Raw genomic sequence first — 144,179 nt, forward strand, 5'->3', positions numbered from 1 at the left:
TTTGCAGTAGATGGTAGTAGTGGTTCTTTTTGTCTAAGGTTATGGATTTTTTGGTGTCATTCCTTAGCTGTCTGATTTTAGTTGATCAAATGGGGCTTTTGTTTTTCAGAAGGTGGCCCATGCTTTGTTTCTGAGTGAAATTTTGGTTTTGGTATCTTTAGAAAGCCATGGTGCAGTATTAACTTTGGTTCTAATAGAGCAGCTGGGAGCATGGGAGTTAAGAATAGCAAGGAATTTGGTGTTAAAGTATGTTACTGCTTCATCTAGGGGGAAACTTTTTAGTATTGACCAGTTGCATGCCTTAAGTTCATTTTAAAACTTGGTGAGAATAAAATTCCTGTTATGTCTTAATGTTCTATAGGTGGGTTGGTAGGAGCAGTCTACTTTGAGCTTGATTACATAGGTGAGACAATGGTCACTTAGGTCATCAGGCAAAGTGCCTGATTTATAAGATTGAAGATGGGTATTGACAAGTATCCAGCCTAGGGTACTTTCCTTGTTATTGGGTTTTCCTGTCCTGGTGGGGGAGGTTATGATTTGAGTAAATCCATAGAGGTGTATGTGGGTTGTGGGGGTTTCAAAAGAGCAAGTGCTCTAGTCAATGTTGAAATTCCCAAGAACAATTGTTTCTTGGGAGTAGTTATTGGATAACCAGTATAAGAAGTCTTCTAAGGGTTCCGTGTTCCTCCCAGAGGGAATGTAGACACATACATTTTTGTTTTATTAATTTGTAGTTTTGAGAGAAGAATTTCAGCATTATTGAACTGGGGTGGTTGTTGGGTGTCTATGCTGACAGACAGGGTAGACTTGTAAATGTCTAGAGTCATGCAGTATGCAAATGAAGAATGAGGGTATCAAACCCAAGGCTACTGGATGACGACTGTTAGCAGCCCATATCCTTAATTCTGTCCTCTAAACTGTCAGCTAAAGAGAGAGCATCTGACTACAGTTGTCAACTGGCTTGAAGTAGCAGGTTGGCAAGAATAAAATTCATATTCCATACTCAAGACTCATACTCTGGGCTTTTAACTCCATAGATGTCAGTCAGCATAAGATATGAAGGAGCTGAGGGTCACAGATATCATGAAAACATGAGCACTCCTCAGTTAAGTCTAAGATGTCCAGAAGAGTTTTACTGAGGATCATCATGGAAGACATATGTTCCTACAGAAAACTGAGGTATTTATTTATTATGTTTATTTAGAGCCCTGATTAAGTCTGACCAATTTCAGGCCCAGACCAGGGTGTATACAGACAACTTGTAAATTGATTATAATACCCTGGGCAGAAATGATATATAGACAGTAAATAAAACTCATAAACATTTAGTACATATGACTTAAGTACAAGTTTGAATTCAGCTATTAAGAACTAAGGGGAGGATATTAAATGAAGAGAAAGAAGACCATGTACTAATACAGAGGTTTGTACCATACTGTGAGATGAGTGATTAGATCGAGAGGGAGTCACAAGGAGGAGTCATTGGCAGGAATGTAGTGACTCTGCTTTGCTAGGTAGGCTTTAAACTGGGATCTGAATTTAGAGTATGAGGAAAGGAGTTTTATGGTGCGATGCAGCTCTTGACAGAGTTTGAAGGCTAAGAAAGAAAAAAAAAATTGTGGTTGGTATAATGAGGCTTTTTTCTGGAAATTTGTAGTACTGGTCCTAATTGTGATTAACTTTTGAAGTTATAGGAGAGGGTGACAGGAATGAGGTTAGCAGACGTTGGTGTGAGAGTGTTCTGGCATAGCTGTTTGAATATTAGAGAGCCTAACTAGAAGTTAAAATAAAATTCCATCTAAGGAATATTGCTGAAATAACACCTCTCATGCAATTAGAAGATCACTTTAAAGATATGCATGCTTTGATTCCTCACAGTCAGTATATTCAGTATATTGTCATGCATTTTACCAGGGGCTTGATAATGATGGCTGGAGCCACTTCCAAGCCATGCACAATGCAGCATGATGTCTATTCACTGGGATATCTGGTTATTCTGACAGAACACCAGTTATGCACCCCCTGTACTCCCTGACAGTGGCCTACAAGGCTGAATTTTAGGTTGTAATTCATACTTGCCAAGACCTACACGAATGAGTCCTGCCTCCATAAAGTAGTTGGTGGTACTCAAACAGACATCTCAGCTTCTCTGCTCTTCTGGTAGGGAGCTGGTGGTAATATCAAGGTTTCACAGGGAATGTTTCATCCTGAATTCCATCGTGCAGGATAATCCATACCTATGGAATTGACTTTACTTGCTGAAACCCAAGCCTGCCTTTTAGCTCTTTAAGAAGTCACTAAAGTAAGATCTATTAAATTAAAGCTTCATCAAAGGGATTACTACTTTAGAATCATTTTTGTTTCTTACTATTTTAATCAAGAATCCAGTTATACTTAAATCCATAATATGAATAATTAAAAGTCAAGAGTAAGAATTTGTATGTGCTATTGGAATTTTATTGTTCAGATGCTTTTAATGATAACACATCTAAACAGCGGCTCAATAAATAATCCAAATTAAAATTAACTGAAATAAAAGTAATGCAATCTGGAGACCATGGTGTTGTATACTAAGCCTGCCATGTTTGTACATACATAGGTATTCAGTCCAAATCCACTACTGTTCCCCTCTAGTAATGTAATCAGAGACGGTAATCTTACAATGGTAGTACACCATGCTAAGTCCCATCTCCCAGTGGACATCTGCCAAAGACACCCAGTAACATCTGCAGAGCCATATACATGTTTACTGATCTCAGATGAATGGATGCCTGGATACTGCTACATCCAGATATTCATGTATTCACGTGGGTAGCACTTCAGAGGAGGAAATCAATAGCCCCCCCCCCCCCCCCCAATTTGTTACATGTGCTGATGGTGCACAGATGCTCTACACTTACATCCACATGCAGGTATGGCCTGTACTTCATAGTGAACAGCCAAACAGGACACATAGCACAGATGGATAGAAGCATCAGTCGCTGAATGCAAAATAAGATGCAAATAAGGACTGATAGGGAATAATTTGTCAATCGGCGAAAATACTTCAAATCTTTGATGCAGTATGCTTTTGTGACTAGAAGTTATGAAATGTCAGTATTTTTTAGTGCACAACTCTTTTGTGGAGTACAATAACACATAAATATGCATGTTCACTCACACACATATGTAAAGACATGCACACACAGATGAAGTTTTGCATAACTGTAATAAGAATAAGATTTCTTAAAAGTACTGAAGGCTCAGGTATACATGAAAGTTCACAAAAATCTTTTGAGATAGTTCAAAAAGGAATATGTGAGTTAGTCACTTAAGCAAATTGTTTCTAACAGGAGATTGTGTCATTGGACTTGTGCTCACACATTTAAGACAAATTAAGAAAATAAGATGATAGTTGATTACTTAGCCATTACATGATGGTATGTGCACAATATATATACATATATATATATATATATATATATATATATATATATATATATATATATATATATATATATATATTTTTTTTTTCAGAGAGTGTAGAAAATAAAAGGTAAACACAATTATCTGCAAGAACAGTAATATGTCTGGTGCCCTATGCTGTGTGTGAAAAAGCAGTTGTGCACTTATGGTGATCAGAAGGAAAAAAAATTTTGCTTCAAAAGAAAATGCCATATCCTCACAATTCAGAAAACAGTGTTCAATGATGCGACATTTGCTAGGTTAAACTGCCCTGTTTGTGAAATAATCTTATGCTGGAAATACAAATGTAATGTAAGGTGATGTGAAATGTAGTGCTGTGATACCCAGACCACAACAATCAAGGAAGACTTAATTTGAGTGTAAGTGTTTTCTGCCAAATTAAGTTATTTGGTACAAGGAAGTGTTTGTTACAGGCCACTACATATGAGTTTCATACGATGTACAAGATGGATATACCATAAGTTAGTAGTGAGAAAATGTCTGGTTAATAACACATTTTGAGAATTATTTTACTGATGGGGCAGACATGCATATAATGATTTAGTTCAGTTGAACTTAATTTGCTTTCCACAGTTGTTGTTACTATTATTATTATTATTATTATTAAGTTGATGTAGAATATTTTATTATGCGTAGGACTTTGCTATAAATTGCACAGAATTACAAGAAAGCTTCATAATAGTAATCTGGAACATAAATGTTATCAGAAATAATAATTTTAATATATTGACAAAAAAATCATTAATGGAAGAAGAACAATTTTCTAAATTAATAATTCAACATTTAACTTAACATATATGAAGGAGGTGGTAACAAGTTACCAACTGTTGGTGTAAGGTAGCAGGCTAGGATGGATATAGAGTTTCTGTCTGGACTGATGTCTTAGTATAAAACTTATGAATATGTGAGTGCCAGGTAATAGGCATTTTTCTATGCATTTATTCAATTTTATAAAAATTGCTAAAGGATTATTTTAGCAATGGTTGTTATATTTATAGTTAAATGTTTATTTTGCCATGTACAGGTGTTGATCAGTTCACAAATGCTTATTTGAGATATATGTACATATATATATATATATATATATATATATATATATATACTGATTTTATTGTGTAACTGGTTGCCACATGATTGGAATATATATAAAAGGGCTGCAACATGGATCTATTTTCATATGACAGTACATTGACTGGAGGACTAATTTTCTTTTATATTTTACTTAGTTTTATTGGCAGCTGACATAGGCTATTAGTCATACATTTCTTTTACTGTAATTGTACTGTTTGTTCTCTGTGGATTCTTGAAAGTCTAATCTGAAGGAGATAGTGTTAGGAATTCAGTGACCACATAACATCCCAGTGCAGGTACCTGGTGTGAGACTAGAACCTATGGCTGTCTGATGGTTCTAGGCATCAAAGGGAAAATGTGCAATCTGAACAACCTCTGACATTTTCAAATATGCTTGCAGAAGGTCGTATCCTTATGTATAAATCTGGTACATTTCACAAAGACATACCTAATAGGTTAATTTAACAGTATAGTTATCAATATGTATCAAAATGAAATGTGACTTCAAAGGTGTGCTTGCAAGGTTAAAGATGGGTCAGGGTTCTTGAAACAACAAATCTGACCTTTCCAGACAGGTCATGAAAAGTTACAGAGAAGACAGAAATTAACACAAAAAAAAGGAATACATTTAAAACACTGAAAGCTATTTTTGGGATAGAATAAGATTTAAAAGAATGAACTAAATCCATTTATGTTAAATTTATTTATGTCATATTGAAGAAAAGCATAGTAAACCAATGCTGAAATAAACTGAAAAATTCTAGACAGCATATTTAAAAGACTTTCATTTACCCTGATATAACTTGTAAAATACAGTGCTTTTAAGAGTCTGTGAAATGCCAGTGTCACTTATGATTTTTTTCCTGCAAAAAGATGGACTCACTGTGACAAAGAATTTTTGGGAACATGAAATATAGTGTTTACTTTTTCACTCATAACAAATCGGCTGCATTTGCTATCTTAGAGTAATACAATTTAAAGTTAATTCAAAATCTGTTTCATATTTATTGTCTTTTTAGCATTTTATTAAAATGGTATATACAGAAACAAACTCATTAACATAACAAAACAATTGAATGTGCAAATCAATTCTTTCTATACTCATTACTAAAATCCATTAAATAGCCATTCAATTGCATATACAACACAGATTTATATTTCTCCATTAACAAGCTTAGATTTGTCCATGTATTATATTCTGTGGTTGTTTTAGTTAATTTTTTATCTTAATAACAGACATTTCATCATGACAAGTAACACTGCCAGTATTTATACATTCTGCAAATGAATGCATAATCTCATTTCCAGTTTTTGTAGTCCTTTTCCTGACTGCCTTTATTACTCTTGGGTCACATCTGGGAATTGGAGCACTAAAATAGTCTTTTAAGTGTTAGTGATGGTGGATACATATGACACATATGTGTTTTGTTATTATTTATGATAATTTTTTCATAGTTTGACTCATGAAGTAGTTAAGGCCTTGAATAAATTCTTTGTTTGCCATTTTAAGCATGTTGTAGTAAATTGGGTTTATAATGAACTTTCCATAACACCATATACATTGGATGTCTAGAACTTATGGTACAAATCTCTGCAGACCTTGTGAGCTAAGCCTTGTAAATGTTTACTGTGTGTACTACAGTTGCATGCTAAACCAAAAAATCTGGATAACCACGTGGCTGAGATGGACTCGACCAAACTCTGATTGTTAGTATCATACTATTAAAGTAGTCTCTTCAGGAGAATCGGGTTCACGGTGTTAAAATATGGCACCCACTCACACTTAGCTCTACTGCAAGTATTTCTTTTCAGGAGCAATGGCACCCACTCACACTTAGCTCTACTGCAAGTGTCCCTTTTCAGGAGCAATGGCACCTGTTCACACTTAGCTCTACTGCAAGTGTCCCTTTTCAGGTGCAATGGCACCTGCTCACACTTAGCTCTACTGTGTATCCCTTTTCAGGAGCAATGGCACCCACTCACACATAGCTCTACTGCAAGTGTCCCTTTTCAGGAGCAATGGCACCCGCTCTCACTTAGCTCTACTGCAAGTGCCCCTTTTCAGGAGCAATGGCACCAGCTCTCACTTAGCTCTACTGCAAGTGTCCCTTTTCAGGAGCAATGGCACCCGCTCTCACTTAGCTCTACTGCAAGTGCCCCTTTTCAGGAGCAATGGCACCCGCTCTCACTTAGCTCTACTGCAAGTGTCCCTTTTCAGGAGCAGTGGCACCCGCCCACAATTAGCTCTACTTTAAGTGTCCCTTTCCAGGAGCAATGGCACCCGTTCACACTTATCTCTACTACAATCAGGGTTGCCAGATTTCCAGCACCCCAGGTAGGGACAAAAAAAGAAGAAGAAGGTCTCTCACGGCAAGTGAAGACCAAAAAAAAAAAAAAAAGGTCTTTAATGCGGAACACAAGAAGCTCCGTGTTTAGCAATTTTTGATTGGCCCGTATGCCAGGTATACGGGACAATCAAAAAAAAAAAAAACAAACAAACAAAGCGGAGGCTGGCCGGGATTTAAACCGGCAGGGCGGGGCACGGGATCAGGCTGCTGATCTCGGGACAGTCCCACCCAAATAGGGACGTCTGGCAACCCTGACTACAATCATCCCTTTTCAGCAGCACTGTCTAGTGGAGCCACTTCATCTGAGTCACACATGAGACAAATGAAGGCAGAGGGAAACAAACCCTGCACTACAGAAGCAGCTCACAGCCTATTATTTAGATTGCTGCTATAAAAAACATAAATAAATAAATAAATAAATCTCTGCTGACAAGACAAACATGTGACTGTCTTTCACCACCCAGAAGAGCAGCACACCTGTGCTTGTCAATACATAGTTTCAATGGTAGTAAAAATACAGCCCTGTCTCCTACAAGAAGTGTTCTTTATTTCACTGTTTTTGCTAGTAAGTGTGCTTCATACCTCTCAATCTCTTAGTGCAAGAAATATAGACAAAGCCTAAAGTAGTGGGGGATAAAGGCCCAAAAATAGGGACAGATTTTAAATATTAATCTTATAAACTTAGAAAGTTGCTAGAATAACAAGATTTATGTTAGCATGCATTTTATGAAGGATATGAAGTCTAAAACTCAAATATATGTCATTATATTGTGACTTCAATCCTTAGTGAGTTGCCAGAAAACAAGAAATTTTATGCAGAACAGACCAAAAGTATGAGGCATAAATCTGGACATTTTGTAAAAATCTGTAGAGTTGAGATGTAGGGTGTTCTTTCTTGGCTTTCTGCCTTATATGCTTCTACAAGAAGTTTCTTTAATCTTCACATTGTCACAACACATTACCATAATTGTTTGACTTACAATTCTGTATAAATAAACAATGCCTCTGCAAAGCCTTACTTGAATAAGTGACGCTGAACCCACACATCTCTACTGCTTATACTTTGCAGCTTCTATCAGTGATATTTTATTTTATTTTATCAGTACTCTTCTTGAAGAAATTATATTTACTCCTGATCTTGTATGTTATCTAGTTTTGCCTTTGCATATCTGCAAAAGGTCATTTTTGATCAATGTACTGTCCCAATAAACAAACTGAAAGAAAATAAAAAAAGAAACATTTATATTGTGCTCATGGGATGCCAGTAGGGCAGGAGCTTAAGTTTGACTTGCTTTCTGTTCATACCCCTCAACCTCTTAGCAGAAGGAATCTGGACAAAGCCATAAATAATAAATAAAGGCCCAAAATAGGGACAAATTTTAAATATTGCTCTTATAAGCTTAGAAAGTTGTTAGAATAAAAGGTTTTGTGTTTTCATGAACTTTATAAAGGATATAAAGTCAGAAACTCAAATGTGAGGCATAATTTACTGACTTAAATCCTCAATGACCTGCCAGAAAACCACTATTTTTATGAGAAACAGGCCAAGAATATGAGGCAAAAATCTGGACATTCTGCGAAAATCTGGACATTTGAGAGGTATGTTTCTGTTTCTACATGAACCTTTATGCATATTGTATTTATTTACCCAATTAATGCAAATTCCAACCCCTCCTCCCAAAAACTTATACTACATATGTGGTGCTACCGGTTTTAATTAAGAAGTCCTCAGCTATATACTATAGAAGTGGAAAGGAAACTGGAAAAGCATCTTCCTTAAAATGCACTCATCACATGATTTCAGTGGCATTGCACATTTGGTGCAGACACTGTCCTTTTTTATGTATGCCTCTCTAAGGGCCTTGCATGTACATTCACTAAATTTGCTAAAGCAGCCTCATCTATAAAACATATTTTAACACCTAGCCAGTTATATTTGTTTCTACTTTGCTGGGTGCCTCCACATATCGAGGCATGCTTCTGCATAAACTCCACAAATGATGTTACGCTAGTGGAGCTGTGTGGGGGGCTATAGAGACTTTGCCCATCTTGTTTCCACAAAGCATTATGTTTAACACTGATATTCATTTGTAAGCTCTTTGGTCTACATATTGTTTTATCAGCAGCACTCTGCTATTTGCTGTCATCTGGTTTGTTCACCTGCTTCAAAAGTCACTAATTATTTTTTACATCTCAGTTATCAGAGAGCCTTTTCTTTCTACAAGTGTCCACTGCAACTTGCCTTTCAGGACAGCCTTATCCCATGCCTACCTACTTCCAACTCTTCTTTACGGCTCTCAAATTCTCCCCAACTTACAAGCCACACTACTCTCCAAACTTGAATCCACTTACAAGATGGCCAAATTCGCTGACGAACACCCCTACCATTCTCATCACTGCTCGACTCTCAGGAAACTGAACTGGTTAGAACTTCCCCACATCCTTCTTCTCCTCCTCTGTCAGCATCAGATAATTCACTCAGTACTGCACCTGCCCTCCTTCTGCCCCAGCATCACCTCTATCATCTCCCCCTTCTCACCATCTAGAACACTTTGCAGCTCTGAACAACATCTCCTTACTATATACAAGCCAAGACTCAAAATAGGAAAAAAACGCTACAGCTATTCCCCAGCAGAGAACTGGAATAAACTCCCAATGGACATTCGAAATATTAAGCCTAAACACCAGTTCAGAAATGCTGTTAAAAACCACCTAAGCAATACTTGGCTGTGTCTGTGTAATCTTCCCCCTGGATGACCTTATTCCGCTCTGTCCTTTGCCTCCCAACTTACTTCCATGCCTATTTCTCCCTCTTTTTCCACTTTTGCTCCTCTATATCTCTACTACAGTTTCTACTTTCCCTTTTGCACCTGCATGATTTCTAGGGTCTATATCACAAACTCGAACTTCCAAAATGTTGAACACCATAAGTTCGAACTTGGAAGATTAAATTCGGATAACATCCCAGGGACAAAATTCGCTGCTCCAAAAAACACACACATAATACAATCACACCAAACACCTTCAAAACCTACACTAAACCTAACATGCACCACTATTTATACACTATCCTTAACCCAGCCCTAACCCTAAAGTTCATCACTACCGCACACTTACCTGACCCGCGTCCTAACCCTAAAGTCCGTCACTACCGCACACTTACCTGAACCGCGCCCTAACCCTAAAGTCCATCACTATTGCACACTTACCTGACCCATGCCCTAACCCTAAAGTCCATCACTACCGCACACTTACCTGACCCGCGCCCTAACCCTAAAGTCTGTCACTATCGCACACTTACCTGACCCGCGCCCTAACCCTAAAGTCCATCGCTACCCATTCGTACACTTACCTTGACCCAGTCCGAAAATGCCGAAGCCGCAGAAACGGCCAATTGAATTCTTTCCCTGGGAAAGAATTCGGGTTTCCGCGGCTTCAACATTCTCAACTTTTGAACTACCAAGTTCGGCCTTCCGGTATTCAGCACTCACAGCATTCGATTTTGTGATATAGACCCGATTTCTATTACTCCAATTGTACTATAAGGGATTAGATACTCCACAGAGTTTTAGCTGAACTGACAGAACTGACAGAGAAGAATGTATTTTCTCAAATGGATTTTTATGCTCTGTATTGTACCAAGTGTATTTACTAATCATTTTACGATCTTAATTCTATTATTCTAACTTGTCTACTACTACTTCTGGTAATTATTATGTTTGTAGCCAACTATGTTATGTAACTCTGTTATGATGTATGTTTATGTGGGGCTTTTCTCCCTGGGTCTCCACTGAAAAAGGGCCTTGGCACAGCTGGACTAACCCGGTCAACAAATGTCAAATAAATTAATATTGTGTCATGTTATACTTAATGGAATGCACTATAAGCACATTTTCACCTGCTGTCCACACCAGTTTCTTTAGTTTGGTGTGTGGGGATGGACATTGTTAATGCATTTAGGGGCATCAGACGTTCACATCACAACAAGACATCGAAGCCCTTTTATTCAGACATGACATTCGACACTTTATTGGACAACTGACATTTGCAGTCCTTTATATCAATGTAGGTGCACTATCTGTGCATATCAGTACTCCTACTGGTGTGTCTGCTCCAAACCTTGATGGATGCATTTTGGACCTACAGCAAGTTTAGTACATTCTGGAAACATAAGCATGTAATGTCTACGATCAAGACATATGCTGTGTGTCTATGCTCCATCTCTGTATTAAAGAAATCTGTGATGGTTAACATGGCAGAGGATATGGCATTTTAGGACCTTAACACATATTTCTGGTTTTGTTATTCAAACAGACATGAATGCAATGCATCAGCTAAAGGATATTTTTTCCTCACTCCCAGCCATCAACCCTTTCTTGCCACCTCCCTACTGACTTATTAATTTCCCCACCATGGTGGCAGTGCCATCCCATTCATTATCCTGCTAAGGGTTGAGAGCTAAGCTGTGTGGCCCATTCATTTCCCTTAGAGGCAAGAATCAGGAGCCAGGATGCTTTCTTTCACATGAGGATTCACGTCTTCTCCATCTAACTCCCTCCCTGCTTCATCTGGTGGTTATCATGTAAGCCACTGCCTAGGAGGGCCCTCATATGTCTCTGTAGAAACCAGAAAATGTCTCTTGGCTTGTTGTAGTACTTAGCACCTGATCCAATAGCTGCTATTAACACTGCTGTTAGGCTCAATGGTGCAGTGAATCACAATGAATCCCACCCCAGGATAAATGAGGCAGCTTTGCTGACTTACTACCACCTGCTTGTCTTAGTTTTTCCAACATCCAGGCTGCTAATCAAATCCAGACCATCTAGGTAGTAGTCAAGACTTCATCCCTCTCAACCACAGGGCTGAGGTCAGTGATAGAAAACATTTTTTTATACTTTTTGCCCCTACACTTGCTGACCATCAAACATCCTCAGATGGAGATAACCTCAATTTTTAGAGCTCTGCTGGGAAGGCTGTCATCCAGGCAGCTATGAATGTTGCTTGTGTTTTCACTGTAATCCCAGCAATGAAGACATTTTTGTTTTATGACCTAAACCTCTTCAATAGGTTGGGGAATGTGTGACCTGCTTATTGTAGGTGTCACTATGCTTTCGTGTTAAGTGCAGGTTCCTACCTTCTTGCTTGCTAAAGGCTACCATTAATCTGTGGCTTGTTGAGCCACACACATACCCCCAGGTTGCAGGCCTGCCTATTTCCTCTAAAGGACTGTTGTAGCCCATGGCCAGCTGAGACCCCAATCCTCTAGGGTAGGTATGCCCTCCCTCCCTAATAACTTTGTTAAGATTCTGAGCTACTAATCAAACTCAAGTCAGGTGGGCTGTAGTCATGTTTTTATCTCTATGCCACAGAGCTTGCTATGAAACAGATTTTTTTATCAGTGATATAAATATGAGTCAACATATAGGAGTGGTCATTCATGATTGTTCGCACAGGAAAGTATTGCCAACAGAAGAGAAGTCTTAAGATGGTGTGTAAGTGAGTTGTTTTCTAGCCATTAAATAGTCTCACTTTCATTGTCAAACTGGGCACATTGGTCTCATTTGAATTTCAGGAACATTTATTAAAAGTCACTAATTATGACATAGGAGCCACGACGTACACATGTGCAGTGCAGGAGTTCAAGTGCCCTGCAAACTGCATATATAATCATTGTATTTGCGGACATTCTGTAAGGTATATGTGGACATTCTGTAAGACGTTCCATGGACCTGAACCTTATTTGTGACTCTAACAGAACTTGCCGGAGAGACAAATTCGTATTCCAAAGTCTACCTCATCTATGGAATAAGCTTCCCATCTTTGTGAAACAAAGTGCATCTCTCACTCCCTTCAAAAAGAATTTGGATAAATGGATGAGGAACCGTAAATTCATTCCTGGGGTACTGGCCATGTCCCTTATGGACAGAGGCAGTCTGTAAAATGACTCAGGAATCCAACACGAAAAAACCCACTACCCTGATACTACCCCATCCCATAGTTGGGGAATTAAAGATATAATATTATCATATCCTGGGTATTATTGGCTATGCTTTTACAGGCTCTTGTGCCATTAGCCTAGTAATGAACTATGACCCTATGGCCCTATACAGCACAGAGGTAAAGTATCACATTTGGAATGGTTGTGGTACTCACAGCTCAGGTGATACTATTTACTTTCATAAGAGTCTTTAGATATGCAGGTGTCCCATGTACCCTTTGGCTAGCCCTGTGGTAATGGATTCTATAATGAGCTTCTATCGAAGCTGATACTGAATTCCAGGAATGTTGTGCTTGCTGCCAATCTGGCTTGTGACATGTGTCCCTATACAGGGGTAATTCATGAGTACTATCTGGTTAAGTGACTTGCTCACAGTCACACAGGAGGTAAATGGAGGTGAAAGGCATCAAATTCTGTGCTTTGGGAACAGGAAGCAGCACATAATCAGCTCAGAGACTTAAATCTCTGCACACTGCCATGAGTACATGTATCTTCTGCAGAGGACACTGTCAAATCATTGACCTGGGACAGTAGGCATGAATGATGATGATGTTCTGTGGATTATGGGACACGCTGTATATTGTTCTGTGGATTGTGGGACATGCTGTATATTCTGTGGATTGTGGGACACACTGTATATTGTAAACATTGATAATGGCGATGCACAACAGGGATGTGGAGTCTTGTCTCTGCTTTTTGTCCACAATAACACTCAACTGTCTAGATGTTAATCTCATATTTTGGTCTGTTCCTCACAAAATTTGTGGTGTTCTGGTAAATCATTGAAGACTTGAAGTCACTAAATAGTGACAGACATTTGTGTTTCAGACTCCACATCCTTCAAAAAATGTATACTAGCACAACACTTATTCTAGCAACTTTCTAAATTTATAAGAGCAATAATTAAAATCTGCACTGATTCTGGACCTTTGTCCCCCAATTACTTTTGGCTTTGCCAGATTTCTTGTGCTTCTTGTCCATCACAACAAAACATCTACCAAGTGTGTACTTTGGGATGTTGTGCCTTCATTTTAAATATTGCTCATCCTTAAGTCCATATGAATACAATCATTTTGGGGAGTGAAATTTGTAATGTGAAAATAAACTCTGTGCATTTGTGATTTATGCCTACAGAGGATAACAGAGTATATCGAATTGGTTATCACTGGAGCAGTAATTGTGAGTGCTCTGTTTCATAATGTTAAAAGGAGGTGGTCTTTTGACATTAGATAGATATCCTGTATGAAAAACTCAGATTTGGGGTTTTCACTGTGTGGTAAATGTATCCTTCTTCTGAGTTTTCTTATACATCCCATTGCTAAGCACATACTACACTAAGAAGCATTTTCTGTTCCTCATAGTGTAATAATTATAACAATAACACCCATTTTTTCAGGGTGACCCAGGAGCAATGTCTGGTTAAGTGACTTGCTCAAGGTCATACAGTATAGCTGAGGGACTTAAACCCTGTATCACAGGAGTTACAGATTACAGACTTAGCCCTCTGCAACTGCCAACTGTCACAGTGTGAATTTCTCTTTTGACATGGGCATGTCTGCATGCCAGTTTTTTTAGTATTAAATGTGATGCTCAGCTGAAAAGATTTTCGGATAGCATAGATGATGATTGCTAATTTATAGATGTTTAGCAGTAACTTTATATAATAACCAACATGGTCCTCTGGTGCTATGCATGCTGAATACAGATATATTTACCTGACATTTATGATGACGTGGATTCTTCTTCAGGATTTGTACTTCAGCACTAATTATAGCTGTATATACCTAAAGTGCATTCCAGCGCTTTTCTGTTTAAGTTGCTACTGGGTTTCCCCTGTTCTTTGAGTTGGATCCACACTCCAGTGAGACATTAAAGTAAAAGTTTCTGAAATTCTAACCACAAAACTTGAGATCCAGCATTGACTTTATTTGACTGGATCCCTATGTAGTAAGTCAACTATATTTAGCACAGAGCTACATCCACCCATGGTCTTTAGTTCAAGACTCTGAGAGGTGTGAGATACAAGTTTTTAATGAAAAATAAAGAAAAAAAGCTTTTTACTTAAAATTCTGCTTAAATATAAGTTTCCCTTATAGTGTTCTGTGTGGTGATACATTTTTTGTACTTTTCTGCCTTTTGTCCATGATTTAGCCAAAAAAGCTCCCTGTTTGCATTTTTTATAGTTTGTTCTGTGACAAATGCAAATAATTTGTTGTACCATTAACAAAAGAATATAGGATGTTAACAGATAAGAAAAAACTAAGAACAAACTAAAGAATTAAACTAAAACTAAAAAAGGGGGATTATCATATATATGAATTCAGAAGAGCATGGAGATTTTAGAAGGAGGTGGAGTTTAGGTGATATGGCCAGAGGTGTTGTACTTGTGTTTATCTTGTTGAGATAGAAAGGCTTTCACCTGTGGTCTAAATGTGAAGCAGGTGGATAATTCTTAAGGTATGATGGGAGAGACTGCCACAGTTTGGGGTCTATAATAGATAAACTATGATCATTGCAGTGAAGTTTTATTCTAGGGGTTTATACTATTGGTCCTGAGTAGGTATGGTATCTGAGGTTATAAGAAAGGGTATTAAGCAATAGTTTGAGGAAAAGAAGGGTTAAACCATCCTGTTTACGTAGTTTAAATAACAGATGACTGAGTAGCATTTGCTGAATGGCAGCCATTTCATTTTCGGTTGATAGGCAGTAGCATTCATATCTGAGGGTCAGGGTTATAAAGATTTTATTGGAGATGGATTAGAGGGCTCTGGTATAAGCTGAGCACCATGTTTTCTATTAATGCTATTGTTCATTTATACCACTGTTATAAACTCTAATTCAGTTAGTCTATATTCTGTACACCTGTTCTTGTGCTCTTGATTTGGATAGCTCATATACTATTAGTGATATACAAAGATTGCAATAAAGTTGTTACTATGAATACATGTTTTCCCCTACTGTTGGCACACCTACCTCCTCTCTTCATTTTAGCATTACCTGTCCGCCTGCATATTGACAATCAAGCTTCCTTTCTTTATATTTAAAATTCTTTAGCACACGGTTAATATAGCCTTAGAAGGACCACCTAGTCCTCTTCTTATTTCAAATCTAAATCCTAGAGGCATGGTGTCAACAGTCCACTCGCTGATGCAACACTTCAGTAAGCCAGACCCTCACTGGTTTGTGCAGTGGTCCAGACGAACCAATAAGAAAGGGGAAATCAAAACAGTCATCTGTCAAAGCAGAGGCTGCTGCAACCAAGATGCTTAGTATGAAAAAATTACCTACCTGCAAGACAGATCAGAATCAGCTTTTGTAGCATGTATCTTTCATGGTCAAGAGTCACTTATAGCTCTGGGGTGATCGCTGTAAATTGGTGATTGCTGCTCTGCAAAAAAAAAAAAAAAAAAAAAAACATGTTGCTTGTATCCCTTGTCTTCTCTTCTTCTAGGTTCATAGATTCATAGGTTGGTACTAGGCTATTGGCCCTAGGGCCTATACAAGCCTAGCCATAACAATTCCCTGGTTTTTGCTTCCCACACTATTTACTTCCCTGGACCCCTGTCTAGCAGGGCAACTGACGTGATCCCAGGGTGAATTTCCTTTCTCCCATCCAATCATCAAGGTTCATTTTGAAAAGGGCCAAAGAGGCACTCTGCTTGACATGTATGGGCAGTCTATTCCAGGGTCTGGGGAGTCTCTGGGTCAGAAACCTATCCCTCCAGCATGTTTTGTTTATTGTGATGACAAGGTTTAGATCCCTGGAGTGTGTGGCTCTGAGGGATTGTGATTTCTTTAAGTGTGGCATGTCCAACAGCTCTGGGTTTGACATGGCCTTGTATGTTAAGCAGAAATTGCCTCTGAGTAGACGATATGCGAGAGAGTATAGTTGGAGTTTTTTAAGGCAATCAGCATAGGGCATCTGCTTTAGGCCTGTGATTCTTTTAGTGAGGTATTTCTGCGGCCTTTAAAGTTGTTGCAGATGTCTTGAGAGGTACATACCAAATGGGGCATTGTATTCTATAATGGGTCTAATGAGGGATGAGTACAGTGGGATAATGACCTCCTTTTTTCTGGATGAAAAGCCCTTAGTGATGAGGTGTGCCACATAGAAGGATTTCCTGACTGTTGTGGTGATGTGGTTATCGAAGGTGAGACCACTGTCCACCTGTGTCCCTAAGTCTCTTATCACACTTTCGGTGTTTAGTGTACTGCCACCTATGTGGTAATTCACGGGTACATTTTTTTTCTAAAGGGGATAGCTATACATTTCTTGGCACTGAGCTTGAGCCCGTGGCTCTGACATCAAGCATCTGTTTCTGTAAGGCCCTTTTGTAGAGTATCTACATCATTTGGGGTTTCAGTAATGTCTCCCAGTTTGCAGTCATCTGCGAACTTTGTTAGCCAGAGTCCCTTAGTGTTGGCCCTGTACTTCAGAGAAGTAGATGCCAAACAAGAGCGGTCCCAGGACTGAACCCTGAGGTACTCCACTTGTTACTTGTCTGGAGCTGGATTTGGAGTCGGCTACTTTTCCAGTGTGGGTTCTGTCAGTAAGCCAGTTGGCAACCCATCGAGTGATGCAGGGATTACTGCCCAGCTTAGTAAGTCTATCTATGATTCCAGAGTGGGGGATGGTGTCAAAGGCCTTGGTGAGGTCCAGATAGGCTGTGTGAACTGTCTTACCCTCATCCACGGCTCTGGAGACTGATTTGAAGAAGTAAATCAGGTTCAGGAGACAAGATTGGCCCTTCATGAACCCAAACTGGGTGGGGTCCAGTGTTTGAAGGTTGCCAATGTCTTTGTTTATAAGTTCTTTTTGTAAGTTCCCCATGACTTATTTTGTTCTGCAGCCAGGGTTGCCAGACGTCCCTATTTGAGTGGGACTGTCTCGGTATCAGCAGCCCAATCTTGAGTCCCACACTGCTGGTTAAAATCCCGGCAAAACAGCCTCCGCTTTGGTTTTTTTTTTTTTTGATTGGCCCGTATGCCGGTATACGAGCCAATCAAAAGAATCGCAAAGTGGAGCCGCAGTATGATTTTTTGATTGGCTCACAGACTGGCATACGGGCCAATCAAAAATCACAAAATAGAGCTACTTCTGTTTACTGTGGAACTGTTCCACATTAAAGACCTCTTTTGGTCTTCACTTAGTAAGAATGACCTTTTTTTTTTTTGCCCCCACCTGTCCCTTTACAAATTTGGCAACCCTGTCTGCAGCTGATCACTGGCTGCTACTGGTGCCCCTTCTCAATCTCTGGGTATTCCTATTTTGACTGACTGGCTTATCAAATGGCCCACGGCCACTGGCTGTCTCTTTATCCATCATTTTTATGTTGTGTAGCAGAGATGGGGATGTTGCATTACCGTGTTATGCTGGCAGCCAAGTAGCACTAATGCACAGATATCCCTTCTTGTCTCTCTGTACATACATATGTGTGGAACTGCACTTATCCCTGGTCCACACTAGAGATTTATTCGTCTGAGAAAAGACAAAGGGTCTTCTCAAGATAGGTGATGTAGTGTGCAGTGGCACATGACGTTCATGTATGCACACTTCTGCAGTGATGCACAGATATACCACCTGCTTACCCTTCTTCACATATATTTGTGTGTGGGACAACACTAGTCCCTAGTCTGCACCAGAGAGTGGTGTAGTTTTGGAAAACCCATGTTGTCCCCTCAGGATAGGTGATGTATTGTCAGCTGCTTAAGCCTATCCCTCCAAGTAAGCCTTCCAGATTCCAGGATCTCTAGTCAATCCTGGGCCACTATAATAGCTTGTTCCATGTTCCTGCCCTAATGGGTCAGCTTCAGTCCCCATATTTGTTACTGAAAGTATCTACCAGGCTCTGAAATATGATTAAACAATTACCACAGAAGCTAACGTTTTCTCCTCAACTTAGTTTTCTTTTCATTTTCTAACATTGCAGCATAGCTTCTTCTTTGCTACAGTACTGGAATATAAAAGTTCACATTTTAAGTACCGTTATTTGGGGGCCAGAACATCAAATCACCTTGAAAATAACTTTTGACCCTGACATCAGAAGATTTTGTCTCCTGCATGCTCTGTTTAAGCACTTCTACCCTGACTGAATGCGACTTGGAAGTATAAATAAGTACCCTGATCTGTACCTCTAGGCACACACACACACACACACACACACACACACACACACACACACACACACACACACACACACACACACACACACACACACACACACACACACACACACAGCACCCAGGCTGAGAATCAAACCAGAGAACCTCTAGCTGTGAGGTGATAATAGTATCCACTGCAGCACTGTAAATGACAATCCTACCTAAAAAAAGGCAGAGAGTGCTGATCCAGTTCAGCCTGTAGACCATTACACTCTGACATTTAATTGATTCAGAGGTAGCTACTAGGCATGCAGTTCAGAAAACCATTAAGGAGCCTAGCCCAAATTCTACCTAGCAGTGTCTGGTTAAGTGACTTGCTCAGGATCACGTCACAGAGCAAGTAAACAAAAGCTGAGGGAATCAAACCCTCTACCACAGGAAATAGTTAATTAAAAACTCATAGCCTTAATCTTCTTTACTAACAGGCAGACTTTATCAAATTGGAAACATTTGTCTATGTTATTGCCCATACGTGCTTATACAGCCTGAAAACTCTACTGGGCTACTTTTTTAATGTAATATGTTCTTCATATCTATCACTACTTCAGTAGCCAAAGCTACATGGGTTATATCCTTTTATGATATAACAGCCGTCCAACTTCCAAAGCTTCAGGACACTTTCCACACACCCAAATTACTAGTCAGCTCAAGCTGGGCTGACTAAAAAGGATTTGGTGCCAAGCCCATAAGAGCTTTCCTGCAACTGAAGAGTATGCTCCTCTAGGCTTTTGATGATCAAAAGTCTGCTTGTGGTGTTCCTTTGCTGGGCAGATAAGTTCCTTTGGGGATAAAACCTTCCATTATAAAAAAAATGATTACTGACACTCCTCTTTAGGAAAACTATTTTAAAGGTGGAAGTTTAGGTTTTAAAGACTGTCGTGAGACTGTATTTTACTTTTAAACGAGAACACTTTTTTCCTGTCAGTTTAAAAGTTGTTTAAAGTATTTGATAACCATTTTTCAGTGGATAAATTGTGTTTGTTTTACTTTTTGGGGCTGCCTAACTGTTTAAAGTGCTTTTTACTGTGCTTTTGTGTGAAAAAAGTGACTTTAAAAGATTTTAAATTTTTACTGACTTTTGCTGCTTATTTTCCCCGGGAAAGAGGCACCATTTTTGGCTTGACCATGGAACAAACTGTCAGTCCAATGGTCATTTTGTCTTCCAGCCATACCTCTCAGCTGTACAGATTTTCACAGAATGTCCAGATTTTTGCCTCAAATTTTTTGTCTATTTGTCATAAAACTGTGATTTTTTTTTTGGCAAATTAGTACCAAATCATTAAAGACTGAAGTTAGAAAATAATGACAGGCATTTGAGTTTCAGAATATCCTTCAGAAAATTCATGCTAATGCAAAACCTGTTATTCTATCAACATTCTAAGTCTGTTAGAGCAATATTTAAAAAGTGTCCCTATTTTTGGGCCTTTGTCTCACTTTTACTAATGGCTTTCTCCAAATTTCTTGCTCTAAGAGGTTGAGTTATGCTTCCAGCCGCAAAAGAAAAAGCTAAGCAAAGAGCATTTACCACCACAGCAGGCTAGCCATTTGCCTCAGCCGCAGATGGGTGACTCTGCTGTGGCTGTTTGTTTTACTTCAGACCACTCACCTTTTACTTCTGATCCCTCTGGTGTAGAACCTACAGCCACTATGGACCGGGGGTTAACTGTGTCCTCTATGGACGTTGAGATCGTCTCAGTGAGCTAGGGAGAGACACTCTTGTCAGTCCTGGGCAGGGAACAGGGAAGGTTTCACTGTTGTGTCAGAATGTTGTGGCCCTCCCTGAGGAAGCTGCTACTGCCATTTATAACACTGTTGGCCTCATTTTGTCTGTCAAAAGGAAACAGAAAACAAGTATACATCTACTCCTCCTCAAACGTCCTTAGACTAGAATAGTTTACTGGGTCTGGCTCAGGGTTTTATTCAGGTTGTTGATCTTTATATTAAGTTCTTTCTGGTGAAAGAAAGAGGTATACCTCTTTTTCTGAAGAGATTCAAGACTGTGAATTTGGACAGAAAAATGAAGGGATTGATAGAGTTTTCTCTAAGTTTTCTTATTCATATTCAAAGGAGAGCTCAGTTTTTGATTCCCTCTTCGGGGGGGGGGGGGGGTTCTCTTTCTTTTAGACTATTTTCAGAATGTGCCAGTGTTTTCAGTGGGAGTACACTGAGGTTTCCCAGTTCCTCAAAATATTTTATGTGCTGTTAGAGAATGCATTTCCTGAACTTTCACTAATTCCTCCAGTTCTGTCAACTTTGGAGGGTGTGTGTGTATCTGCTTCTAAATTTTACTGCCGGCCATCTTCATGACCCTGAAAAGGCAGATAGAATGCATGAAGTTCTTCAGTCTTTACGTTTGGATATATACTCTTCCCAAACCTCGCCCAACAGCTATACCTTTAGTTAATCCTATTGCTGCTAAACAGCTAGTTTATCACTATCCTACTCTTTTTGATAAGGATTAGAAGATTATTAATAAGTACAGGAAAACTCTGTATGCTTCTGCAACTTTGATTTTCAGAATTTTGAATTGTCAGGCTCACATGTTAATGTTTATTCTGACTAATTGTGAACGTATGAGTAATGTTTTGTCTGCAGTTTCTGCTTGTGAGGAAAAGTCTAATTTAAATTATTATTTTTTTTTCTGTTGTATGTCACTGCTCTTTGTTTGCAGTGTGTCTATGATTCATTTGATACTTCTTCCAGGGCTATGGCCTCTGGTACTACTGTGAAGAGGTTTGTCAGGCTGTATTCTCAGAACCTCACAAAAGGATGTGAATAATGAGATTGAATGATTGTAGGTTCATAGATTAGTACTAGGCTAGCTGCTCTTGTGGGCCATTTTAAGCCTAGCCAAATACTCTATGTGAGAATCAAACCATCCACCTTGTGTTTGTAAGGTATATAAGGTATACATCTTAACCATTATGACACCCATTATTTTTAAATTCTCCTTTGGACAGAGGTTTACTTTTTGGCCCTTTTGGAGCAGAGGTAATCATAAAGTGTAATGAATGGGGTAAGTTAATTCAGGGAATCTCAAAGAATTTTCTGCCCTCCTTTTTTCACATATTCTGAGGAATTCTCTAACCCCTCATCCAATTTTGGCAAAATGACAAGGGTGTTCCAAAAGAACTCAGGAACACCCAAAACCAAGGACAATCCAACAAGTCAATCTGAGTATTTAACGACCTTGTTCCCTCCTCCCATCATGGCAGTCCCTTTTCCTGGCGGAATTTCCACTTTTATCTTTGGGAACAGATAGTTTTAGAGACATTGATTCTGAAGATCATTCCTCAAGGTTACAGACAGCAGTGGGAGGAAATTTATCCTTACCAGGAGCTTATTCCTCATCCACTAGACCAGAATCATCAAATGCTGTTCCAGGGAGGAGAGAACCAGGTCCTCCTTCCTAAGTTGGGAAAGATTTGTATTCAAGGATGTTTTTAGTGCCAAAGAAAGAAGCTGTTTGGAGAACAGTACTGGATCTTTTTCTTTAGACCTGTTTGGGATAGTGCCTAACGTCAAAATCATGTCACATCACAATCTGCTTCTTCTTTGACCTCGTTCAAGTTTGCTGTTAACACTAAATTTAAAAGATGGTTATCATCAAATTCCTTTTCATCCAAACTTCATTTGTTTCTTATAGTTTTGCGTCTGGATTACATTATTAGTTCTCTGCCTTACCCTTTGGACTGTCCATTGCACAAAGAGTGTCACAAAATGTCTAGCTCCAATTACATCTCATTACGGACTACAGGGTATTATTCACATTTTTCCATATTTGGATGACTTGCTTATCTTTGCAGAGTTATTTTCAGAGTGTCAGGAATCTTGTGTGAGAAGTTTCTATACTAGCTGGGATTCCAAGAGAATATTCAAAAGTCCTTTTTGACTCCTTCACACAGGATTGTGCTCCTGGGGTGTCAGGTAGACACCTCTATTCAAAGAGCTTTTCCTTCAGAGGAAAACATAGAGCTATATCTAGATATGTAGTAAATGCGCAGTCCAGTACCAATGAAGGCTTTCCTCTGTTTTTAGTGTAAAAATCCTTCAATAGTCCACCACGGTTCAACCCAATTAACATAAAATTTATTGAATAACTGGATAAAAACAGTTGAAAAACATTTAGAAAACAACCAGATTAGGCGCTTTCATCTCCTGCACGGAGAATTCATCAGAATCTGTTTTTTTACTTGCATCCTCAGTTTAAATAATAATTCTAATTGTTCAATTGGTTGCATTTAAATTCCTATAGGTTGGCCATTAATTAGTACAGATTTTAACTCTTTGCTGGTGGAAATACTTTTCATGAAAGTATAAGACAATTTGCTGAAAAACGTATTATTTAGAACATATATAAACCAACGCAGAACTAAAAACCTTAACCCACATCAAAAACGATGTTGAAAATTATGTTAAAAATATTGTTAAAAATGTTATATAAGATCATATAAATATGTAAATAAATACATGGATAAATACACAATAAATAATACTTATAAAAATACTTCACTAAAAATTCATTTAATGTTCCAATAAATATTTAAGTTAAAATTAATATATGTATATATATATATATATATATATATATATATATATATAAATAACCTCCCTAAAATTCTTTGCCCTTTTCTGTACTTTTTGTTTATATATGTTCTAAATAATACGTTTTATAGCAAATTGTCTTATACTTTCATGGAAAGTATTTCCACCAGCAAAGAGTTAAAATCTGTACTGATTAATGGCCAACCTATAGGAATTTAAATGCAACCAATTGAACAATAAGAATTATTATTTAAACTGAGGATGTAAGTAAAAAAAACAGATTCTGATGAAGTCTCCGTGCAGGAGATGAAAGCGCTTAATCTGGTTGTTTTCTAAATGTTTTTCAACTGTTTTTATCCAGTTATTCAATAAATTTTGTGTTAATTGGTTGAACCACGGTGGACTACTGAAGGATTTTTACACTAAAAATGGAGGAAAGTCTTCATTGTTACTGGACTGCGCATTTACTATTTATCTACTTCTATATCTAGATCTGTTGCTAACATTTTCCACTCAGACTTCAGTCATTGAGAGGGAATACCTCAGGATTCTGGGTCTCATGACATCTATGATTCTCATTATACCCCTGACAAGACTACACTTGAGAGAGATACAATGCATCCTAATTCTTTTTTGTCTTAGAATCAGCATCCTTTGTGTTTTCAAAACACAGTGCTGGGATTTGTCAGAAGGTAAATTACTTGTTGGAGACAGCAAATATCTCAAAATGTGTGTTTCCCTTTCTCCTTCCCTGTTGCAAAGCAGTCAGTCATCACAGACGCCTCAGACTTTGCTTGGGGAGCAGTTTCAGTAGGAATATTGCATGGTGTGTAGAACACATAAGACAGGCGTAAGCCCATAAGTATAAAAGATAATTTTGTCCTACTCAAGGCACTCAACTCTATGAATCACTTTTGGTCCCCAGAATCTCTTCAAGTTATGTTAGACAATAGCAAACTCATGCGGTACATCAACAAGCAGTGGTGAACCAGGTTTTACCCACATTGCAGACTAGCCATGTTAGTTTGGGATATAGCTTCACAATACAATCTCACTCTCTAAGCATCCTTCTATCTGTGAAGACTGGTAGAAGATGGGTGAAGGCTGACAGCCTAGTCAAATAGAAGTTGATACATAATTCTGGCATTTGTAAATATAAATGTAAAATACAGGCTTGTGTTCTTAAATGATAGAAAGCACTGTAAAATGTGAACTTCAAGATTGTAGCAACATTGCCATCTGCTGTAAGGAACACTAAGTCAACATTTCAAATGTCCTTTGAAATTAAAATTATGTTTTGTATGTCCTCTGAAGTTAGAATCTGGAGTCGATGAGTCTGGAGTAAGCATCCTGCCTATTGCTTTTAGGCTAAAGTTAATGACCAGAATTTACATGTGGAATGTCCTTTATTGCCCTAAGTGTAAAAGAATGTAAATACAGTTACGGTGTGGCCTGGGAACTCCAGACTAAGTGTCAAAATGATGTAATGTGTATGCTGGGAAAACTTAAGTGTAAAAATAATGTAATCTGGGAGGGCCCAGCAGAAAGGTGTTAGTGATTTTAAAAACTATTACTCAGAGAGACTGTAAGCATTTTGATCTGACTAGTCAACTCAGCACTACCTTGCTCTATGTAAGTAAGTTACTTTAGAGGTATGTTTTCTTGTAGAAATAGCTAAGACTATAAAGATTAGACTTAAAGTGTTTTTCTGTTATGTCAGAACTGTACTACAGAATTATTTTAAGTTTCTGTGTGATTTCTGAACTCTTGGATAGCATTGTATTGTAGTAGTATTGTCTTGTGTTTTAATTATTTATTATTAAATATTTTAAAAACCTTTTACCTGTGGCTGGTTTGTGTAGAGATAAGTTAATCTCTAGAGTACATTGCATATTTATAGAGTTTATTGTACAAGGCCACTCTAATAAGCCTTAGGACTGTTTAGTCACACTTATCAATTGGATAATAATATTGCACATTAATAATTGGGCACCCTTTTAAGGGCCTTTGGGTAGCTGATAATTATTACCTGGTGGTGGCAGAAATTACTACAGTGTAGTCTGGGTAAAGGGGCACAGCTGGGGAATCTGTGTCAGCCTTTCCCAAGAGTGTCTGTGAAGTTGTATAAATACTGATCTCAAAGTGTGGGTGTGTGTCAGCTACCTGGGCAGGGACACGAAGCACTGGTGGGACAGAGAGGATACTGGACATTAGCTTGCCAGCTAGGCTGAGATCTGGACCCTATAGCTGTGCCAATGGGGAGTCTTATTGTGGACCTGGGGAGCAAGAGAACAACCAGCCCCAAACTGACTGTGATCTATGTGTGCACTTAAGGGAAATTGTACTTTACTGTGTGTATTTGCAATCCTTTCCTCTCATATAAGACACCCTCCCTGGTGTTAGTGGTGAGGATTGAGGCTCATTGACTGCTGGGCCAGGGCAAGGCTGTCACATGTGATTTGCAGTGGTGGGATCCACTTCACATACTAATTGGCTTGTAGTGGTATGGGTAGAGTTAATCCTGTAGTGATCTCTGAAAGTGTTTTGTACTCTAAATCAGCCACGCAGTGAATACCCAGAGTTCAGATCACTATTGTTTTATTTCTTTTGTTAGCTTAGTTAGTCAGGGTGAGCAGGCAGCATGTCAGCAGAGGAGTATGGAAAGCTGACAAGGAGCAGCTGGTGGAGATGTGCCAGGCTAGGGAACTGGTGCATGAAAACCTGACTAAGACAGACCTGATTTCAGCCTTGGTTACAGCTGCATCAGAAAACGGCATCTGAAAAAAAGTGACCAGACAAGCTCTGTACTACTGTATCTGTTAATCTTTGTATTAGAACAAATTCTTGCCAAACAGTTAATTCTATCAGAGCTATTTCAATTCTATTATAACACAGCTAGACAGATGAAGATACTGATGCACACTCAGTCTAAACGTCATTAACGAAAAACAAGTGTTGTATACTTTATATACTTTAAAACACTGTTATTTTTGATATGGAAAGTCCCTGTAATGCAATGCTCATGTTATTTTTAATGCAAACGTTATGCAAAGCTCATGTTATTTTTCTCATTTCTGTTATGCCAAATTCATGTTAATTTTAAGATAAAACAGTCCCTGTGGTTCAAACGTCTCCTTTTTTCATTGCTGAAATGTTATTTTTGATAGAAAAAACTCCCTGTGATGCAAATGTCCCTTTCTGAAGTGCTGACATGCAATAATCCATGTTATTTTTGAGAAGCAGCAGTCCCTGTGATACAAATGTCATTGCCGAAGAGTTATTTTTGATATAGAAAGTTTCCTGTGATGCAAATGTCTCTTTTTGATGCTAATATGCAAAAGTTATTGTTATTTTAGATGAAGCAGTCTCTGTAATGCAAAATCAATAATACTTCCTTATTTTATAACAGGATGCCATGAACCCACTGCTATATGTTATTAATATCTAAACTAGACATTTCTAATATAAATCAACAGCTAACTGTTCTTGCTAAGCAAGCTATATTATTTTGAAAACCTGCTGTTCAGCTTTGCATATTTTTCCTTTCTTCACACACAGTATTTTTGGTGAAAAGCATTTTAATTTACACAATATCTATCAATTCCCCCCCTTTTTTAATTAAGACCCATGAAAATTGTTTACAAAACAATGCGATCTTTAGTGCTTTGCATTTCTTGGTCCACTGCTGCATGCAAATCCCTTGCATTTATTTCTATTTCTTCATACGCTGTATTGGTTTTAACAGTTGTTACTTGATTAGTGTTTTTATTAACACAAATTTTAAGACACATACAAACTGTTATGATTAAGCAGATAATGACAACAAGAGCAATTAATGTGGTAATTATAGTACCCCACCATCCTGAGCCAATCTGACCATTCTGTACTCCATGTTTTCCTAACTTTTGAGGAAACATCTGCAATCCTCTCTAGATGTTGATGTATCGATTCTGATTTGTCAGGAATATAACTACAGCACTCTGGATTAAAGTGCAAACACCCCCCCCCCCTGTAGTATCGGGCAAGTAATGCTGTTATTGTACTGTAGGGGCGCTCTTGGGAGTTAGTAACATGTAGTGTTGGTTCTGTATTCTCTGGCAACTTGTTTGTTTCCGGTGTATGTATGGCGATGGCGAAGTTGTGAACATGTAGCATGGGTGCGCACCTGAAGGCTCTTAATAAAGAACGGCCTTACAACTCCAGAACCGTGTGGTCTCGTTATTTCCCAGGATGTAACATATTGGCGACGAGAGTGGGATGCCTCTGAGTCTGCGTGCAGTTAATGTCGGACGACAAAGAGACTGGGCCTGCCGGGGTTATGTCTGGTTCCATGTTGGGGTCGCTGGTTGCATACGACTGTCAGACCCAGACCTGGGAGGAGTATTGTGAAGTGTTGGAACATTTTTTTGAAGCAAACCAGATACTGGATGCGGGCCAGAAGCGAGCCATATTGCTGAGCTCGGTGGGCAGCAAGACGTACAGTCTGATGAGGAACTTATTGAGTCCTGATAAACCGGGGGATAAATCGTTCACGGAATTGACGAGCTTGCTTCAGTCACATTATAACCCGAAGCCGAGTGCCATAGTCCAAAGGTTCAAGTTAAATTCAAGGACTAGAATGGCCAATGAAACGGTAATGGAGTATGTCGCAGTGCTGAGGGAACTGGCACAACACTGTAATTATGGGGACAGACTGACAGAAATGCTACGAGATAGGCTCGTATGTGGCATTGCAGATGACCGCATACATTGTTAGCGGAGCCTGAGTTGTCGTTTGAAAAGGCCTTGAAGTTGGCACAGGCCATCGAGACGGCGAATAAAGACATTCGTGATTTACAACCAAGAACCATCGAAGGGTGGGGAGCAGGGGTGCTACCCCACTGCCAGTGCATAAAGTGGTCGGGGAGCATAAAACACCAGGGAAGTCTGGTCAGTATGCCTGTTACAGGTGTGGAGGAGAACATCTGTCAAGGAACTGTCGTTTCTTAAATGAAAAATGTCATGCTTGCGGAAAAAAGGGCCATGTGAAAAAAATGTGCCGCTCAACGCCCTCTAGGGACCAGCCGAGAAAGGGGGAGGACAAGAGCAGTATGATGGACAGAAAGGGAAACCGAAAAGTACAACGGCAGTATGCTCACCACATGCAGGAAGGTGCAAATCAAAACACCAGAGAAGATGAGGAAGTGTTCACTATGTTTAACATGGAAGAGGCAAGGTGGGAAAGAGTTGATCCCATCATAACTCAGCTGGACTTAAATGGTAAAATGGTGCAGTTTGAAGTGGATACCGGATGTAGTGTGACGGTTCTGTCCAAGGTTGAGTATGGAAAGTTATGGCTAAAAGAAGCTCAGAAGCTGCGAGACTGTTCAGTGACTTTGAAAACATATACCGGTGAAACAGTTCCCACACTGGGGATGGCCAAAGTAACTGTAAAACATAAAGATAAAGTCAAACAGTTGCCATTCATGGTGGTAGCAGGTAATGGACCAAACCTGTTAGGCCGAGCGTGGCTAAAGGAGCTGGAAATGGGGTGTCTACGGCTCCATAAAGTAGAACAGCAGGGGCTGGCCTTGCAAGATGTGCTGGAGAACAATGAAGAAGTGTTCAAAGAGGAACTGGGGACCTGGAGGGTCCACCAGCAAAGATACGTTAAAGAAAGCAACGCCAAGATTTTACAAACCTGGCCCCCACATATGCAATGAAGAAGAAAGTGGAGACTGAGTTGGAACGACTCACTAAGCAAGGTATAATTGAACCAGTGAAGTTTTCGGAATGGGCAGCACCAATTGTTCCAGTATTAAAGCCAGATAATACTGTACGCATATGTGGTGACTATATGTTAACAGTGAACCAAGTTTCGAAGCTGGAGCAGTATCCATTACCCAAGGTGGAGGATGTGTTTGAAAAGCTGTCGGGAGGTGAAAAGTTTAGTAAACTGGACCTCAGTCAGGCATATCAACAAGTAGTTCTGGAAGAAGGGTCAAAGGCATATGTCACCCTTAACACACACAAAGGACTGTTCCAAGTCAATCGTTTACCCTTTGGGGTTTCCTCTAGTCCAGCTATTTTCCAGAGAATAATGGAGGGACTGGTGGCGGGAATTCCGAAGGTGGCTGTGTATCTGGATGACATCCTGTTGACGGGGAGGAACAATGGCGAGCATCTGGAGACTCTGAACGAGGTGCTAAGTCGACTGCGAGAGGCTGGTTTATGGGTGAAGAGGAGTAAATGTGCTTTCATGGTAAAGGAAGCAGAGTTCCTGGGGTACAAGGTGGATGCCTCGGGCCTACACCCCCTGCCAGACAAGGTAAAAGCCATCCAAGAGGCACCTGCACCCACAAATGTTACAGAGCTGAAGGCTTATTTAGGCTTACTCAACTATTATAACAGGTTCCTACCAAATCTGTCAACGCTGTTAGCTCCTTTACATAAACTGTTAAGGAAGGAGACCCTGTGGACGTGGCAGGAGGAACAAGACAAAGCGTTTGAGCAGTCCAAGGAACTAATGCAGTCTTCAGAGGTTTTGGTGCACTACGATAGTCGCAAGGACTTAATTTTGTCATGTGATGCCTCACCGTATGGGCTAGGGGCTGTGTTGGCACACCGGATGCCAGATGGACAAGAAAGACCCATTGGGTTCATGTCACGCACCTTAACTCCAGCAGAGTCAAACTATTCCCAGCTAGACAAAGAGGGTTTGGCTGTAATGTTTGGAATTAAGGGGTTCCACAAATGCCTCTATGGCAGGAAGTTTACTGTGTGTACCGATCATAAGCCGTTGTTGTCACTGTTCAACGAGATGAAGGCTGTGCCTCAAATGGTTTCCCCCCGAATTCAGAGATGGGCTGTAACATTGAGAGCTTATGAATATGAGATTGTTTATAAGCCGGGGAAACACCATAGTAATGCGGACGCGTTGAGCCGTCTGCCGCTACCGGGGCCTCCCCAGCGAGAGGAACGGGAGGACCGAGTGTTGATGATGGAGGACATCACGTTGGTGTCAGCGAAAGAATTGAGCGAATGGACACGCAAAGACCCGGTGTTGGCTAGAGTGTTTCAGTGGGTCCAGCAAGGCTGGACAACACAACAACCTGATCCAGTTTTCCGGCCTTATGAGGTGAGGAAAACAGAGCTGAGTGTGCAAGATGGATGCGTGTTGTGGGGGGCACGAGTGATAATTCCGCCCCCAGGAAGGCGTGCACTTTTACAACAGCTGCATCAGGGTCATGTGGGCATCACCCGAATGAAGGCCTTAGCACGAAGTTATTTCTGGTGGCCAAAGTTGGACCACGACATTGAAGTCGCTGTGAAAGAGTGTAAAACCTGTCAGCAGCATCGTAACTTACCTGTGGCGGCACCACTACACCCATGGGAGTGGCCGAGTAGACCTTGGCAGAGACTTCATATAGACTATGCAGGACCTTTTATGGGGGCAATGTTTTTGATAATAATGGATGCTCATTCTAAATGGATGGATGCCTACCCATTCAAAACACCCACTTCTACCACTACCATTGAATGCCTGAGAAAGAGTTTCAGTAGTCAAGGATTACCCGAGACTATTGTATCAGATAATGCTTCATGTTTCATGAGTGAAGAGTTCAAGGGGTTCCTGGAAAAAAATGGCATTGTACATGTCACATCAGCACCGTACCATGCGGCTTCAAATGGCTGTGCTGAAAGGGCTGTCCAGACCTTTAAAGCGATGATGAAAAAGGCCGGAGACGGAAGTATGGCAGCCAAAGTATTAAGGGTGTTATTCAACTACCGCATTACACCCCAGTCTACCACGGGATTGTCCCCTGCCGAGATGTTGCAAGGACGGAGATTAAGATCCACGTTGGATCTGGTGCATCCAAACATCCGAGCTAAGGTAGAGTGGATACAGTGGAGGCAAAAAGAACATCATGATCGACGACGGAGAGAGAGAAGTTTCCTGGAGGGAGATGCAGTGATGACGCGAAACTTCAGTTATGGACCTAAATGGATTCCTGGGTTTATTGTAAAGAGCACGGGTCCCCTGTCGTACCAGGTGAGGTTGAATGGAGGTTTAGTAGTGAGGAGACATGTGGACCAGATTCTGCGGAGTGCGCAGGAGAAGGACTCCATGGAACTGCAAGCCCCGGAAATGTCGTTAGTTGCGGGAGAAGGGCTCGCAGCGGCAGGAGGATCTCCGATCTTGGGGGCCGAGGGAGACCGCCGGGACTCGGAAGAAGAGGTTCCCAAGGATCCAACTGTTCCAGGGATGGACACACCGGTACCAGAGGTGGTAACTGTGACTTCGGAGTCACCCAGGGTGGTACCATTGCGCCGTTCTAAGCGGGCACTGGTTAAACCTAGTTACTTGAAGGACTATCAATGTAACAATTGCATGTCTAGTTTAAAAGAGCAACCTAATTCGATTGCAGGGTAACCGTTTAATACTTGCTGGGTATTTAGGAATTAAGTACTAGATGGATTGTTTGTGGTTTGCTCCCTTGTTTTTCTTATGTAAGAAGCGTATTAAATGCTTAAAAGGGGAGGAATGTAGTATCGGGCAAGTAATGCTGTTATTGTACTGTAGGGGCACTCTTGGGAGTTAGTAACATGTAGTGTTGGTTCTGTATTCTCTGGTAACTTGTTGTTTCCGGTGTATGTATGGCGATGGCGAAGTTGTGAACATGTAGCATGGGTGCGCACCTGAAGGCTCTTAATAAAGAACGGCCTTACAACTCCAGAACCGTGTGGTCTCGTTATTTCCCAGGATGTAACACCCCCCTAACTAGCAAGCAAGTAATCCAAAGCCATTCTGTTCTGGAGGACCACTGTCCTCATTGCTAACATCTCTTCTGTTATATCTGAGATAGCCTCATATGTTGCATTTGCTAAAACTTCCATTAACTTTGCAACCTTTCTTAGCTCCTATATTGCTTTGGCAGAGCCATACCAGGGAAAATTCCAGCCCCTGAGATAACTCCATCACCTAAGTCCAACTGTTTTAAATCCTCTCCAAGCTTGGAGAAACTATCATGAACCTCCCTTTTCCTTTTGTGATTTCTAACCTTTTCATTTGGCAATGTATGAGTAGTTCTCATCATTGGAACTGCAAATCCTATGTAATATGACCATTGCCAACCTACTGATAACCATGTATATGCATTTTTTCCCACATATGAAAAAGAAAACGCTAGCCAGAATTGTAACATGTTCTTGGCCTATTTGGTTATTCACAGCTCCATTTTTAAAAAATTGTTTCATGTCCTCCTTAAAGGAAGTATTGTGTATTGCTTCCCAAGCTGTTTTTATTTTATCAACTCCCCCATGGTACTCAAGATTATCTCGTGACCATAGGTGGTATAGGGTGATGGAATAGTTACAATTACTAATACCCACCCTAACTATCCCTTTCTGTTGAAAACAGAGTATTCCTCTTTTTACCTCCATTAAATGTAGATGTTCTTTTATGATGGACTGGTTTATAATTTTGTTTTTAAAAGATCCTTTAAACATAAATCCTGTGTCAATAATATCTACTGGAACTGCATGTAATGGCATCTTTCCCCTGTAAGGAATGTGGCTACAAACCCAACAATTTGATCTGTTGTGTGTTTTTGCAAACAATCTTTGCATGGCCAAAAATGTATTAACCTCAGGTACCCAGTCATGGTGGTCCTGCTTTTGTGACCTGTTATAGTGGAGTATTTCTCCCCATTTTTTCTTTACAACCCTTTTATTTATATTGTGTGTTGTATGTGCATCTCTTGTTTGAATTAGGTTTCCTTGATTATTTTCTTTGTTTACATTACACGCTTCAAGCATTTTAATTTCTTCAAAAGTATGTATAACATATAAAACATAGAGTACAAACATTACAGTCCATAAAAGCGATATTATAAGGCACGCCCATGGCTTGCATCTCTGCATGCAAGATCTAACTTCTGTTTCCTCTGGCTGCCACTCAACTGAATTAGCCGGCATCTAAAAATTAATTTAAATAGACTGTTACTTTCCTAGCACTGTTAACAGATTATTGTAGACTGTCACTTATTTGATTCTGTTTTAGCTTTCATTAATTTACACTGAACTCTATGAACCAACATGGTACATTTCCTTTGTTTAACTGTTGTCTGTTGTCTTGGATTTACTTTTTCCTTTTCTATCCTTTGGACTCTGTACACTAATGGTCCTATTTGCTCAATCACCTTGTAGGGTCCCTGCCAATTACTTTCCCATGGTCCTTCCTTTAAGAAGTTCTTTACCAGGACCTCATCCCCTGACTGTAAAATAATTCCTGCAGGAAGCACTGGCATTTCTTTCCACAGAAGGTAAGTCTGTTCTCTGGCAATCGTGTTGCATACCCCCTGTATGTCTTTTAACCATTTTTGGTGTTCTACTGCTGTCAATAATGGTCAGTTTTCTACCACTTCTGGGTCACAGGGGAGTGTTAGGGGCATCTTCCTCCCTGTCATTACTTCGAAAGGTGAAATTCCTGTTTTACTGTTAGGGGTAGCCCTAATACCCAGTAAAATCCCTGGCAGATGTTTTACCCAGTCCTTACCTTTTCCCAGGCATGCCTTTTTTAATCTTTCCTTGACTGTTTGATTCATTCTTTCAACAATCCCATTGGATTGTGGATGGTAGGGGACATGAAACCTGTGCTGGATCCCCAGCAGTTTGCACAAATGCCACATTATTTGACTTGTGAACTGTGGTCCATTATCTGACTCAATGATTCAAGGCCATCCCCAATGGACAAAAATGTTTTTACATAGCATCTCTGCTGTAGTTTTAGCTGTCATACTTTTTGTAGGTATTACTTCTATCCATTTTGAAAACACATCAACTACCACTAAAAGGTATCTGTGTCCTCCTTTTGCAGTTGGGAGGTGCCCTGCATAGTCTACTTGGATAGCATACCATGGCCCATCTGCCACTGGCACCCTATGCAACTGAGGTTTCTTTGTACTGGTGTTGATTTGTAAACAAACCAAACATCCCTCTAGAACCGTTTTATACAACTTTTTCAGACATGGATTCCACATCTTCTGTTTAACTATAACTATACTCCATATTTTTTCTGTGCCTATGTGTCCCAGAATTTTGTGATTGTATTCGACCAATTGTTTGGCCAAGTCCCCTGGTAGATAGGCTATTTTCTTTCCATCTGGCATGGGATATACAAATATTTTTTGATTACCATCCCCTTCCTGAATGACTTATCCAGTTCTTTGGGAATCCCTCTTTCTTTCTGTAAGGTTGCTAAATCCTGTATTTCTACAGGTGCAGCTGTTTTTACTGGCATTACCTGCTCCATAGGTTTGAACCGCTCATGTGGTTCTAACCAGTCACCTGTTTCTGCAGCCTGTTTTGCTTTGGCATCTGCCAAGGCATTCCCTCTGGCTTCTACTGTATTACATTTTTGATGTGCCTTTATTTTTACAATACTGAATTATCCCTGTAAATCATTTTGGGTGATCAATGCCCATAATTCCCATAATACTGGAGTATGTTTGACAAGTTTGCCAACACTGTCAACAAATCCCCTTCTGGCCCAAATTGCCATGTGTAAACACATTGAATTTACCACATAAGCACTGTCACTGTAAATGTTGACTGGTTCAAAATGTTGTAAAACATATTTGACTGCTTCTAGTTCTGCCCTCTGGACTGACATATAACCTGGCAACTTCTTCAGGATAGGCTTCTGACCATCTCCTGGAATTACTGCAAATCCTGTTAAATATTTTCCATCTTTCCCAAACCTGGCCCCATCTACGTATACTGTGGGTATGTTACTTTGAAAATGTGCATTTAATGGTGAAATTTCCTGATGTTGCAAGCTTTGAACACAAGTGTGAGGTCCTCCCTTGTAGTTAACCAGATCAGAGAGATAGTACTTATCCCCTGTCTGAATTTGAACATTCTTTGTACTGAATAAAGTCATCCATTTTGCAAAAATGGTCTGACTCACTCCTTCTGTGATTTTATTAATTTCCATAGAATTCAAAATAATTTTTATAGACTGATGTGGTGTCTGTACAATTATTTTGGAGAAAACTGTCAAGTATTCTGTCTGTTTAATTCCCCAATAAATGGCTAGCAATTGTTGTATACATGGGTGATATCCTTTTTCAACTGGAGTTAACTTTCGGCTGCAGAAAGTCACTGAATGAAGTGTCCTTTCTGCCTTGCTCCCATTTTGCTGAGGCCAATACTGCAAGAGGACGACTGAGATAGTTTCACTACCTGCTGCTGCCTGTAAAATGAAATCTTGCTGTCTCTCAGGTGCTGCTAATTCAGTAGCCTGTGTTAATTTATTTTTTAGTAAGTCAAAAGCCTGTTCTTCCCTGCGTCCCCAGCTTAACGGAGGTTCTTCTTTTTGTTCCACTAACATCCTATATAGGGGTGCAGCAGCTGTCACATAATCATCTATGAATTCTCTGTTATAATTCATGATACGTTAGAATTTATGCACGACTGAAATTGTCAGTGGCTGAGGCAATTCTAAAATTCCTTTCACAAGGGAATCTGCCTGTGGGGCGAACAATTGTCCCCAAAAACTTCACCTCTTGTGAAAAGACTTGCACCTTTTCCTTGTTGACTTTGAATCCTGCATCCTGTAAGGTACTTAAAACCTTTTTTAAGACGTTCTTCTTGCTGCTCTGCTGTTTCTGACTGTATCAGAATGTCATCAATGTAATGAATGACAGTGTCATCTGTCTCTAAGGGTTTTAAAATGTCCCCTACTACTTGGTGAAAAATTACAGGGCTATTTTGAAATCCCTGTGACAATTGTGTCATCACATACTCTTGATTGTCAAAGGTAAAAGCAAACCATTGCCAATCTTCCTTTTGTAAAAGAACTGCGAAAAATCCATTAGCTAAGTCAATAACTGTAAACCATTTACTTTGAGGTTTTATTCTCGCTGATAATTCCGGCACTCCTGGAACCAAACGTGCACAAGGAGTTGTGAATTGATTTACCTTACGCAAGTCAATAACTAATTTGTAACTACCATCCTTTTTCTTTACTGGCCATATTGGTGAATTTGTGGGGCTGTGACCCTTCTGTATAATGCCTGCCTGTTCCCATTGTTCTATACACTTTTCCATGTCTTCTCCCGCCTCTTTGGGAATTGGATATTGCTTCAGAAAAGGAGGAATGTAATCTGTAGGACTGCCTACACTCACAGGTACTGCTAACTTACCACAATCTGTTTTTGATGTAGCCCACAAGGGCTGAAATTGTGATTTGATTTGCTCCCACTTATCCTGCATTTGTGAGTAACTTTGGCTGCTGTCTTTTGTATAGTTATTTATGTCTATTACAAAGCAGGGAAATTGCTGAACTGTATCACAACTGTCGATCAGACTGGCAGTGGAGATACAATATCCTCAGAGAATGGACAGCTCAACCTTTCTGCAGTGGACTTAAAAATCCAGCTGGCGCTAAAGAGATTTGAGTTGGAGGTCAGGCATTTGGAGATAGAAGCCAAAGAAAGGAGCGTCAGAGGAGGCATGAGAGGGAAATGCTGACTCTTCGCCAGAGTCATGGAGGTAATGGGGAAGGGAGTAACTGGACCCCAGAAGCACAACAGGTCAGTAAATTTCTTCCGTAATTTAAAGAGGGGGATATTTTTGATAGTTTCATTCATATGTTTGAGAGGGTATGCAAACATATAGTGTTGACCAAAGGCTCTGGGTACAGTTCCTGACCCCCTTATTCCATGAGAAAGATGTAACTTTTCTTTCAAAAATGCCTGACTCTGTTTGTTTTGATTATACTGCTGTAAAAAAAAATGTCTTTTAGAATGTTTTAAGCTAACACCTGAAATGTATAGGAAAAAGTTTTGTGAGCATAGATGCAAGGCAGAGAAAAATGTATGTGAATATGTTGTTCAACTGAGCACATATTTTCATAGCTGGGTGAGTGGATGTCAGGCCACCACTTTTGAAGGACTGGCAGACCTTTTGGTGAGGGAACAAGCCCTTAGCACTTTGCCTGAGTACATGAGGTTTTGGTTAGCTGATAGACAGTGTGCTACTTCAGATGAGTTGGAGAAGAAGGGAGACCTATACCTGGCAAGCAGGGCAGCCCTGCACAGGAAGGGGACTCCCAGTACTGCTCATGGGTCTAAAGGAACCCATGATGAGCAGCACAGACTGCCCCAACAGAATCTGCCAGTAGCAGGGGAAGCCACTTGTCCAGGTACATGTCCAGGACCTAGGGTGAAATGTTTTGAATGCAATCAGTGGGGCCATGTGGCATACAGGTGTCCACAGAGGCAAGGTGGGGAACCAAAGGTGAGGGAGCCAGTAAGTGGGAAAGATAAAATGCCAATAGTAGGTTGTCTTGAGACAATAGGGGTATGGAACTACCATCTCCAAGATGTCCTGAGAGGGAAGGATTTGGATGAGGCAGTACCATGTACTTATGCAGTTACACGCGGTCAGGCTAGAAGACAAGCATATGGGTCTGGTAGCCTGGGGGAGACCCAGACAGACTTCATACTTGCAGTCAGGACTACTGAGGTGCTTACTTCAAGGAGGGAGCTATGCTGGAGCAGTGAGACTGAATGTGAGCCACAGCTGCTTGTGGGTACTGATGTTCCCTTGGACAGGGTGACTGCAAAGGTAGAGGTGAGTAGTAGTACCCAGGCTGACAGTGAGGCAGTCAGAGGATGCCAGACATCATGTGGAAGGAGAGCTGGGAAGGGTTACAAGGAGAGAGTTGAGAGAGGCTCAGCTCTCAGACCCTACATTGCAAGACCTGAGGCAGGTAGCTAGGTAGGCACCTGATTCTCAAGGGAAGGGGGAATCTGTATACTGGGACAAAGGGTTACTGTACAGAGAGTGGACCCCTGAGGGAGGGCTAGAAGGTGAGAGAGTACAGCAGTTGGTAGTGCCTAGAGCCTACCGTCTGATGCTTCTAGCCATAGCCCATGATATTCCCTTTGCAGGTCATATGGGCATAAAACGTACAAAGAGGTGTATTATGCAGAACTTCTATTGGCCTGGAATTTCCAGAGATTTAACAGGGTACTGCAGGACCTGAGAGCAGTGCCAAAAGGTAGGCAAGGTAGGAGACAAGGGGAGAGCTCCTTTGATGCCTTTACCTGTGATTGAGGAGCCATTTCAGAGGGTAGCTATGGATATTGTGGGTCCTCTGAGTACCCCAAGTTCCACAGGGAAAAAGTATGTCCCAGTAGTAGTAGTGGATTATGCTACACGATACCCTGAGGCAGAGGCTTTGTCTTCCACTGAGGCAGAGAAGTTGGTAAATGCTTTGTTAGAGATTTTCAGCAGGATGGGTTTCCCAAAAGACATACTGTCTGACAGAGGTGCCAATTTCATGTCAGACCTGCTGGCTTGTCTATGGAAGACCTGTGGGGTGAAGCACATTAAGGCCACCCCCTACCATCCCCAGACTAATAGTCTTGTTGAGAGGTTAAACTCTACAATCAAGTCCATGCTATGGGCATTTGCAGATCAGTTTAATAGGGAGTGGGACAAATATTTGCCCCATCTGTTGTTTGCTTACAGAGAGGTTCCGCAAGAATCCACAGGATGTTCTTCATGTTTCACTGTTGCAGTTCTCACATATGGGTTATCTGGCTCCCCGGTAGCCCCCAGTTGGCCCGAATACCAGAGTCCTTGGTATATGACGTCGGCTGCCGCCATTTGTAAAACTGATGTTAGTACATCAGGTATTAAGGGTGGCAGCCGATGCCATTTCCTCAGTCTTTCTTGCCCAAAGCAGATGCATTTCACACTAGTGCCGGTCAGCCGTTTACCTTTGTTTCGCTTTCCGACTACCAAGTTGAAGACACCTTCAGATAAGTACCCTGTTGGGGATCTCTTTTCTTGCTTTAACGAATGTCAGATAAAGTTAATAACTATCTTGCCTGTGGAAAACAGATTACACGATTTCCATTCCTATTGTATAACTTGTTTGGGCCTTGAGCATGACGTCCCTAACTGCGATCTCTACGCTTCCTTTAACCTGCGTGCCATTCGCTAAGATTTTGTATAAGCATTTCAGAGTCTGGCCTAAATTCATCAGTATGGCATCTTCTGGTCTCCCAACTTCAGATATACCTAGGAAACGCAAAGACAAGGACCGCGACAGGCCTAGGGTTAAATCTGACAATGCACCAGTGAAACTGGTCGTCAGCACAGCGGTAGTCAGTGAGGCACTTTCGCAGCCCCTGCAGTCCACAGATTTTCAGCCACAGGCCTCTGCCGAGACCTTTACGGAGTCCTCTATGCTGCAGGCTGCTTTTTTGTCTACAGACCCTCCACCTGTCACTGCCTCAGATGGGTCCAGAGCCACTTTGCAGGCACCGGCTTCTGATGCCTCTTCTCTTCGACATGAGACCAGAACCAGACCGACTACCTTAGTTCAGACTTCTGCAGTTGCTAGGCCTCCTGAGTCCCTCCAGATTGCTAGTAAACCTTCCAGCCGCAAACCTACTCACAAGCAGTCATTGGCCTCCCCTTCTGTACCTCTGTCCCAATTGGTAAAGATGACTGGTGATCTTCTTTCCGTGATTAGGGGCTGTCATCCCCCCCTTCAAAGAGGACTAGTGAATTATCTTCTGATGTTTTGTCTGCCTCAGATTCTGAAATTTCCAGTATGTCTGCTGGTGAAGAAGGAAATTCTCAACTTTTTTCTGGCTTTGAGGATTCTGATGCTGAGGACTGTATCCCTTCTGCCTCCCCTCCAGAAGATTTTTCCTTTGGGGATACTTTGAATACTCTTAGGGAGCATTTTAAATGGGAATGTCAGGATTTTCCACAGTCTAAGAAAAGAATCAGGGAATTTTTAGATTTGCCGCAGCATAAGCCTCTGGCTATACCTCCAGTTTTGGAAGTTGTGGATGATGTTTTCATGGAAAATTCTTTAACTCCTAATTCTGTTCCTCCTGCCCCCAGAAAACCAGATAGGTATTACAGGGTTCCTGATTCTCATCAATTCCTTTTTTAAAAAACCTACTGCTGATCCAGAAATTATTTCCCAAGGCCCCAAGGGTGTTAAGGCTACTATTGTAAAAACCCTGTGCCTTCTGATAAGGAATCTAGGGCCTTGGACAGGTGGGGTAAAAAAGTCTGTACCTCTGCAACTCTTGCCATTAGATCCGTGAATTGTCTTTTTCACATGCTTAAGTATCAGCAGCATACTTTGGAGGCTATTAAGGCTAAACTTGGAGATATTCCTTCCATGACGGAGAACAAAGATTTACAAGACTTACTGAATTCTGCCACTTTAATTAATAAGCATTCACTTCATTGTGGTTTTGGAGGCTTCCTGCAGAGCAGCAGACACTGGTTCTGTAATTAGAAGGCATGCTTGGTTCAGGGAGCAGCCTCTTTATGAACCAGTTAAATCTAAATTGCTGGATGTCCCCTTGCACAAGGACAATCTTTTTGGTTATAAGGCTGAGGAGGTACTGAAGAAGTTGGAGAATAAGGCAAAATCTATGCAAGCTGTAAAAGATTTCCTTCAGGTTCAGCCTCCTCAGTTCAGTAGACATTATCCTTCCAAGAATTGGTCTTTCCCTGATCCTGGCAAGTAGGGTTGCTCTAGGCCTAGGGGTTTCAGGTCTTCCAGAGGGCAGGTTTCTGCCCCTCAAAGGGCTAAACAATGGCATTCTTCTTCTGCTAAATCGGAGAGTTCTAAGGCAGTTTCCCAAAGCAAACATTCTCAATGACTCTGGCCTTCTTGTGCCTTCCTCTCTGGACCCTGGGTTTCCTATGGGAGGAAGGTTAGCCAGGTTCACAGAGGTATGGTCTACCAAAACAGACAACAAATGGGTGCTCAATATAGTAAACCAAGGTTACAAGTTTTACTTTCACACCTTCCCTCTTTTAAAAGGGTACCCAGACATACCCAGAACTCACAGGGCAGAGGTAGGAACTCAGATTTCTTCACTACTAACTATGGGGGCTATAGAGCCAGTTCCTGCAAATCAGGCAGACCTAGGCTTTTATTCAAGGCTTTTTCTGGTACCCAAGAAAGGGGGCACCTGGCGCCCTATTCTGGATCTGTCCATTTTAAACACCTTTCTGGTGATTCCCAAATTCAAGATGCTCACCCTTCAGCAATTACTACAAATGCTGGGCAAGGATTCATGGCTGGTAACTATGGATCTCAAGGAGGCTTATATGTACATCCCAATAAGGGAGAGTTGCAGGCAGTTCCTTCACTTCAGGGCTGGGGAGTAGCACTTTCAATTCTCTGCATTGCCCTTTGGCTTATCTACTACTCCCAGAGTTTTTATGAAGTGCCTGGCCCTAGCCATTGCTTTTTGCAAACAGAGAAACATTCAAATTTTTCCTTACTTGGACGACTTTCTCATTCAAGCAAATTCCCCAGAACAACTATAAAAGGATTTGGATTTTGTGAAGAACATTCTCATCTCTTTGGGTTACACTCTCAACAAAAAGAACTCAAAGTTGGTTCCTTCAAGGGAGATTGTTTTCCTGGGAGCGAGTCTGAATACAGCCACCCAGATGGTATTCCTCTCTCAACAGAAGCAAGAAGATCTTTCCGCTTACTTCATGAACTTTGCAAGTATGACCCATCTCTCTGCAAGGCAATTCCTGCATGCACTGGGGTTCATGGCTTCATGTATTTTGATGATCCCGTATGCAAGGCTGCATATGAGAAAACTTCAGTGGTACCTCAAGACTGTTTGGTGTCAACACACACAGGACTTGGACTTGATTCTTCCCCTGATTCCCTGTCTACAAATGGAGGTCCTCTGGGGGGCGACAGCCTGTTCTCAGAACAAGGGTCTGCCTTTTCACCCACCGCCTGCCAGCCAGACTCTCACCACAGATGCCTCAGATGTTACATGGGGGGCTCATCTGGAGGGAAGGGGCGTACCCAACAGACTGATCTGCACATAAACGTAAAAGAATTGATGGCAGTGCAGCAGGCCTTGCTGGCTTTCAAGGATTTACTGACCCTGAGACTCTGCTGATCAGGACAGACAATACCACAGTCATGTGGTACATCAACAAGCAAGGGGGGACTCACTCTTACCCCTTGTGCAGACAAAGCATAAGGCTATGGTCCATAGCAGCTTCCATGGTCATACATCTAATAGCCCAGTATCTTCCAGGGAGGCTAAACTCCTTGGCGGATTATTTGAGCAGACATGTTCTGGATCCTCACGAGTGGCAACTGAACAGGGACATTTTTCATCGCATCACTCATCATTGGGGCACCCCACAAGTGGATCTTTTCTCCTCTCACACCAATCATCTCCTTCCAACCTTCTGCACCAGGGAGTTTCACAACAAAGCTTGGAGGGTGGATGCATTGTCCTTCCCATGGATGCATCTCTCAGTTTATTCATTCCCTCCTCTTCCTCTGCTTCCCAGGGTGCTGCTAAAGGTAAAGGACAAAAAAAAGGGCTATTCTGATAGCTCCAGATTGGCCCAGACAGCACTGGTATCCCCTCCTTTGCAGCCTTTCCCAGGCTCAGCCTTGGCATCTTCCCCCAGTACCAGATCTGTTGGTTCAGGGAGGGGGAAAGTTCCTTCATCCTCATCTTCAAACTCTGCATTTAACTGCCTGGCTAATACTTTAAATCTTTCCCAACAGGTGGTTGAAGTTCATCATGAGGCCAGGAGGCCTAGCACAAGAAAATCCTATGCAGATAAATGGAAGAGATTTTGCTCTTGGATGCTAGATGAAGGAGAAGACTCTTCTCAAATTTCTCTCTCCCTCATTCTTGATTACCTAGCAGGATTGCTTAATGGTGGACTTTCCTTTCCTTCAATCAAAATTCACGCTTCAGCAATTTCGGCTCATTGTTCTTTTGAGCAACTCATTTTTTCTCACCCCTTGATGAAGCAGTTCCTGAGGGGAGCTAGTAATCTTAGACCTCCCAGAAGAGCTCCTACTCCTGCTTGGGATCTGAAGTTTGTCCTGGAAAAACTTACTCTGCCTCCCTTTGAACCAGCTGTCTCTGCAGATTTGAAGTTTCTATCCTGGAAGACTGCTTTCCTTTTAGCTATTACTTCAGCTAGAAGGGTATCTGAGCTGCAAGCCTTAATGGCAGTAAAACCTTTCATTATTTTTCACTCAGATAGAGTTTCTCTGAGAACTAATCCCTCCTTCATGCCTAAGGTAGTTTCCAGTTTAATTCTTAACCAGTCTATTCACCTGCCTACATTTTTCAACAACCCCCAAAATAAAGGGGAAAGGATTCTGCACTCTCTTGATGTGCATAGACAGCTGAGAATTTACTTAGACAGGACCAAATCCTTTTGAAAATCTGAACAGTTATTGGTTAGTTTTGCTCCTGGGGCTCAGGGTAAAGCTATTTCAAAACAAACCATCTCCAAATGGATTGCTCTTTGTATTCACTTTTGTTACCTACAGCATGGGAAGGTTCCCCCTCAGGGTATTAGGACCCATTCTACTAGAGCAGCCTCTACCTCTGCAGCCTTTCTGAGAGGTGCGCCTCCTAAGGACATTCTAGAAGCAGGTACTTGGTCTTCTGTCCATACTTTCACAAAGCATTACAATCTACCCTTGTTTTCTAAATCCAGGGCTGGTTTTGCCTCTGCAGTTTTGTAGGGCCTCCTATACCAACCCTTAATCTGTGATCCTTCCTCCCCCCTTTGTCGTCTTACTGGGCTTTGGGAATCAACCCATATGTGAGGACTGCAACAGTGAAACATGAAGAACATAGTACAGTTGTGTACACTTACCATAAATGTAGATGTTTGAGTGTATTCACTGTTGCAGTCCTGGTTTCCCACCCTCCATTCCCCCTTTTTTCCTAAGGCACAGACTATAGATTTTTATTTTTGTATGACATGTGTCCAGGGTGCTACCATTCCTGGGTTAGCCTTCTTTTGGGGACTTCTAACAGTTAAGGCAAGAAAAACTGAGGAAATGGCGTTGGCTGCCACCCTTTATACCTGAAGTACTGACATCAGTTTACAACCAGCGGTAGCCAATGTCATATACCAAGGACTCTGATATTCGGGCTGACTGAGGGCTACCGGGGAGCTGGAGAACCCATATGTGAAGGACTGCAACAGTGAATACACTCAAACATCTACATTTATGATAAGTGTACACAACTGTACTTTTTTCACCCTTTGAGTTGCTGTATGGGCATAGGGTGAGAGGACCTCTAGATTTAATTCGAGTTGAGTGGGAAGGTGAGTGCGAGACTCACAAGGAGTCTGCTGTGGCATATGTCCTAAACCTCAGGACAAGGCTCAAGGAACTCATGGGCTTGGCCCAGGAGAACCTGGCAGAAGCCAAACAAAAGAGAAAGGTGTGGTATGACAGGAATGCTCGAGCTAGAGAGTATGCTGTAGGGCAGCAGGTAATGGTTCTCATTCCTGTCAGACACAACAAGCTGCAAGCAGCTTGGGAGGGACCCTACAAGATGGTAAGAAAGGTAAGTGATGTTAACTACATGGCGCAACTGCTAGGCGGACAGCTGGGGCACAAATTTTACCATATTAACATGATGAAACCTTACAATGATAGGGAGGCCCTTGTGCTGAGCATTTGCAGTGGATTGCAGGAGGAGTCTGAGTGAGATCTTGGGACTGATCTCCTCAGTGAGGCTCGGGCTGACACCTCTGTGGAAGGGGTAGCAATGTCCCAGCAGCTATCTCCTACCCAGGTTCAAGAAATCCAAGCAGTGTTGCAGGAATTTGGGGATGTGTTTACTGGGAAACCAGGGTGCACCCACCTGGTGCAGCACCAGGTGGATACAGGACCCCAAAGGCCTATTAGGCAGGCCCCTTATAGGGTGCCTGAGAGAGTCAAACAGACTCTGAGGGAAGAGGTACAGGAGATGTTGGAACTAGGGGTGATTCAAGAGTCCAACAGTCCCTGGGCTTCCCCAGTGGTACTGGTGCCAAAGAGGGATGGCAGCACTAGGTTCTGTGTGGACTACAGGAAATTAAATAGTCGCACAGAGTCGGATGCTTACCCAATGCATAGGATAGATGAGGCCCTAGAGCAGCTGGGTGGAGCTAAGCATCTTACAACCATTGATCTTACCAAGAGTTACTGGCAGGTGCCCTTGACTCCCAGTGCTAGAGAGAAGTCAGCCTTTGTGACTCCTTTTGGCTTGTATGAGTTCATAAAGATGCCCTTTGGGATGAAGAATGCCCCAGCGACTTTCCAGAGGCTAGTAGATCATATCCTCGCAGGAGCAGGAGGGTTTGCCCTTGCTTACCTAGAGGTGCTGGGCAGACTACAGAGGGCAGGGTTGACCATTAAGCCGAGAAAATGTCAGGTGGGTATGGCAGAGGTCTCCTACCTAGGACATAGAGTGGGGAGTGGTAAGATAAGGCCAGAACCTGCCAAAGTGGAAGCCATTCAGGCATGGCCTACACGTGCTACCAAAAAGCAGGTGAGGGCATTCTTAGGGACAGCAGGATACTACAGAAAGTTCGTCCCCAGTTATAGTACCATAGCTGCTCCCCTCACAGACCTGACAAGAGAGAACAGGCCAGATAAGGTAGTGTGGACCCCAGCATGTGAGCAGGCATTCCAGAAGCTTAAATAAGCTTTGGGAGGACCCACTGTGTTAGCCAGTCCAGATTACAGCAAAGGATTTGTTGTGCAAGTGGATGCTTCAAACCATGGGGTGGGGACTGTACTTAGCCAGATTTCTTCAGAGCACCCAGTGTTTTATCTCAGTCATAGGCTCCAACCCAGGGAGGAATGCTATGCAGCTGTAGAAAAGGAATGTCTAGCCATAGTGTTGGCATTGCAAAAATCTCAACCTTATCTGTATGGAATAAAATTCACTGTTATGACAGATCACAACCCTATAATATGGTTAGACAGAGACAGTCAGCAAAATGCCAAGTTGCTAAGATGGAGCCTGGGATTGCAAGCATATGATATATCAGTGCAGCACCACAGTGAAGTTAGCAATGCCAATGCAGATGGGCTCTCAAGACAGGGAATGGGGTGAGGTACACTCAGATAGACCTAACCCTCTCAAGTGGTGTTTCTCATGGGGCACTTGAAAAAACTAGCTTGTGTTCTCTGGGGGGGGGGGTTGTGAGGACTGGTAGAAGATGGGTGAAGGCTTCCAGCCTAGTCAAATAGAATTTGATACATAATTCTGGCATTTGTAAATATAAATGTAAAATACAGGCTTGTGTTCTTAAATGAAAGAAAACACTGTAAAATGTGAACTTCAAGATTGTAGCAATATTGCCATCTGCTGTAAGGAAAACTAAGCCAAGCATTTCAAATGTTCTTTGAAATTAAAATTATGTTGTGTATGTCCTTTGAAGTTAGAATCTGTAGTCGATGAGTCTGGAGTAAGCATCCTGCCTATTGTTTTAAGACTAAAGTTAATGACCAGAATTTACATGTGGAATGTCCTTTATTGCTCTAAGTGTAAAAGAATGTAAATAGAGTTACGGTGTGGCCTGGGAAATCCATACTAAGTGTCAAAATGATGTAATGTGTATAATGGGAAAACCTAAGTGTCAAAATGATGTAATCTGGGAGGGCCTAGCAGAAAGGTGTTAGTGATTTTAAAAACTATTGCTCAGAGAGAGACTGTAAGCATTTTGATCTGACTATTTAACTCAGCACTGCCTTGCTCTATGTAAGTAAGTTACTTTAGAAGTATGTTTTCTTGTAGAAACAGCTAGGACTATAAAGATTAGACATAAGTGTTTTTCTGTTATGTCAGAACTGTACTATGGAATTATTTTAAGTTTCTGTGTGATCTCTGAACTCTTGGATAGCATTGTATTGTAGTATTATTGTCTTGTGTTTTAATTATTTATTATTAAATATTTTAAAAACCTTTTACCTGTGGCTGGTTTGTGTAGAGATAAGTTAATCTCTAGAGTACATTGCATATTTATAGAGTTTATTGTACAAGGCCACTCTAATAAGCCTTAAGACTGTTTAGTCACACTTACCAATTGGATAATAATATTGCACATTAATAATTGGACACCCTTTTAAGGGCCTTTGGGTAGCTGATAATTATTAGCTGGTGGTGGCAGTAATTACTACCGTATAGTCTGGGTAAAGGGGCACAGCTGGAGAATCTGTGTCAGTCTTTCCCAGGAGTGTCTGTGAAGTTGTATAAATACATGTCTCAAAGTGTGGGTGTGTGTCAGCTACCTGGGCAGGGACACAAAGCACTGGTGGGACAGAGGGGGTACTGGAGGTTAGCTTGCCAGCTAAGCTGAGATCTGGACCCTATAATTGTGCCAATGAGGAGTCTTATTGGGGATCTGGGGAGGAAGGGAGCAACCAGCCCCAGACTGACTGTGATCTCTGTGTGCACTTAAGGGAAATTGTACTTTAATGTGTGTATTTGCTATCCTTTCCTCTCATAAGAGGTGCCCTCTCTGGTGTTAGTGGTGAGGATTGAGGCTCCTTGATTGCTGGGTCAGGGCACGGCCATCACACCATCAGAGCAATATTGTGTGGGAGACAAGCTGAGCATGAAAGAACAGACCCTCACATATGCAAAGTAGATCAGGGGGTCTTCCAAGATTTGATCATCCATTTGTAGGGAGTTCCTCTAGAAGACCCATTTGCCTCTTTCCTGAGTAATCAGCTGGTAAGATTCTGCTTCAGGACTCCATGTAAGGAGTTGAGGTGGACAGATGCCTTTTCTTTTCCTTGGACAGGAATGTCCCTGTATGCTTTTCTACCCTTTCCACTGACATCCAGGGTACTTCTGAAGATTCAGAAGGAATCCCTCAAGATCATCGTGATGACACCCTTTCTGACCCACGCAACCATGGTTGTTCCTTCTTCTGGAAATGCCCAGTGGCAATTACCACAAGCTTCCTCACAGAATATATCTATCCACACAAGATCAGGGGTGTTTGACACATCCCAACCCAAATCAACTTCAAATGACCGCCTGGATGAAAGGGTCTTGATTCTTAATAGGCACGTGTTTACTGAGAATATTCAGGAAGAAAATCTACTATATATTAACAAATGGAAAATATTTTCTAGCTGGTGCCAACAAGATAACCTGCATCTATTCAGGGCTAGTTGTTCTCTGTTTTTACAATATTTATGTGAGTTATTTTCCTATGGCCTTTCCAACTTCTTTATCAAGATTCATTTATCAACCATTTCAGCATGTCTGCACGTGGATCCTCCTCTTTCAAGGCATTATCATGTCAAAATGTTTTTGAAAGAGGTTTTGCATAACAGACATCCAGAAAAAGTGGTGGCCCTCCTTTGGATCTTAATTTTTTGATAGAGAAGCTAACATTTGCTCCATTTGAACCAGCTGATCTGCCTGACTTGAGTTTCTTAACACAGAAAACAGTTTTATGGGTTGCTCTGACTTCTGCAAGAGGAGTATCTGAGTTGCAAGCTCTTATGATGAGTCAACTCTATCTCATTTTCCACAGACAGGATTTCTTTCAGAACTATTCTTTCTTTTATGGCTAAAGTGGCATCCGAGTTTACTTTCAGCCAAACTATCCAGTCCACATTTTATTTACTGATCCTATAAATGAGGGAGAAAGGAGTCTCCATACTTTAGATGTCCATTTACAACTCAGGCACTATCTTAAAAGAATGAAATCTTTCAAATCTTCAAATCTGTTGTTCATTTCTTGTGAAGGGGAGAAGATGGAATAACCTGTGTCACTACAGACTATTTCCAAACGGTTGTCTAACAACATTACCTTTTGTTATACTCACCAAAACAGAACTATTCTAGGCAGGATCAAGGCTCACTATACCAGGGCATTGGCTACATCTATGGCTTTATGGAAAGGGTTGCATTCTGGAAGTTTTCTAGAAGCAGCAACTTGGTCCTCTATATATACTTTAACAAGGCATTATAAGCTTGATTATTTCACTAATTCTAGTTGAAGCTTTGCTAGGATCATTCTCCAGGGGTACCTGGACCCTTCTCCTTTCACCACCCAAGATTTGTAAGCTATGGTAATCTATCCATGTAGCTTAGGCTACTGCAGCAGTGATTAATATGAAGAACAAAGTACAGCTGTGTGAGTAAACATACTATAACAGTAGGTGTTTGATTGAGCAATGCTATTCCCTCCCTCCATCCCCCTTGTTTTTGGTATGTTGCCTATGACAGGGTGTGGACTTTTATTTTTTGGTGTCTCAAGAAATTTTCATTTCAGGGATCAAGCTCTTTGTCTGTTGGCATGAAAGCTCTGAAGGGCTTGTTGCCAAAATCTGTCTTTTTAGTCAGCTCAGCTCAAACTGACTAATGGTTTGGATGTGTGGAAGGTGCCCCGAAGCTTTGGAAGCTAGTCGGTTGTTATATCCTATGCAGGATATAACCCATATAGCTTAGGCTACTGCAGCAGTAATCATTTGAACACCTACTATTATGGTAAGTTAACTTACATAACTAATAGAAATAAGTGAAGGACCAAACCACAGCAAAAAAGAATAACATAAACTAAGTTTAATTGTGAGCACTTTTGCAGCAATTCAAGCTGCTTCATCAGACAGTTCAGCAAAACACAATAAGTCACATTTAAAACACAAAATAACCAATAAAATGCCTGCTCCCATTAATTATGTAAAACACTTATTAAAGGAGAAAGGTAAAAACAATACTATCAAATTAATCTATAACAAAGAAAAACATATATAAGATATATAAAAACATACAGCAAAAGAATATATAAAACTACCTAATAAATTCCCTGGCTTGTAGTATAGGTTTGATTGAAATCTTATCATTAAGACCTCTCCCTGTAGTAGCTCACATTCTGATGATCCATTTCAGTTTTGAAGTCTCTGTCTTATTCCTAATGTCCTCACCTTGTTCATTAGGCTTAATGTTCTCAATAACCGTGAATTTAAATTGATGTGTAGGATCATTCTGCAAAACATGTCTGACTAATGCATTCATATCTGTGCCTTTATTGATATTATAAACATGTTCTGAGATTGCTTTATAGGCCAGACAGAGGTCACCTCTGAGGCGTCTGTATGAGACTGAGCAGAGGGGCAGGGCTTTTAGCCTATCTGTGTAGGGTAGATGTTTGAGGCCCTAGTTTCTCCTGGTGAGGAACCTCTGTGGTCTCTCCAGTTGCTGTACGTGCTTTGCGAGATACATGCCGAAAGGGGTATTGTACTCAATGGGTCTTATAAGGGAAGAATATAGGGATGTTATGACCTCCTTGTCCCTGGATGAGATACCTTTACTAATGAGGTGGGCCATGTAGAAAACTTTCCATACAACGGAGGCAACATGGTGGTCAAAAGTCAGTTTGTTATCAACCTCGGTGCCCAAGTCCTCACGACTGATTGCATGATTAGGACCTTGTTATTAATGTGATAATTTGTCGGGACATCACTCTCCCCGAAGGGGATGATGATGCATTTGTTAGCATTCAGTTTGAGGCCATGTTTCTGGCACCATCATTTATTTGGGTGAGACCCTTTTGGAGGATGTCCACATCATTAGGGGGAATTGATGATAGTGACCAGCTTACAGTCATCTGCAAACTTGGTCAGCCATAGCCCATTGGTTTTGGCCTGCACCTCAGAAAAGTATATCCCAAACAACAGAAGCCCCAAGACCAGTCCCTGGGATACACCACTCGTTATGGGTCTACTGCTTGAGGTAGCTTCCAGTATTTTGACTAGGTGGGTTTTATCAGTCAGTCAGTTTGCTACGCATCTGGTAACATATAGATTGATGACTAGTTGAGAGAGTTTATCGATTATACCCGAGTGGGGAATAGTATCGAAGGCTTTGGCCAGATCATGGTAGACGGTGTGCTCCGTCTTCCCCTCGTATAGCTTTGGTGACTGTCTCAAAGATGTCAACTAAATTTAACAGGCATCATCTGCCCTTGACTAAACCAAACTGTGTTGGATTGAGTGCTTGGAGGTTGCCAATGTCCTTGTTAATGAGGTCTATGATAATCTGTTCTATGGCCTTGCAGATCAGGCTAGTTAGACTGATGGGTCTATAATTTCCTGGATCGGTGGATGCTCCACCTTTGTGCAAAGGGGTAACAGTGGCTGTCCTCCATTCAAGTGGAATGAAGCCAGTTCTCAGGCTTTGGTAGAATAGGGTGCCTAATGGGGCTGCAAGTTCCTGGTGGAGTTCATGTAAGATCCAGCCTGGGATGTTATCAGGTCCCATGGAGGCTGTATTTTTTTTTACGTTTGAAAGACCAGTGATGACTTGATCCCTAGAGATAAGAGGAGGGGGGGGGGCAGGTGCTGGGGAAGGTCCTGGTTTACTGATGGGGGGACAGAGGGGTGAAGTTTTCACTGAACCTATGTGCCAGCAGGTTGGCTATATCTACAGCATTTGTGTATGTGGTGACCTTGACCACCAGTTCTGAGCAGATCTGAGTGCTTCCTTTGAGACTGCAGACATATGTGAAGAAGGCCTTATGACTGTCTTTAGAAGACATGGCCAGTTTGGACTTAAAGTTTGCTTTGGTGGATGTCAGTAGTTCTCTTATTTGCTTGTTCAGGCTAAGGAGCGATTGCTTCCAGTTAGGCACCTGCTCATTCTTGGTCCTGGACACCAATTTTTTTTTCCTTTTATTACAGAGTTTATTTATTACAGGTGTCCACCAGACAGGTTTACTCTTCCTTGAGGAGGAGGATTTTGTCCTGTCAGGTATTCCTGATTCCATGCAGCTATATAAATGCTCATATAGTACTTTGTTGCAGGTTTGGACATATGCGCCAGTTCCTATGGAGGGGGAGGGGGCTGTGAAACTGTTTATACCTTCCTCAAGAGGTTGTAATCAGCTTTGGAGAAGATTTTGGGGGTTCATGGGCCTAGGCAGCGAGACATGAACCAACCTATGAACATTTCCCTGTGGTACATTTGACTGGGGACACATGGCTGAAGTGACATTTAGCTGCAGAGAAATATAGCTGTTTCCAAATTCCCTGTGGTTAAAGAGAAGCACACACTGACTTGCCTACAGCTTTAATAACCAAATGCATGGGGGCAGAAGAAGTAATGAGTGTTGTGCAGTACATACTTATGTAACTACAACATGTAGAGAGGTGTACTACAGCATGGAGACAATCCTGCAGGCTACTGTAGTCACATTTTTGCTCCAGTATGTGTTTTAGGTAATGTTTCCTACACACTGTGAAGGGGGTTGTGGTCCACACACACTGATTATAAGGGCAGTACCCATTGTGCACTGCATTTTTATTGCCACTGACATGCCCTCTGGCCAGCCTGCTGCTGATGCCTGTCATACTGCCTGCTGTCTCATGTTCCCTTGGGGACCATGATCATTGTTTTCAGCCTGTGCATTTGGTTATTGAAGCTGTAGGCATGGCAACACATTCTTCTCTTTGTCCACAGGGAGTTTGCAAATAGCCATATTTCTCTGCAGTTGAATGCCACTTCAGCCATGTGTCCCCACTCAAATGTACCACAGGAAAATGTCTCACTGCCTAGGCACCTGAACCTGTTTTTTTGTTTGAACCTAGCTAAGGGTAGGCAGGGGGAGATGGTGATTTCAAAAGTGACCGCTTTATGGTTGGATCTTACCAGGGAGGATGGACTGTAGAGATGCTGCAGTGGTTACTCATGCTGGTTAATATCAAGTCCAAGATATTATCACCTCTTATGGGAGTGCCGACCAGCTGGTCCAAGGAAATTTGCATTGATAAAATCAAGGAATGTATGGGCATTTGTCTTTTGGCATGAGTAGTTCTTCCAGTCTAAGGTTGGATAGTTAAAATCACCCAGGATCAGGGTAAAGGGTTGAATCTTGATAGATTTGAAGAGGTCCAGATAGGTGGAGTGGGCATCTTGAGTCAAACTTGGGGGCTTGTATATAGCTATGATTTGAATAGGGGTCTTGTCAATGGTCAATTGCACCTGGAGTGTCTCCTGTGCATTATACTGTTTGATCAGCCTGGAGGTGTGTATGTCTTTAATAGATATTGCAACTCCACCTCCTTTTGCTTTGCTGCCCACATTTCGGGCTTTGAATATATGATAGGATGAGTAACCTTTTATGGCTTGGGTGCTCTCCACAGTATTGAACCAGGTTTATGTGGCTGCACAAATATCAGCATCTTCCAGGGTTAAGAATGCTTGCAATAAGTGCAGTTTCATGTTTAGACTCCTAGCATTTAGCAGCATGACCTTTAATTGTTTTGACAAAATTTTCATGTTGGTAATTTTGACCTCATGGCGTTGCCTAAAAAAGGCACTATGGGGGAGGCAAGAGCCTTTGCCAGAAGCCTGAAGCCCAAAGAAGACTGATGCAGGCCATCTCTAGCAAAGCATTGTGGTTTGTCAATCATGTCTTTACAGGCTGTCAGGTACTGGATCCCCTTGGAATGACACCAGAAACTAAACCAATTGAAGTCAATCACTTTCTGTTTGTATTGAGCCATCATTCTGGGTGATGGTAGAATGCTGCTAAGGCTAGAAACATACCTGCCTGGGACACATATTCAGCGAGCTTGATCATGTCTCCCCTGATATAGTCCAGGGAGGTACGTCTGAAGTCATTCACGCCAGCATGGACTATGATAGAGTCATAACAGTACTTGTTGAGAGACTTGAGCGCATAGGTGATATGGTGAATTCTGGCACCTGACAAATGACTGTGACTTTCTCCTTATCAAGCCCGGTGAGAGGCAAGTTTATGTGTCTCACAATGGAGTCTCCTGTGACTAATATGTTGGACTTATGTTTAGGTCTTAGTAACTATGAGACACAGGTGTGTGCACTATGTGTGGTGTGTGGTGTGGTAGGCAGTGGACCTTTCGTGTTTTTGCCTCGCAGGTCTCTTTTATTTGGGTATGTTTTTGTTGAGGACCTCCGCATATGTGGGTGTCATTGTGTAGGAGTGGGTGGTGTTTGAGGTGTAGTGTTTGTGTTGACAGTGTATAACAATGTCTGTCCTGTCTGATTTAAGAAAGACGAGATCATTGGTATAAAGTGTCAGATCAGAGTGTTTGTGGTAAAAAAAAAGCAAACAAAAATAAGAGCTTTTTGGGACACCAGATCATGGAATCTCCACAGAAGGAAAGATTATGGTGCATTCTGTCTTGCACATTTCTGTGGTCTTAAGTCATTTTTGAACCAGGTAAGATAACTACCTCCAAAACCAATTAGCCTTAGTTGCTAAAGGATTAAAGCATGGTCAACTATATGGAAGGCACATTTGAAATATATAAAAAAATCTTCAGTAAACTGCCATTTTTCCATATTGCTGTAGACAACATTATTTACGGACATGACATGAGTAATAGTGCTGTAACTACTATAAAAATGGATGAGATGGCAGGCCATATATATTTGTGAATTGTGATACTTGTGCATAAATTAGCTTTTCTAGAAGTCTGTTAGGGTACAGAGGGTACACACTGATATGATTGTGAGGTACTTTGGAGCATAAGATTTTAGGAAGTGTAAATGATGGCATATCCCCAAGATGGTGAGATGATTCCCCTTATTTATTATCTATATATCTAAACATTTAATTTTTGCAAGGAAGAGACTAGGACCATTTCATTCATGGCCTAGTTACATTTCAACAAATGAGTTTGATATTCATTGAACAATCAGGCATAGCTTTACAACAAAATTTATAGAAGGCGCAACAGCATATTCAGTTAAATACTTGTAATAAAACAAATTTATATATAAAAGATACATTTTTAAAAAGAGAAACTCTACATCTAGATGGTGAATTTTAAAATGCTTCAACTTACAAAATATATGGTTCATGCTTGAAATAGAAATATCGCAAACATCCTGTGCTTAGAACTTGGGTTCCAAAATGGAGAGTGCTGATAAACAATTAAAATCTACAATAACTCTGCCTTTGTTCATTGTTCTGCTTTGATTTTGAGAATTACAGTATGCCCAGCTGTTTTACACAGAATTATTTTCTTTATTTTTTTTCTTAGAGCTCCTTGTACGCTAGAGCTAGTTTAAACCTTAAATTAAAAGAAAGCCATTTTACAGTCAATGTGATTTTCCCCTATATTAATTGATGATGGTCCGTCTGTGTCGGGGTCAGTTTTGAAAGAAAAAATTCAAAAGGATTCTCCTCGTGAAGATGTTACTGCCTTGTTGGCATTACAGTTAATGCCAGATCATTTTAAATGGCCTGGTCATACATTTTCTGAAACATACAAGGTTATCTTTATTTGTTGGTAATGCTACCCTTCTTTTCTTATAGATTCATAGATTAATACTACGCTAATTGACCTTCTAAGTCATTTTAAGCCTAGACAATTAACTTGTGTGAGAATCAAAATGTGCATATTATGTCTGTGAGGTGAAAACCTTAACCATTATGCCAACCTCCCACCCTCCCTATTTACGATTTTTTAGAAGTTTAAGAAGGCAGTTTTCTGACACCAGATGTGACATCATCACTTGTAATAAATTGATAGGATTTTACAATGAAAATACAAAATGTTTTGATTAGCATGGAAATTTTTTTTTTTTGCCAGATTTTGATCAGATCAGTATTTCCTGTGCTACATGTGCTTATAAACTATTTTTGATAGTGCTGTGTCTCAAGAAAATAAAAAGTAAACTTTGTGAGCATTGGGAAAAACTGTGCTTCAAACTCCTTTCCTGTCAGAGCCCTTTGTTTGGTTCAGATAACTTTTTTATATTTCAAAATGAACCCATTTAGTAACCTCAGCTCATTATGAAGATTTTGCCTTCTGAAATAAAATTTAAAAGAAATCTAAGAACCTTTTCTTCCATCTGATAGTGTTCATTCCCGTATACTGAATGTGCACTTGACACTGCTCTTAATTGCTTTTCTTCAGCCACTTCCATGGCCATGATTATGATAAGAGCATAATTATCTGCAAGTCTTAGTCTGATAATATGTTGAAGATAATAAGGTTTCTTCCTATTATTACAGGATTGCTTGTCTTATTAGGATATTTATTCCTTCACCTAAAAGACAGAATAGAAAGATGAAACAAGCTCTTGACATTTATTCATTCAGTTTCTGTTACCAACTGTATCACGTTCAAGGTCACAGGTGAGCCAAAACATATGCCACAATGGATATCGGGAAATAACAATTCCTGGATGGAACACCAATCCCTTACTCTGGGAAGTTTAGAGGATCACAAATGACACACTCACCTATGGCAATTTAGAAGATCACCAAATGGTCACGAAATCAACTATCAGCATGTTTTGCACTGTTGGAAAAAACTAGATGCCCTAATAAAAAAAACATGCACAAAAAGTAGACATGCAGATTCCACAGAGAAGGCACCCCAGCCAAGAAATTAACCACACAACTGAGTGTTGTGAGACAGCAATGTTATCTACTGCACTGCTGTGCATTCATCTGACAATCACATTTCATGTTATTAGTTGTGATAGGCTTCCTTTTGTAATAAAAGCCTTTTAGCCAGCAGTAATTCATTAGAAGTCAAGTTATATAAATAAAGATTCTACAGAAGGGGTCATACCTCATCAATGGTGAAAAGGGGTCATACTTAATCAACAGTGAGCAGGAGCTGAACTCATAAAGCAAAAATCATTTTGACCTTTTGATTCTGGAAATATAAATGAAAATACCTTTCTCAAAATCTCATCATCTGCTCTTCTGCATCATAAGATGGGACTCCATTTTCTCCTGCCTTCTCAAGGGGGAAAAAAGCAAAGAAATTGGTTAGGAGAGTAATTTTTTCACATTTGTGATATAAACTTTTCACATCTTTGTGGAGTGTCCTAAAATGGGTTTCAGGATACAGTTTACACTAAAATCTTTTCCTGGCCAATCCCCAAATTTTAAAGGATTCATTGGATCAGTGTAAAAGATATTTTATTTATTTTTTGCTTAGCTGGTTAAACCCACTAGGTATATTGCCTCTTTTCATGGATGACTGAGTAGTACTGACTGGTTAAGTAACCTGGTCAGAATTACAGAGTAGGCAAATGGAGACTAAAATAATCAAACCCGCTAGTAAAAATTGAAATGATTTATTAGTCCATAAGCTTAATCGTCTTTTCTATGTATTAAACTGAAAGCAGCTATAAAAGGGACAATTAAAACAGTGCATTTTTGGGACCAAAGGGTAGGTTATAGTTTCTGCTTCCATTTTTTTTTTGCTTGAAAAGTGGTTCATTGGAGACAAATCCTGCATCCTTCCTCACTAAAAAATTTGAGTTGCAACTGGATAACAAATTACTCTATCAGCAACTTGTTATCACCCAAAAAATACTCTATCACCCTAATAATACCCCAACCCTTACTAATCTAATCACCCCCTACAAAAATCTCCCTACACTTCACTCAACTAACAAATTTCTAGTTTCTTCTGTCAAATCTAACAACAAAGCAGGGGACTCACTCTTCACCAACACAGTGGGAAAAAGCTGGAACCAACTCCCTAGTGAACTTTCCTCTCCTGCTTCCACTCTACTATATAAAAAGCATCTTAAAGAATATCTAAAGAATCATTGGCTTTGTCCCTGCTCCAACCCTGATTGATTAGACCCAATATACAAGAATTACACCAGAACCAGGTTCCTATTGTTCTTTCCTTTCTTGCATCTACTCCCACCTGATAAGAATTAACTTTAACCATCATCTGATAACTCACTGCTCTCTCCCTTATATAACCCTCTCTGACCTCTAAACCTCTTTTCTACTCTCTCAACTCTTCTCTTCTCCACTGCTTTATAAAAAAAAAAAAAACACGATGTTATATTTTTTGGAATTCTTTTTTTTATAAGTATCTCATTCTCAAATTAAACAATGTGTTTTTAAATAGATGTAATTTTTTACTGTATATTGTAAACTTGTCTCTGCTACTGGTTGGAGCTTTTCTCCCTGGGCCTCTACTGAAAATGGACATATATCCAGTTAGACTAGCCCAGTCAACAAATGTAAATAAATGTAAATAAATAAATAAATAAACATATTGCCTGAAAAAGAATATAAAGCTACTTTATATATCAAAGATGCTTACTGATATTTATCTGTTTACAGGCCTCACAAAATATTTTCCATGATTCAGGTAAGTTTTTAATTTCTTTCAATGTTTTTACTCATTTTTTAATGAGCAAAGTGAACTGTGACTGCCCAGCTATTCTTTGGAAATGACATTTCCTTTCATTTCCATTTTGTATCCAAATAATGTATTTCATACCATCAAAGGATCTTTTTAAGGATATTCATGCTTTTAGTTTCCTGGATAGATAGAAGAATACCAGTCTAAGTGATCCAAAGGACCATTATAAGCGTAACCAATAACCTAGGGTCAGGATCAAACCCTTTACCTTGAATCTATGAGGTGAAGACCTTAACTATTATGCTGAACCAACTACGTTCAGTTTATTGCAATATTCATTACCTAGGTTGTAAAAATGATTATTTGAGTCATTTGATACCATTACAATTCGACTATTTTTTATTCTCACGTACTACTTTTCCTTTATGATATTTCTTACCTCTTAATCCATACATAGCATGGTTCCTGCAGCCATAAAAAATTGCTGGTATACTATCAGCTATCTCATCTTCTCTGCTCTTCCACTGTGGACTGCTTGTAATTCCTGGGCTTTAAAGAGAACACAACTCAGCTTAAATTATTTTGCTTATCATGTTACGTGTGTGTGGAATTCACTATCTTGTTAGTTAAGTTCTGAGCCAACTTTGGAATGCCTTACACAGACTCTTAAAAACTATCTATTATATTAGAACTTCCTGTTAAGAAAAACGCATGGGATCCAGGATTGTCTGAGAAACACTAGTGATTAACACTCATTTAACTGATCACTCATACGTTACTGCCAAGCTTTTCTCTGGCAGGTTTGATTGCTGATATACCAGGAATTAGTTGATGTTACAGGGAGGTGCAGTTCCCTTACATTGAATGGGGTGCAGGGAGCTTGTCCTTGTGGAAATGTTGTGTTGTTTTAGTTTTGAATGCTGTTCACATTTTTAAACTTTCACTCATTTGTGATTGCAATTGTATGAGGTTGTGACAAATGTGTTGATAGACTGTCAGGGAGCCAAAATGCTTACATAACCTCCCCGTGGTCGAGTGGCGTTCGAAAGACATGCATGAATGGGCATGCCTTCGTTAAAGGTTGGGCATCGGGCTGGCACCTCGGCACCATAAAAATCTACTGCCAATCATTAGTGGACCGGAGTTCTGCTGTGGCGACCCCTAACCGGGAAAAGCCAGAAGAAAAAGATTTACTGTTACAGTGACCTATTTATGCATTTTATGTTTATGTCTAAACCTATAATCTGTATGATTGTAAGGCCGAGATGCAAATATTTTTAACATATTTGATATTTTATTGAGCATATCATATTTTAATGTTTATTTATTTATTTACATTTGTTTACCGGGAAATTCCGACTGGACGCAGGTCCTTTTCAGCAGATGCCCGGGGAGAAAAGCTCCACATCATGTACATGATAAATAGAGATACAAAGTTGCAGCAATAGTAAACAACATTACAGGTTGTTGGCTTTAATACAATAACAAGATATTGATTATCTACAGTATATACAGTAAATGTTGCAAGTTAAGATAGTTTCTTGTCGTTTATAATATTAGTAACAAAGTTGTCAGACAACTAGCTATTCCTGACTGTGATTAGTACTGGCGGTAGTATAGGTGGGTTAAGAGTCTAGGTTGGGGGGGTAAGGGTGGGGGTGTTAGTTTGGATTAGAACAAGGACAAAGCTAGAGCAAATTTAAGTGGAATTTGAGTGCAGTCTTGAAAAGGCTGCTGGAAGGTAGAGTAGTTATATAGGGTGGAAGAGTGTTTCAAAGTTTAGATATGGTACATGAAAATATGGCTTCTCCTGCTGAGTTTTTGGGTTTGATAACAGTGAGTTGATTTTTGTTGCTTGATCTTAGGGGCCTAATGGAATGATAGGGTTGGAGAAGGGTTTGAAGGGAAGGGATGTTAAGGGGCTGGTTAATAAGTTTATGAGCGAGGGTGAGTTGATTAAAGTGAAGGAGTTGTGGGAGTTCTAGCCAGTTTAGTTCTTTAAGAGAGATACAATGATGGCTGCGGTAGGAGGTTCCAGTGGCAAATTTAGCAATTTTGTTGTAACAAGCATCCAGCTTGTGTAGGTCTGTCTGTTTAAGATTGGTAAGTATGGGGGATGCATAGAGTAGGGTGAAGATGAGCTGGGAATTGGCTATGGAGATTCTAGCCGTCTTGGTTAGGAATTGGCGGCTTTGATATAATGCACCAAATTTCTTGTGAACTTTTTTTATTGTGAGAGATATGTGGGTGTCAAATCTAAGTTTGTTGTCTATTTCCACAACGAGTAATTTTGTGTATTCTGATGGAGAGATGATGGTATTGTCTTTGGCAAGAATGTTGAAGTGGGGGGTGTTTTGGGTGGCTTTGGAAGGTTTGACCAGGAGACGTTTTGTCTTACTTAGGTTGAGTAGGAGCTGAGCATTGGACAGCCAGCTTTTTACAGAAGAGAATGATTCCTGTGTGATTTGTTGTAGTTCTGGTAGAGTGGGGGCAGAGCAGATGAGAGTAGAGTCATCTGCGTACTATTAAAAGAGATGCTTGTGTGGTGGCAGTATGTAGGTTGTTAATGAGAAGTGAGAATAGCAGAGGGCCAAGGATAGGCCCTTGGGGAATTCTGAGAGTAACTGTGAGGTGAGGTGATAGGTTATCATCCCAGATTACTGATTGCTGGCATCCGTGTATACAGCTGTGGAACCAGTTGCAGGCTGATTGTGAGAAGGAAAGGTTGGGGAGAGTAGAGAGTAGTAGCTCATGAGACACCATGCCAAAGGCCTTTGAGAGATCTAGAAATACAGCAGTAGAGAAGAGGCCATTGGTTTTGTGATGAAGTATAGTGTTGGTGAAGGAGAGCAGAGCAGAGGTAGTGCTGTTATATGGCTTGAAACCATGTTGGGTTTTGGAGAGGAGATTATTAGCTAGGAGGTAGTTGGAGACCTGGGTGTTGATACATTTTTCAAGTATCTTGGAGAGAGGGGAGAGGATAGCAATGGGGTGGTAATTGGAGAGGTTGGTGGAGGGGGTAACTTTGTGGAGGGGAATGATATGGGATACTTTCCATATTGAGGGAACATAGCCTTCTGTTATGGAACGGTTGATTAGAATTGAAATTGGGTAGGCTAATGTATCAGCTGCAATTTTCAAGTAGTCAGAGGGGAGGTTGAACTTAAGTGTAGGCTCCGTAAATGCATTTAAATGAAAGGAAGTGAAGGAGAACTGTAATTCAGAGACAGATTATCTTCTAACATGGTCATGTTCTACTTTGTTACATTGCACTAATAGAGGAGTACTATGCACTGCAAATAACTACTGGGCTAGTGCAATAGTGTTATCAGAGACAACCCTACTACAATGGTTGCTCACAATACTTACATGTTTCCTCCCAGCAAACCCTTGGAGCCAATGATTAACACATACAAGCATAAAAGATCACCTTGTGACATCTGCAGATTTTTATGTTCTAAATTTAGGCAGATGTATGCATAGATACATACACTCATACAGAGTCATACAGTCGTATTGGAAGCACACCACAGTAGACAACAGAAATAACCCATTAACTCCCTGCTTGTGCCAACAGCGTTCATCTTCTCTGTGGCTATACTGACATGCAAATGCTGCCTGTACTTCATACTGCCCAGCCCAAATACAAATAAGGACTGCCAGGCAAGAATCAATCCATTGGCAAACATAGTTCAAACATTTGATGAAGTTTGTACTAGTAAATTCCTAGCATGACATGTCAAAGTTATATTGCAGCTTTGTCTCACACAAACACACACACACGCACACACACACACACACACACACACACACACACACACACACACACACACACACACACACACACACACACACACACACACACACACACACACACACATACACACACACACACACTCTAATGGAGAGATGAAGGGGTCCTAATGGAGAGATGAAAAGTCAGCAGGCAAAGGAGAGTAGCAGTGCTGAAATTTAATTCATCCTCAAGTCTTGGTGAGTACCTTCACGAGGTGGACCCTGTTTTTTCACAAAATTTCACCGAGGCGACACTGGTATATAGACTGTATTTATATAACATATATCATGGACAGAAGTAAGTCAAAAACAAAAAAAGATAGCTGGGTGCACAAGACCCAGATTAAAAAAGTGCCTAATCTTAGTAGGCGCACTGGTGCCAGGACTGTAAAAAATGACAGTGTAGAATCCTCAGAACACAGAAACATACCTATAATGGGGCTAGGCCAGGCCTAAGGGGAAGATGGCCCCCCTATTGTATAAGGAAGTAGCAGTTCAAGAAATCACAAAAATTGATTGGCCAAAGAAGAGCCATAAAGACGATAGAGTGGACTATTGAGAATAAGAAAGAAATTATGTATTGTTACTATTATGTAAAAAGCCCAGAATTTCCAGACACAAGATATACAAAATGATTAAGAGAGAAATTAGAGGAAAGAAAAATAGATATGTTACCAGTTCATGTAACACTGTACGAATTGCAGAAGGAGTCATTACTGGGCACATTGCGGGTGCTGCAAAGAGCACTTTTGGCTGACATCAAAGAGTGAAACAATACTAATTTTATGAACTTTAATCGTACTTTGACTTAGGAATGGGGTCCATTCCCATCATGGTATTAGAAATCCAAAAGACTTGGAGAATTAGAAACCTCAGAAACCAATGAATTTGTCTCTGTATGCATACTGACTAAATTAAGTATAAACCTTGTCTCCCACTCCTAGAAGCATGTGTTATACAGCTGCTAAGATTCTCCACTACCTACATCCTTACAATGTGGAGAAAGCAAAGTCTGATGCTGCATGCCTCACCCTTACATCACATCCTGTGACTGAGAGCCTGCTGCCATGTACTCCCACAAAACTCACAGGCTGTGTGCTATGTGCTTTGCCTTGATGCTACATCCCCTACCAGTGTGAATTGCTGTTGTTAGGCGATGGGGGCTCTTGGTGTGTTTCCGGACTAAATAATATACTGCATTCATTGGATCAAAGGTGTTTACTAGGCTAATAACCCCAGGGGACCTTTTTATGTTTAGACATGCTTCCCACATGTATCTGACAGGTTTTGATACCCTAGAGTTATTTTAAGGGGTATATGTAGGCTTGGGCATGGGCAGTCAAGCATTTAGAGGCTACCTCATAGGTACCACACCAGGAATTAATTTATCATTCCTCATCCACTGGTCCAAATTATGCTTCACATGAATGGGAAGCCTGTTCTCTGAGATACATAACCATCCCTCCAACATGTCCCATTTATATTGCAGCCAAGGTTTAGGTCTCTAGATGGGGTAATTATGATGGTATTTGTTTTGTGGATGTACAAAAGGTTGATCAGAGTGAGCTCAGAGGATGCTTTGAAAGTCAGGCAGAAACTGCACCTCAGCAGTTTGCATACTATGTACTTCACCTGGTAGCTCACTGGGTACTTATTGGCAGGTGGTGATTCTGTTTATTAATTATACAGAAGTCAGTACAGCGGGGCTGACTTCCACAATGAATTTGGTACACAGGATGGACAGCATCCATGAAGAAAGCAGTACATTGTAAAGATAGTTCAGGATTTGTCCTTAACTTACATGACATGTCTTCCATTTTGTTAGTCACAAAGAATCAGAACTTATGAAGCACAAGAAAAATGACATTAAGATACACCTTCTGATCACCGTCACTGCCATGAGTTATGGAAACAAGATTTAAAGCATGTGCATGTATAAAATATAATGACACTTCTCTGAATTTTCTCACTCAAAGCAGTAAAATGAAGCACCAATTCTCCTTTGAAAGCACATCTGCATTGTCCCTAAGCCCTCGACCCACCATTCACCACCTTAGAATTTGGGGCAACATCATTCCCATAATAAGTTAAATATGAACCACTATAATAGGGGTACCACTTTCCTTCAAACCTAAATCCCCAGCTTAGTTGACTGCAGCAGTTAAGAGTTTAGTTCTAACTAAATGTCCTCTTAACCAGAGAACTGAGAACATAAGGATGACATTTATGCATTAGACAATGGGAAAGTGAGGAGGGTTATATGTTTAGTTGCTATGTCATCTGTAAAACATAGGAAAACAAGTAAGTTATGTTTTATGCAGTTGTGATGGTATTGTCACATTTTTATACTTTACAGTCTCTGGTATAGTAGAAAGACAGATGTTAATTTCACTATTTTACTCAACTACATTTGATATTGTCAACGCTGAGAAAATTGGAGATGTTTATATGTGCTAATTGCCTTGAAGGGTTATTTTAAGCTGAGTTATTTATTTATTTGCTTATCAGGAAACTGACTTGGAACAAAGCCAGTTTTCAGTGGAGGCCCAGGAGAAATGCTCCAGAGGCATGTCTTTGTAATGTGGGAGGAAACCAGATCACCTGGAGGGAACCTACACGAACACAGGAAGGACATGCAGACTCTGCACAGAAGGCACCCCAGCTGAGAATCGAACCAGAGAACCACTTGCTGTGAGATGACAACATTACGGCGGCACCACTGCACCATCAGTTAATATTCTGAGGTTAGAATCAAACATTGTACTTTGTGTTTGTGTGGTGAAGACTTTAACTGGTATGTCACCCCCCCCCCCCCCATAGTATCGTAGAAGACAGGAAAAACCCTAATTATGTTAGGAACACAGAATTTTTCTGTCAATACATATGCAGTTGATAGTATTGCATTTAAGTGTACAGCAACCACAATTCAGATCTCCCATCTTCATATATTTACAATTTTGTTGCATGTTAGTTAATAAAAATGGAGAGGCAGAAACTACATTTACCACAATATTGTAGTCCTTCTGTGAGACCAGTACTGGTGTAATTGATGTCTAGTGTCATAGAACAGAAAGAAAATGTATCATTTTATATTAAATTAGGGTATGTGGACTTTTTTTGCATATTTCTTATGTCTAACCAAATATACTACCTTGGAGACTTATATTTTAAAATAGTAGTTCTAAACCAGGATGAAATTTCTTTAAGAAAATGCATTTTCTGTTTTACTGCATCCCACAAACAGTATTTGTCATTTAAATTATCTCAATTTACTTTTCATATTTAAAACTCATTCCACACCTGTAGCTGTGACTTTTTTTGAAGTTAGTGCATGCCTAAAGGAAAAAAAAAAACTTCTCACTTTTAGTAAATAAACATGACCCCAGTACTCCTCTGTGCAGTAGCTGACAGTTATTTCAGACGGGTGTTGCAAGCAAGGAAATATAAACAATCAGCAAAGATTGCCTGAATGTTTTGTCTAAAGTTACTGTTTTGTAAACAAATGAAATTGTCCAAATTGTTGTCTCTTTCTGCAGTTGTAGGTGATAAATAAGGTTACTTTAAAGTGATACCGTATTAATGGAATCTGTTCCTTTCATTTCTCATTCATGTCATTATCTGTACCTGATTTGGAATATGCCCACATTCTTAACATGTTTAATTTCCTAAACCAAACAATTCTATATGTGCAGAATTTTTAATTAAAATCTATCAATTAATGCATTGCACAACCCTTATAATCAGATGATGTATTTCTATTTTCGCAGATTCAGTCATCTAGAAGGTTAGTAGCGATTACACTTGATTATGAAAAAAATGTCATTATATATTATTTTGGGGATAGAAAGACGTTCATCTGGCAATCTGTAACATTTTATTGACAATGCATCTGCTGTCTGTGTTTCTATACTTAACATAAAGTTCATTAAATTGCCTTACATATTTAAAATAGAGGAAAGTAGCTAGTATAACAATGCTTACCAGGAAATTATACTTTGATCCAACAGCTTTGCCCCTGAGGTCATAGATATTTATATGTACTATGATGAAATATTTCATGGTGACTTCTGCACTATTTTCTTTACAATATATAGAATTGTGTGTTATTTTTTATATTTTTTAGTTTGAGAAAATGGAAAAACAAGGCAGAGTTTTTTTTTAAGTTAAAGGAGCTTAATTTTTAAGGATGGTTGGCATAATTGTTAAGGTCTTTACCTCACAGGTACATGATTGATACTAATCTTTGATTATTGACTTCTTCTTCTGACTTCCCGGTTAGGAGTCGCCACAGCAGAACTCCGGTCCGCAAATGATTGGCAGTCAATTTTTCTGGTGCCAAGGTGACAGCCCGACGCCCAACCTTCAATGAAGGCACGTCCATTCATGCATGTCTTTCGAACTCTCAACTGCGTGGAGGACATGCAGACTCCACACAGAAGGCGCTCCAGCCGAGAATCAAACGGGAGAACCTCTTGCTGTGAGGTGACAAAGCTATCGCTGCACCACTGCGGCTTAGATCTTTAATTATTGACTAATAGTCTGCAAATTGATAATCTATGAAATACGCCATTTGCAGCAGGTTTTATAGACCCTTGTGGTTGTTAGCCAAGTAGACACCTATGAACCTTACATGATTAATTATGTTATTTTATTGGGGTTGGCAGAATGGTTTAGGTATTTACCTCACAAACACAACGTACTGGATTTGATTCTTACCTTTGGGAAAATTGGCTATGCTTAAAATGAGCTGCTAGGGCAGTTAGCCTAGTACTTACCTATGAACTTATTTAAGTCAATGAATTATTTATTATTTTTAAGATCTGTGTTTCTAAACATTAGTTTATTTTACAGACTTTTAATTTTAATTTGACCTTATTAAACAAATAAAACAGGTGAACAATTTTGTGACGTATACTTAATCACCGTGATACTGTATGTGTGACAGAAGTGCTTACCTATTTCATTATTTATTTAATGCAGTCATTTTTTTACAGTGGTTTAAGTTGTATTATTTAATTCTCTGCAATAGGTTAGTTGTGTGTGTGTTTATTTTGTGGTTTAATTTGAAAAGGAGGTGCATACAAAGTAGGCAATACAGCAAAATGTACCGCATAATGAAGGCAGGAAAGCATAATAAGGCTGATAACATGTTAACTTTTTTCATGCTAAAAGGAGTTTCTGGGTTCCTTATAGCTGTTCGAGTCCCAACTACACTTTTGAATCCAGGGACTTGAGCACCTTGTAGGTTAACCAGGCTTCTGCTTATGCTCAAACTTGAATATGAGTTTGGGTAAACAGATCTGTATAGGGAGTGGTAGAGGGATTAGGATTAAGGAGTGGGACAGACCACACAGGGTTGCCAGAGTTCTTAAGGGGCAGGTAGAGACACACAAAAAAAATGTCCTTCATACTAAGTAAAGACAAAAAAAAGGTCTTTCATGGTGAACAGCAGGCAGTTCTGCATTAAACAGAAGTAACTCCGCTTTGTGAGTTTTGATTGGCTCATATACTAGCATACGGGCCAATCATAAATCACAAAGCAGAGCCACTTCTGTTCAATGCGGAACAACGGAGGCTGTTTCACTGGGATTTTATTTGGCAGTGCGGGACTCGGGATTGGACTGCTGATCTTGGGACAGTCCTGCTCAAATAGGGATGTCTGGCAACCCTTGGGACAGATATTTTTGGGTTAGGGAGTGGAAAGAAAGTTTTAGGGTTAGGTAGCAATCATGGAATTTAGGTTTGTGAGGGTGTTTAGAGATTTTAGGTTTAGGGAGCAGGAAGGGAGTTTTATGGTTAGGGAGCAATTGGGGGATTAAGGTTTAGGAAGAGACTGGGGACTTTATTGTTAACAAGGTGGAAGTGAGTTTTAGGGTGAGGGGTTGAGGAACTGGGAACTGTATGGAAGTTTTAGGTTCGGAGTTTTGGGGTTCATCCTCTGGTAGGGCTATATACTTCATAGGATCAGGTGTTGGGATGGCTAGCTAGAAACAGGATATCGGGCTAGTGGGAGTAGATGATTTGCTTTTTTGAGCAAGTGGCAGTCCGCAGATGTACCACAAAGTACTAGCATTCAATCAACTGTAGTTCATCAGTTCATAGGTGAATACTAGGCTAACTGCCCTGAAGGGCCATTTTAAGCTTAGCAAATAACATGGAATCAGAAACCCTGTACCTTATGTCAATGACCTGGAGACATAATCATTTTGCCAACTTCTTCCCCAGTGGCATTTATTTTATTTATTTGCCATTTGTTAACTGGGTTAATCCAGCTGAGCCATGTGGCCCGTTTTCAGGGGAGACCCAAGGAAAAAAGCTCCAAGGATACAGAAATTCACATAAGTATTACAATACTAGAAAATTAACAATGCAATGTAGATATCAAATGAGATCGAGAGACATAGCGAATCAAGATAAGACATACAATCATTGTAGGAAAAAATTAGGCTGAAAGCAGGAGTACAAAAAATCCTTGCGTAAGTAATTCTAAAATAGAGTTAACAACACTAGCAGATAACATGTACAAAACAGTAAAAATAAAATGAACAATCCGAGGAAGTAAAAATAATCTTGCAAAATTCTAATGTTAGAGTTTTGACAGATTGAAAGAAGCATTTTCTGAGATTTTTTTTTTCTACAGCTTGAAGCAGCAAGTTCTGAGAAATAGAAGGCGGGGGAAGTATGTTGAAGTGGTAAATAGGAATTCATGGAGGATTATGGCAAGGGCAGAATCTTGACTTCAGGAAGTAATTTTTGACTTCAGTTTTAAAGTGGATGGTACTTCTAATGTTACGAATGTTAGGGGGTAGTCTATTCCAAGCTTTGGGCACTCAGTTTCTGTAAAGGAGTTTGCCAATATGTTTGTTTGGTTTATAGATGTCTAGAAATTTGTATATTCACCTGAAGGCATATTTACTAATATAGCTATTATATGATCTAACTTATTTCTGAAATTGACCCATTCGCTTTAACCTAGAGGTGCAATAAACATTTTTTTTCAGAAAAACTCTAGTATGAGATATCATTAGCTAGAAAATGTACATAGCAACAAAATCCATTTATTTTGACATCTTCCACATAGCAGTGATTGGGGCTTTACCTTTTTCACATCTAAGACTTTCCAGATTATTTATACTATTTCTAAGAAATGCACCTATAACTTGATTCTTAGAAAAAAATAAATGGTTAAAGTAAGCATTCCACTGGGGTAAAGATGTAAGAGAGTCATAGGAATTGTTTTAATAAAGAAGTTGCTTTATATAAACCTTCACCAGAACTCCACCCAGAGATCCAGATGTCTGTGGCAAATGCTGGTATCCATTTACTAGTCCTAATTTCATATTGCATATCCCATGGAAAGTTAATTAACCTTGTTATGCCATTAGGTCACACATCAGGAATGTTTGCAGTATTGCATTTCTTGCTTATAGCAACAAAGCAACATGAGATAGGCTTTAACACAGTTTTTTCATGTAAATACATAATAGGACAGTGACTAAGAAAAGCTCTAGCCAATCGATGTGAATGTAATGTGTTGAAGAAACAGTGGGAAAACATCAAAACTATCATTACAGAAAGCCACTCTGGTCATAGAGAGAGATATAGCCCTAACTGTGGCCCAGAAAACCCCGGTTTGATTAGTAGCTGGAGTGACTGATGGAGCAGCAGGGAAGGATGGGCATATTTGTTCTGGGTGGGAGGGCTCCTGTCGATGATGTCCCCTTAGGGAAGGTGTAGTCCACAGAGGGGAGACAATGAGCTTGGGGGTGGGGAAAGGGAGTGGGCAGGGCTTATAAAAATAAGCCCTCAATGGAAGCAGAGATGGCTGAGCCCCTGGGATGCCCTTAGGATCCATGACCGGCCCCAGAAATATTGGAGTAGTTGGGATGGAGTAAGAGAATGGCTAGAATTCCTGGTGTGGACATGGGGCACTTGGGAGATGATAGGCTGAGGGCCGAAAAGGCCAAAAAAAAAATAAAAATATATATCATCACAGAAATAGCATGCCTTTTGTGAAGTACATATGCAAATTAAAATAGAAAAAAATATGGTTCTTAGATGAGACCAAATAGAAACATTATAAATGATGAAAAAAATAAAGGATGAAACTTGGAGAAAGGGCCAAAGAAGAAAGACAATTACAGCAGAAGGGAGGAAGACAGGTAAAAAAAGTATGTGAAAACTAAGAAACATAATTATACATAATTCCAGCAAGGAGGGAGACAACATTCTTTAAATAGGTACATAATGGAGCTAAGAAAGAAAAATGTGGTCACTGGTAAATAAAATGGATAAAAGCAGCTAGATAAGGGCGGTGGACAGTAAGGCTGCTAAATAACTGCACCTTATCAGTTTCATAAAAGAATGCAACATAGGTTTATGGAATTCAACTTGTAGTAGAGCCCAGGTTAATGGTTTTATCCCAGTCCATTTCAAGAAGGAAAGGGCTCTAGAAGAAATCCATAAACTAAAGGACTTTCAAACTAATTTTAGAATTCTTCAGTAACTGATGTAAAAATGAGTAGCACTAACTAGCTTTTGTAACAAGTGATAAGGGGAAGGTAACGTTGTTGTAGACTGAAAGGTGCCAGATGTGATTTACCAACAAAACCTAAAAGTGAGACAAAAGATAGAAATATTTTACTGAAAAAAAGAATTATAGGATACTTGGAAGACAACAAGATAGTAGACTTCACTCAAGGCAACACAGTTTTGCAACTAGCTGCCAGCTGTTCTTGATTTTGTAGGTCATTTCTCATTTTGTCTCCTGTTTTTGCCCTTTCTTGTAAAATTTTTGATTTTATGGTATATCGCTGAAAATTACAGTTAGTCATTATAGAGTTTCATATTCCATATTCTTTAGAAAATGTATAGTGATGCAAAACCTGTGGTTCTATTAACTTTCTAAGTGAACTTGATTGATATTTAAAAATTGTCTGTGATTTTGGATCTTTGTCCCAATATTATTTTTGGCTTTTTCCTTGATTGCTGAGCAAAGAGGTTGATAGTTAATATTACAACATTATCACGAAGGGACTGTAGCTTAAATGTTCGTATTCTGTATCAAGGCAGTTGAAGTAACAGCACTCCATCAGTTTATTTTTATTTTTTTATTTTATTTAGAAAAATTACTAAAGTGGGTCCTAGGATGGCAGCATGGGTAAAATACTGACCAGGCCAAAAGACATGCAGCATCAAAATAAACAAAGTCCCAGTAAAAGTAAGAAAATGGTGGAAATTGGCCTTGGTACCACAGTGATCAACATTCAAGTTACTCTCTTTCAATATCTTCATGAGTGTCTTTACAGTATGTCAGGAAAGAAAACACAGGCTTTAGGGAGATGACACAAAGCTATGTAACATGGCTAATAAACAAAATGTTCCTGATAAGAAATGTCTTTTCAAGAAAAGGGGGGAATGACCCAAGATATGACAGTTAAAACTGACAGAATAATGCAAACAAGAAGATGAAATCCAGAAAATGAGTACAAAATTATGTGAAAAGTAGATAAACAGATAATGAGGAAACTTCTCTGTGTGTAAGATATAAGATTCACTAGAGTTCACACACCTAATAAAAACCATACTATGAATATCCAACCTAATAACAGGTGGTAGAAATACTTTCTTTAAAACTTTCCAAAGTATAAATCTGCTAATGAAAGTAGGGAAGTACAAGCTGGTTCAAACTGAATCTTTATTAAAACACACAAACAAGCAATCCAAATAGTAATTGAAAAAGCAGAATGTTCGTGTCTTTCGGCTTTTCCCGGTTAGGGGTCACCACAGCGGAACTCCGGTCCGCTAATGATTGGCAGTAGATTTTTTGCGTGCCGAGTTTGCCAGCCCTGATGCACAACCTTCAACGAAGGTATGCCCATTCACACGTCCCCACACAGAAGACGCTCTAGCTGAGAATCGAACGGCACAACATCTTGCTGTGAGGCAACAATGCTACCGCAGCACCACCACCGCAGTTGAAAAAGCAGAATAAGGTGTAGAAATTCACCATTCAATTTATATACCTGTTTAAAAGCATGTTTAAAAGCATGGGAGTGGTTTACTAAGGTAGCTGTGTTGTAAAAGACAATTAGCATGTTTACTTGCTAAAAACTACTTCCCCCATAAATCAGTGTGATATTCAACACAGTGTTGCTCTACTTCTGGCTCTGTGATTCCAAGATATGTTAAACTAAACTAAACTAAACTAAACGAAAACTTAAAAAAAATATATATATATATATATATATATATATATATATATATATATATACATTAACAATTGCTAAAACTTCCTGAAAGCATTTTATTGTAGTATCAAAAATAGACAAAGTTAATATAAGTCTTCAAAATTTCTTAGAAATCTTTTCAACCAACATTTGGAAACATTTTTAACATAGGTCGCTTTCATCTATTAGAACTTCTTCAGGTTTGTGTGTCAAGTAGGAAGAGCAACTAAAAATTAAAAGTTAAATAACAGTACATAATACTACATTTTGTTGGGCTAAAAGCAGTACATATCATTTAAGAAAATGTAGTACTAGTAATATATCTGCATATATATATATATATATATATATATATATATATATATATATATATATATATATATATATATATATATTGTTGTGGCTTTTTCCCGGTAAGGGGTTGCCACAGCGGAACTCTGGTCCGCTAATAATTGGCAGTAGATTTTTACAAAATATCGAGGTGCCAGCTCGACGCCCAACCTTCAATGAAGGCATGCCCATATGCCTTTCAAACACTACCCAACCACGGGGAGGACATGCAGACTCCACACAGAAGGGACTCCCAAGCCCAGTTGAGAATCGAACGGGAGAACCTCTTGCTGTGAGGTAACGACGCTACCGCTGTACCTCCACGGAAGACTATATATATAAATGATAAATCCAGTAAAGAATTTTAAAATAAAATACCCTCAGAAATCTATCAAAAAATATATATGAAAAATCTAGCGGAAAAACAGTTGCTCATGGACACAGAAGTGATATTTGCTCATGTCTGCAAACCCTAGAAAAATAAAAACAGAAAAAATGTTAAACAGAACCACTTTTAAAATTTATGAATGCTATAATATTGGAGCCAATATAAACATGTAGTATAGCTTCCCCTAATACTCAGTATGTGTCATGTTGAGCTAAAACACTGTGCATTAAAAAGTTATAAACTAAAACGGCTAAACTGTCACAAAAATCATGCATGTGCTATAAGGAATCTAACTCTGCTGTTTGTTAAACCAAGAGAAAAAAATATTTAACATTAGTCTATCATTTAAAATATTCAGAAGTTAATCTATCGAATCCAGCTAAAATAAGTAGCATTCAAACGCCCTCTAATATGAGTATAGCTGTTAAAGCTGTTCCTGTTTGCACTAAAAAGTTATAAACAAGAATTAATAAAATGTCCTTACATCTGTGAAATAAGCACATACTGCTCAAATGCATCTTTATGGTAATCAAAAGGCCTAGTTACAAAAAAAAAGTGAGAAAGTGTCTTATGATACTTATGGTAGGAGGATGGCAAAATGGTTAAAGCGTTCACCTTAACGACACAAGGTGCAGGGTTTGATTCTCACATGGAGTAACTGGCTAGGCTTAAAGTGGCCCACAAGGTAATTAGCCTAGTAATAATCTATGAACCTGTCAATGTGCCCTAATTCTAATAATAGTAAAGGTTGACGATAGAATTAGAAAAAATATTTAAAAAATGATTATAAAAAATACATATTTATATAAAATGTATCCACTAAAGCAACATTAATAATTAAGACACTACCATAATATTAAATATTAAAATTGTTAATAATTGCAAATAAATAAATAGGTTCATAGGTTCATACTAGGCTATCTGCCCTAGGGCATTTATAAGCCTAGCCAGAGTGTGTTTGGCTTTCGCTACCCATTTTAAATGAATTTTGCTATGCCCTTTTTCGAGGTTAGTATACTGTGCCTCTGTCTAACAGTGACACAGAAGTGATACCCGGAGTAAGCCTACTATCTCCCATCCACTCATCAAGATTCCTCTTGAAGAGAGTCAATGAGGGACTCTGCCTAACCTGGACTGGGATTTTATTCCAGAGTGAAGGGAGCCTCTGGGTTATGAATCTGTCCCTCCAGCATGTCCTATTTATTTCAGTGCTGAGGTTCAAGTCTCTCGAGCACGTAGCTCGATGGGATTTGGATTTTCTGAGGTGCAGCATGTCCATTAATTCCGGGTTGGATATGGCTTTATACATCAGGTACAGATCGCCTCTGAGCAGGCGGTATGCCACTGAGTAGAGCTGGAGTTTCTTTAACCGGGCAGCATATGGCATCTGTTTGAGCCCTTTGATCCTCTTGGTGAGGTACTTTAGGGGTCTTTCCAGTTGCTGCAGGTGTCTGGTAAGGTACATCCCAAAAGGGGCATTGTACTCAATTATGGGCCTGATGAGGGATGAGTAAAGAGGCACGATGACCTCCCCTGTTCTAGATGTGAATCCCTTCATGATTAGGTGGGCTATATAAAATGTTTTTCTAACCACTTTGCCACGTGGTTGTCAGATGAGAGATTGCTATCAACTTGGGTCCCCAGGTCCCTAATTACTTCTTCCGTACTTAATGGATTACCACCTATGTGGTAATTTGTGGGCACTTTGTTTTTGCCAAAGGGGATGACTATACACTTTTTGGCATTTAGCTTGAGGCCATGGCTCTGGCACCAGTTGTCTGTTTCTATGAGACCCTTTTGTAGGATGCTTGTGTCGGTTGGAAAGTCTATTATGGCGCCCAGTTTGCAGTCATCTGCGAATTTGGTCAGCCACAGTCCTTCCGTGTTAGCCTGTACCTCCGAGAAATATATACCGAACAAGAGAGGTCCCAGGACTGAGCCTTGTGGGATGCCACTTGTAACTGGTTTGGAGTCTGACATGGCTCCAGCAATTCTAACCATGTGGGTTCTGTCCTTGAGCCAGTTTGCAACCCATCTAGTGACATAGGGGTTTATATTTAAGCTGGTGAGCTTATCTATAATGCCCGAGTGGGGTATTGTATCAAAGGCTTTTGCAAGGTCCAGGTAGGCTGTGTGGACCACCTTCCCCTCATCAATGGCCTTGGTGACTGTTTCAAAGAAATCAACCAGGTTTAAGAGGCAGGATCTGCCCTTAACAAAGCCAATCTGGGTAGGATCCAGTGTCTGTAGGTCCCCAATATCTTTATTTATGAGGTCCATGATGATCCTTTCCATAGCTTTGCAGACCAAGCTAGTCAAGCTTATGGGGCGATAGTTTCCAGGATCCGTTGAGTAAATAAAGTTCAAACCTCAGTCTCGTAAACAATAGGGCAACTTTCTTAGCTCTAGTACACTTTTTAGTGAACAATATTAGTTTCGTCCAGGCTTTCTAAATGAGTTCAGCCTTAATTACCACATAAGTTCTTGTTTTTCTAAAGTATTTGGGATGTCTCCTTCATGTTCAAAGAGGTCTATGTGATCAAGTATTTGAGATGTAAACCCAGAGTGTCTTCTGTGGAATTGAAGATGTCTGGCCAGGGCATTGTTTCTACATTTAGACCAGATCTCGAATAGATGACCCAAAATCCTTCATTTCAGTTCATTAATAGTCTTTCGCACATAAAATGCATTGTATTGATTGCAGCTAGCCCTGTAAACAACTTGTGATGAGTTGCAGTCTCCATCTGCATTAATCTTAATAAGTTTCTTTAAATATGGGCAGTTGTTGTTGTTGGTCTTTTCAGCTTTTCCCAGTTAGGGGTTGCCACAGCAGAACTCCAGTCTGCTAATGATTGGCAGTAGATTTTTATGGTGCCAAGTTGCCAGCCCAACTCCCAACCGTCAGCAAAGGCACACCCATTCACGCATGTCTTTTGGAGGCCACTCAACCACAGGGAGGACATGCAGATTCCATACAGAAGGTGCTCCAGCTGAGAATCGAACAGGAGAACCTCTTGCTGTGAGGCGACAATGCTACTGCTGTACTGCCACAGCTATTTTCTTCTTTAAATATGGGTAGTAATTACTAGATAATAGGTACTGAATGTGTTTATGTAATGTGAACTACCTCTTGCATGTCATATGTGTTGTTATTTTCTTTTGTATGTTATTCTTTCATACTGATGTATCTACGTTATTTGCACTGCATTTCTCTCGTGAGCTGACATTTGTAATTTCGTTTAGGCTGCACTTGTGTGGTCCTAAATGACAATAAAGTTTCTTTGAATCTTTGAATCTTAAAAAGAGTCTCTCCCTCTTGAATGTAGGAGCAAAATGAACAGCTTGTTTCACATTTTTTCATGTTCCTTTCCTGTGCTTTATGTTTTCCTTCTACAAAGCTGCTAGTATTTCTAGCTTTCCTATATACAAAAGTCGGGGCTTCACCCAGAATGTCTACAAGATAACAGCTTTCTATTATTATGGCCCAGTTCTCCTTGATAATATTACTGATACAATGAAAATCCATAGTATATGTCAGTATGCAGCTGTCTTTAGATTTATGGTACACAAATGTCTTAAAAATTCTTCCAATGGGTCAGTTTAGTGTGGGTGCATTGGTATTTTTAAGTTTGATGATTGGTTCAAAAATGTTTCTTAAATTTGGTTATCATACCCCCTTGCTAAGAAATCATTTTCCAAATAATTTTGTTTTCTCAGAAAAGGCTCCATCTTTGTGGTAATTCTAGCTAACCTATATCCCTGGGACTTAACTACGTTATATTTTGTCTTAGTGGTATGCAAACATTTTCACTGGAATAAGAGGTTCACTCTTGTCAGTTTTCAGTAAAGATCAGTGGAAATTCTGCTGTTGTTAATATCTTTGAAAATTAGCATGGCTAAGAACATGGTTGAGCTGGAGCTGTGGGAGGGGGTGAAATGCAGGAAGCTAGTAATTAAATTGAAGTACCCAATAAATTCTTCTAGTTGTGTCATCTTTCCATACAATAAAAATATTGTCAATAAAATGAAGATAACATGAGATGTGCTGCATGAAATTTCTGTTGGTGAACACACAATCCTCCTCTCACTTGCCCAGGACTATGTTGGCTATGCTGGGAGCCATTGTCACCCCCATAGCTATTCCATTCTTTTGCTTGTAATGTTTTCCATTGAAGGTAAAGAAGTTAAAATCCAGTACCAAACTAATGAGCTTTCTTAACTTTTCTAGCTGTGCTTGTGTACCATTATAGTATCTTTTAAAAGACTCCACAGCTGCTTCTACGCAGTAATTGTGAGGAAGCACAATAGGTTCATAGCTTCATAGGTAGGTACTAGGCTATTGGCCCTAGGGCCTATATAAGCCTAGCCAAAAATGTACCCTGGCTGGCACCACCCAAGAAAATTATTTTCCTTTGCCACTGTCGAGCAGAGCTGCAGAAGTAATCCCTGGGGTGAATTTCCTATTTCCCATCCAAATATATAGGTTCATAGGTAGGTTAATGACTCTACATCGATTATTAGCAAGATGCTGTCAACTTCAACAATAATGTTTCTTATTTTTCTCAAAAAGTCCATAGAATCTTTTATATATGATCTGCTCTTCTCAGCTAGGGGTTTCAACAGATAATCTAGGTATATGGCCGTTGCTTCCATAAGGGATTTCTTGCCACCACTGGCCTGTATGTTGGGTTATCTTTATTTTTATGAGTTTTTGGTGTGCCAAAAACTTAGACAAACTGGAGCATGGGATCCATAAATAATTGTACAAATTATCTGTATTCAGACCTTCTTCATAAAATCCCGTAAGGTTGGTATTTCAGTCTTGTATGCTCTCTTTATTCCATCAAAAGTATAATTCTCATAAAAATTTGTGTCATTGAGCATGTCTTCTGTTCTCAGATTGTAATTGATAGTATCACTCATTAATATCCCCCCCCTTGTCAGCCTTCATTATGCGTCTAGACTTATCACTCCCCAGTTCAATTAATGCTTTTCTCTCTTCATATGTAAGGATACAGTACTTTTTCTTTGGTGGTTTCTGTAGCAATTTTCTAATGTCTATTTTCCATTTTACTTCAAATGCAGCTAGCGTTTGGTGCAAAGGAAAGCAATATCTGCTGGGTCTCTTTAATGTCTCATCAATGAGTTTATTTTTACAATTCTTAGCCTTGCCGTGGAATTGTACTTTTAAAGTGAGTTTTCTCACATAACTCTTGAGGTCTATAAGTGTCTGGGCTGCATCACTTCTGCAGTTGGGTACAAAGGTAAGCTCTTTAGAAAGTATATTTCTTTCATTGTCAGACAGTTCTTTTTTGGAGTAGTTCCAAATTAGCAGATAAGTTAGTACTATGGCTGGTTCCTCCATCTGAGACTGGGACTTGGGCTGTAGTCGGGATTACCCAGGTACCTTATTTCCCTCTCCTTAGTCCACTGTTTGGTCCTGCTATTGCCTTAGGATTTCCTGGATGAGATTGATAGTGCTGAAAATCCTCTTGTGGCCTCTGGAACCTCTTTGGATTGTACTAGCATTCCTTGTTGTGGCTCTGGTAAGAGGGACTCTGGTAACTGGGATCAGCCCTGGGGCTCTGGCATTGGTCTTGGTACTGGTACCGGTGTTGGTTCTGGTGTCAGTGTCTGTTCTGATGAAAATGTTCTTCCTGATGACATGGGTCTCGGTAGTGGTTCTGCTGCTGTTCTATTTTTGTTCTTGCTCTACTCTGTATCTATGTTCTATGTGCTATTATAGTAGGAAAAGTAGATGGCTTCATAATGTAGAGGGATCAAGTTTTGAGCTTAGTCAAAGCTGTCTCAGGATTAATTGGAAACTCAGACATTGAAAGGGCTGACTAAAAAAGTTGGAGGTGAATCCAGTCTGGGATGAGGGAGGTTGCCTGAAACCTGGTATCTGTGATGGCCCTCGCTGAGGCTAGAATAAAATACCAGATGCACTAAGGTCATTTGCATGTAAGAATTATCAAGCAGTGCTTGGCATTTTAGTTGGGATGATACATATATAGAAACAGACATTGTAGATTAGTATGTATGTATTAAGAAACTTTCCATGGGCTTGCACGTATGTATAAATACTGAGCATGTGTGAGCCTGACTGCCATTTTGTAGAGAGCTGTTGAGATGTAAGCATATACGTATGTAATGGTGTGTCAGTTAATCATTTTGTTTATATTTTATGTTGCTGCTATCCATCCTGATTTGGTTGGGTATAATAAAGCATATAAACAAACTATCCCACCTGTTCATCCTGAAAAATAACATAGGACGAGCAAGATGGTGTCAGAATGGGATCCAAAATCAAGACGAAGAGGCACTCAGTTAAACCTGGAGGAATATAGAGGAATGAATCATCCCTACTGTAGGTACAACTTGCAAAACAGGTTCATAGGTAGGTACTAGGCTATTGGCCCGAGGGCCTACGTAAGCCTAGCCAACAAGGTTCCCTGGCGTACACCACCCAAGAAAGTTATTTTCCTGTGCCACTGTCGAGCAGAGACACAGAAGTGATCCCCGGGGTGTATTTCCCATCCACTCATCAAGATTTTTCTTGAAGAGTGCTAATGAAGAACTTTGCTTGACATAGATGGGTAACCTGTTCCAGAGTATGGGAAGTCTCTGGGACAGGAATTTATCCCTCCAGCATGTCCTGTTTATTGTGGTGACAAGGTTTAGGTCCCTAGAGCATGTATCTCGGAGGGATTGGAATTTCTTTAGGTGTAGCATGTCCAACAGCTCTGGGTTTGACATAGCTTTATATGTTAGGCAGAGATCACCTAGGAGTAGGCGAAATGCTACGGAGTAAAGCTGGAGTTTTTTTGAGATGGTCAGTGTAGGGCATCTGTTTGAGGCCAGTAATCTTCTTTGTGAGGTACTTCTGTGGCCTTTCCAGCTGCTGCAGATGTCTTGTGAGGTACATTCTAAAAGGGGCGTTGTACTCAATAATGGGTCTAATGAGTGTCGAGTAGAGGGGGACAATGACCTCTTTTTTCCTGAATGAGAACCCTTTTATGATGAGGTGTGCCACGTAGAAGGACTTCCTGACTACTGTGGTGATGTGACTATCAAAGGACAGACTACTGTTCACCTGGATCCCAAGGTCACACATTCAGTGTTAAGTAGACTGCTGTCTATGTAGTAGTTCATGGGTACAGAGTTTTTACCAAAGGGGTTGACAATGCACTTTTTAGCATTGAGCTTGAGGCCATGGCTCTGACACCAGGCATCTGTCTCAGCGAGGCCCTTCTGTAGGATTTCCACATCATTTGGGGACTCGACTATGGCTCCTAGTTTGCAGTCATCTGTGAACTTCGTTAGCTAGAGGCCTTCTGTGTTAGCCTGTACTTCAGAGAAGTAGATACCAAACAGGAGAGGTCCCAGGACTGAACCCTGTGGTACTCCACTTGTCACTGGTTTGAGGTCAGATTTGGAGTGTGCAACTTTAACAGTGTGGGTTCTGTCAGTGAGCCAGTTGGCAACCCATCTTTTGAAGTAGGGATTTATACCTAGTTTAGTGAGTTTAGCTATAATTCCAGAATGGGGGATGGTGTCGAAAGCCTTGGCGAGGTCAAGATAGGCTGTGTGAACCACCTTACCCTCATCTATGGCTTTGGTGACTGCCTCAAAGAAGTTAATCAGGTTCAGGAGGATTGATCTGCCTTTCACAAACCCGAACTGGGTGGGATCCAGAGTTTGGAGGTTACCAATGTCTTTGTTTATGAGTTCCATGATGATATGTTCCATGGCCTTACAGACCAGGCTCATCAGGCTAATGGGGTGATAGTTCCCTGGATCAGTGGTGGCTCCCCCTTTGTGGAGTGGGATAACTTACTTGAAGAATATAAAGTGAAGCACTCAGAATGCTCAAAACAAATTTCTAGTTAAACAAATTATCCAAAACTGCGACATATTGATAAAAAAATATTTGAAATAGTTATTAAAATGTTTGAAACAATGTCCAAAGCACATAAAATGTATTTAATAAGGAAAATAACTGTATTTTTTCACTATGTGCTACTTTTTCACATTAATTAAAGTTAGTCAAGCTATCCGAAATATACAGAGTATTTGCAAATTTGTGCAGTATTATAGTGCAGTTATTTGCACAATATATCCATTTCAAAGCATATTTTGCAAAGTACAGTATTTCGAAAAGTTTATTGTGCATTTGAATGTTATTACAAGTACTTGGTGTGTGTGCATGTTCATATATAATTATAAGAGTCATATTTGCACTGTGTTTAACCATACTTTGTTGGCATGGCTGAAGGATTTCTAAAACCTGGTCTGCTTGTATTTGATAATAATATTGCAGAGAATTGGAGACTGTTTTATCAAGAGTGCATTATTTTCATACAAGTTGCATTTTTGATAAAGATGCATGTACAACAGCATTTATTCTACTTAATTTAGCTGGTTCAGATACCATAGAAAGAGAATGTTCATTTGTGTATGCACCTGCTGTGTTTGCAGGAGAGGGGGAAAACCATCATATAGTGGTACCAGCTCAAGCAAAGGAAGACCCTGAATGCTTAAAACATAAATTTAGAGAAATGTGTAACCCCCATACAAATATTACCTTGTGAAACTTTTGCAGCATATATAATTGACTTGAGAAACAAAGTTAAAACATGCAGATTTGGTGATTTAAGGGATGAGTTGATAAAAGACAGACTTGTGTGCGGTATTTAAGATGATGCTGTGAAAAAGATTTTGCTTTGTGACAGTGATTTAACTTTGAATAAGGCAATTGAGGTTTGTCATATATATGAGCTAACAGAAAAGCACAGAAATATGCTTACAAATGAGAAATACATGGTTCCAGTATCTTCTAGTGCTAATGTTGATAGTATGCAGCACGTGGTTAAAAGAAACAGGCCCAAGCACATGCCAGCAACTGTGAACCCTGTAACTGTCCCTGGTAAACCCCATAGTTTTCTAGCAAATTCCAGAGCATGCACAGTCTCAGTGAAGCACAAGGATGAGTCAGCAAACTTAAACCATGTTCCCTCACCTAGCCTCATAGTCAACAGTCACAATTATGGTGGTGAAGAAATTCAAATCGAAGGTTCAGTAGTGCTTTCATGTTACTCTGCTGGGAGCAGTTATGACTTGCAATTTTTCGTAGTCAAAAGGCAAGTACAGTCATTAATAGGCCTCAGAGACAGTTTGAAAATGGGACTACTTTCATTTAATAAGGAAGTCCACCATGTAGTCTTGAAAGACAACTATTCTAATTTCACCCAGTCTGTTTTCTCTACCTATGCTGATCTCTTCAAAGACAATTTAGAAAAAATTCCAGTTGTGTATTACATGAAGTCAGACCCTGAAATCAGCCCAGTTGTCAGATCAGCCTGGAAAGTTCCAGTAGCTATGCAGGGCAGAGTCAAAGCTGAGATAGATAAAATGGTGCAGCAAGATGTGATTTGTCCAGTTGATGAGCCAACTGAATGGGTATTTTCCATGGTAGTAGCTCATAAGAAAAGCTCAGATGATATCAGAATGTGTATTGAACCAAGAGATTTGAACAAAGCACTGAAAAGACCTCATCATCCAATGCATACAGTCAAAGAAGTCGCTGTTCTTATGCCAAATGCCACTGTTTTTTCTGTTTTGGATGCAAAGAGTGCATTTTGGCAAATTTTGTTTGACCAAAAATCTTCATTGCTATTGAGAGTGCCATTTGGGATAAATTCTGTCAGTGAAGTCTTCCAGTATGACATGAAACAATTTTTTTTCTGGATATCTGTGAGTTATAGTAAATTTTATATTTTAGTAGGAGGTAATAGTGAAGCCGAGCATGACAGAAACCTCAAGAAAGTTCTGGAAAGAGCATGTGAAGTGAATATTAAGTTGAATCCTCAGAAGTGCAAGTTCAGGCTATGAGAAGTTACTTATGTTGGTTATTTGTTTACCAGTTCAGGCTTACAACCAGATACTTCCAAGCAAATGGCAATTTTTGAGATGCCAGCTCCAAACAATGTTCAAGTTCTATAACGTTTTCTTAGGCATGATTAACTACCTAAACAAGTTTATTCCAGACTTGAACCAACTTTCAGCACTGCTCAGACAGTTGATACACTAAGATGTATCCTAGTCCTAGTTAGAACAATACCAAAGAGCATATGATGTCCTTAAACAGAAAATTGCCAGTCCACCTACTTTAAGATACTATGATGTTCACAAACCAGTAACTCTTTCTTGTGATGCTTCAAAATTTGGTCTTGGTGCAGTCATTCTTCAAGAAGGTAAACCTGTAGCCTATGCATTGAGAACTGTAACCCAAATTGAGATGCAGTATGCACAGATAGAGAAAGAACTCTTGGCAATTGTGTTTGCATGTTCTAGGTTCCATGATTATATTTATGGCCGACCTATTCAAAATGAAACAGATCACCAACCTCTGACCACTATTTTGAGAAAGCCTTCGCATACAGCTCCAGCCAGATTGCAACGCATGATGTTGAATTGACAAAAGTATAATTTCAATCTTGTCTACACAAAAGGCAAACTAACTTCTTTATCTTGCTGATACATTTTCCAGATCACCCAGAAATATCACTGAACAGCATAAAAATGAGAAACTTGATTTTGAAGTCATGGAAGTGAGAAATGTTTCTTCCACACATCTTGATGAGCTTAGAAGTCACACAGCCTCGGATCCAATTCTTCAGATGCTCAACGACTTTATCAGTCGAGGATGGCCGTCAAAGCAATCTTGTTTACCAGTAGACCTGCAACCTTATTTTCCTTACAGAGATGAGATTTTGTTTGACAGTGGTATCATCATGAAAGATCCAAAAATGATTACTCCGAAATCCTTACAGCAAAAGTACGTTACCATATTGCATTGTGCCCATCAGGGACTGATTCTACTAAAACAAGGGAAAGAAGACTAGCGTTTTGGCTTTCTATGTCAAAGGACATTGAGAGAGTGCTTTCATCTTGTTCTGCATGTAATAGTACTAAGCCACATCAACAGCAGGAACCACTTCAGCTGAACCAGATTCCTGAACTAACTTGGTCAACAGTAGCTACAGACATTTTTGAATGGAATGGTCAACATTACTTGGTGTTAGCAGACTCTTACTCATATTGGTTCAAGACTGAGCTACTTCCTAATCTAGCATCCAGTACTGTCATTACTAAGTTGAAGCATCATTTTGCAATCCATGGTAGTCCAAACAAAGTTATTTCTGACTGGTACGCAGTTTATAAGCCAGCAGTTCAAGAGATTTGCTGAAGAATGGGACTTTATTCATGTTATGAGTAGCCCTGAATTCCCACAGTCAAATGGTTTGGCAGAACGTGCAGTTCAAAGTGCAAAACAGTTATTAGAGAAGTCAAAACGAGGCAATAGCAATGTTTTTGTGAATCTCCTGAATCTTAGAAATATTTCTTGGGATAAACATCTTGGTTCACCTGCACAAAGGCTTTTGTCGAGACAAACCAGAACCACAATACCAATCAGTAGCAATCTCTTGGTTCCCTGTGCTAAGAACAAGGCAGTGAGAGCTCAACTCATGAAAAGGCATTAAGTCCTATTATGATAAGTCCAGCAAACTGCTCAGTCCATTACGAAAAGGGGAGATGGTGAGGATGCAGATGTCCAAAGGTTTTGATCGGGTTGGAGTCGTGAAACGTGTATGTTCAGAACCGAAATTGTACATTCTGGAATCACAAGTAGAATTTAGGCAGAACCAGAAACATTTAATACCAGTGTCTGAGCCTGTATTGCAACATCTTGCCTGTGAAAGACTCTAGATATCGGAGTGAATTATCCAGTGTTCCAGTTCAAGAGAACATTCCAGCAAATATCACTGTTCCTGAAAAGATTCACAAAACTCCTGAAACAGATTGTTCACCAATGACTGTCCCTGTTGCTAAACCCAGTCCTAATTGGTATATCACTAGATCAGGTCATATTTCCAGACCATGTTAGATACATGGCTGTATAATTGCAAGTCTTTTCAGATGTCATTTTATTGTGGGCAATTCACTAAAGGAGAGGATGTAGATCAGTATGTGTGTATACCTTTAAGAAGCTTTCCATGCGCTTGCACATGTGTATAAATGCTGAGCACGTGCGAGCCAGATTGCCATTTCGTAGAGAGCTGTTGAGATATAAGCATGCATGTATGCAATGGTCTGTCATTTAATGAGTTTGTTTATATTTTATGTTGCTGCTATCTGATGTGTTTCTATATAATAAAGCATATAAAATAACTGCTCTGCCTGTTCATCTTGAATCATAACATAGGACAAGTGACAGGCATGTTGTAAATGGCCTAACATTCTAATCTTCCATCTTGGTGGGAGTATAGGACAGGTTGACTGTACAACACTGGATAGGGACATAAAGGAGGAAAAACTAATTGTCCCATCCTGTAAGCTAAAAAACAGGGAAACTTAATGGTGAACAAACAATGATATGGGGGTCAATGTAGCCCATTGACTTTTTAATATGTCAGAAATGGTGTTTTGATGTGCTGCAGTTACAACATGTATTATAGGACTTGATGGTGTGTATAGACAACATGTTTCAGTAATAAAATCCTAGAGAAAGAGATTTTGGGCAGCACTGTGGTGCAGCAGTTAGCATTGTCACCTTACAGCAAGAGGTCCTACAGTTCAATCCTCGGCTGGGGTGCCTTCTGTAGGGTCTATGTTAAATGTTCAAACATCCAAAATGTTGAACGTTACATGGTCGAGACCAAATGTTCGACATTTGGATGTTCGAACATCAAATAAAAAAAAAGTAAAAAAAGAAAAAAAAACACTTTAACAGTGTAGGCAGGGGGGCAAGCAACCCTGCACTCCCCACACCCCCCCTACTTAAATATACCAACTCCGAGACTGCACTTCAGTGCAGAAAAGGGAAATTCTCCCTATCTGCACCGTACAGCGCTGTTGAAAGTCTATCTTCGAACACTCAAAATTTCGATCGTTTGGTCTCGACCATGTAACATTCGAAATTTTGAGCGTTTGAAGATTTGTCTGGTACCCCTTCTGTGCAGAGTCCGCATGTCCTCCCTGCAATTGCGTGGGTTTTCTTTGGGTGTTCCTGTTTCCTTCCACATTCCAAAGACATCATCTGAAGCCTTTCTCCCCGTGCCTCCACTGAAAATGGACTATGTCCCAGTCAGACTTTCCCGGTATATAAATGTTAAAAAATATATATATATTTTGATGCTAGGAGAAGAAACTGTGGAAAATACCAATGAAAAGTCCTGTGGATCTAGTCAAGTAGTATTAGGAATCTAAGTGTGAATTTACTCAAGGAATACCAAGAACTTTCCTATTGGAGAATCTGAGGACTACAAGGCCCAGAGCTGCAATACTAAGTCTGTGAACTGTAAGGGAAGCTTGACCAGAGCTGCAATACCAAGTCAGTGAACTGTAAGGGAAGCTTGACCAGAGCTGCAATACCAAGTCGGTGAACTGTAAGGGAAGCTTGACCAGAGCTGCAATACTAAGTCTGTGAACTGTAATGGAAGCTTGACCAGAGCTGCAATACCAAGTCTGTAACTGTAAGGGAAGCTTGACCAGAGCTGCAATACCAAGCCTGTGAACTGTAAGGGAAGCTTGACCAGAGCTGCAATACCAAGTTTGTGAACTGTAAGGGAAGCTTGACCAGAGCTGCAATACCAAATCTGTAACTGTAAGGAAAGGTTGACCAGAGCTGGAGTACAAAGTCTGTGAACTGTAAGGAATTTTGTAGTTCATTGACAGAATGTAAAAGTTGACTTTTAAAAACACAGAACTGAACTTCAAGAAATAAGAAGTATGTTGAGCAAACAGTGCTTTTCTTTTAAGTTCAAAATAAACTTTGCTTTAACTTTTTCAGTGTAAATGCACTGCACTCAAATTGAAGTAACTGTCTGCACAGTTATAACGACTTAGATATATAAAAAAAACTCCAAGAAAGACTCAGCTAAGCTAGAGCTTTCACTGTGTAATGAGTTAAACTTCTTGCAGTGGAGGCTCATGGGATATTTGCAAATGACCTCATAAGGACATACCAGTGTTTCAGCTATGTCACTTTTGAATGCTCATGACTTTTTACTTTTTAAGTCTTTACTAGTGCATTTAGGTCAATAAAGCCAAGACATAAAGAGTAAAAACACTGACGGCTAAATCTTGGAGACACATTATTTCTATAGTGGTATAGTGATAATATTAGTGAAAAGGGTTGTATTGCAATCTGTAGGGTTACAGTCAGGGATAGGGTAAAGGTTCCAACCCCCTGCACCACCTTAGTAATGGGTGCTAACCCTAAAACTAATGCTGCCCCTTCCCCCAACCCAAACCCTACGCCATGGTATCATTAAAACCTTCCCATAGCACTGCCACTACAAAAGATAGACTTAGATACACAAACATTCACATTCACAAACACGAGCAAACAACACCACACCTATCCCCTAACTTAACCCTTTCCCTAAAATACACAAACTCGCACGCAATCACACAACACCCATTCTTCACTCATCCCCAACCCTAACCTTTACTCACACACACACACACACACACACACACACACACACACACACACACACACACACACACACACACACACACACACACACACACGCTGTCACACACATTTGGTAAAATGCAGGGGAACCATGAGTTTGTATATATAGGGTGTTTTACAGCCACTCGAGCCCCAGCTGCTCCAATACCAGTATCACACAGCCTGGGACTCAAGCAACTGTTATCTCATATGGCCATCTGCTTGTGCTTGAAATTGAATACTGTGTTTGAATTCTGTGCTCCCCCTTTCATGTCACTACTATGTGTGGTATCAAACTCATCTAATACTTTGGCTGTTGTCAACAGTGCACCTGTGTCAGGTGTTGCTGTTATACATGTGGGTAACATAAGTGAGTATATTATCTGTTATATTTAATTGTAACATATGTGTTTGGTCTACGTTGTGTCTATGTTTATTTGTGCAGTTGTAACATAAGCAATTTCTTGCAGGATCAATAAAGTATTGCTGATTTCTGATTATTCCCCTTACCTGTATTGAAATTCTATACCATCGATATATCTACTGAACTGCCATCTGCACAGTCGACATTAAATCACACACCTGCACTTGTTGAACAACCATGCATTTGGTAAAACGCAGGGGAACCATGTGCTTGTATATACAAGATATTTTACAGCCACCCAAGCCCCAGGTGCTCAAATACCAGTATCACACAGTCTGGGCCTCAAGCAAGTGTTATCTCATATGGCCATTTGTTCGTGCTTGAACTGTTTGTGTTCTGTGTTTGTGTACTGTGTTTGAGAATGGTCCAGCAGCCATGGGGAGATAGCTGATCTGCAGCGCCTTGCCCAAATACAATATATGATTTCAGCCAAGGTTAGTACAATAGCCATTGGGATGTTAGTGTAGGTTGAGGTTTTAGGTAGTAATTGAAATGGGCTTTTAGGGTTAGGGAGTGATAGTAGACAATAGGATTAACATTCTTGAAGGGGGTTTTAGATTTAGGGATGTGGAAGGGAGCTAGGGGTTAGAGAATGTGAGTGATGTTTGAGTGTCAGGGAGTGAAGGGAAGTTTAGGTTTAGGGAGGGAAAAGCAGAGATTTAAGTTTAGGGAGTAATCGAGAACTTGGGTTAGGAATGGGATTCCTGTGTTTAGTGTAGAAAACTTTTTAGAGTTAGAATTATGATTCTTGTAGGGCTATGTAATTAAACAAGGTTGGGTGGTGGGGGGAAATATAATTTATTATGACTATGCTGTCAAGCTGGTGGGAGTTCGGACACTTGCCAATTATAGCAAGTGGTAACAAGCAAGTGACTCGCATTAATAGCACTTGAGCGCATGTAGTAGACCTACACACACATACACACACACACACACACACACACACACACACACACACACACACACACACACACACACACATATCTATATATCTATATCTATTTCTCTCTTTCTCTCTCTCTCTCTCTCTCTATATATATATATGTGTGTGTGTAAGTGTGTGTATGTGTGCGTGTGTGTGTGTGTCTGTGCCACAAAATAAGTCTGTGAACTGTAAAAAGGTGTACATCTGAAAAGTATGCAGTCCAACAAAAGCAGACAGCCCCAAAAATGGTTAAAATGATTACCAATTTATTATAGCTTCAATTTAGTAGCAAACCAAAGCAGGTTCAAGTAAGACTCACAAAGGTCTACTGGAATCTAAGTTGATTTTCATATTGCTCTTTTTGGAGCCATACCCAAGCTATACCCCCAGTATAAAATGAATAAACTTGCACAAAGCACTGGGAAACCAGCAGTGTTGACAGTCCCTTTATTGTATACACGAGAACACATACACCAACCACAGACCAGAACAAGAATAACGTTGTAATAAAATTCCTTTTACGTTTTCGTCATCCAGACTTCATCAGATCAACTGTTCCCTCCAAAATGAACATTTATATAGCCCTTGTCAATTTAAATCATTCAATAAAGTAACAGTGTCAATCATTAATAAAACATAATTAACCCTAAACTGTCTCAATGTGATTACACTGTGTAAAACAGTTCCTAAAATATAAATATAACACATAAACTGCTGTTAGCCATATCTTATGAAAACACAAAGTATTATGATATCAAATACATCAGATGTTTAAATATAAATGTTTAAAAAAAAGACTTGCTAAAATTGTTTAAAGACAAGTTCGCCATCTGGTGGAATAACCTGGTATAGACCATGCAGCAGTTTGTATTAAAATGTAAAAAAAAATAAATAAAAACATAAACACGTGTGTAAGTTAATATATATTCAAAGATATCATACACATGTCATAAAAAATATAATTATGTGTGTATATTGAAGAAACAGATTCCTCAAATTGTTTTATAACTTGGCAGATCTAAGTTTTAATACCGGTTTTAAAATTAGCATGTCATTAAGCCCTGGTGGGTTACTAGCATCCAAAATTAACTGCCAGTATAACTCCCTGTATTCCAGTCGAGCTTCCCATGGACCAGCCCTAGGGTACAGGGGGACAACCTGTATAACGAAAACTTGAAAATCAGCTTTATCACATGTTTGTGAATGTTTGTACAGAGCATTTTTGTCATTTTTCTTTCTAATGTCATAGACATGCTCGTACATTCTTTGCTTCAGTTTTCTTTCAGTTTTGCCTATATAAAAGGAGTCGCAGGCCACACATAAAACAATATATATACCACCACGGTGGTGTTACAGTTTGCAAAACCTTTGGTGTTAATGTATTTTTTTCCTACAACCCAAAAATATAGTCGCCTTCTTTTATTTTAGAACAATAGGGGCAACTCCCACATTTGTGGGTGCCTTTTTTGTTACTATTGTAAACATCTACACAGGCTCCTTCTAAAATATTCTTGATGTTCTGTCCCTTTCTTTAAGCACATTTAAAAGGTTGTTCAAAAATGGGTTTCAGGTCGGACAAACTGGCAAATTTATTCCATTCATTACTAATGATGTTCCATACCAAGTTACTTTCTCCATCAAATGTAGTAATCAAGGCTGACAGATATATTTTTCCTTCTGGTTGAGATGCAGAATGGATGTCTAGTGTGTTTGTACAATAAGAAATATTAACCAAACCAGAAGTCTTTCCTAAAACTGGTGCAAACCTAGACGATCTGGCTTCAACTACCTCACTAAGTAATTTCATTAATAAGTCTTCAGGATAACCCCTAACTTTAAACATTTCAATAATAAGCCCACATTCATGCTTAAAATCATCATCATCTGAGGTCATTCTACTGGCCCATACCAACTGTCCTTTAACAATTGCCCTTTTCTGTTGTGGTGGATGGGCACTGGTGTAATGTAGATAGGTATTAGAAAAAGTTCCTTTCCTGTACATTCTAGATTTGAAACCGTTGCCTAGCCTCTGCTTATTCACATGTAAATAATTAATTTCTGTGTCATCTACATTGTATGTGAACTTCAGAAAATTCGTAGTATTAGAAATGTAATGGTAAAATTCCATAAATTTTTCAGTGGAGCTATTCCAAAACATGCAAACAACATCCAAAAATCTTCCGTAAAAGTTCCAGAATTGCTTAAACTTGGAATTAAAAACAAATTTGTTCTCCCAATGTAGTAATATGATATTAGCATATGTTGGAGCACAGTGTGCACCCATAGCTACCCCTTTTAATTGTCTATAATATTCCCCCTGAAAGAAAATAAAGAGGACTACTGGCCTCAAACAGATGCCCTACGCAGACCGTCTCAAAAAACTCCAGCTTTACTCCATTGCATATCGCCTACTCAGAGGTGATCTCTGCCTAACATACAAAGCTATGTCAAACCCAGAGCTGTTGGACATGCTCCACTTAAAGAAATCCCAATCCCTCCGAGCTACAGGCTCTATGGACCTAAACCTTGTCACCACAATAAACAGAACATGCTGGAGGGATAGATTCCTGTCCCAGAGACTTCCCATACTCTGGAACAGACTACCTATCTATGTTAAACAAAGCTCCTCATTAGCACTCTTCAAGAAAAATCTTGATGATTGGATGGGTAATAGGAAATTCACCCCGGGGATCACCTCTGTGTCTCTGCTCGACAGTGGCACAGGAAAATAATTTTCTTGGGTGGCAAAAGCCAGGGTACCTTTTTGGCTGGGCTTGTATAGGCCCCAGGGCTAATAGCCTAGTACTTACCTATGAACCTATGTAATCTTTTATGAATCTAATATCTCAAAGTAATTCCCTTACTGCATTATTTATTTATATTATTTATGAATCTAATATCTCAAAATAATTCCCTTACTGCATTATTTATTTATATTATTTATTTTTATTTATATTTATTTTGCATGTATCACAAAAGAATTAATCTTTTTGTTTTGTTATACAGGGATTTGTGAAGTAATTGCATTGGCAGTAAGGGGGGGGGGGCTGTTTGCTGATAATGGGTCAGCCAAAGTAAAACAGCATGAAACTGAGTAAAGGGAGTTGCGGTCACATGATGTTTTCAGCAAAATAGATATATTTAAACTCAGAGACTCCTCTGAGTGGGGGCATCATAAAAGATGGTGGCTCAGACAAGACTAGATATGTTACTTGTCTGAGCATTCGAACTAAAGAAGAGTTTTTTTGACAGGGTTAATACTACTTAAATTACTGATTGTCAGGTTTTGAGAAATGTTCTTCAGCCTAGAGTAAATTATGTAGATAATGTGCACCTTATTGTGTTCATATTGCAGCAGTTTTAGTACTACTGCAGTTCTGCCACATAAAGTTAATGACTACCAAGAGTAGGACAGAATCTTGAACCAAAATCACACCTTACTGAATTTGCCAGCACTGGTAGCATAGTGTGATACAGCTCTGTCTATGGCCCAAGTGACCCAGCTTCACTGCTTGATGGTACTGACATAGGAGGGTGTCATCATACTGGGGGAGGGGGAGCGGAGCAGGGATGGAAACTGTCACAATCATTCAGAGAAGTAGCAGTATTGCAAAGAGCATAGCCATCACTTGGTGATAGCCGTCAACAGGAAGTGTTTGGAAACATTCACTCACAAGTGGCAAGGAATACAAGGCCCCCCCCCCCGACAGCTCTTACATTGTACAATACCGCTAAGTAGTCCCTTATACAGAAGAATGAACAGACTGTGTCTGACTGGGGACGTCAGCAGGAAGGGCAAAGCTGACCTGGAAAAAATATGTACGTCATTTTTCATGCAGAGTAGACTGGTTCTGAATGGTATTCAAGCCACTAACATTTTGTAGTCTAGTATTCGGGCAATTTCAGCCACATTACATGGTTGCAGTGGTGGCTGGTGACTTCAAATCAAAGGGGGGCTGCAGGAGACAGCTGAATGGGTGGGGTCAAGAGGAATGGGGTGTGGTCAACTAGAAAGGGGAGGAGCTAAAATAACAAAAACTAACTTTAATTAAATATGCTGCCCTGGGTGGCAAACCATCATTATGAGAGTCCAATCAAGACAAAAATAAGTGTAGAAGAATAAAAATATTTCAATGCATTGGCTGCATGACAGCTTACTTAATATCTAGATGGAAACAAAAGGTTGTGAGGCATGAAAAAATAAATTACTTTTTAAATACATTACTGGAATGCCAGTCAAAATCAAGTATAAGAAAAACCAGAAGCACTCAATTCAAACCACTTCTCCTTGCACTGCAGTTCTAATTATAATTTATATTTAGCTTTATTAAAGTACCAAGTAACATGCTGAAAGTAGAAATCTTTGTGATGCCCCCACTTGTAAAAATGTTTCTTATCTAAAAAAGACCTGCTGCCTGACAACTATCTACTTGTTTCATGGGGAAAACATGATCAAAGTAAAAAATGAAAAGCAAACAAGAAACAAGCTCAAGATACATTGCTTAAAGGATTACTGTACAGGTTATAGACTACACATGATTGGCATTCTGTTTAGTTTACGGGTAAAGTATACCCAAGGCTTATACATTATCTAGTCAATTATTCTCTGCATGGCAACAACAGAAAGGCTTTCAATGTTGGCAGTTCTTTAACAGTATGCTTATTAAAGCTAACTTGCATCTTACGATCTCAGACAAGCTTACTTATGGTCATTAAAGCATTGCTACTTAAACACAGAGCAACAGGCACTTTCTGAGTAATAAGCATAAATCTGAGTAATAAGCATAAATCAACAGTACAAAAATATGACAGAAACCAGACCGTTCTGCAAAATCAAGGACAGATGAAAAGCCACTGTAGTACTTGTGTCTACCTTGGATGGGGGGACACACTGCACATTTACACTGCATAACTACTCCTTGTCTTGCTTGGACACATCCAGAGTCACTACATGGGGGAGTGGGGTGCAACAAGTATGTCACAATTTGAAATGTCTCTGGCTGACTGTGATGGCCCTGACACATTTGTCATACCTCTCAACCTCAGAGCAAGAAATCTGGACAAAGCCATACACAGAAGTGGGACAAAGGCCCAAAAATAAAGACAATTTTTAAATATTGCTCTAATAAACTTAGAAAGATAATAGAATAGGTCTTGCATTAGTATGAATTTTCTGAAGGGTATAAAATCTGAAACTCCAATGTCTGTCATTATTTTCTAACTTCAGTCTTTAGTGATTTGTCACTAATTTGCCAAAAAACACAATTTTATGAAAAATGGACCAAAATCTGATGCAAAAATATAAAATAGCCACACAATACAGCTGGGAACCTGTCAAAGAAGGGACACTTTAGTATTAGTACTGCTAACTTGAGCAGCTGACAAAATAAAAGAATCTACATGCATTTCAAGTAATCTATAACTTTGATTATTACAGTTATTTCTTAGTTGTAAACCCTCCATGTTTTCTTCCAAAATTGCTATTTTGCGGAGGGATTATTAGGGGGAAGAGCAACATTTTGAGCCAAAATCGGGGACAGTTGAGAGGTTGGCTATGCCTAATTCTATAAAGCAATTTATTTGCATGTACCTCTCAATCTGTTAATGCAGTATATCTGAACAAGGCCAAATATATTGTGGGAACATATAAACAGTACTAAAAATTGCTCTTGTATAAATTGAGACAGTTGATAGAATAACAGTTCTTACTTTAGCATGCATTTTTCTGAAGGTTATGAAGACTGAAACTCAGTGTATCATTATTTAGTGACTTAATTCCTAAATGATTTGCCAGAAAACTACAAATTTTATGAAGAACAAACCAAAAATAAGAAGCAAAAATCTATTCATTCTTTGAAAATCTGGACAGTTGGGAGGTATAGTTCAGCTGGGCGTGACTGAGATTGCTGCCCTTCCCCCCTGACAAAATCATGGTTGAATGGAGCCTCTGCAGCCACTCCAATGAACCATTACTTGGCTATTTCACTCCATTTACCATAAACACTAATGTGCATACTGCTTTACTTCTATGATGAGTTGGACTTCATTTGAAAGTCTTATTTTGTATTTTACAGCACAAACACTAAATCATCTGCTAAACAAAGCAATGCATTCTCACAATGAAAACTTAGCATTAAAACTTCTCTGCCCTTGAAACTCACATTCATTGAAACAGCATTGAAACCCACATTCAAAGAAAATACATTTTGCCAGTGGCAGATAAAGATTAATTTTGGGCTGTTTTCAAATCATAGGCCCCTTGCATATGAAACATACATGTGCTCTTTGATACACCTTCCTCATTGTACTAAATTATATTCCTTGTACAATACAGTACAGTTGTTAGAGGGCGTTTTAAATTTGTTTTGAACATTTTTCCAGTAAGCAATGAAACAAAACGCATGCACCCATAATGGCAAAACTGTCCAGTTCAGAACATTTATCATAAAAGTCTACTCAGACTTCCACAGTCCACCATTATTAGTAAATATGCACAATTCTACAGTCCATCATTATCAGTAAATATGCACAATTCTACAGTCCGCCATTATCAGTAAATATGCACAATTCTACAGTCCATTATCAGTAATAAATATGCACAATTCTACAGTCCATTATCAGTAAATATGCACAATCTCTGAAGAAGTAAAAGTCATCTAAATAATTCCACATTAAAGAAATCTGTAACTAATGAAGAGGTTGCTGCTAGCAAACACCTTTATATTTCATGGTTTCATCGAAAAATAAAGTGTCTGTTGCCCCTCAGAAATAAATTGCCTATATTACATTAAAAAAATGATAAGCTAGTAATATTGCAAGAGGAAATGGATGGCAAACTGATAACAGACTCCTAGTTAGTATCTTCACCAAGGAGAACATTCTCAGTATGGCAGCATCCACCCCTTGTGGGAGTAGAACCCACAGCCTTCTGCATCAAATGCAAGTACACAACCTGTTGTGCTATGAACAAGGCAAACCAACTTTACTTAAGCAACACTAAACTTCTGTTCCCCTGCAGCTCTCAGCTCCTTGTAAAATCTACTCAATACTCAACTGTATCTCAACTTCGCAGCACAAGAAAACTGAAAAAAGCCAAAATGTATTGGGGGGGGGGGGGTCAAAACCCCCAAAACCAGGGACACATTAAACATTGTTTGCATAATCCTGGAAAGTTGCTAGAATAAAATGCTGTGTTACCACCATACATTTTACTGCCAAGGTCCCTTTGCAAAACAGTCAGAGCAACATACCACTATGCCAAATCAGCTGCTTTGTGAAAGAGAAATGCTGTGTTACCACCATACATTTTACTGCCAAGGTCCCTGTGCAAAACAGTCAGAGCAACATACCACTACGCCAAATCAGCTGCTTTGTAAAAGAGAGGAAGACTGAAACTTAAATGGCTATCATTTAGTGAATTCAGTTCTCACCATAGCTGTCAACCTCTTAGTACAAAACACCTGGACAAACCTAGTAATGAGGGAATACAGCCCTCAAACATATTCAGTGAATTCAGTTCTTGCCATAGCTGTCAACCTTAGCAGAAAAAAACTGGATGAAGCCAATAATGGGGGAATACAGTCCCAAAAATAGGGACACATTTCAAATATTCATCTTATAAACTTAGAAAATTGCTAGAATAAAAGGTTGTGTTACGGTTGTGTTACTATGTATTTTCTGAAGAACATGAAGTCTGAAATTCAAATGCCTGTCAATTTTACTGCTGACAGAACAAAAACAATTTTCAGCAGAGACCCAGGGAGAAATACTGCAGACACATCTTTGTAAAATGACAGGGCACCAGAGCAAATCCACACAAACACAGGGAGGAGATGCAGACTCCACACAGAAGGCACCCCTGCCAAGAATCAAACCAGAAAACCTATAGCTGTGAAGCAACAATACTACCACTGCATCATCAAATATGCAAGGAATTAAACATTCAGAAACCTGAAGTCTGAAATTCAAATGCCTGTCAATTTTATTTAACATTTGTTAATCAGGACATTCTGACTTGGAACAAAAAAATTTTTCAGCAGAGGCCCAGGAAGAAATAATGCAGACATGTCTCTGTAACATGGGAGGACACAAAAGCAAACCCACACAAACACAGGGAGAAGATACAGACCCCACAAAGAAGGCAACCCAGCCAAGAATCAAACCTGAGAACCAGCAGCTGGGAGACAACAATGCTACCACTGCACCATTAAATATCAAGCATTGCAACATTTACAAACCACAGATATTATGAGGAACAGATCAGATCAAATATGAGGCAAAAATCTGCATTTTTTTTTTACAAATGGTGGTGGGTAGGGAATTCAGGTCTTTAACACCTGCATGCAAGGTACAGGGTTCAAGCCTGAGGTATTCCCTACCACACACACACACACACACCTGTAGTAGCAAAACACAAAAACTAAATATACTGCCCTGGGTATCAAACCGTCATTATGAGAGTCCAATCAAGACAAAATGAAGTGTAGAAGAATAAAAATATTTCAATGCATTGGCTGTATGACAGCTTACTTAATATCTAGATGGAAACAAAAAGGTTGTGAGGCATGAAAAAATAAATTACTTTTTTTTTAAATACATTAATGGAATGCCAGTCAAAATCAAGTATAAGAAAAACAAGCAGCACTCAACTCAAACCACTTCTTGCACTGCAGTTCTAATTATAATTTATATTCAGCTTTATTAAAGTAACAAATAACATGCTGAAAGTAGAAATCTCTGATGCCCCCACTTGTAAAAATGTTCCTTATCAAAAAAAAAGACCTGCTGCCTGACATCTACTTGTTCCATGGGGAAAACATGATCAAAGTAAAAAAATGAAAAGCAAACAAGAAATAAGCTCAAGATACATTGCCTAAAAGGATTACCGTACAGGTTATGGACCACATGATTGGCATTCGTTTAGTTTACGGGTAAAGCCTGCAGAGATGACTGGAAGTCTCAAGTGTAATGAGACTCTTAAAATTATACCCAAGGCTTATACATTATCTAGTTAAGTATTCTCTACATGGCAACAACAGAAAGGCTTTCAATGTTGGCAGTTCTTTAACAGTATGCTTATTAAAGCTTACTTGCATCTTGCAATCTCAGACAAGCTTACCTTATGGTCATTAAAGCATTGCTACTTAAACACAAAGCAACAGGCACTTTGAGTAATAAGCATAAATCTGAGTAATAAGCATAAATCAACAGTACAAAAATATGACAGAAACCAGACCATTCTGCAAAATCAAGGACAGATGAAAAGCCACTCTAGTACTTGTGTCTACCTTGGATGGGTGGGATTCTCTGCACATTCACACTGCATAACTACTCCTTGCCTTGCTTCGACACATCCAGAGTCACTACATGGGGGAGTGGGGTGCAACAAGTATGTCACAATTTGAAATGTCTCTGGCTGACTGTGATGGCCCTGACACATTTGTCATACCTCTCAACCTCAGAGCAAGAAATTTGGACAAAGCCATACAAAGAAATGGGGCAAAGGCCCAAAAATAAGGACAATTTTTAAAATATTGCTCTTATAAACTTAGAAAGCTAATAGAGGTCTTGCATTAGTATGAATTTTCTGAATGGTATGAAATCTGAAACTCAAATGTCTGTCATTATTTTCTAACTTCAGTCTTTAATTATTTGTCACTAATTTTCCAAAAAAACACAATTTTATGAAAAATGGACCAAAAATGTGATGTAAAAATATAAAATAGCAACACAATACAGCTGGGAACCTGTCAAAGAAGGGACACTTTAATATTAGTACTGCTAACTCGAGCAGCTGACAAAATAAAATAATCTACATGCATTTTCTGAAATAAAAGTAATCTGATTATTACAGTTATTTCTTAATTATAAACCCTCCATGTTTTCTTCCAAAATTGCTATTTTGCAGAGGGATCATTAGGGGAAGAGCAACATTTTGAGCCAAAATCAGGGACAGTTGAGAGGTTTGGCTATGCCTAATTCTATAAAGCAATTTATTTGCATGTACCTCTCAACCTGTTAATGCAATAAATCTGGACAAGGCCAAATATATTGGGGGAACATATAAACAGTACTAAAAATTGCTCTTGTATAAACTGGGACCGTTGATAGAACAGGTCTTACTTTAGCATGCATTTTTCTGAAGGTTATGAAGTCTGAAACTAGTGTGTCATTATTTAGTGACTTAATTCCTAAATGATTGCAGAAAACCACAAATTTTATGAGGAACAAACCAAAAATAAGAAGCAAAAAATCTATTCATTCTTTGAAAATCTGGACAGTTGGGAGGTATAGTTCAGCTGGGGCTGCCTAAGTTTGCCGCCCTTCCCCCTCACAAAACCATGGTTGAATGGAGCCTCCCCCTGCAGCCATTCCAATGATCCATTACTTTGCTATTTCACTCCATTTACCATAAACACTAATGTGCATACTGATTTATTTCTATGATGATTTAAACTTCATTTGGAAGTTTTATTTTGCATTTTACAGCACAAACACTAAGACATCTGCTAAACAAACTTGGCATTGAAACTTCTCTGCCCTTGAAACTCACATTCATTGAAACAACATTAAAACCCACATTCAAAGAAAATACATTTTACCCATGGCAGATAAAAATTAATTCTGGGCTGTTTTCAAATCAAAGGCCCTTGCATATGAAACATACATGTGCTCTTTGATACACCTTCCTATTGCTTTGAACATTTTTCCAGTAAACAATGAAACAAAACTGCCCAATTCAGAACATTTCTATCATAAAAGTCTACTCAGACTTCTACAGTCCACTATTATCAGTAAATATGCACAATTCTACAGTCCACCATTATCAGTAAATATGCACAATCTCTGAAGTAGTTAAAAAGTCATCTAAATAATTCCATGTTAAATAAATCTGTAATGAAGAGGTTGCTGCTAGCAATCACCTTTATATTTCATGGTTTCATCGAAAAATAAAGTGTCTGATGCCCCTGAGGAGTAACTTGCCTAAATTACATTAAAAATAAGCTAGTAATATTGCAATAGGAAATGGATGGCAAACTGATAATAGGCTCATCGTTAGTAGCTTAACTTTCAGTACGGCAGCATTTACCCCTTATGGGAGTAGAACCAACAACCTTCTGCATCAAAAGCAAGTACACAACCTGTTGTGCTATTAGCAATGTGAGCTGACCTACCATAATCAGCACTAAACTTCTGTTCCCCTGCAGCTCTCAGCTCCTTGTAAAATCTACTCAATACTCAACTGCATCTCAATTTCGCAGTACAAGAAGTCTGGAAAAAGCCAAATTTATTGGGGTGAGTCAAAAGGGCAAAAACCAGGGACACATTAAACACTGCTTGTATAATCTTGGAAAGCTGCTAGAATAAAATGCTGTGTTACCACCATACATTTTACTGCCAAGGTTCCCGTGCAAAAGAGTCAGAACAACATACCACTATGCCAAATCACCTGCTTTGCGAAAGAAGAATGCTGTGTTACCACCGTACATTTTACTGCCAAGGTCCCTGTGCAAAACAGTCAAGAGCAACATACCACTACGCCAAATTGGCTGCTTTGTGAAAGAGAGGAAGACTGAAACTTAAATGGCTATCATTTAATGAATTCAGTTCTCACCATAGCTGTCAACCTCTTAGCACAAAACACCTGGAAAAACCCAGTAATGAGGGAATACAGCCCTCAAACATATTCAGTGAATTCAGTTCTTGCCATAGCTGTCAACCTTAGCACAAAAAACCTGGACAAAGCCAATAACAGGGTATTACAGTCCCAAAAATAAAGACAAATTTCAAATAGTCATCTTATAAACTTAAAAAATTGCTATAATAAAAGGTTGTGTTACTATATATTTATTGCTAGAATAAAAAGTTGTTTTACTATGTATTTTCTGAATAATATGAAGTCTGAAATTCAAATGCCTGTCAATTTTCCTTCTGACGGAACAAAAACAATTTTCAGCAGAGGCCCAGGGAGAAATACTGTGGATGCATGTCTTTGTAAAATGGCAGGACACCAGAGCAAATACACACAAACACAGGGATAAGATGCAGACTCCACACAGAAGGCACCCCAGCCAAGAATCAAACCAGAAAACCTATAGCTGTTAGGCAACAATACTGCCACTGCACTATCAAATATGTAAGGAAGTAAACATTCAGAAACCTGAAGTCTGAAATTCAAATGCCTGTCAATTTTATTTAACATTTGTTAATCAGGACAGTCTGACTTGGAACAAAAAAAACAATTTTCAGCAGAGGCCCAGGAAGAAATAATGCAGACATGTCTTTGTAACATAGGAGGACACAAAAGCAAACCCACACAAACACAGGGAGAAGATACAGACCCCCCCCCCACAAAGAAGGCACCCCAGCCAAGAATCAAACCCAAGAACCTGCAGCTGTGAGGCAACAATACTACCACTGCACCATCAAATATTAAGCATTGCAATATTTACAAACCAAAGATATTATGAGGAATAGATCAGATCAAATATGAGGCAAAAATCTGCAATTTTTTTACAAATGATGGTGGGTAGGGAATTCAGGTCTTTAACACCTGCATACAAGGTACAGGGTTCAAGCCTGAGGTATTTCCTACCACACCACCATGAGTCTAACCACCAGTATATTGCACCTGGGGCATTTTCTCACACACACACGCACACACACACATACACCTTACCTGTCCATAGACCACAGTAAAAATCCACCGCACATCCCATCCCTATCCAAGACCCGTGCAAATCTGACCCTGCCCGTCGTGAGATCTTCCCCCGACGAGACTGCAGCAAACTTTAATCCAGACCCTGCCCGTCGCGAGATCCTAAACTCCTGACTGCCGATGTTGCAGTCTGACCCCGACGCGTTTCCAGGACAGTCTATGCAGTTTAAAACTGCATAGACTTCTGGGAAGCTCTGTTGTCCATGTTTCCCAGTCAGGACTGCTGCTGAGACATCTGCGCATGCTCCAGACTGTCTCAGCAGCCGTCCGGACTAGTGCGCATGCGCGAAGTCCACGAAATTTCAATTTTTTTTTTCTATTTATTTCTTTTTTATTTTTTTATTTTCAAGTTGAGGGGGCTGCAGTCTGGCAGTCCAATAGCACGGGCCGTCCCAGGGTTTGGAAAACCATATACAGAGTGGGAGTTCATGGTTCACAGTTTGAATACCGTAGACATATCAGAACTACCCTTGTAAAATTTCTGGAATTCACAGCAGGGGTAGAATGGGGTTATAACTGATAACTTACAAGTCATTATTACTGCAGTCTTATCCAATAGAAACCCTTTCGGGCATCTTCACTAAATTGCTAAGAAATGATATGGCAGGTAGTTGGAGGTTTTACAAGATGTTGTATGGGAAAGCGTATACTAGTAACTGTTAGTAGCATAATGCAACTGTATTTGGAGCAATTTCATAGTCTGACGTGATTTGGGACTGCTTCCTGTAAGGATCTTGTTCCGCAATTTTTAACAATGATTTTTTATTTCAGGAACAGTTTCTTCACATTCTTCAGCCTTCTTCATCCACTGCTACCCATAAAGGCTTCTGGGAGGGGAAACCATCTTTCTCATTCCTCTTCTGGACTCTGTTCTTATTTCCCACAGCACCTGTCTGCCTGAATTTTGCATAACATCCCTATGTTTTCTTCACATTTTTGCCTTGTTCTTTGTAAAATTGTTGAATATTCTGGTAAATCACTGAGATTATAGCTAAATCAATAATGCCAGACATTAGAGTTTCAAACTTCCTATCGTTCTGAAAATGCAGGTTGATGTAAAAACAAAGCTATTACTCTAACTTTCTAAGTGAATAAGAGTAATAATTTAAAGTTTTCCCTGATTTTGGGCCTATGTCCCTGCATTTCTTTTTTGATTTGTCCAGAATTCATTAGCAAAAACTTTGAGAGGTATGGCTGTAAGAGTTTTTTAACTGTTTAAAATCTGCAAGCTCCTTCATTGTCACTGCAAACCAGAACCTATGCCTGTCACAAGGCCGTTAAGACCTTGAAATGGTACATTGGTTCCATCTACTGGTAATCAGGAAAACTTCATCTTGCAGACCAGGCCATTTTCTTTCAAGCTTTTGATCGATCGAGCAATCAATTTATTTATTTATTTTTCTTCTAAATGCAGCCATGCAAATTATTTTAAAGTCTTCATAGCTTAATAAACTCATAGGTATATTGGGGTGGCAGTCTGCCAACTACTACAGGCTTAGTCAAAAAAGCCACGGAAAACGAACCCTTGCAGGTAAGGCAATATTTCAAAAGACGATGTTAGGAAGTAAGAATTAACTTGGGAAACATAGATAGAATATTTTTAGCTTGGACTTTGCTAGAGGAAAGGGAAATTGAGATAAATTATAAAACAGGCAAGAAAAGCAGGAACAGAATAGGGAGGCCTTAGAAGTAATAATGTTTAGTACGGGATAATTAGCATTATATAGTCAGGGATTCCTGGGATGAATGTACAAAAGCCCATCCATTCACCCGATTGAAGTTTAAATGTTGCTAGGGTTTGCACTGTCTTAATAAACAGGTGAAGCTTGCCCCACACGTATGAGAGGCACTGGATGATGACTTTGTCTGTCCATCTGGTGTGGTTGATATTTTGCCATTTACTAACACGGCCCAGTTTCCTAAGTGCAAGAAGATATTGCAAGGCATGCGTTGACTTTCTATTGACTTATTACATTCTCTAGTTATATAATAAATTTGCATTGATGTTGTCATGTGGTTTCTTTGCGAATGTTACAGATATGCACTGTCAGGAGATACGTGCACTACCCTGTAAAGCATTCCTGCTTAGTTAAAATCCAAAGGACCATAGGATCATAGGAGGTTACTAGGCTATTGCTAGTAACACAACCCTTCTGGACATGGGCAGTCATTACTAAATACAATCCTGGGTATTGACTTGAGTATTTATGGTATTACTTTGAGATGAAACAGCTAGGCTTGAAATGACCTCCAGGTCGCTAGACTAGTAGCCTCCTATGATCCTATAGCTTAGTACTAGACTAACTGCCATTGTGGGCTATTTAAGCCTAGCCAGTTACCCATGTGAGAATCAAACCCTACATCTTCAGTCTTAGACTGCTTTCAAGTTAAATTTTACTTGGGTTAGATAGCAAGAATTAGGTTCATTTTGCTTTGAGGCTGTTTACTGATTGGTTAGATGTGATATGTGTTTTATTTTAATTTATTTTATTTTTTTATTTATTTTACATTTGTTTACCGGGGTAGTCCGACTGGACACAGGTCCATTTACAGTGGAGGGCCAGGGAGAAAAGCTCCATAATATTTTAGTTCTAGTTTACAGTGTGTTCACAAATCGAATGTTCAGACATAGATTCTGTACAATTTCTGATAAGTTCAGAACATTTCAATAAGTTCAATCCTCAGATGATCAGACATAGATTATGTACAATTTATGATAAATTCAGCACATCAAATGTTCAGGTATAGATTATGTACAGTTCACAATAAAGTTCAGCAGATTGAAATAAATTGTTGTACATTGTCAAAACAATATACTATATATATCAGACAGTGAGAGTAGAAATTGTGGTCAAAAGAGATATGTTTGAATGTTATGTGATGCATGAGCATATCCATTTATTCATGAGGTAGGCTTTTAGAGAGTTGTTAAAGATATTGTGTGATGTAGCTGAGGTAAGGTTAGGGGGAAGGTTATTCCAGTTTCTTGCTATGCTATGAGAGAATAGTACTTGTCCTGCGTAGCTGTTGGCTTTGGTGATAGTTAGTAGTGTTTTTTCTGAAGAGCGTAGGGGTCAATTGTATTTTGTGCTTGGTTACTAACTGACTAAGAGATGGGGTTTTGAGTGAATAGTTCAAAATATTGTAGGCAATTGTTAGTTGATGATTGTTGATTAGTTGGGGTAGTTCTAGCCATTGCAGTTTACGTAGTGCATGACAATGGTGTGATTTGTAGTTGGATTTAGAAGCGAATCTGGCGATTTTATTGTAGCATGACTGGAGTTGTTCAAGGTCCTGTTTTCTTATGTGTGTAAGGATTGGAGTGGCGTACATTAGAGTAGATAGAAGGTGTGTTTGGGCAAGTGTTATGTGTGCTTGGTCAGTTAGGAATTTTTTGTGTCTATATAGTGTTCCCAATTTTTTGTGGACTTTTTTATGGTTTGTGCTATATGTACATCAAACAGAAGTTTGTTGTCTATTTCCACGCCAAGGAGTTTGGTATGGTTTGTGGGTAAGATGTTGGTACCATTTTTGGCAGTGATTGTAAAAGGTTGGTTGATAGATTTAGATTTGTTAGCTGTGAAAATGAGTAGTTTGGTTTTGTTGGGATTAAGGATTAGTTGTATCTGGGTAATCCAGTTTTCTACCGAGGTGAAGGAGTCTTGAGTAAGTTTTTGAAGGTTGTGAGTGATGGTGCAGAGCAGATGAGAGTGGAGTCATCTGCGTATTATATGAGAGAGGCATTTTGGGTGGAGGTCTGAAGGCTGTTAGTGAAAATGGAAAAAGGTAGTGGTCCTAATATTGAACCCTGTGGGACACCTATGGTTGTAGGTAGTAGTGGTGATAGTGTATTCTGCCACTGAACAGACTGCTATCTGTCTGATAAGTAGCATTTAAACCATGCAATAGTGGAAGAGGAAAAGCATAGGGAGGACATGGAGTCCAGTAGCATGGTGTGTGACACCATGTCAAATGCTTTGGATAAGTCAAGATATATTGCTGATACATAATTGTTGTTATTTCTGTGATGGTTCACTATGTTTGTAAAGGTCAGAAGAGCGGTAGTAGTGCTATGGTGTTGTTGGAAGCCGTGTTGAGTGGGTGACAGTAGGTTGTTAGAGTTTAGGAATTGTACAATTTGGGAGTGTATGCATCTTTCAAGTATTTTGGATAATGGGGGTAGGATGGCTATTGGTCGGTAGTTGGAGACCTCATAACAGTTTCCTCCTTTGTGGAGAGGGATGATGTTAGATATTTTCCATAGTTTAGGGATGTAGGCTTCCTGTATGGAGCAGTTTATTAGGATGGATATTGGGTATGAGAGGGAGTCAGCTGTCATTTTTAGGAAGTCAGCAGGTAGGTTGTCTGCAGCAAGGGTGGTGGGTTTGAGTTTTTGTAGGAGTTTTTTAGTAGTACTGGTGGGGACAGGAAAGAGTGTGAGAGGGGATATTGTTAAGGGGCTTGCTAGGTGGGGTTGGGTGGTAGGTTTTGGGGATCTGAGAGGACAATGATAGAATTGTTTGAGTGAACTGTTGGTTAAATTGTGATGCAATGTCTGTGGTGTTATTATTGGTGGTGGGAGTTGGAATGGATGTTTTTCCAGGGTTAAGTAGGTAGTTGATGGAATTCCAGAATTTTTGTGGGTCTCTTGTGTGCTTGGTTTGGCTGGTGAGGAAATAGTTTTGTTTATCGAGTATGGTTTGTCTTTTTGCTTGGTTTCTTAGTTTTTGATAATTTTGTTTGGTTAGGTTGGTATTGTCTTTTTTCCAGGATCTCCATTCTCTATCTCTGGCTTTTAGTAGGGCTGTTGTGTCCCTGCTTAGCCATGGAGCATAGTTTGACTTGACTCTGATCTTTCTAATGGTGGCAGCTGAGTTGAGGATGCTAGTGAAAGTGTTGTTGAAGTAGTCTACGGCTTGGTCTAAGTCTGGTATTAGTAGTGTATTCCAATTACAGTGTTTTAGGGTGTGGTTTAGTTCCTGTGTATTTAGTTTTCTGTTATCTCTGACTTGTCTAAAGATAATTGGGTTCATTTAAATAAATATAATTTCTGAAGCATGGTTTAGATGACAAAAACTGTTTTGGGTGGGTCAGGGGTGCATTGTCTGCCTTTTATGTGTGCAGTATATGAAGTTATTTATTTATTTTTAAACCAAAGTAAATGGAAGATACAATTTGTGTTTTTTAATACCTGTTTCATTTTTATTTGTAGATTTTTAGTTTGGGTTTTGTTTTAAGTGAGCTGTATTATTTCATTGTTTTGGGTGCGTATATTTTGTGTCTGCTGTGTGTTTGTGTGTGTGTGTTTGTGTGTTTATTTTAGCTTGCAGTGTAAATACACCAACATTAGGACTTTTTCATTTACATAAAGCTATCATGTGGAAAATTGTACCTTATGTAAGAGGTTTGTTTTCAAACAATTTATATCTGTGCATGTTAAGCAATCAAATATTATGGTGCTACATAGTGTGTTACTGTATTATTTCCCTCTGAGTAAAGGAAGGTACTTTGTATGTAAGTACTATTGTGAGCATGCAAGCATGGCTTATGTGCATGGTCTTGATAATATGAGCAGCAGTAAACAGCATGGAGCTTTCTTCTGATCTGCCATGTCCTTCCTTCAGTGGTATGGTCTGCTGATGCAGCTTATAAGTTATGTGGAGCACAACAGACTTCTCTCAGAATCTAACTCCTAAGCTAGACACACTATGTTAATGTCAGCTCCATACCTTGTTCCAGTAGGAATCAGAGCTTTATTCCATCAATATCCCATCCTTGACTGAAATATCTTTAGCGGTGTTAAATCTTATGGATTCCTAAATCCCCATCTGAGATGCCCTAGAGAGACCTGTGATTAAACAGTATATGCTTCCCATTCAAAAAATGCCAGTTTGACAAAGAAGCACTATGTGAATATGAATTTGACAACCGGGCAATGGACCAATAATAGTGGACAGTTGGACAGTTAACAAATGTAGGCTAATGTTAAGTTTGCCAGCATAAGCAGTCAATGTATGAATACTCTGTCATAGTTTCTACATGGTAGTCAAGAGAGCACAGATGTTTCAAGTCAGTGTAGAAATATGTCTAAAGACCCAGGGCTGGAATTCAATATAGTGTGCTAGGAAAATGGATTGAGTTATGGGGGACCAAGAGCTAAGGATGAAACAGAATTGTAATGATTCAGTGGGGTAAGACATGCTACAGCCTTTACAGTTATTATTCCCTATAATCCAGTTTCTAATAAGCATGTGAAAAATGTTGAGTTCTGTACAATGTAGGTGTCAAGTTGTAGTGTCCAAGCTTTAGAAAAGGTATAACTCAGTGTTATATCCCTGAGCCTAGACGTGGTCTTAAGAATGATTCGAAAATCTTTGACTGATGTCTGAGTTCTAAATGGTTGGCTACAGTTTACGAGGTGGTCTAAATTAGGACAAAGTATTTTCTGCAGACATTTGTGTGTGAATTGCACTTGAGTGCCTTTTTGCAAGTTAGTCATCTCTTATTTTGTATTTGACAAAATGAAGTAGCAGGTTGCATATTAACTGTGAACTGAGTCACTAATTTTTAAATTTATCACCTTTGGGATAAGTATCATAAGTGTTAACTAGGATTAGTGAACTATATGTCAATTTTAAGAGTTAGCACAGCTTGGACAATGATGGCATTTGGTTTGGATATTTGGTTCTACATACTGCCTCCCTCCCCCTATGGGGGTTACTGCCTACAATACTGTGGCAGTCCTTTGCACTCCTCATCCTCAGTGCCTTGATGGGTGAGCTCAGGGTTAGGGCTGAGGAGAAAACTGGAAAAACCTTTGGACCATTCCTAATGGATGCCTGAATGATGACCCCTCTCAGTCAGCTCTCACCTTTTGAGGGAACAAATGGGCTGCTTGACAGAGATGTTGTCTGATGGTTGTCAAGCAGCAGGAACAGTTTGAAAAAAAAAATAATTGAAAGAGTGGCATGAAAAAGTTAGTGAAGTGTTACAGAATGTTATGCTTTATTTGTAAATCTCTGAATACTATTATAGATAGAAGATGCATGTAAAATGTTTTGGTTTTATAAGCAAAAATTAAAGAGGCAGTGTCAGTGGGAATAAAATCCATTTAAACTTTGAGGGTTTATCATGACTTATACGTTGGGCAGGTAAAAAAAAATTAACTCATGCCTTCTGTGATATGACATTCTGTGTTTTACTCTTGAGCTGAGACAGTTATTTTATATGTACTTGGACTTGACATTCAACAAATGATAGTAAAATTATCCCACAAATGAAAGACAAAAAAATGCAAAAAAAGCTTGTTATGTAGTAGATGTTTTGTTATTTGTAAACATGGTAAATTGTGCACCAAGTTGGTTAGGGAACTGGTTTTGTACTTTTATACTTGGAAGTTAAGCAGGTCTACATGTTTTTTTTTTACAGACTGACTCATACCTCTCAGCTGTCTCTTCAGGGACGTCCCCTATTTTGACTCAAATTTTAGGTCTGTCCCACTTAATCCCTCCTAAAACAGGTGACTTTTGGAGGAAACGTGATGAATTATGCTCAATAAATAATGGCAATAATTAAGAGTTCTAGATTTATTTTATTTCACAAAATATACATTAATTAACATTCTTTTAGTCTGCCAATGTAAAAAGAGTCTAAAGTCCCTAGCCACCACCACTTGTGAGCTTTGTCCAGATTTTTTTGTGCTGAGAGTTGAGAGCTATGGTGAGTGAGAAGTGAGAACTGAATTTGTATTCCCCCATTATTGACTTTGTTTGTCCAGTTTTTTGTGCTAAGAGGTTGAGAGCTATGGTGAGAAGTGAGAACTGAATTCACAAAATTACTGTAGCTTTTTAGCAGAACTGGCATCAAGTATAGCAGCAGTCCCCAAACACTGGGCCGCAGACCAATATCGGGCCTTGGAACACTTGGAACCGGGCCATCAGGTAAGTGAATGCCTGTATGAGTGTGTGTCTGTCTGCGTGTGTGAGTGAATGCGTGCATGAATGCAAAAGAGACTCTGTGTGTGTGTGTGTGTGTGTGTGTGTGTGTGTGTGTGTGTGTGTGTGTGTGTGTGTGTCTGTCATGGGGGGAGAAAGTGAAGAGTGAGAGTGATCTCTGGCAGCAGCAGCAATGAGATCTGTGTAAGTCTGGACCATACCACTGGACACATACCTCTCACCCTCTTAGATTAAGAAATCTAGACAAAGCCAAAAATAGTGGGAGTACAAAGGCACAAAATAGGGACACTTTTAAGTAGTGCTTTCACAAACTTAGAAGGTTGATAGAAATCCAAGTTTTGCATTAGCATAAATTTTCTGAAGGGTATGAAGTATGAAAAACAACTGTCTGTCATTATTTTCTGACTTCCAACTGCAATGATCTGCCAGTGATTTGCCAGAAAACAACAATTTTATGAGAAAAAGACCAAAAATATGAGGCAAAAATCTGGACATTCTGCAAAAATCTATACAGTTGAGAGGTATGCTGGACAGAGCCAAATAATAGGGACAGATTTTAAATATTGCTCTTATAAACTTAAAGTCAATAAGGTTGCCATTAGGTTTGCTTACCTCTCAACCATAGTAGATCAGTATTATGCTGTTAAGCAGAATGCACACTTTTTTTGGTAATTGTCTTTTTATTGTACTTTTGAGCTTTTCTCCCCAGGTCTCTTAGTCCAGTCGGGCAACCTCATTAAACAAATGTCAAATAAATAAATAAATAAAATATGCACTTTATGCATGTCATGGAGGGGGCACCTTGGGAAAACCTGGATTCAGCAAGGGAGCCGAGAGTCGAAAACGTTTGGGAACCACTGCTATACAACATCAAACATACATGCGCAGAGATTCCTGGATTTTGTAAACACAAACTCCCTAGACCAGATAATCAATACACCAACTAGGGATGCAACCATACTGGATCTGATCCTCACGGATATACGAGAGTGCTGCACACCCCCTACTGTAATGCCTTCCCTGGTAAGATCAGACCACAAAATGGTCTCTTTTGAAGTAAAAATAAAACCTGGGCCCCCAGCTAAATCGGGAATACTCAGAAACTATTCTAAGCCTAACCTCCTGCTAGGAAGTGAGAACCTGGCAAAATTTCAAGCCCCTATAAACCCTGAGAACACTTCTGCCTATGCAGAACTGTTTACAGAAACCCTGCACAAGCATGTTAATATCTGCATAACGGCAGATGTACCCACCAGGAAGAAGTACAGAACTAACTCAAAAAGCAAGCCACCCTGGTAGAATCAGAAAATCAATTGGATGTGCAACAGGAGGAAGAAAATCATGACAAAAATTAGGAGGTGCAGCACCCAGCAGGATAAAAGCACTCTCATTAAACTAAACAAACAACTCAGAGGACAAATAAAGTCTACCAAAGCCAAATTTGAGGTACGTTTGGCCTCCCAGGCCAAGGACAACCACAAGGCATTCTTTAACTATGTCCACAACCTCAAAGGCAATACACAATTGTGTGCAGAGCTCATTGTAAATGGAGCCAGCTATATTGAGCCAAAAGGTATAGCAGAGCTCCTGGCTGATAAATTCAGCTCCAACTTTACTCCTCTCTCCCCCTCAACCTTCCTTCAGGAAATATCATCAAATATAACTCCCCCCTACTGTCACTAGGGAACAGGTCCTTAATGCTCCCTCTAAGACCAAGAACACTGCATCAATGGGGCCAGATTAAATCCCAGGATGCCTTCTAAATAGCATGAAACGAGACCTATCAGGGCCTCTGGAATTACTATTTAACTATAGCCTCCAGACAGGTTTTGTGCCTCATGAATGGAGAACCGCAGCAGTCATCCTTCTGTATAAAGGTGGGCCATCTACAGACCCTGGAAACTACAGACCCATAAGTCTCACTAGTCTTATGTGTAAAGCCATGGAAAGAATTGTCATGGAGGTAATCAACAGAGATACAGTAAACCTCCAGACACTGGACCCAACCCAATTTGGTTTAGTCAAGGGCAGATCATGCCTACTCAACCTGGTGGACTTCTTTGAGAAGGTCACCAAAGCAATGGATGAGGGCCAAATCATTCACACTGCCTACCTTGACCCGGCCAAGGCATTTGACACAATACCCCACTCCGGCATTGTTGACAAACTCAAGAGGATAGGTACAAACCCGTATGTCACCCGGTGGATAGCCAACTGCTTCACAGACAGGACACAGGAAGTTAGAACTGGGGAGTCCACCTTTACAAAGAGGCCAGTCACAAGTAGAGTCCCTCAGGGATCAGTCCTTGGGCCACTCCTTTTTGGCATTTACTTCTCAGACGTCAAGGCCAATGTCAGTGGTCTCTGGCAGACTAAATTTGCAGATGATTGCAAATTAGGAGCTGTCATTGAATCTCACATTGACACAAATGTTCTGCAGGAGGGGTTGACACAGACTAAAAACTGGTGTCAGAGTCATGGACTAAAACTAAATGCCAAGAAATGCATAATAGTATTCTTTGGGAAGTCATCCATCCCTGGTAATTATCACATTGACAACTCACCACTTAGAGTTGACCCAGTAGTCAGTGACTTAGGGACACACATAGATAGTAATCTAGCCTTTGATCATTATGTGTCTACAGTGGTGAGGAAATCATTCTATGTTGCGCAGCTTATAAACAAAGGTATGGCATCTAAGTCCAAAGAAATCATTGTTCCACTGTATTCGGCATTCACCAGACTTATCATTGAGTACAATGGCCCCTTTGGAATGTACTTAACCTGGTATATCCAGCAACTGGAATGTCCACAGAGGTTCCTCACTAAAAGAATACGGGGCATAGGTAATATGTCCTATGCAGACCACCTCAAGGCCCTATCCCTGTAGTCTGCCTCCCACAGCCTTTTGATGGGAGATCTATGCCTGACATACAGGACATTGTCAGACCCAACTCTGTTGGACCTCCTGCATGTCCACAGAACAAACAGTACCAACAGTGCAGTACTGTCTCAGGCCACTAATGCAACTCTCCTACAAAGGTACTCAAATGTCAAGAAACATTATGCATATGCCATGCATATTATTTATTTATTGATTTTATTTATTTAACATTTGTTGGTTTCCACGGCGGTACGACGGTAGCATTGTTACCTCACAGCAAGAGGTTCTCCCGTTCGATTCTCGGCTTGGCTTGGGAGTGCCTTCTGTGTGGAGTCTGCATGTCCTCCCCGAGGTTGGGTAGCATTCGAAAGACATGTGTTTGTAAATTGGTGTTCCTTCATTGAAGGTTGGGCGTCGATCTGGCACCTCGGCATTTCATAAAAATCTACTGCCAATCATTAGCGGACCGGAGTTCTGCTCTGGCGACCCCTTACCGGGAAAAAGCCGAAAGACAAACATTTATTTAACATTTGTTAACTGGGAAAGTCTGACTTGGAATGAGCCAATTTTCAGCAGAGACACAGGGAGAAATGCTCCAGATGCATGTCTTTGTAACATGGGAGGAAACCGGAGCACCCAGAGAAAACCCACACGAAAACAGGGAGGACATGCAGACTCCCACAGAAGACACCCCAGCCAAGAATTGAACCGGAGAACCTCTTGCTATAAGACAACAATGCTACCACTGCATCTGTATCTTATGGTCAAAACAGCTGTGTGGTAATGACAGAGGTCACATTTAAGACCCCACATGTAATGAGTAACCATTGGAAAACATGTTTACAGTATATAATTGCATCTGCTTCACACATATCTATATATGGATACCTATCCATGTGTGAGCAATAACTTATATATTAATATATATATATATATATATATATATATATATATATATATACATATATATATATATATATATGTATGTATATGCTCTTTCATGTATATTTGCTTGAATGTATATATGGAAACTTAAATATTTATATACTCTTATTCAGTTGTGAAATATCTTGCAATGCTCTACCAGGTTCTTATCTACTCTCATTGTATAATTTGTGCACTTGTAATTTCAACCAAAAGGGGTAGTATCCTCTTATTGTATACTAACTACTGTAAAGTCTACAATCCACATGCTACTACTCTGTAATGTCTCTTTTGTAAAATTGTCTTCTCTCTGTAAACTTATGGAGGCTTTCTCCCCAGGACTCCGCTGAAAATGAATACTTTGTCCAGTCGGACTATCCTGGCAAACAAATGTTAAATAAATACATGCATGGGTCCATAAAGCAGTACAATTTGCAAGTAGTGCAGACAAACAGCAAAATGGTGTACTCAATGTGATGCCCCCACACTGGGCCAGTAATGAAGGAGCCTGAATCCTCACTACTGACACTGGAGATGGATGTTCACTTGGAAAACAAATGGATGCAGTCAGTATTTCCAGATGTAGACTTTTCTGCATAAAGCACTATTTCACTTAAGAGCACACAGGGAATACACTCAGCCTGGGGTCTGGATTTCCCTATATCTGTCTCCCTCCAGGTCCTCAATAAGGCTCCCTACTGGTACATCTGTAGGGTTTGGCCCTCAGCCGAGTGTCCAAGCCAAATCCTCCAGCACCTTGTCTGTGAAACCAGTGCTTCGTGTCCCTGACCCAAGTAGCTGGCACACACACTCTTTGAGATTTAATTTTCACACACATGCACACAGACACACACACACACACACACACACACACACACACACACACACACACACACACACACACACACACACACACACACACACACACACACACACCCTGCAAAAGACTAGCACAGATTACCTGCTCTACCAGCTTTGCCCAGAGTATAAGGTAGTTATCACTGCCACCAGACACCCCACAATCAGCTACTCTAAGGCCCTTAACAAATGGTGTCCAATTATACTGTGTAATATTAATTCTAATGGTAGTAGTTGACCAAGACAGCTAGGCCTTCAGGAGCTGCCCACACAGTGTCACCAAATAAATATAAGCACTCTCAAAGGTTAAGTACTTTTTAAAAGTACCAGCCACAGTAAAAGTTTTAAATATATTTAATAATAAATAATAAAAGCATATGAAAATATTGAATATATATTTACAGTAAACCACAGAGTTCAAATCACAGGAAATATTGAAAATAACATTAATGGACAGATTCAGATAAATAAACAAGAACAATATCTAAACTACGCTTGACTGTATTTTCCTGACTGAATCTAGGAGAATTACTATTCCCTACTTACTTAATAGGAGAAGGCAGAAGATGTGGTGAATGGACCTTCTTGTTGTCAGGCCCAATACAGAATACTCAATACTGAGAGAGCACTCTCTGTAATATCTAAAACATAATTTCCAAGATGGCTGGCAGAATGACCTCATCTGATCACCTGACTCTAGGTTCTCACAGTATCACCTTTGAAGATGAGACAGGAATTTAGCATAGATGGCTACAATACACATTTAACTGTTTATGGTAGTGCCTGGGGCTTCACCTCTTTTTACTAAGCTAATGAACAAAGCTTCTTCTAGACATGCCATCTCCAGTCTTATTCACAGCTGTAAGATAATCACTTCCATGGCCCAACAGGTGGTCCAATTAACAGTATTTTTTTAAATTAAGAAGTAAGCTAGCTGTTTAACTCCTTCTCTTCCAGTGTCATTTGCTAACATACAGTCGCAGATTTTATTTTATTTATTTTTTATTTTACATTTGTTTACAGGGATAGTCCGACTGGATACATGTCCATTTTCAGCGGAGGCCCGTGGAGAAAAGCTCCACATAGTCAAACATACAAAAGGTTACACAAGAAGTTAGAAAACAATTAGAATATTTAAAAAAGTGATAATATACCTTATATACATTGGTTTAGAAGTGTTTCCTAGTAGGGACTCACATTTCTCATGGACAGACATACAAAGGTTACACAAGAAGTTAGAAAACAATTAGAATATATAAAAACAGAGTGGTAATATATTTTATGTACATTGGTTTAATAATGTTCCCTAGTAGGGACTCACAGTTCTCATGGATAGAGACAATTACAAGTAAGATTGTAACTCACAGTTAGTCCCTAGTAGGGACTCACAGTTCTCATGGACAGATGCAATACAAGTAAGATTGGATACATAGAATGGTGATGTAGTTAGATGTTATGATAATTACTGATAATTACTGTTTATGCTATGATAATTACTGATTATGCTATAGTTTTATAACTTAATCTGGGTTGGTACATGGGCATAGTCAGTTCAATTTGAGATACTGTTTGAGGTTTTTTTTTAAGAGACTTTTGGAGGACTGTAGGGTTATATAGTTTGGCAAGGCATTCCAGGTTTTGCCACCAAAGTTGGTGAACAGGAATTCACCAGTTGAGTTATTAGCTTTGTGGGTTTGGACCAGTAATATGTCGGCTGACCATAGGGATCTCAGGTTGCAATATGGCTTAATAATATTTATAAGAGAGGGGGTATCTTTAGGGTGGTACAGAACTTTGTGCGCTATTAAGAGCTGATTGAATTGAATTAAGCTGGGCAGTTCTAGCCATTCTAGTTGTTTCAGGTTCTGGCAGTGATGGGTTCTATAAGTGGAGCCAGTGGCAAATCTGGCAATATGGTTGTAGCTATGGGACATGTTACTTAATTTGGTTTTATTGAGGTTTGAGAGTACAGGTGAGGCATATAAAAGAGTAGAGAGTAGGTGTGATCGGGCAATTTCAGTCCTAGCCAGTGGGGTAAAGAGTGTCTTGTTTCTATACAGTGATCCAAGTTTCTTATTAATGGTCTGTATGGTTTTGTTGACTTGTAGGTCAAATTTGAGATTATTGTCTATGATAACCCCTAGAAGTTTAGTGTGTTGATCTGGGGAGATAGTGGTGCCATTGTTAGACGTGACAGAGAATAAAAGTGTGGCAGATCTACTAGTGGGGGTGAAGAGTAGAAGTTTAGTTTTATTGGGGTTCAGTAGTAGGCATTGGTTGACGAGCCAGTTCTCAATAGTGTTAAATGTATTTTGGGTTAAGATTTGTAATTCAGATGGGGAGGTGGCTGAACAGATGAGAGTGGAATCATCTGCATATTGAATACAGGTAGCTTTAGGGATAGCAGTGTGAAGATTAGTGATAAAAATAGAGAAGAGTAGTGGGCCTAGTATGGAGCCTTGAGGGACACCAAGTGTGAGAGGTAGCTGACTGGAGAGTTTGCCCTGCCATAGTACTGCCTGTTGTCTACCAGTTAGGTAGGACTGGGACCACTGGATGGTGTGTGCGTTGAGGGAAATGGATTTTAGAGAAAGAATGAGAAGTTCATGGTTGACCATGTCAAAGGCTTTTGATAGGTCAAGGAAGAGGGAAGAGGTTAGCCTATTGTCATTTCTGTTATTGTTTATGGCATTAGTAAAGGAAAGGAGGGCTGAGGTAGTGCAGTGGAATGGCCTGAAGCCTTGCTGGGAGTTGGATAGTAAGTTATTCTGTGTAAGGTATTGCATTAGTTGCTTGTGTACACATTTCTCCATTATTTTGGCTAGTGGGGAAAGAATGGCAATGGGTCTATAGTTAGACATGTCTACTGAGCTACCACCTTTATGGAGTGAGATGACGTGGGATATTTTCCAGAGGGAATGGGATAGCATTTTCAGATAAGGTTCTGTTGATAAGTATAGATATGGGATATGCAATGGCATCTGCAGCTATTTGTAGGTACTCTGCAGGGAGGAGGACAGCAGCGAGGGTGGTAGGCTTTAGTTTTTTTAGGAGAATTTTGATAAAACTAGTGGATATTGGTTGGAGGCTAAATTTGGGGTGATTTGTGGATAAATTAGGCGTGTGGTTTAAGTTTGTGGAGGTCAGGTGATTTGCTAGGGATTGGATTGTTTCAGTGAAAAAGTTATTATAAGCACTAGCTATGGTCTCTGGGGAACTATGGGTATGGTTAGCCGGGGTTGGGGTGGTAGAATGTCCTGGATGAAGTAATTGATTTAAGCCCGCCCAGAACTTTTGGGGTTGTTTTGGTGTTTTTGTAGGCGATTATGGTAGAAGCTTTTTGTATCCAGTAAAATAGATTTTTTTATGCCATTCCTGAGTTGACGGTATTTTAGATGGTCAAGTGGGGCTTTGGTCGTTCTCCAGCTGGCCCAGGCTCTCTTTCTAGCTTTGATTTTAGATTTGGTCTCTTTTGTTAGCCTTGGTGCTGTGTTTGATCTAGATTTTATTGTACGGGCTGGAGCATGGGAATCAAGGATACTTAGGAATTTCGTGTTAAAGTGAGCTACAGCCTCTTCTAATGTTAGATTTTTTAGTTTTGACCAGTCAACTGTTTGTAGTTCGTTTAGGAATATTGCAGTGTCAAGGTTTTTTCTGTTTCTCACAGTTTTATATTTTGTCTGGTGAAGGTTTCCTACCTTATGTTTTATGATATAGGTTAGAAAATGGTCACTAAGGTTGTCAGGGAGAGTGCCAGCAGTATACAGTTGGGGTTGGTTGTTAACTAGGATCCAGTCCAGGATACCTGTTGGTCGGTTTGTTTATCCTAGTGGGAGAGGATATGGTCTGTTTAAACCCAGATAAGTTTATAGGAGTGAGGGGGGTTCAGAGGAGCAGGGGTGCCAGTCGGTGTTAAAGTCACCAAGAACTATGGTTTCTTGGGGATAAGTAGTGGATAACCAGTACAGGATATCCTCTAGGGTATTTAAATTGTTGCCTGGTGAAATGTATCCACAGACAATGTTTAAACATTTGTACTGGTTAATCTGTAATTTGGTTATGAGGAGTTCAGCATTGTTGAATTGGGGTGGTTGAATGGTGTCGCTATTAACAGAGTGTTTTTGTAAAGGTCTGCTATCCCACCTCCTTTCCTAGTAGCACCGTCTAACCGGTGTATATTATATCCTGAGGGTAGTATCTCATTGTCGGTAGTACTAGGTTTTAGCCAGGTTTCCGTAAGACACAATGTCTGGGGACTGGGTTGCTAGGAGGGAGTGTAGGTTGTGAATCTTATTGTTAATACTTCTAATATTTAGGTGAAATGCTAGGAGGGAACTAGTGGGAGTAAAAAGGCGTAGCTTGACTGTGGGGGTTATGGTAGGGGAGTGGAGGTTATTGGGTGTGGGTGGGCCAGGGTTGGGATGAATATCCCTGCGTGTTATAAGGTTATAATGACAGGGTATTCTAAGCTTTAGGAGTTTGTTTATTAGTTTTATATAGTCTTAGTCTTTAGGATTGTGTTTTGTGGTTTTACAGGGGTGATATATTATTGAGGGTCGTATATTCAGTTTGCTGGGGATGGCACAGTGTTTGGTGTTATGTGTGTAGTCATGGGTGTCTGGGTAGTGAATACCATGGTCAAGTATTTGTTCATAGGCAGTTAAATTGTAAAGTAGAAACAGTACAGGCATTAGGGTAATTAGTATTTTTTACTTGTTTGCATTTTGTTAGGGGGTGGGCCAAATTTGATGGTTGATTGTGCTAACAGGGTGAGGAAGAATGGAAGAGAAGAAAAATGGGTGTGGGGGAGGGCTGTTCAATGATTGGAATGGGTGTGGGGGGAGGGCTGTTCAATGATTGGATCTTAGTATGAGGGGAGTGGCTCAGTGCAGTATAATACAGGAGTAGTGGGGCAGGTGGAAATTGGGGGCAGGGAGGGGAGCAGAGTGTGCGCGAGCACAGCAAGGGCAAGTGGAGCGGGGCTAACACTGATTCCAAGTATTTCCCTGGGCTTATGGTATGTTAAGGTAACATTTTGGCTGTATTTAGATTTGTTTCTTTTTACACCAAATTTTTAGGCTATTTTTAATCTATAGGTTATACACTTGCACGGTAAATTAATAGCTGCAGGGTATAATTTTCTGGGCTATGTGAGGGAGTGCAGGGTGAAATTACTGTTGTAGCAGTTTAACCTGTTTGAGGAAAAATGGGGAAGAGAGAAGGCAGTAGGACTGGTTAGAGGGGGACCTTGATTGACTCAAGACACCCCAGTAGAGGTAAGTTTAATGTAAGGGCCTAAAACCAGCATTCAGCACTTAATGTTATTTATGTTTAACAGGAAAGACAGACCAACAGTATACACTTTTGAGGATTTTTACAAGGGTTACTTGTTCAATGTCAGACAAGTAAAACTTTGATACAGAAAATCTATGTTTGTGTAGAAAGCCAGAAAGGTACAAGGTATACCTGTAAAACTTAGGGTCAGAAACACTAATGTAAGAGTCAGTGTACTTTAGTTACAGAGAAAGGGGGTAAACACTCAAGCAGAAAAGAGCCCTATGGCTGACAAAAATAGTGATTTGCTTAGTTACACAAGCACTGTAAGAGTAAGCTTAACAAATGTTTTTATATGTGTAACCTACTCTGTTTAATTGCTGGGAGAAAAACAGTTTTTGTTGAGAGAGTGGTAGCCAAATTACAATCCTGTAGACACCGTTATGGAGCAGCTACAGTATGCTAGTGGAGGTAGTCTGTTTAATTGCTGGGAGAAAAACAGTTTTTGTTGAGAGAGTGGTAGCCAAATTACAATCCTGTAGACACCGTTATGCAGCAGCTGCACTATGCTAGTGGAGGTAAACTGTGAGCCACATCAGGTCAGCCAAGGGGAGGGGAGGGGGAAGAGAAAGGGAAATCCTAAGCACCTAGATTTGTATATTCTTTCTGTGTCCAGCAGGACCCACAGTTGATACATTTTTAACACTAGAAACTTTATAAAACACATTTTGATTTTCAAATGTTATACAGTTCTAATACATTTGTAACATAAGCATCTGTACAAATCAGTTTGATATTCAAATACCATACAGTTCTAATACATTTGTAACATAAGCATTGGTGCAAATCAGTTTGATAGTCAAATGCCATACAATTCTAATATATTTGTAACAGAAGCATCTTGTATAAATCAGTTTGATATTCAAAGGACATATTCTTTACAGAACTCCAGCTGGCTATACTGGCACAAGCCCATATCATCACACTTAACATGATACAGAAAATGCTATTTATGTGTGCAACATGCACATGTCACTGCATGTAAGGAATATGTGTGTACCAATTACAGTCAGAATACAGTCATGTATAACACAAACCATGCCTGTGGCAGAGGTACTCCTGAAAGTGAATGTGTATGACAATGTAACCCATATGTACTGCCATGCTACCCTCTGACAACATATGGCACACCAGAGAAGCAGAAACAATGGGAGGATGGCTTAATGGCTAAGGTGTTTGCCTTACAAACACAAGGTGCATGGTTTGAGTCTCACAAGGGATACATGGCTAGGCTTAAAATGGCTTGCAAGGGCAGTTAGCTTAGTACTAAACTATGAACTATGAACTATATCAGAATTGAATGAGCAATACAATGTAACCCATATGTACTGCCATGCTCCACTCTGGCAACATGTGGCACACCAGCAAAGCAGATACAAATATATCAGAAGAGAATGAGTGCTACAACATAACCCATCTGTACTGCCACGCTACACTCTGACAACATGTGGCACACCCGCAAAGCAGATACAACTGTATCAGGTACATGAGATTGAATAGAAAGTAGGGCATACAGGTGCACAAACTGTAGTTCACTACAGTGTGTAGTAACAGACATGTACAATACAGAAAGCAGAAAAGGTCATGGCAGGTAGTGTACATCAGTGTGAATACAGCATGCACGCAATGTACACTGTGCTGTGGCGATAAGTGTAAACAGGTGCAACATGCACCCAGAATGTACTTTCAGTGTAACCCATATTCAGTATGCACAATTTATTAGAAGTGTGTCAGAATAATCTGACGGACAGAAGATGTGAATGACAGTAAACTGTTACTACTGCTACACCTACGTGCTCAGTGGAGTCTCACACATTCCTCTGTACAATAAATGCACATGCACAATGTCACATATCGGTGTGATTGAATGACCACACAGGTGGACAAAGCCATGGGTAGGATATTAAACATACAGGACACAGAGGCATTAATGCACAATAGTCACACATAAAGATAGCACATGCCTCTGAGATACATAACACAACACAGCATTGCACAACATTGGTGTAATAGTAGGCTGAGCAAAATTGTCTACTACTAGCAGTACAGCAATAAATAAATATTGCATAGACCAGTAATGAAGGACTGAGTAAAAAGGGGAATGTGTGTATGGAGGATAACAAACACTATCAGGAAAGGCTCACAAATGCAATAGTCCATTAGTAGTGCACGTTGTGACTTACACATACTTTGTCTATATGACAACATCATGAACATAGGTAGACATCAATAAACACTGTACCTAGATGTGTTACCCATGACCACATAGGCACATATGTGCAAACAGATGGAACCCCATTAAGCCAATAATATAAACCTTCTACATGTGTCAATGGAAAGGGAGCACAATGTCTGTAACACTCTTAGTGTTGATAAAGGCAGTATAGGAGTTTGTGAAAGGACAGATCATATGTATTGACCATGAAGTACAATGATGTATTTTTCAGCGGACAACTATCATGGTCACACAGTAATGTGCCACACAGAAGTCATAGGAAAGTATGACTGCTCTATGGAGTAATGTGCATAAATATGTGCCGCTACAATAAAAAAAGTGTGGAGAGCCCATGCTTGCAACATTACATGAGTGGAACACACATACTATAATTATGATCTGGAGGCATCATTTTAGTCAGGTCGATCATTATGACTGATCTCATGTATGATCTCCCAGAAGGAGTGGCCCATGGACTACTAAATGTGCTGAAAAAAGTTCCCAAGCATCTCCTCCATCCGTGTCCTGCAGACATCCTTGACAACATCATAGATCTATTCTATTAGGTCATTTGCTGAGATGGCACAGGTTGTCATTAATCTGCGGGTACAATCACTCCTGATAGCACAGGCCTTTCATCATCATCATCGCTGTGCTACCTTCTCCCATCCTCAGAATTTGACTCCATTGGCACTGGGTGTGCTTGGTATTTTCCATGTCTGTTAATGGGTGGGCTGGCTCATGTTTTAGATTCTGCATCAGGATATAAAAAAATGGCATATAATGTTGTAAGACTATGACATTGCCGTCAGACCTGATAAGCGATCCTAGTGTGGAGGAACAGACAGATGTACAGTCCTGAGGTGAACACGCACATGATGCAGCTGTATTTTGAGCTATGTACCATTTGTAGGCATGATGTACCCCTTGTACAAATATGCAAATCCTGACCAGTTGGTTCATAGGGTTGTAGGCTCATAAGAAGTCACTAGGCTAGTGGCCCTAGAGCCTTTACTAGCCTAGCCATGTTAATCCCAAGTATTCCCATTTGTTCCGTTTTGGGTAGTTCACAGAGCAAATTTATGAACACAGCAGGTCTGTGATCAACACCAGCTACCCCTGTCCATGAGAGACATGGGTGCCACCCCAGGGGTGAATTTGTGGTCTCCCATCCAATTATCTTGGTTGAGTTTGAATAGGGTCAATGAGGAGCTCTATTTTACTTGAATAGGGAATCTATTCCAGAGAAGCATCAGTCTCTGGGAGGCATATCTGTCTCTCCAGCATGATCTGTAAATGTCATAAGCAACTGACTAAATGTGGGACTTGAACCTTGATCTACATATACTATGTGCTGTGTTTTGCCATGGTTACCAAGTGTGCTACTCACACACTTAACCAAAGGCCATGAGCAAAACACCAGTGACAGTAATAACATAAACAAAAAAGGACACACCCACTACAGCCTCTGGGTCTATATTAGAACACTGAAGTTTCAGAACTTCGAATGTTCTAATATTGACCCCTAGTAACCGAAAACTGATAACATCAAAAATTCAGAACAGCAAATTTTTTCCTAGGAAAAAAAATTTGCTGTTCCAAAACACATACACACAACACAAACACACCAAACAAACAGCAATCCACACACATACACCTAAAATCTTACATCTAACCCTACACTAAACTGTACATACACCACTATCTACCTACTTACCTTAACCCAAACCCTAACCCTAAGGTCCGTCACTATCACACACTCCTCACCCACGCCCTAACCCTAACTCACCTACCCCTCACGTCCACACATTTGCACACTTACCTGACCCGCGCCCTAACCCTAACTCACCTAACCTGCCCTAACCCTCATGTCCACACAATTGCACACTTACCTGAACCCGACCCGTAACTTTCCACCACAGTGCTGAAAATAGCGAAGCGACAGGAACGGACAACCAAATTCTTTCCCTAGGAAAGAATTCGGTTTTCTGAAACTTCACTATTTTCAGCTTTTGCTTATTAGTGGTCGATATTAGAACATTCAAAGTTCTGAAACTTTGATGTTCTAATATAGACCCCAGCCTCCTTATCATAACAAGAGTCAAATACTGTATATACTGGAATTGTGTTATACAGTTCTGTCAAATGTACAGATTTTACACTGGCCCTCTGGTAATGTGCTTGGTAACATGACTAATGTATAAGTAACAGTACAGTACAGTTCTGTGAAAGCATATGCAACAATTTTTGACATCCCCTATAGTGGTATGGCAACACATTATATAAACACACCCTGAGTTGCAAAGGAGTTAAGTTCCTATTCTTTGTTTTAGAAGTAGTACCAGTGGATGTGAGAGGAGGGCCCTGGGAGATGAATACTGAATACAAACAGGTTTACTGGCACATAATTCTAGAAGCCAATAAACCATCAGGGCTCAATGAGAATATTTTTCTGGCCCCAGTATTAAAAATGAGGGCTGCCAGGTTGTAAACCTTAATGGTTATATTCAGCTTTTCCCTTCAAAAGGATTTCATATATGTTTTTACAAACATGATTTTTGTATATATTTATTTTCAGTATTTCACAATTTTCAAAATTATATTTAAGAAGTCCTGGTAAATAAGTCACTTAATCTTTACAAATAAGTTAAAATATTAACATATAATTGTGGATGATTTTTAAGGAATGTGTCTTTTAGTTAGGGGTTTTCACACCAGATGAAGCTAATACCTTGAGAGAATGAACTGTTACAATATTTAAGGATTTTTTTTAAATGTTATATTTTATATTTTTATATATTTGTATAATAGATGATATTTATTAATGTATTTTTAGTCAACACGTACTCAAGTTAGGGAAGTTATTTACTTTAATAAAAAGTTGGTATCTAATTATGATACTTAGTATTTAATTGATTTATTGAATACTTCATGCCACTGCCCATTGGTGGCTGGAAGGAGATTTTGGGATTTAAGGAATGTACTCTCTGTAATGTTGCTTGCATCTGATGAAGTCTCTGTATGTGTAAATGAAAACATGGCGATTTCGTTAAAGCGTTTATGAATGTGTATTCATGATTAATAAAGATCGGTGTGAATTAACATTATAGCTTTCTCCTTCCTGAGTGCCTAGTGACTTTTTTATGGCTTGGAGTTTTTAATTTATGCAGTTTTCCTTCATTTTTGTGGTTTGGGTTCTGTTTGGAGGATACAGAAGGGCATACTGCTTCACTGGGAACTGAACAGGTGAGGAGTGATGAAGTTGGCGAAATTCGCAAAATGATCGGTCAGCTGACACAGCTGGTGGATTTACTCACACCAATTGGGCAATCATTGGCTTCCTTTGTTTCCATGGCTTCTCTGCGCACCAATCAGGAAATGACATCATGGGGGATTAATGGTGAATTGTTTTCATGTGGAGAGCGTGGGTCGAGTGGAAGCGAACAAGTCTTTCATTCATCTACGGCAGTGAACAGATTTTGATGGCCATGGACTACATAGTATTTTTTTGAGTGACAGTAATGATCGAGCAAGAACAGAGGATCGGAAAATGGAAGCTGGTCAACCACTGGTACAAGGACAAGGTGATTTTTTGAATAATAGTAATGAACACAAAGATTTAAGCACATGGCTTTTAAAAAAAAAATCATTTAATCCACACAAGCAATTAGGCAGGAACGATATTTAGTCTGATACATACCATAATAATTTTCAGAGACTTTATGATTTTATGCTGAAATGTAAGTTTCTGGATCTTGATAATGTTTATTTAAAGGAGTTTATAAATCTGGGTATAGTCCCAAAAGGGCTTAGAGTGGACTTTCATAAGGAATTGTTGGTGATTTTTGACTGTTATGGAGTGGACATTATGAGGGCTATTATCAAGCAGAGTGAGAAAGATATGTTAGCCCTGCATAAACAGACTGAATGTGTTAGTCAATGTATTTTAAGTGATCTTATGTTTACTATTGTTTATGAAAAAGATAAGTATTTTGAGATTAGAAACAAGACTGATGACAACTGTACTAAAATTGTGAATAGAAAAATCAAGAAATTGGATAGGAATATGGTAGAGTATAAGGAACATAGGAGCTATCCCAGACCCAAATTAATAGGAATGTACATGACAAGTGGGATAATCCTCAATATGCTCATTTATGTTTTTAATTTCTCCAAGTCTTTTGGGTTTCTAATACCATGAAGGGAATGGACCCCATTCCTAAGACAAAATAAGATTAAAGTGCATGAAATTAGTATTGTTTCACTCTTTGATGTTAGACAAAAGTGCTCTTCGCAGCACCCGCAGTGTGCCCAGTAATGACTCCTTCTGCAGTTCGTATGGTGTTACAGGAATTGGTAACATAGCTAAATACGATTGTAAAGTCTTTTTTATAAGACCAGTTGCTCCTACTACTACTGGAACTGTCTGGGTATCTTTCTTCCACATGGCTCTTGTTTCTGCCTGCAGATCAACGTATTTTATGACTTTGTGTCTCTCTGTACGCAAGACACTGTAGTCACTGGGTGTGGCGATTTCAATGCTCAATGCTACTTTTGTCTTCTTTTCTTGGACCACTATATCTGGTTTTCTAGCATCTATCTTTTGAACTGTTGGTATTGGGTGATCCCATGTGATATAAACTTTATCATTTTCTATGATTCTTTGTGGCTCATGTTTCCAATGTTTTTCAGCCACTTCGATACCATAATGTTTGCACAATCTCCAGTGTAACAGTCTCGCCACATTATTATGCCTTTCAGTATACAGTCCCTCTGCCATTGCAACCAGCAACAAGGTGTGTGACTGTTTCCAATTCGGTTTTGCAAAATCTACATATATCTGTTTCTCCCACATGTTCAATGGACTTTGTAAACCAGCGTGTACGTAACCCACTGTCTTGGGCTGCCAATATTAACCTTTCATTTCTTGATGTGAATTCACCTCTCCTTAACCATTCCTGCATTCGTTCTTGATCAACATGAGGCTCTTCCAGACGTTTTCTATACTTTCAAATATATTTATGTTTTTTCCACATTTCTTGCCTTCTCACCTGGTCCTTCACCTTATATTCTTTCTTTTGTTTTTTAGCACATTCATTTGCTGCCTGTTTTTTATCCACTTCTGGTTTGATTTCCATTCCTACTTGAAGTTGATATGCTTCTGCTAAAATAAGCAGAAATGTCATCTTAGATTTATTCTCTTCATGTTTCAAAACTTTCACTACATTTGGATCTTGTAAGGTCAGTAAATATGTGTGAAGTCCCATGACTGCAGATCTATACATATAATCAATTTCAAGGAAGGAGGCCCATACCTTTTTCAGAATGGGGAATATATAATCTTGGTATACACTGATTTTTATAAATCATTTGGTGAGCATGAAGCATCCTTCTTGTTTTAATATCCAATCTATCCAACACTTTTTGGAGCCAATCAATCACTCCAAAACTATAAGCTAGGACAGGAAGAGCAAATTGATTTATGGCTTGGATCTTGCTCCTAGATGCCAATGCTGTTTTCAGGATCACTTTAAGTCTTCTAAAGTATTCCTTACTAAGCTTTATTCGCATTTGTTCATGTTTTATTGCTGATCCTCCATCAATTCCCAAGTATTTATACACTTCCTCCTGCTCAAGCTCTTTTATATCACATTCTTGTCCCAAACTGATATTTTCCTGGTGCTGCAGTTTTCCTTTCTTAAAGGTTGCTTTTTGCACATTTATCAAGACCGAATGACGTTCCAATATCATCTGAAAAAGTTTTAACAACCTGCTGCTGTGCTTTCAGTTCCTCATCTGATGAGCTGTACAGTTTTAAATCATCAACAAATAGAAGATGAGAAGTCACTAGACTTTGTTGTTTTCTAGAAGCGAAATTGTAGCCATGACCTAAGCTGTTAAGTAAACAGCTTAATGGATTAATGGCAAAGCAAAATAGCAACAGTGACAGGGAGTCACCCTGGAATATCCCCCTTTGGATTTTTATCCCTGGGATAATAATCTGTCCTTTATCATGGCTTAATTGCAAAGTGGTCTGCCACTGTTTCATGGTTACTGTAATGTAATCAGTCAGTGCAGGATGTTCATCGGTTGGTTCATAGGTTGGTACTAGGCTATCAGCCCTAGGGCCCATACAAGCCTAACCATAACAATTCCCTGGCTATTTCTTCCTACACTATTTACTTCCCTGGACCCCTGTCTAGCAGGGTGACTGACGTGATCCCCTGGGCGAATTCCATTTCTCCCATCCAATCATCAAGATTCCTTTTGAAGAGGGCCAAAGAGGCACTCTGCTTGACATGTATGGGCAATCTATTCCAGAGTCTGAGGAGTCTCTGGGTCAGGAACCTATCCCTCCAGCATGTTTTGTTTATTGTGATGATAAGGTGTAGATCCCTGGAGCATGTGGCTCTGAGGGATTGGGATTTCTTTAAGTGTTGCATGTCCAACAGCTTTGGGTTTGACATGGCCCTGTATGTCAAGCAGAGATCCCCTCTGAGTAGACGATATGCGACAGAGTATAGCTGGAGTTTTTTAAGGCGGTCAGCTTAGGGCATCTGCTTTAGGCCTGTGATTCTTTTAGTGAGGTATTTCGGCGGCCTTTCCAGTTGTTGCAGATGTCTTGAGAGGTACATACCAAATGGGGCGTTGTATTCTATAATGGATCTAATGAGGGATGAGTACAGTGGGACAATGACCTCCTTTTTTCTGGATGAAAAGCCCTTAGTGATGAGGTGTGCCACATAGAAGGATTTCCTGACTGTTGTGGCGATGTGGTTATCGAAGGTGAGACCACTGTCCACCTGTGTCCCTTATACATTTTTACCTTATACATTTTTAAACACTCTTTTATCAATGAATGTGGGATACTATCAAATGCTTTTTTATAGTCAATCCATGCCGTACTTAGATTCTTCACTTTTTTACAGTTCTCCACTATAACTTTATTTAACAACAAATGATCCTTTGTTCCAGATGATTTTTTTATTGCCTTTTTGTTCTACTGCCATAATTAATTTTCTTCTAAATTACTATAAACTCTGTCGGCATCATTCCCCATGTATAGTTTATACGTCGTCGGAAGACAAGTTATTAGTCTATAATTTTTAGGGTAGCTTGCAGATTCACTCTTAAGTAAAAGCATTGTTTTTCCTGTTGTTAACCAGTGCAGTGTCTGTTTGGGGTGTGCATATAAATAGTTCTTACTCATGGCTAGAGCCTAGTGTAAAGAAGTTAATACTTTAAGCCAAAAGTTAGGTAGCATCAGGTGTCATTTACCACCTTGAGCTATCCCTCACCTCAACAAGAACTGAAAACCAAAAATGTCCTCCACAGTAAATAAGAAAAGAAGAAAAAAAGAGAGAGAGAGTGAGAACAAGTTCCAAGTAAGGTGCTGTTGTTTCCGCATAACATCTCTTTCAGAAACTGTACCAAACAGCTATACTAGCTCCTTGTTACATTTCCCGACATTCATCCCCTCAAACACACACTCACACACACACACACACACACACACACACACACACACACACACACACACACACACACACACACACACACACACACACACACACACACACACACACACACACACACACACACACGCACACACACACACACACACACACACACACACACACACACACACACACGCACACACACGCACACACACACACACACACACACACACACATACACACACACACACACACATACACGCACACGTGCACACACACACACACACACACACACACACACACACACACACACACACACACACACACACACACACGTGCGCGCGCACACATACTGCAAGCTAATCACTTAAGTAGCCTGATTGAGATTGTGACTGCTTAAAAGACTACAGATGCCCCAAACAGAAGTGACCATGCAACTGATTTGCAGGGACTGATCAGGACACTACCTTACAGTGCTGAGCACGCTCCCTAAAAATCTGCACTTTTGGCAGCTGCCCCCTTTGCCCTACCTTTGTTACAGCTTTGAGTAAGGAGACTCCGGATTTCTTGTGATACTTAGGAAACTATGGAATATACTGACATTCACGGTATGCTGTACCCCAGAAAAGTGTTTCAAGCCCTCATTTTTCATTTATTACAAAACTGGACTTGCAGTTGTGAATTCAGCTAATCATCTGACATTAATGAAGTGTAAAGCATTTTCACTATGTGTATCTGTGCACCACTTTCATACTATCAGCTCCAATCTGACTCATAACTTGCCAAGTAATATATCTCTATTTTATTATGTCTAGCTAGAGTCTTATCATGTATTACAAATGTAGCAATTCTGTTTATTTTAATTCCTGACTTTATTCATATTAATTAATGTTGTGAAATCATGCCATGCTAATGAGATTTTATTCCTCTACCTTTTTTTGTCTCCCTTATTACATTTTTATGTTGTAAACTCCTTGTTTCTACAAATAATTTTATTTTTGTTTTTCATAACTGGGTGGATACACTGGTCCAAGGACCTTTTTCAGGCGTAACCCTAGCCTAATTTGTAGAGAATATGAAAATATTATACAGTGAGACAACATATGTAGTTCCATGTAAATCTGAAAAGGAAATAGAACATACAGAAACAACAGAACTGTCAGTATGAATATATCTGTTGCATAAACATCTGTAAATACACGGAAGCATGCAAACTAAATGTCAGAAAATCTTGTTATTATATTACATTTTCACTGAACTCATCAGCCTTCAGGCTGTATTCAGAAGAAAAGTACAAATTATTATTTTCATATTTAACAATTCTAACATTATCTTGTTATGCAAATTGCTTGTATTTTTTTATTAACTACAGTAACATTACATATTTCTTCTGGGGACACAGCTGAAAATGCAATCTTGCACCAAGGCTTTCTGGTTAATAATTGTGAAGTTAATAAATAAATTCACATATCGGGCCAGATTCCAAAAGATTTGTGGAATTCCATGGACAAAAGTGAGCTCTGCGCAACACAAAAAATGGGGGATCCCAGGTAATATGCTAATCAGCTGCAGCACTGAAATAGTACATCAGTGTAACTCATCTGCTACAGACGGTCAGTAAGTCCAGTGCAACAAAAAATACTGGATAGGAAATACACATGTAACAAACAATACCCATAAAAAAATGTATCAGAAGTTGGAAAATGTTTTAAGATGTGTACACAAAAGTATCTGTAGTGTTCTGCCAACTTATACTGCATGGCATTGCAGTAATAAGTTACGAGAATATAACCAACCAGCAATAATATTCCATGTATACTATACACATCTCCGATATCCCATGGATTCCATTGCAATTTACAAATAAAAATAAAAAAAATATATATGATTATTTGCAGATTATGTGGTAATCTGCAAAAAAAAAAAAAAAAAAAAATGTTTTTCTGGTATAAAACTGTGTATCTAGAAATACAGTAGGGCTATGAATGCAAAGGAGGAACAGATGTAACATAGACACCACAGGAAATAGGGCGCTAGGACAATAGAAGGTGGATAAGGATAAAGAAGAGAGACACACATGATAGAAGAAGGCATAGGAAGGTAAGAGGGATAGTCAGAGGGGCATGGGTATTTTATGAGAGAAGAGGCCTCATTTTTTTATATTTTTGGAGACAAGAAGGATTGGTGAAATCCTGGAAAATGGAATAGGAGAAAAGGGTGGGTAAGAAACATGTAATGTGAAGCACACTACAGAACAGACAAAGAGAGGTCCCATACAAACAGAAAAGGATATGGGACACTGCCATGACACATAAAGACTCCACAGGAGGGGTGACAGGAAGATGAAAAACAGGATAGGGATGCAGCCCAAGTATGGTCTACTACACTAAAATACACAAAGTAATGCACCAAAGCACTCAACTGCATTGCTGTGATGTTGGTAACTGTGTGACAGCCTGACAAATAGGTTCAGGAATAATGTTAAGCACATGTCAGGGAACAATAACTGAATGAAGAGGCAATGCAGTACAGCCTCACCTATACCTGTAACTATACCTTCGCTGTAAGCACTGCACCAAAAGTCAGTAATCAGCAGGGCAAATCAGATCCACACAAACAAATGTAGGCTCACAGAAGCAGAGGTCAGATTAGAACCTCCAATCATGGATTCAAGAGGCAGCTTTCTGTCCAACAAACCAAGCACCTATCTTGTGTTATGCAGAACTAATGGCTGTGTTATGGTCAAGTGATCATATTAAATGCATCACTGGTCAGGAGATGCTTCATAAATGTAGGCCCAGGAAATATCACAATCCTCTGATAGCAATGAGATTGGCCAGCTTTGCCATGAGAATATCTGTCATGCATACAGTGTGCACAACATGTCCATTCCTGATATGCTACAAATCACATATTCAACAATGGCATGCGTGTTCTTGTGCAGTAAGTCCATGGTGATGTGGGAGTGGTTGTCCACAGAGTTGTGGGACAACTTGATGAATTTCATAATTTATGTATAGTAACACAAAATCAGGACTACCTACAGTGACTCCATGTTAGACAGCACAAATATGGAAGCTTTGCACTTCTCAATTAATTAAACCTATGTGTTGTATTTACATATCATCTATATCTGGACAGATAAAGTGATGCAACAGTGCAGTACTGTCTCAGGCCACTAATGCAACTGTCCTACAAAGATGCACTCAAACGTTAAGCCATCTTATGCATACGCCATGCATATCTGTATCGTATGGGGAAAACGACTGTGTGGTAATGACAGAGGTCACATTAAGACCCCACATATAACGGGCAACCATTGGGAAGCATGCTTACAGTATATAATTGCATCTGCATTGCACATGCATGTCTTCATAAAGCAGTACAATGTGCAAGTACTGCAGACAAACAGTCAAATGGTGTACTCAATGTGATGTCCCCACACTGGGCCAGTAATCAAGAAGCCTAAATCCTCACCACTGACACTGGAGAGGGACATTCACTTGGAAAATAAGTGGATACACTCAGTATTTCTAGATGCAGACCTCTCTGCATCAAGCACAATTTCCCTTAAGAGCACACAGGAAACACACGCAGCCTGGAGTCTGGATTTCTGTATATCTGTCTCCCTTCAGGTCCCCAATAAGATTCCCCATTGGTACAGCTGTAGGGTTTGGTTCTCAGCCGAGTGTCCAAGCCAAGACCTCCAGCACCCTCTCTGTGAAACCATTGCTTTGTGTCCCTGCCCCAAGTAGCTGACACACACACACTCTTTGAGATTTAATTTTCACACACGCACACACACACACACACACACACACACACACACACACACACACACACACACACACACACACACCTCAGAAAGGCTGGCACAGATTACCAGCTCTACCAGCTTTGCCCAGAGTATAAGGTAGTTATCACTGTCGCCAGACACTCCATAATCAGCTACTCTAAGGCCCTTAACAAAAGGTGTTCAATTATACTCTGTAATATCAATACTAATACAAATGGTAGTAGTTTATCAAGACAGCTAGGCCTTCGGGAGTGGCCCACACAGTGTCACCAAATAAATATAAGCACTCTTAAAAGTTAAATACTTTTTAAAAGGACCAGCCACAATAAAAGTTTTAAATATATTTAATAATAAATAATAAAAGAATATGAAAATATTGAATATATATTTACAATAAATCACAGAGTTCAAATCACAGGAAATATTGAAAATAACATAGATGGATGGACTCAGACAAATAAAACCAATATCTAAACTAAGCTTGACTATATTTACCTGACTGAGTCTGGAAGAATTACTATTCCCTACTTACTTAATAGAGCAAGGCAGGCAATGTGGTAAATGATCCTTCTTGTTGTCAGGCCAAAGACAGAATACTCAATACTGAGAGACCACTCTCTGTAATATCTAAAATATAATTTCCAAGATGACTGGCAGAATGACCTCATCTGGTCACCTGACTCTAAGTTCTCACATTATCCCACCTTTGAAGATGAGACAGGAATTTAGCACAGATGGCTGCAATACACAATACACATCTAAATGTTTATGGCAGTGCCTGGGGCTTCCCTCTTTTTACTGAGCTAATGAACAAAGCTTCTTCAAGACATGCTCTCTCTATTCTTATTCAGAGGTATAAAATAAGCATTTCCATGGCCGAACAGGTGGTCCAGTTAACAGTATTTTTCTTAAGGTAAGAAGTAAGCTAGCTGTTTAACTCTTTCTCTTCCAGTGTCCTTTGCTAACATACAGTCACACATGTATATTCTTTGTCTGTCCAGCAGAATCCACTGTTGATACATTTTTAATACTAGCAACTTTGCAAACATATTTTGATTTTCAAATGGCGTACCATTTTAATACATTTGTAACATAAGCATCTGTACAAATCAGTTTGATATTCAAATGGCATACAGTTCTAATACATTTGTAACATAAAGATTTGTGCAAATCAGTTTATAATTCAAATGCCATACAAATGTAATATATTTGTAACAAAAGCATCTTGTATTAATCAGTTTGATATTCAAAGAACATATCATTCTTTACAGAACTCCAGCTGGCTGTGCTGGTACTAACCCATATCATCACATCTCTCCCCCCTTCGAAGACTCAAGCTAGTTTCTCAAGTGATCTTTGAGAAATGTGGCTTGAGAGAAATAAGCTGATCTGGGATTATGTTACCCCATTTCCTGTCTTGAGAGGCCATCTGCATTGTCATTACTGACCCCACTAAGGTGTTGCACTGTCATGTCATATGCCTACAATCCTAAGCTCTACCTTAATAACTTGGCCTTTTGCTGGCTGGCTCACTGTAGCCATAGATCCCCCTCAGACTCCTACTGCCTCCTACTACAAATACTAAGCACAAGGGCCTCCCTAATATTGTAAGGTTTCATCATGTTAACGTGGTACAATTTGTACCCCTGCCCCCTGCCTAGCAGTTCTACCATGTAATTAACACCACTAATCTTCCTTACCACTTTGAAGGGTCTGACAGGAATGAGCACCATAACCTGCTTACCCTCAGCATACTCTCTGGCTCGAGCATTTCTGTCACACCAGACCTTTTTCTGCTATTGGGTTCCTGCCAGGTGCTGTTGGGTCAAGCCCATGAGCTCCCTAAGCCTTGTCCTGAGGTTTAGGACGTATGCCACAAAAGACTCCTTGTGGGATTCACACTCACCCTCCCACTCATCAAGAATCAAATGTAAGGCCCCCTTACCCTATGACCATACAACAACTCAAAGATGAAAAACCTGTGGACTCCTGGGGCACCTCCCTGTATGCAAACAATAGATGGGGTAAATATTTGTCCAGGTCTCTCTTAAACTGGTCTGCAAATGTCCATAGCATGGTCTTTAATGTAGAGCTTAACCTCTCCACATGACCATTAGTCTAGGAGTGGTAGGGGGGTGGTCCTTAGTTGCTTCTCCCCACAGCGCTCCCACAGACAAGACAGCAGGTCTGACATGAAACTGGCACCTCTGTCAGTCAGTATTTCTTTTGCAATACCTACCCTGCTGAAAATCTCTAGCAAAGCATTTGCTACCTCTCTGCCCTGATGGAGGACAGAGCCACCTCCTCAGGGTATCTAGTAGCATAAGCTATTTCCACTAGTATATACCTCTTCCCTGTGGAACTTGGGGTACTCAGAGGCCCCACAATATCCATAGTTACCCTCTGAAATGGCTCCTCAATCACAGGCAAAGCCATCAAAAGAGCTTTGACCTTGTCTTCTGCCTTGCCTACTTTTTGGCACTTTTCACAGATCCTGCAGTGCCTTGTTGCATCCTTTGGCAATCCCAGACCAATAAAAGTTCTACATAATACATCTCTTGGTATGCTTGATGCCCATGTGATCTGCAAAACGAATGTCATGGGCTATGGCTAGAAGTGCCAGACTTTAGGCTCAGGGCACTACTAGTTGCTCTATTACATCACCTTCTAGCCCTCCCTCCCTCAGGGGTCCACTCTCTATACAGTAACCCTTTGTTCTTGTATGCAGACTCCCCATTTATTTGAGAATCAGGTGCCTCATTAGCTACCTCACTCAAACAAGCCTTGTAATGTAGGATATGAGAGTCGAACCTGTCGAAACTCTATCATTGTGACATTTCCCAGCTCCCCTTCCACAGGAAGTCTGGTATTTTCTGAGTGCTGTGCCTCACTGTCAGCCTGGGTACTACTACTCACCTCTACCCTTACAGTCACCATGTCCAAGGGAACATCAGTACCTACCAGCAGCTGTGGCTCAGCTTCAGGCTCACTGCTACAGGGTGACTCCTTCCCTGAATTAGCCACATCACCAGCTCTGGCGTCAGGGGTGTGGTCTGTCTGGGTCTCTCAGGCTAACATATTCACATGCCTGTCTCCAAGCCTGACTGTGTGTCACTGCATGCACACAAGGTACTGCATTATCATAATCATTCCCTATCAGGGCATTTGCAAGGATATCCTCAAACACACCTACTTGCTTGCTACCTTTTCCACACTCCCAGTCAAGGTGAACCCTGGCCAAAGACATTTGGAATGGGATCCCTACCAAAGCTTTGACTGGAGTGGACTGCACAAGCAAGTACTCCTCCTCTTTAACCACTACAGGCTTCACAATGGTGATATCAGAGGCTGTGTTTCTCTTGCCAGTGACCTGTTTTCCATCCACCAAAATAGGATACAAACTCTGGTGGTAGTTTGGTACCCCTGTTGTCTGCAGACCAGTTACCACTGGCATTTTGTTATCCCCACTTGCTGGTTCCCCCACCTTGCCTCTGTGGATGTCTATATGCAACATGGCCCCACTGGTTACATTTAAAACATGTAATCCTTGGTCCTGGCCATGTACCTGAACTAGTGGCTTCCCTGTTACTGGTGGACTCGGCACAGTTTAGGCTGCCCACCGTGGGTTCTCTTATATCCATGTGCAGCACTGGGTATCCCTTTCCTGTGCAGTGTTGCCCTGCTTGCTAAGTATAGATCCCCTTTTCTCCTCAGCTCATCTGCAGTGTTGCATTTCCTGTCTGCCAACCAGATTTTCCTGTCCTCAGGTAAAGTGCTAAGGGCTTATTCCCTCACCAACAGGTCTGCTAGCTCTTGAAAAGTGGTGACCTAATATGCACTCACCCACCTATGAAAATAAGTGTTTAGTTCAGCACTATAATCACATACACTTTCATCTGCTTAACATCTATGCTCACAAAAGTTTTCGTCTGTAAGTTTCAGATGTACAACTCTTTTGAATGTGTACCTTTAACTCCTAGTGGGTGTGGCCTGAGCCTTTAAAAATGAAGTTATCACCTAACAGCTCTAACAAATACTCATTGACAGAGGTCATGTATCAATACAGTTGTGTTTGCCATCACTTATATGCTTCAAGATCAAATATTCTGATACCTTTGATTTTGGAATTATTAATGCAAGTATGAACAAGTAATATTTGATGCCTAGAGGAGCAGTAGGAGGTAACTGCAGATGCACCTGGAGGCGTCACTCGGATGTAATGATTTAACTTAAAATAATCCAATAAACATTTTTAACTGTGTTATAATTTAAGCAATCAGTATCAAACAATTTAGAAACAGCAGTTACAGCTTCACCATGGAATAGGGGGTCAGGAACTGTACCCAGAACCCTTAGTCAGCATTATACTATTTGCATACTATTTCAGATATATGAATAAAACTCAAAATTCTCACCTTCTTGGTACTGAGAAAGACGTTTACTGACCATTATTACTTCTAGGGCATGGTTACTCCCTTCCCCATTACTTCCCTGACTCTGGCGAAGATTCAGCATTTCTTTTTCATGTTGTCTCTGCCTCTCATTTTCTTCAGCTTCCAATCATTTCGATGTCTCTTTTTCTTCAGCCTCCAAATGCAGCATTCACTCTGCTGATTCTAATTCCAATCATTTGGCCTCCAGTTCAAGTCTCTTGAACTCCAGATGGGTTTTTAAGTAATCTGAGGAAAAGGTGAACTGTCCTGCTTCTGAGAGCTGTACATCCCCAATGCCAGACTGGCTGCCTTCCTGGTTGCTGGTCTGTGCTGCAGCTGTGATTAAGGCTGCAATCATTTCCCCTTTAGTAAGGTTGGCATGCAGCAGTCCTTTGGCTTGGCACATCTCAGCCAACTGGTTCCTTGTTTGCTTGACATAATCCTCTGCTAACACCCTTGCTTGCTTTCCCTGACTAAATTAAGTTAACAAAAAGTAAATAAATAAAACTATTGTGATATGATACTCTGAATGTCTACTTTGTGGCTGCTTGAGAATACATCTTTAGTGATAACTGCTTACAGGCTATATAAGTTTAAATACTATCCACACCACTGCTCACCAATATGTGATGTCTCCACACTGGTCCAGTAATCAAGGAGCCTGAGTCCTCACCACTGACACTGGAGAGGGACATTCACATGGAATACAAAGGTATACACTCAGTATTTCCAGATGCAGACCTCTCTGCATCAAGCACAATTTCTCTTAAGACCACACAGGCAACACACTCAGCCCAGGGTCTATGTCTATATTTCTCTTTTTCTGTATCTCTCCAGGTCCCGATTAAGACATCCCACTGATACAGCTGTAGGGTTAGGCTTCAGGCGAGTGTCCAAGCCAAGTCCTCCAGTATCCTCTCTGTGAAACCAGTGCTTCGTGTTCCTGCCCAACTAGCTGACACACACACTCTTTGAGATTTAATTTTCACACACACACACACACACACACACACACACACACACACACACACACACACACACACACACACACATGGGAAAGGCTGGCACAAATTACATGCTCTACCAACTTTGCCCAAAGTATAAGATAGTTATCACTGCCACCAGATGCTCCACAATCAGCTAATCTAAAGCCCTTAACAAAGGGTGCCTAATTATACTGTGTAATACGAATACTAATACAAATAGTAATAGTTGACCAAGAAAGCTAGGCCTTCAGGAGTGGCCCACACAGTGTCAGCAAATAAATATAAGCACTCTCAAAGATTAAATACATTCTAAAAGGACCAGTCACAATAAATGTTTTAAATATATTTAATAATAAATAATAAAAGAACATGAAAATACTGAATATATATTTACAGTAAACCGCAGAGTTTAAGTCACAGGAAATATTGAAAATAACACTGATGGACATACTCAGACAAATAAAGAAAAACAGTATCTAAACTAAGCTTGACTATATTTTCCTGACTGAATTTAGGAGAATAATACTATTCCCTACTTACTTAATAGAGCAAGGCAGATAATGTGGTGAATGATCATTCTTGTTTTCAGGCCCAAAGCAGAATACTCAATACTGAGAGAACACTCTCTGTAATATCGAAAACATAATTTCCAAGATGTCTGGCAGAATGACCTCATCTGGTCTCCTGACTCTAGGTTCTCTCAATATCCCCCTTTGAAGCTGAGACAGGAAGTTAGCATAGATGGCTATGATATCCATCTAAATGTTCATAGCATTGCCTTGGGCTTCCTCTCTTTTTACTGAGGTAATGAACAAAGCTTCTTCCATGCATGCTGTCTCCGGACCTATTCAGAGCTGTAAGATAAGCACTGCCATGGCCCAGTAGGTGGTCCAATTAACAGTATTTTTATTTTTAAGTAAGAAGTAAGATAGCTGTTTTACCCCTTTTCTTCCAATTTCCTTTGCATATTTCCTAACATATATACATACAGTCTCACATGCATATTATTTCTCTGACCAGCAGGACCCACTGTTGATACATTTTTTAACACTAGCAACTTTACAAACACATTTTGATTTTCAAATGCCATACAATTCTAATACATTTGTAACATAAGCATCTGTACATATCAATTTGATATTCAAATGCCATACGGTTCTAATACATTTGTAACATAATTATTTGTGCAAATCAGTTTGATATTACAATGCCATACAGTTCTTATACATTTGTGACACAAGCACCTTGTATAAATTAGTTTGATATTCAAAGGACGTATCATTCTGTACAGAATTCCAGCTGGCTATGCTGTCACTAGCTCATATCATCATACTTAAAATGATACATAAAATGGTATTTATGTGTGTGGACATGTGACTACATGTAAGGAATATGTGTGTGCAAATTACACTCGGAATGCAGTCATGTATAACACAAACCATGCCTATCTCACATGTACTCCTGAAAGAGAGTGAGTATGACAACATAACCCACATGTGCTACCATGCTACTCTCTGACAACATGTGGCACACCAGCGAAGCAGATACAAATATATTCAGAGGTGAATGAGTGCTACATATAACCCATATGTACTGCTATGCTATCCTCTGACAACATGTGACACACCCGCAAAGCAGATACAAAAGTATCAGGTACATGCAATTGAATGGAAAGTAGGACACGCTGGTGCATAAACTGTAGTTCACTGCAGTGTGGAGTATCAAACACTTACAGCACAAAAAGCAGAAAAGGGACATGGTGGGTAGTGTACATCAGTATGAATACAGCATGCAGGCAATGTTCACTGTGCTGTGGTGATAAGCATATACAGGTGTAACATCCACCCAAGATGTACTTTCAGTGTAACCCATATGCAATGTGCACAAATTATTAGAAGTGTGTCAGAATAATCTGAAGGACAGAAGATGTGAATGACAGTAAATGGGTACTACTTCTGCTACACATACATGCTCAGTGGAGTCTCACACATTCCTCTGTACAAGAAATGCACGTGCCCAATGGCACATGTCAGTGTGATTAAATGACCACAGGTGGACAGAGCCATGGGTAGGATATTAAACATATGGGACACAGATGCATTAATGCACAATAGTCACACATACAGATAGCACATGTTCCTGAGATACATAAGACAACACAACACTACACAACTTTGGTGAGTCACTAGGCTGAGCAAAATAGTCTACAAAGAGACTCAATGGCACTATGGCAAAAAATAAGTATTGCATATGCCATTAATGAAGAACTGACTAAAAAGTGGAATGTGTGCATGGAGGATAACAATCACTGTGAGAAAAGGCTTACAAATGCAATATTCCATCAGTAGTGCGTGTTGTCACTTACACACACTTTGTCTATATGACAACATCATGAGCACAGGTAGAAATCAATGAACACTTTACCTAGATGTGTTACCCATGACCACATAGGCACATATGTGCAAACAGATGGAACCCCATTAAGCCAATAATATAAACCTTCTATAGGTGTCAATGGAAAGGGAGCACAATGTCTGTAACACTCTTAGTGTTGATAAAGGCTGTGTAGGAGTCTATGAAAGGACAGATCATATGTATTTACCATGAAGTATAATGTATTTTTCAGCAGACACCTGCCCTGGTTACACAGTAACATGCCTTACAGAAATCATAGAGAAAGCATGACTGCTATATAAAGTAATGTTCTTAAATATGTGCCTCTACAATAACAAAGAAGTGTGGAGAGCCCATGCTTACAACATTACAGGAGTGGAACACACGTACCATAATTATGGTCTGGATGCACCATTTTAGTCAAGCTGAACATCACAAATGATCTCATATATGATCTCCCAGAAGGAGCTGCCCATGGCCTACTAGATGTAGTAAAAAAAGTTCCTGAGCATCTCCTGTATCCCTGTCCTGCAGACATCATTGACAGCATCTGAGACCTGGTCGATTAGGTCATCTGCAGAGATGGCACAGATTGTAATTAATCTGCTGGTACAATCACTCCTGATAGACCTGGCCTTTCACCATCATCATCATCATCATCGTTGTGCTATCTTCTTCCATCCTCAGAGTTTGAATCCACTGGTAGTAAGCATGCTTGGCATCTTCTATGTCTGTTAATGGGTGGGTTGGCTCATGTTCTAGACTCTGCATCAAGACATAAAAAAACATGGGATATAATGTTGCAAGGCTGTGACATTGCCATCCGACATGACAGCCTATCCCAGTGTGGAGGAACAGACATATCTACATTCTTGAGGTACTCATGCACATGATGTAGATGTATTTTGAACTATGTACCATTTATAGGCATGATGTACCCCTTGTACAAATATGCAAATCCTTTTTCACTGTACTTCATCCTGACCAGTTGGTTCATAGGTTCATAGGTTCATAGGAAGTTACGAAGCTAGTGGTCCTAGAGCCTTTATAAGCCTACCCACGTTAATCTCAAGTATCCCCATTTGTTCTGTTTTGGATAGTTTCCAGAACAAATTTATGAACAAAGTGGGTCTGTGATCAGCTACCCCTGTGCATGAGGGACATGGGTGCCACCCCAGGGGTGAACTTGTGGTCTCCCATACAATTACTTACTTGAATAGGGAGTCTATTCCAGAGAAGCAGCAATCTCTGGGAGACATATCTCTCTCTCCAGCATGATCTGTTAATGCCATAAGGTAGGTTGAGATCCCTAGAGCAAATGACTAAATGTGGGACTTCAAACTTTGATCTACATATACTATGTGCTGTGTTTTATCACGTTTACCAGGTGTGCTATACACACACATAACCATAGTCCATAAGCAACACACCAGTGACAGTAATAACATAAACAAAAAAGGACACACATACTACAGCCTCATTATATAAAGGGAAAAAGACTGTATATACTGGAATTGTGATATACAGTTCTGTCAAATGTACAGATTTTACACTGCCCCTTTGGTAATGTGCTTGGTAACATGACTAATGTATGAGTAACAGTACAGTACAGTTCTGTGACAGCATATGCAACAATTTTTGACATCCCCTACAGTGGTATGGCCATGCCCTCATACAACAGCACAGTACAGCTGTTCTAATCACCACATGCTCAGGATCACTATATATTTATATGCAATGTGCTTAGGCAGTATTCACAAGAAGAGGGGCCGAGATGTGACAACATCTATATCACCTTTATATCACAATGACAGCTGTGTATATACATACATACATATATATATATATATATATATATATATATATATATATATATGTATATATATATATATATATATATATATATATATATATATATATATATATATTTGCATATGGCCTTTGGATATCCAGACTAATAGGATAGCAATGAAAGCTCTGCTGGAGGTATGAACCAGATATGTCAACAGACCACACACAAACAACCCATTGCTGCCGCCTGATGTTGCTTCTCCAATCAATGCATCCTCTCAATACACACGGTTCTGTTCTGGACAAGCTCATCTTTACCTGGGGAAAAACAAAACAAAGCAAATGTTGAAACAAGCCATAGCCATCTGACTGATTCAGTTGGAAATATAATTCAGTCACGTACTGTTCTGTAATACTTTGGAGCTTTTCTCCCAGGGCTTCTACTGAATATTGGCTCCTACCCATTTGGACTTCCCAGTAATCAAATGTCAATAAATAAATAAATAAATAAATAAATACATAAATAAATGTAATTGGCTTCAGTTACTATAACTATATTATACTTGATTTTAATATGTTAACAGGATCATGACTACAAGACTGATGTTATATGGAATCTACATATTATATATTGTAGTTTGTCAGATGTGTGTGTGTGTATGTTTGTGTGTGTGTGTGTGTGTGTGTGTGTGTGTGTGTGTGTGTGTGTGTGTGTGTGTGTAATTCAGTATAGGCAACCATACACATAAGGATATGTAACACCTGCTTAGAAGATGCTAGATTTGAACCTATGAATACACACTCTACTCTTTTATGAAATTTCAGAATCTTACTTGCTGAGCTACACATACTATGCTATATACAGCTCCTGAATATGGTCCATTTGTACTGGCATGTATCAGATGTTATTACCCATTTTACAAATGATAAAAATAAATATATTTTATCTGTCAGTTTTACTTCACACACATGTGCAGTATACAGACAGCTGTATCTATATGTATATAGGTATACAATTAGATCTAGATCGGAAGCTCAATGTTTCGAAACTACGAACTTCAAAAGGCCAAGACCATAAGATCGAAGTTTTTAAACTTCAAAAGTGTAGTAAAAAAACTAAAAACAAACAAAAACATTTTTTATGGATTTGTGGGGGGGGGTGTAAGTCCCCCCTGCACCTCACACTTCTGCTAAATAAATATACCAGCTCTGAGATTGCACTACAATGAGAAAACAGTAAATTTCCTGTTCCTCT

Source organism: Protopterus annectens, chromosome 2.part1 (genome assembly GCF_019279795.1).
Source record: "Protopterus annectens isolate FY-2018-M chromosome 2.part1, PAN1.0, whole genome shotgun sequence".
Classification (NCBI taxonomy): domain Eukaryota; kingdom Metazoa; phylum Chordata; order Ceratodontiformes; family Protopteridae; genus Protopterus; species Protopterus annectens.